The 135,766-nt window shown below is 41.2% G+C and overlaps 1 protein-coding gene and 1 gene segment (V, D, J or C); both read right to left on the minus strand.

The window, feature by feature from the left end:
• Positions 1–27,192: 27,192 nt before the first annotated feature.
• Positions 27,193–93,662, minus strand: EPHB6 (EPH receptor B6). 7 transcript variants are annotated; one of them, XM_064724255.1, is made up of 17 exons: positions 93,648–93,662; positions 74,617–74,835; positions 64,167–64,231; positions 61,083–61,779; positions 48,542–48,697; positions 47,186–47,524; positions 38,588–38,712; positions 37,397–37,559; positions 36,514–36,628; positions 33,708–33,763; positions 33,473–33,592; positions 32,824–33,071; positions 31,705–31,920; positions 30,524–30,673; positions 30,185–30,378; positions 28,788–28,961; positions 27,193–27,747 (listed from the first exon to the last, which is right to left on the minus strand). In XM_064724255.1, the coding sequence occupies exons 2-17, from the start codon at positions 74,708–74,710 to the stop codon at positions 27,639–27,641; spliced, it is 3,021 nt and encodes a 1,006-aa protein (XP_064580325.1). In that variant the 5' UTR covers positions 74,711–74,835; positions 93,648–93,662; the 3' UTR covers positions 27,193–27,638. The 7 variants fall into 7 exon arrangements, with proteins under 7 accessions (XP_064580325.1, XP_064580352.1, XP_064580333.1 ...); XM_064724282.1 differs by lacking the exon at positions 93,648–93,662 and adding an exon at positions 93,350–93,448 and having other exon boundaries at positions 28,788–28,943; positions 31,705–31,917; XM_064724263.1 differs by lacking the exon at positions 93,648–93,662 and adding an exon at positions 93,350–93,448 and having other exon boundaries at positions 31,705–31,917.
• A 29,729-nt stretch (positions 93,663–123,391) lies between these two features.
• Positions 123,392–131,623, minus strand: LOC135442797 (T cell receptor beta chain MC.7.G5-like). The segment is given in 5 exon segments: positions 123,392–123,648; positions 125,221–125,327; positions 126,450–126,467; positions 126,850–127,185; positions 131,576–131,623. Coding segments are annotated over 5 exon segments (525 nt in total).
• Between the last annotated feature and the right edge of the window lie 4,143 nt (positions 131,624–135,766).

Consider the following 135,766-nt stretch of genomic DNA (forward strand, 5'->3'; position numbering starts at 1 on the left):
CAGTTAGATGAGGTTATGTGCTTTCATTGCCACTGAGAGCAGAAGTCTTTTCCCTGTGTCCCAACCCACCTCACTCACTCATCACCTTCCTCGTGCCAGCACTAATGCTAATGTTGCTGTGCTGCAAGCTGATGAAGAGATGTGAGCTTGTTTCAGAAAAGAAACCTGAGAAAAATATCTGTTTTCAGCTGGATGGGCTCTTGATGTGTTATTGTGAGCTGAACATGAATTATTCTCAGCACAAGGAGGTACAGATAGCTGCACACCTGGGGCACAGACAAGGGTGAGGCTGAGCCCTCCTGGTCTGCCCACCCGACCCCAGTGGTGTGCTGCTGCATCCCAAGACACAGCATACCCACTGCTGATCCATCTGGCTCTGCTGCCAGGCTTTTGGCATCCTTCTTTTCTGGCAGTGGCATCCTGTGAGGTGGGGAATAGCCAAACAGTTTGAAATTAGGCTGGCAAAGGGACTAGCACTGCAGTCTGCTCGGCAAATGGGCACTAGACTTGTTCCTTTGAGCCTTAGCTATCTGAGAAGTATCTCACCCTTAATTGCAGGGAGCTACACATAACAATTATCATTGTGACTAATTTTCAGGATTCATAGCACAGGGGCCACAGTATCTGTGTTTCCGAAACAACACATAGGGGAGAGAGGTGAGCTACTGGATTCTCAGAATACAGCCAGAGAAAAAAAACTTCCAACTATTGTCAGGATAAAAAAATTTCACAATCCTAACATAGTACCTGCTGTGGACCCTGTTCTTGCAAGATATCTGGGGAAACTGAGTACTGCAGTGTGGGTGATTATTTCCTGTGGGCGGCCAAACAAGTGAATCACAGGACTGGCTTGATCAGCTATTTATTCTATTAAGTCTTAGGGTGTGCATACTGTAATTGTATCTGGCTTAATCATGATGAAGGCTTGCACCCAAGGAGCTCATGGACATGGAGGCAGTAAAACTTGGCTTGAGAACTGAAGTCCAGAGGGCCAGTAATTAGTAACTAGAAGGTTAGCAACTGGAAACCTTTCCTCTAAGCCCTCCTACTCTATTACCAATTAATGTCACTGAATTAATGAACTGTTGAAAGCAAATAATGAAATTAATGGAATGTGTCTGAAAAGAGGAAAGGGGTGGGATGTTAGAATACTTCCATTGTTGGCAACTTCATTTTTTAAAGTTTGGCCTATTTAAGAGTAGGAAGAAAATAACAATGGGAATATTGTAATGCTTAGGGCTGGAAGCAGTCACAAGCTGAATGAGAGAAGTGAACAGTTACAGAGCCAACATCCTTCAGAAAATTTTCTCCTCTCCCAGTCTGTAAAGAAGTTCATTCAACCTTGGTCATCATATCTCAATAAATGAGGTGAATGTAAGAATGAATACAAAAACTTATTTAAAGCATAAAGAAAATGTGATACGTGACAGTGTTTAAATTGTTTGGTTAGGAAGATTAGAAGCTGGGTGTGTACACAGAGGGAAGATTTTCTAAAACAATAAATGAGAAAGAAGAGGATGATCCTGTTCTTCACATAGTTGAAGAAATCAGAGAAGTTGTCAACAAAAACAAAATTTGCTTTACATAAGAAATGCAATTTGCTTCTAGACAAGTAAGTTTTCTACAATGAAAAAATTAAAATGCAGGAAATCTAGACCTTGGGCTTTTACTTTGTTTTGTTCAGGGTGTTTTTCTTTTTATTTTCTTCTTTTTTTTTTTTTTTTTTTTTTTTTTTTTGTAAGGTAGATTATGTTCATATCAATGTCCAGCAGCATGAATCTCCTGTATGCAGTGGGAGATGCAAGAGACCTGTTGAACAGCATTCCCCAGGTGAAGCTCTGCCAGGAAAGGGACAGTTAAATGTCCTGCAGATTCTCCCATCCTCAGTGCTGTTATGTGCTGCTGCTCAGGGCACCACTCCCCAGCAATCACACTTCACTGCCTTATTTATATACTTTAGTGTATGTGTAAGTTGTACCCACGAGTGCATCTGATCCTGGTGTTGGCATTGAAGACGCCTCTGTCATCTTTCTGCACTGTGCATGTCACTGGGCGTTCTCTGACAGGCACTGAGTGAGCTGCCTTTGTGCCACAGCATGGCCAAGGACATGTTACCCCAGTTTCACAAAATAAGAAAGGAAAGCATCATATAACCTTGAAATGTAATTGTAGTGAATGGCCTTGGATAACTTGTACTAACTATTCTTAATTTCAACCTTATAACCTATAGGGTAGGGCTTCCCTTTTGGTTATCTCATATCCCCCAGCAGGTCTATGTTAATTGAAAACTTTGACTATACCTTAAGGAGTAATATATTATAATTCTTGTGTGCATTAAAATAGGACTAGGTTGATTTGCCCCAGGATTTTATTAATTTAAATTATCATATATATTTTGATTATTCCTGTTCAAATTATTAAGTACCATTAGATTATGTATATATCATCAGAATGTGCATAATATTTTTTTCAACAATACCTGCATTCCTGGTGTAGGAAAGGCCAAGTGCTATCAGTTCATGTTTCACCAAAGTTGTTTATTCAGATATCTAAAAAGCACCCCACTGTCCAGCAGGAACTGGAATTTCATGTAGAACTGTCTGGGACATTCTTCTAGATGATTACATAGATAACAGGCCGAGGAATGCAGCACTGCTAATAGGGTATTAGGAAAGTAGTCATTACCATAAATTACTGTATTTTTAAGAGTGACTTTTTCTAACAGGTTTATCTAAAGGGTTATTATGTAACACAAACAGCCCACAGCCGTTGCATTTTTATGAGGTAAATCCTACTCTCAGTGACACTGTCCAAACTCATTGACCTCAGTTAGCCCGTTCAAGTGGCTCCAAGAACAGGTGACCTTTTGGCCAGCATTCACCTCTTCTTCTGTCGTCTCATGAGGCTACACAAACAGTTTAAAGGTTTCTTTCATGTTAGAAACACAGTTTGATTTTTTTTTTTAAATTAGAATAGAATAATTCTTGTTGGAAGGTCCCTTTGTCAAACACCAAGTCCAAACTTAACCAGGAGTTAAAGCAGGTTATTGAGGGCATTGGCCAAATGCTTCTCAAACTCACAGGCTTGTGTCATTCACCCCCCTCTCTAGGAAGCCTGTCCAGAGGTATGCTGTGAGAGATAGCATGAAAGATTTACTACAATCCAGAAAAGCTTCACTGACTGTCTTTCCTTCACCCACTAGGCCGCTGATGTTACAGCAGAAAGACATCAGATTGGTTAGACAGGACTTTCCCTTTAACTGTGCCGGATTATTTCGTCATTTCATTGCTCTCTAAATGCCTTTCAATAGCATCCAATATGATCTTCTCCATAATTTTCCAGGTGCTGCTGTTAGAGTAACAGTTCTGTAATTTCCTGGATTTTCATTCTTGTAAACTGGAATAATGTAGGCTAGCTTCCAGCTTCCAATCAGGAAAGAATTCCCCAGATTTCCAAGGCCTGTGACAGATTATTTCAACAGCTGAACAGACCTGTAAACTGAACTGCTAAGTTTAGTACCATCTCTTTTTTGGAAGAGAACTCTGATCTTGGAAGAAAAGATCATGAATATTATTTGTCATTTTGCAAGATTTAAATTTTCATGGCCATAGTAGAGGGAGATTTGGAATTGTTCCTTAAAATTGGTTTAATCAAAGAGATCTAAAATTAGGTACAATAATTTTAGTGATTTTAAATTTAGACTGACTGTAAGCTTTTCTAACCCAATGTACCATCATTACTGATATCTGTGCTACATGGTTCTGAAGAAGGTAAAAGAGCACTCACAGTTAACACCTTGAAAAAGAATTTATTCGCTGTTAGCTTTTATTTTGAAACAAAGGCTGTGTTTTGAAGGTTTACTTGATTGTCCCTAAAGTATTGCCCCAGATTTATTATTTTCAATAATACACTGATTATAAGCTGTTGGCAATTCTGATTCTGTTAAAAAGCAAGCAGATATGATCTGCCTTGTTACTTGTTCCTTAGGAGAGGAAAGGATGAAGTAACAAGTTGTTCATGAAGCAAATTTGGCTAAAATAGTCACTATAGGATGCTCTGTTTGACATTTATTCCTGAAAGTCTTCTGTTGATGTAATGCTACCTTTTCCTACAAAAATGTGTGCACCTCCAAAACACAATATTTATTTATATCTGTGAAAAATATCCATCCTTTCCTGGGATAGAATAGCTGCTACAAAAGAGTTTACTAAGACAGTAATTCTAATCAATGTGCTTCTTGAATTACATGTGTATATGGGGAAGCAAGGCAAGGAAAGCAGCAAGAGGAGAAAGGGTGTAGACAGGTTTGCTTAATTTCATGTCAGCTGAGTCCCCACAGCATATTCAGAGTGATGAACAGAAAGGCTAACAGGAGACATTAATACATGAAGAGATTATGTGTTTTGATCAGAAACAGATGTGCTGAAATGAGACTTGAAAGGGTTGCTAGCATCTACAGTTGGAACTGTTCCTGATTAGAAACTGTCTGGACTTTGCAGGATCACTTTCCAGAGAACACCTACTACTGCAAACAATGGCAGTGTGAGAGAGACACTTCTAGTCTTTTTTGTTATGAAAATGACAAATGTCATTGCAACTGCAGAAACTATAAAGAGGTTTCTTTATTCATGTAGACCAACATAACAATTTTTGATGGAGGTCTTTATTTCACTTATAGAAAACTTCAGGTATGTATTTATATTTTATATATTTTACCTATGTATTACTGTTGTTAATAATGTGGACTCTGTAAGTTTTGTAAAGTTCTGTTCTCTGAAAGGAAGTATAAATATAAAATTTTCTGTAGTACAGACTTCTGTCTTCCTACTTTTGTTTTTGTTTTGTTGTGATTACCCATATGCAAGCTTTAACTTCCAGGAGAGTTGCAACTAGCTTGACATCTGTGAGCAACCTATTCTCTGAATTCTTTGAAGTATTCACAGAAATTCCCTTTGAGTGGCAGCTGGGATGCATCCAAGGATTCTTTGCCAAACCCCCCCCACCCAGTGTTTTGGGAATTAGGTTATCAAGCAGTCGTGGCGTCACCAGTGATCTCAGTGGAGCACAGAACATTCCCCAGCAGCAGAAATATCTGATAGTGTGGCACTGCTGGTATGTTTAAGTATCCAGTAAGTTCTCTGAGGTAAGAGCCGCATGATGCAGTGAAATTGCTCTTGAACCCTGTGACTGGCTGGTGACCATGAGGAGCACAGCAGGTGTGCCTGCAGCGCACCAGAAATCCAGTTCTGTTCTGTGTGGCTCAACACAAACTGGAGGCTGTGGCTGTTTGTGTCATTCTGTTTGTGACACAAGATTACTGTCAGAAAGATTACTGTCAGAACACATTATTTCCACAGTTTTTCACGTATGTTCTTTTCTGTATGAGTTTCCCAGTCTGAAGATACTGTGATGCTGTGTAGAAGGGATATGTGTTCTATCTTGTCAAAATTATATTACAAACATACCACCAAAGCAGTGCCCATTCTAATCATCACTTTCCTGTCTTCTTTCTCCCTTTCTTTTTCTAAATAAGTTTTGCCACAGGCCTATGGAAATATTTTTGTATTGGCTACCTGAAAGGGCATCAATAAATTTGAGACACATCAGTTCCATTGCTTGCCATTTGCCTTGGGTGTCATTAAATAACTGAAATTACACATGCTCAACAAATGCCACTGGGTTTGTGTGTGTTTAAACTTTTCCAGAAATTGTTTCAAAATCTCTATAAAGGAGGAAGAAAAAAAACTTAAAATACAGTTTAATCTATAGAGACCTACCTAAAGTGGAAGGAATAAATCCAGTAATAATTGGCCACATATGCACACAGATTACAGGGCTACAAATTGAGAGCAAACACTAACTGCTGTTTTTAGAATTAAATGTTTTATTCCAGAGGGACAAGAACCCTTTCTACACTGGTTTCAGACAGTGCAGAGTGGTGAACAGGCGACATGGGAAAAGAGACAATTCTAGGCCCATGCTTGCTTGTAGGAGGATGTAAAGTAAGAAGGCAGCACATAGTATCTGTGGATAAATCTTTCAGGACCAGGGCATTGCTCCTGTTACTGTTTAGTCAGTCTGTTAGGAAGATGGGGGAATGGAAAATGAGACCAGATTCCTTTGCTCCTGGGCTCTCTTTCAGGTTTCACTGTGAGCTTAGTGTAAAACTGGATAACAGAAAGATTAATGAAAAGAGAGAAGGAGCAGATCACTGCTGTTCACTCTGTCATCAGTGCTGCAACAATAAACAGAATAAAGATTAAAACAAAGGAGTTTTGCAAGACACTGGGGGTTTTTTTCTTTGCAATCTGGATCCATACTTAGAGATGTAAGTCTTGTGTGGGTTGTTTTTCTGTTGTTAATATTACAGCTAAATAAACCAAGATTATCAAAGAGGAAAGTTACCTATAACAATGGACAGGGTGTGAGGGGGAGCACAGAACTGAAAACCATTTTGGGGTAGTAGAGAACAAAGAAATTGACACGACAGTCAGTGTGAAACTCTTGGCATGCATATTGAAAATATGCAAGAGAAAGAATGTAAAATGTTAATTAATACATAAATTGTTAAAGTATCCTGAAAAGTTAAAAAATTTGTTGACGGGAACTCTAACAATGAATCAAGGATTGGATGTCTGTCACTGAAAAGCTTACAAAGTACAGTCCATGCAAGTATTAAAATAAATAACAATGAGAAGTGGCATGTTATAAGTGTTAAGTATCTCCACAAGGAGAAAATGCCAGCCTGGCAACAGCTCTGTAAAGTACCTGAGAATGATGTAACAAGAAACAGTGGCTTGGAGCTTAATCCAATGTTAATTTTAAACAAAAGGAATGATATTATCTGTAACTGCAGCATTGATTAACTGAGGAACAAAATTCGGCAACAAATGGTAAATTTTTAATCCTCAACACTTTCTTGAATACAAGCTCCTTCCAGACACCTTTACCCAGAGCTCTGGTATGTGGAGATTTATAAGCATCTAAGATGTATGGAAGGTCAACCTGTGTGATTTTAGTGTTGCTTCTGGCCTTAAATTCTAATAATCCCCTTTATTTCAAAGAGGTAGTGAACACAAACTCTGTAAACATGAGAAAAGGGGAGGAGAGGAAAGATAAGAAAAAAGTGAGGAACAGCTACGCGTAACCAAGTTCAGAACTTATTATGTACAAGCATCACCTTCTGCCAAAATGGTGATAAAGCACAATTTTGTCTTTGACCTTGTACTTGTCCTTCTACGCTGGCTAAAGCCAGAGGTGGAGAACACCCTGTATTCTGAGGAGGCTGTCAATGCTGTGCTAGTCAGCTGGAGAACTATTTAGTCAGTGGGAAAAATGCCTGTGCCTCATTAAACTGTTCCTTGTATGTTGCACTTGAAATTATTTTGCTCTTTGTGCTACCATTGCATCCTGTCCTCCCCTCTTTTATAAAATAGAGAAGAATTCGTGGAATCATAGAAAGTTAAAGGGTTGGAAGGGACCTTAAATGTCATCTAGTCCCAGCCTCCCCTGCCATTGGCAGGGCCATCTCCACCAGCCCAGGTTACTCAAAGGCCCATCCAGCCTGGCTTTGAACACAGCCAGGGTTGAGACATCGACAGCTTCTCTGGGCAGCCTGTTCCAGTGCCTCATCACCCTCACAGTAAAAGGTTTCTTCCTAACACCCACCCTCTGCCATGACCAGAGGCTGTCCATCACACGAGGGGTTTTGCTTATACTTTGAATCTTTGAAATACTTGTGTGCACCTTCCTGGGTTAATCATTGCATGTGAAGTCACCTCTTATAAGATTGCATCAAATAGTGATAACCTACATATTTAAAAGATAATAAATCTAGTGAAGAATTTCCAGTCTCTGTTTAGACAGTGTATTGTGCTAGCAGTGGTTGCACAGTGCACAACCAGCTGAAATACACATCATCACAGGCTTCTGTCCTGTTTCTGGATATTGGCAAATATTATAATACAGTCTTGAGTTTTAGTGACTGGGGTCAAGGCAATTAGTGGCTGCTGTCTCATAACTCTTACATGCTTCTTTACCTCACACATTAAAGGTACTTGCCTTGAAAATTACAATTCAGGATTCTAGGCACAGCTCTCTGTGAGAGAGACCATCCTGTATTTTATGGGAGAGTGCACTGACTAGAGCAAGGTCCACATATGAAATAACTATTAGGATAAGGTGAAAACTAATTTCAGATTTAAATTTCTAATTTATGGTGTATAATATTTGATGATCTTCCCTTTTCTAGCGATGCTATTTTGATTGTGGCTGGGGTTGGGGTTCCATAACTGTAGAGCACAAACCAAAAGAAGGCTCCAATGCCAGAGCCCCTTGGTGTCTTTTGTGCAAGAGCCCATAGACCCTGCATTGAGCTGGTCACTTTTCTGAGAGAAATTCTGTGCAAATACATGAGGAACAGCACTGGTGTAAGTGAAAAATGGTCTAAAGACAGACCAATATTCTTTTGTGCTGCTGTAGAATTTCTCAATCAGCTTAATTTTCTCAGTATTTTAAAATCCTTCAGACTGTTTTCACACTTGCAAAGGTAAAATCTCATCTTTTCCTTCCCGTGTTTCAAGATATATGTGCTGTCTTTCTGAGTGGTAATCTGATTCAGTGGCTTTTTTAAGCAAAGGACTAAATACTACATCCTTGAGTGCCATAGATCAAAAATTAGGAAGACAATAGAACGAGAAAGTGTGAAGAGGGAATCTTTCCCAGTGAGAAAGATTTTATGTAGGAATTTTTGTGGTAGGTTAGGTGTCTGGGATTAACTCAGCTTTTTGAGCAGCTGTAGTGATGCCTGTGCTGCCTTGGTTGCATTTAAAGCTTGCTCAGGTACATAAGCTGGAAGACACAGTTGTGACATCAGTTTAAAATCCCCAAGTAGGATAACTTTTTCAGCTACTCAGAGAGAAGAACAGCTGTATTTGCTCTCAGCTTAATAGTTGAGCTGTTTGGAAGTGCAGCACACACAGAGCAGAGATGTGGAACTTGGGACTATGCAGCCTGTATTCAGAGCCATGACGCATTTTGAAAATCTTTTTGTTTGTATCCCCACTGAGAGGTGGAATGCAGTGGGTGTCAATTTTCTGGGATTGGTTTAAATACCTCTGTGGTGTGTAAGAAAGAGGGCTCGTGCATCAACTCCCTTAAAAAAATTGCTAAACCCATTTATTCCTGGCCTTTGGCATCTTGGACAGGTCCACACTCTCACTAAGGAAATACAAAAGCCTGCAATCACCCAGATCACAGCTGATTGGAAATAAGTATATATTCAGTGTCTATAATAAGGAAAGCAGAACTCTGGCACAAATTAGTGTAACTAATCTCTGAGGGATTGGCCTAGATGAGGTTATTTTTTTTGTGTAGAATCAAACTTAACTCTGTATCAGAAACACAACTCTAATTAGATAAATGTAAACTCTCTTAAGGAGGTCTCAGACCTCTGATTTGAGCAGAGTAGTTTTAATTTCAGAATTGCTGGAAATTTTCTAACTGTTGTTATTCAGAATAAATTGCCACACAATTATTAAAGAAAGTGTCCAATAAAAAAACAAAGTTTTATATTTGCTAACATGGAACAGTCTTGGGTTAAAAAAAAACCAGTTTATGTTTTGCTGTTATGGCTTCTGAACCAGAACTGCTTCAAGGGAAAATGTCATTTCAGCAGGTATGTAGGACACAGATATCAGAACTTTTCTATGTCCAAGTAGAGATTAAATAAATTTCTGTTTGACTAAGCATTTTCAGCTATGATTATCTTCACATTTGGCTGATCTGGTTTTCAGAAAAGCTAAACTCCTATAAATTCTGATGGAGTACTTAGCCATAGAGCAATAGAGATCACCCATATAGAAAACTTTTTGCTATTTACAAGGGGTGCATGTCTGCTAAACCTACTCACCCTATTGTGAGCCAGTGGAGAAAAATTATGCAGAAGCTGATGCTTATCATGATCCGATTGAATCACCTCTATCATTCCTTTCTGCTGCTGCCTGGAAAGTTCTATTGTGACTTTGGAATCTTGAGAACAAGCCCAAATCATCTGCTCATTTATGTAGGTGATTTTTCTTTTTTAGTTACAAAAGAATGTAATATGTTTTATTCAAAGATAGTAGGATTTTTGTGGGGAGAGAGGAATCTCACTGAGAACTCTTTTTAAGGGGTCTTCAGCGTCTCAGAATGCAAATAATTCTGAACAGCAAGATATTCTTTTCTTCTAAATGATCTTTTGGGCAAATCTTGTTCTATAACTGCCTGCCCTCCTTCTGGGCAAATGTCTTCACTCTGAGCAGCACGCAGGAGTTTGTGTTGAGGTGCTCAGGAGCCAGAAATGTGGCACAGCTGAAGAAAACGTAATTAAATCAGCCAGACAAAAAATGTTACCTTTTTTTAAAAAAATAAATTATTTATATTACAAGAGCTGTGTTAGCTGATATAGCATTTTCAAATAAACCAAGAGAGACTCATTGTCTGAGCCAGGGTGCAGTCAAGCCTGGGAATGAGAACCAGGTGTATAGTTTTATGGACAAACTCCCTGACATTTAGAGGTAGCAGCTGCATTCCAATGTTGTAAATCTGGCCTCATAAAGCCTGTGCACTTTTTATACATGGGGTCTGATATACCCCCAGGTGTCAATGGTTTAGCCAAAGAACAGAGTTTATGGTGGGGGTAGCTTGCTGTTTGTAGTCACTTGAACTAAAACCTAGTTCAAATGGCTTGTATTTAACTGGAGTTGGCAAATACATGCCTTCTCCAAAGAGAGATAAGCTGAGCAAGTCTTTATATGTCAAGTTCAGGCAGAGATGAATTTCTTCAAGCCCTCCCTGTTCTCCACTTAAGTCTCTGCTGCAGCCTTGTGTTCATTTATTCTCACTGCAGCAGAGTGGCTGCATCCTCACCACGGCCTGCCTGTGGTCCTAGAGTGACCCGCAAGAATGAGAGTTCCAAGTTTATTTAAACATTTGAAGTAGTCATTTAAAGTAAGCCTTTTTGTGCTGCATCAGGCAAGGCATCTCTCAGCTCAGCAAATTTTTTTCTAGTGTTAGAAAAATAAAATAAATTATTGTTCCTGTCTCAGACCAAATTCATTACATTTAATTTCAAAACCATAAATCACCACTATATGCCATTTCAATGCTGGGCTTGTTTTCTCAAGGACAGTATCACTCAGTCTTTGGGAGAGAAGAGGGAAAGGAAGGTTCTGGGAAGTGAAGAAAGAGAAGAGAAGAGAAGAGAAGAGAAGAGAAGAGAAGAGAAGAGAAGAGAAGAGAAGAGAAGAGAAGAGAAGAGAAGAGAAGAGAAGAGAAGAGAAGAGAAGAGAAGAGAAGAGAAGAGAAGAGAAGAGAAGAGAAGAGAAGAGAAGAGAAGAGAAGAGAAGAGAAGAGAAGAGAAGAGAAGAGAAGAGAAGAGCCTCTACAAAGTAAAGCACTGCAAAAATAAACTGGTCAATATATGGTTCCTGCTGTTCTCCTTGAAAAATCCGTGTTGCTCAGCTCTGTGTCCTGGACAAAATTACATGTTTATATTTTGCAGGCCACTAACACACCATGTCAGAACTGTTGCTACCTGAACTATCAGCCAAGCCAATCCTAGCTGGATATCACAAGGCAGCTACCAAAGGGAGCAGATGCTCTGTTTACTCAAATGAAAGCAAGTGAAGTTTTCTTCTTGGTTAAATACTACTTGGTTAAATACTGTGACACTGTTACAGTATTTAAACAAACATAAATGGAATGACAGCCTCAAAATCTGGAAAGGCTAAATGACAGTCAAACTGAAACCATAATTAGTGACCCACCATCAGGCTTTAAGGATTGCTTTAAGGATTAATAATTAAACAATAAAAAGATTTCATAATTGTATGAACTTCCAAGAAAAGTGAATCTCACTGCTTGAGTCATCTTAATATGAGTAATCAGTGAGTAACACAATCAAACACATCTGAGAAGAATAAGTCTAGTGAGGCATGAGCAGAGATTAATTCCTCTATTGAAAGGCAAGAAGGACAAAAAGGCAGGGAGCTTCTCCTTTTTCTCTTCCTTTGTTGAGGGACTTCATTACAGACTAGCAATAACATTTCAGACCATGGAACTACCAGTCAAGTGGTATTTTGATACTCTTCAATATAATTTTAATCAAAATATATTTAATGTTTCCTTAATAAAATCATCAGGCTTAAACCATTCTCAAAATTCGACTTTAGCTACCCAGCGGGGAAAAAAATTCTGTAACAAAAGAATGTAGTTTCTTGATTCCTGAATACTTTACAAGTAGTACACTGACACACACACTCTTCCACAGCCTTGTTACAGAGTTCATGAGATCTGTACAACTATCCAGTCTTATGTGGATACACATATCCAATCAGGTGATGAGCACCTATATTAAAAATCATTCCAAATAACACAGAATATACTTTACAGAAGTCTGATTAAAGTTTTAATTAAGGGGTATTGCATTTACTGCATCTTCACAAAATTTTAGTAGTAGAATTTTAAAATTCACTTTAGGCATTTTAACACAGTGAACATCCTGCTGAGAATAAAGACAGAGAATGTGTTAAGCACAGATGCAAACAATTTTAAGGCAAAGGTACAATTATACAGTGACTGATCTTATCCTTAAAGATAAAGCAATAGAATTGGTTAGAGTGGCTCAAAGAAAACACAGGGAACTTAAGAAAATAATTAGGCAAACCCAGAAGATTCAGGTAGAATTATAAGAGATCCTTCAGCACAAATGCAGTTCTGTAAACCTGTAAAACATTCCCCTCAAGCACAGAAGACCAAAAGCTTGTAATGTAAAAGATTTAGACTTCAGCAGTGGCAAAAAATGGGATTTTTTGACTACCCAGGGTAAATTACAATGAAATGACATTCCAGACTTTCACATATATTTTCTTCTGAGAAAAAATAAGCTTGACTTTTGTTCATATTTTAAATTTCCAGCAACTTCATGTTTAAAATCTTAATTATTCTGTAATCAGCTCCCAGGGTGTTTTTTTTTTAACTTATAAATAATTCAGACTTAATCTGATTTAATTCTTGACTCTCTCTAGGAGTAACAAGTGACAGGAAAACCTGATCAATTTTCCTGAAGAACCTGCTAAACTGAGGGACATTGCTGCCATCTACATTTTGGCCCATTCCTAGCACTGAGGACATCACAGTCTGCATGGATAGAGAGAAGCTGTAAAGACTCCAGAACAGCCCCCTTTTCTATGAAGTGCTCAGAAAACATGCAGAAATACAGGAAGGGAGCTCAAAAGACTTGGCAGAAGGGTTTCACTCATCTTTTTGTGGGAAACTAATGGAGGATCAGGACCTACTTTCCACAATGGGTTTAGGGTAAATGATGAACCCTATATCATCTTTCAATGTTTCTCTGGGACTAACATCCAAATACATGTGCACGATACCTCTGTTACCTTGAGCAGAAAGGCAGCAAAACAGAGGTCCTGGGCTGTGATTGCAGATGTTTATATTACCCACTGAACCATGAGGAAATATGAAAACCATTTACCTTATCTATTTTTTTAATAAATCAGGAATTGCAGTCCTGGTAAAGATGAGTAGTTTACAGCACTAACCTAGTATTGTGCAGAGCCAGTGAATGCTGAAAAAGTGCTGACTCCATATTCAAGTATACTCCTGTCTCTTCATCCTTTTCAGCTCTTTTTTCTTTGGCTTCTGTATCACATTTTGGAGATGCAGGTCAGAGAGACACAGCTCTTTTCCTAATTTTGCTCTCCAGCCTTGTATATCTGTGGTGTGACACCTTGTTGGCAAGATCTGCTGTTACCCCAGTCTTGCCCTTTCAGCATGTTTGTCAGTAACTGCAGGCTTGACTTCTCAATTTCTTAAGCACAGCCCACCTCATTAAAAGCAGACAGAAGGGTTTTCATTCCCTCCTTATGAAAAGCATGATGCTGCATGTTGTTAGTGCATTTTCTTAGCATATCTCCTTATTTTAGTTAAGTTAATAGAGAGATGAAGAAGTTTCTTTTTTTATTTTGCTTTTTTTTAATTTGGCAGATTAAGCTGGCTGGGACTTTACAGGCTGAACCCCTGTGGCTCTCAGTATCAGAGATAATTACAATGGGCATGCAGCCAACCTTTATGTTACTTAAAAATTATTTACTTCTCTTTACAATGACATCTTTATTTTCAAACTTTCCAGAGGGGTCATTATGTATTATATTGAGCTGAAGCTCCCATGCTGGGATGGAGCAAGATGAAAGGTTTAAATCTTTAATTAGGATTCTTTTTTATCCGAATTTCCCGGTTAGAGCAGAAGGATGAGAATCAAAGAGACAGCTTTGTGTTCTGGCTGTCTATTTCCATCTGTCAGAAAAAAAGGATTTGGTTACTGAATTTTGTACTATGGCAAGAATCAATGATCCAGTCTACTTGAAACTGGTTGATGAACTTGAAATGGGAACAGAAATCCAGAAATAATGCCAGGAATATGTGCACTATCTGCATGGTTCTCAGATGTCGTGTGCTGGAAAATGCTGAGGCCCAGCCGTGTAAGATTGGAAGGTAATTTGACACCTTGTACAAAGTCTAGTCAAGTACAATAAATGTGCAATAACCCTGGAATGCTGAATTACCACTTGTGTCAGAATTATGTTTCCTTTGTGACATCTTCATCAGCTCCCTAGTCATGTAAAAGCTGAATTATAGATCTTCTGGTTATGCAAAATGTCTGATCTATAAAAGGTGGATCATTTATATGTGTGTCTTGAAAGTTCTCAACATGTCCACTACCTTGAGAACAAAAACCTCTAACCAAGTCTGGTTTGCTGATGCAACAAAACTCATTTCCTGTAACCAATGTATTTATTTTAAGACTATGAATGGGCAATTTTTATTGTTCCAGGCTTTGAGAATCTCCCATGCTCCAGGCCTTGGAGGATAAAGATCTATTCAGAAACTTCTTGCTTGTAAAATCTGTCGTACTGGTGAGATGGGTGACGCCACTTCTTGTGCTAGTCTAGGCTGCAATACTTTTTTAGAAGAAAACTACTGGGGCCTGCATGTTTGGGCAATGGGTACCAGACTGTAGCTGTAGCAGTAAATAAACTTGCCAGCGTGAAGGGGAAATGGCTGAAGGGTGGGGACTCAGCACTGGGATGGTTAATTTGCTAAAATGTCCTTGCACGTATTCTTGGCATTATTTCTGGATTTCTGTTCCCATTTCAAGTTCATCAACCAGTTTCAAGTAGACTTGAAGGATCATTGATTCTTGCCACAGTACAAAATCCAGTAACCAAATCCTTTCTATTTGATGGAAATACACAACCAGAGGCAGCCCTTCATGTGACTGTAGGACAGTGTGGGTGCTGCTCAGCTGTGACAGACACAGCCCCAGAACCTGTCAAAGAAACAGTGACATCTGAGCTGTAAGCAGGTATAAATATATGAAAGGACAGTATCAGGACATCCAAATGATCAAACATGGTCCAGTAATGGTCCAGAACCATGTAAGAGATTCACTCAGGATCCCAAAGAACTAGTGAAAATTACCTGCTCAATGATGTTTTATTCTACTTACCCATGACTCAGTTTCCTGATACCTCTGAATACTTTGCTTTCATTCCAAGAGGTGAACTGTGTACCTACACAGCCTAAAACACCCATGTCCCTAAACTCTGTATTTAGCATGACCTAAAAAGCCTGTAAATCAATTTTGTCCTGGAAATGTATCACATTCTCAGCCTTTTTTTTCTCCGTTTCTTTTTCCTATTCGATTTGTCTGGATTGATAATTGAGAAAGATCACGTTGTGATCACCTCTGGAGACATATTTCAGCGCTGACAGAAGCAGTGTGGATCCAGATGATGCTTTTCCTATCTGAAGCTCATTCTCACAGATGTTGCTACACAGACCTTCCAGAGAAAGCAATGGAAACAGTCGTGGAGAGGAGTCTCCTCCCTGAACAAACACAATTCATGAGAGGAGAATACATCTGAAGTTCTTGTAAGATCATGTAGCCCTCAGGAGCAGTAGTATTTATTTGTTGTTTTGCCTAAATTTCAGGGTGAACACTACATTCATACTGTGAATTTTTGGAGGAGTATGTCACTTTTTAAAATGCTTTCATAGCAACTCTGCATTGTGTGAGAATTGCATCCACCTATTTCAGAAAAAGTCTAAAAAAAGGTAGGGAATTCATGTGTGAAAGCTAGTTATGGCCAATTTCCTATCTATGAACAAAGATCTTCATTTCTCTGTGCCACAGCTTCTCCGTCTCTAAGAGATCATTAATTATTTCAGAACCATAAACAAAAGCTACTTCACTGAAATCTGGTGAAGCAGCATTTCCAAGTGCTTGAGATATTCACACTTAAGTGTTTAGAGAGTATAAAATTATGACTGGGAAGAGAACTGGAATAAACAAATTGTTAAACACTTAAATGAGAAATGCTGACAGTGAATTTGTTCACTCTGAGTGGCAATTCATTTCACAGATCTAATATCTGCCTTTGGGTCCAAACAAATTGAATCCTGCACAGATGAGAAACTAGATTAGATCTTATGTCCTTCCCACAGGACAAAACCTAGGCTGTCTTCTAGAAGTCACTCCTAATATGAAAATGAGATGAGCCTTGAACTGACAATTTCCTGAGACTTGAAGGAAATCTTATGCTTCATCTCCCTAGTTCCATGGATATTAATCACTCATTGCCATGGAAATCTTTGAAAATCCTGTAGTTTCCTATTATCTCTCAGTTTTCCACTATTAAAATACCTGTGGCTGTGCTGTGGATTTCTAGTTGTCGAAGTGTTTCTGGCACATTTGATATGGTGTGAGAGACAATAAGGAAATTGTGTGCTGCAGGAGAGATTGCTCTTCACAGGGCTGTGGTGAAAGAAACCATCAGTTTGGTGAAAGTGATAATGGAAAAGGGAGATGATGGCAAGAATCCTCAGGCCACTAAATAAATTTTCAGCCACAACTCTTACAATCTCATCTACTTTAGTATTCACCTGTGGGTTAAACTGCTTTTAAACTGTGTTTTCTTTATTTCTGACATGGGAGTCTCTGCAACTGTCCAACTTTTCTTCCTCTATCAACCTGTTGAATCAGTAGCATGTCTGTGTCTCTTCCACAAATCGTAACTTCAGAATTGCCAAGAAAGACAAATCTTGTCAGTGAACTTTTCTGTGGAAGTTTGGTCTTATAAAAGGAAGTAGTTTTTTGTCCCTGTACTCTAATGAACAATATCTTGTGGAGAAATGCCTGTCTGAGCCTGCAGGCAGCCTGATACAGTGAAAAGAAGCAGCAAACTTTAATCCTGTAAGATAATGGTACTGACAAGAGCTGGCAATGACTTCACTGTCACCCATTACAAGACTAATACAACTAATATGAAACTTCATACCATGCTTTCGCTCTCATACCGTGCCCAAAACCATCAGCTCTTCATATGCAACTATGAAAATATTCTGCAACCTCAACTGTGAATAGAAATATGCAATATGAAGTTCTGATGTCTGTGGAAAGTGATTCTAAACCAAAGTCATCATAAAAAAATATCTAAGGAACCCAAAAGGGCAGATTGTGCAAATGCATTCTCATTGTTAATAATGTATTCAAATGGAACTGTTGTTCTGGGGGCCCAGATGTATTGTAAGGTAACATTTGACATCAGACATGGCTTCATGGTTTGCCCCTTCAATTAATACAGATGGCTTTGAGAAAGTGATATTATTAATTTAAAATTTAGATGTCTGAACATATGTATATATGAAATATTCATATAATCTCTTATCTACCCTTCTGAAATTGAAAAGCATTGCTTCAGAGTGCACAGACTTGTGATTTTCTTTCCAAAGCTGTCTTTCCAATTTGTTCCTCATGTGGATGCATTTCCTTCTTCCATTCTCTCCTACAGTCTTGGTGTCATGTCACATCACAGCACGCCACATCATCTCTTCTCACCTAATCATATGCTTCAAAAAAGCATGCAACAGTCACAGACAGCAGATATTCAAAAAGGCCTCAAAAATACCACAAAATAGGGGTTGAAATTTGATAAGCAAAAGTGTGTGCTGAGTATCAGGAAATATTTGTGATAGTGTGGAAATGGGGATATTAAGCATTAGGCACTTAGCAGACAAATTCCTGCTCAGTTTAAATTAGAGTAGATAAAGAATTATTATTAATATGCTAACACTCAGTAAGTCTCTCTCTTGACACAAAACATCTGTCTATGATAAAAAAAAAAATCTCTCTTTGAAATGCTGGAACATCTCTGCTGCCAGGATTCGGCAAGGCAGAGATGGAAGATCAGCATAGTGCCTTGTTGCAGGAGAGAATAATCTTTTCATTATACTGTTAATCTGAATCACACCTGAAGAGCAGAAAATCTCTGCAGGACAGGTGGAAAAGAATGCAAATCCAAACCAATTTTTTGTATTTCCATATTTCATTTTTGTTTTTATTTTTCCAAATTCTATATCTTGCTTGTTGTATTGCTTCTTCCTAGAATGCTGAGTTTTCCCCTTAAGATACTACTGGGCTGAATTGTCATTTGATACAAACTGGAATAATGCAATAAATGCCAGTATTTTATTTATGATAGTCAACCAGCTGGCCACTGTATATTTAGTAACTGTCAATGCCACCAACTGTGAGGGTAAGGAAATACGATAAAAAATTTACCATTCCTTTTATACTGACACTTCAATTAATTTTTAAGCCAAATATCTGTGTGGTGTATACATGTATATACCTGTGGTGTGTACAGAAATACGTGTACTTTGTTCTTATACATGACTGTACTATGTGTGTATTGCATTTTTGCTTCCATTTCTTCCCTGGAAACTTCAAAATCTTCTCCTACTGAAACTAACATCGTAGATCTTTCCATCCCATTGATTTTTCAATATTCTGCTTTAAAACTGTTACTGGTCCATTTTCTAAATTCCAGTTGAGAAAGCATGAAAAGTTCCAAGAGGGTCACTTATCTCTCCATGTAGATACTTAATAAAAGCAACTTTTCAGAGAGTTAGACATTTTTCAAATCAAATCTTCTACAGATGGTGGTCTAATCTTACTCTTGATTACTTCACTGTAAATATAGTGGCATTTCATTGAAGTAAAGGCATCTCAAGTGAACTACTTTTGTGAGGAAAAAAATTCTGTGTAAATAGAGCCATTATGAGGCTGATGAACTCCTTTACATCCCACTCACACTATAAAATAAGATTGAAGTGGGACGTAAGCCTTGCACTGTGCATGATGAACTTCTTTTGCATGATGAATGCCAAGTAGGAGCATCCACTCAGGTTCTGCACTGCCTTGCTAATAGAGACCATGAGTAAGAGCTCATTAACAGGAGATTATAAACAGGAGTTGTGATTAATATAAACAATTCGTTTCCCCTTTTGTTTGCCCTTTCTAATGTTTGTAAATAATTATTTTGTTATGCTTCCACTTGTATTTCATGATATGAATAGTTCCTTCTCTCCATCCCACAAAATCAAGGAGATATTTTTCTTTTAATTCCTGCACTAAAATGAAGTTCTGAAAACAAACCCCCCTGTTATAAATCATGCCTCTGGCTGTATGGCTTTGTAGAAGTGAGTCTGGGGATACTGGTGGTCCACAGGTTGAACACGAGCCAGTCAATGTATCCTTGACACCAAGAAAGATAATCCTGGGCTGCATTAAACAGAATGCTTCCACCAGACCAAGAGAGGTGATCATTCCCCTCTGCTCAGCTCTGGTGAGGCACCACCTGGAGTCCTGCATCCAGATCTGGGCTTCCAAGTTAAGAGAGACAAGTAGCTGCCACACAGAGCCCAACAAAAGGCCACTAAGACAGTTTAGGGAGTGGAGTTTCTTACCTGTGAGGGGAGGCAGGGAGACCTGGGACTGTCCAACATGTACAGAAGTCTGAAGGGAGTGTTTGAAAAAGGCAGATTTGGACAGGCTCGTTCAGTGGTGTCCAGTGATAGAAAAAAGAAAAGCAATCAGCATGAAGGACAGCATGTTCCATCAGGAAATGTATTTTACTGGGAGGGTGATAAAGCACAAGAGCAGGTTGCCTGGAGATGTTGTAAAATCTAAATTTGCTGCATTTTCAGTCATTCTGAGGCTCTAAGCCCAAAGATGTTTCTTACTTTAAAATTCTTCAAGGGTTTGCTTGTTTGTGTCTTACATATTTTTCCAGTCCATAAGTTCTTATTCCCTTCATCTTCTCCTCTGAAGAACATAAATCTTTCATTTGCTCTGTCTTTACTCTCTGCTATGACTTAATTCTTGTCAAAATAATTTTCTCTCTCTTTCAGCCAACCCCCTCTAGATTCCTTTACTCTTTTTGCCTTCAGCAAATAATTCTGGAATGTTGTTGAGGGAATTTCAATGAAGTGGTGGTGTGTAAATGGAGACATTTGTTGACACAGAGCTCTCCCTCTGGATCATTTGAATGGTATTTTTCAACCTCATGGTGAAAAATATTCAGTCTTAGGCACTGGTACACTACAAACTTGAAGAAAATGAAATTAGTTCTCTAGTTTACATTAATGGACTAGGGATAAATCTATACTTCTTTTTTACCTATGCCACCATCAAAGCAGATGATTAAACAAGACAGAGAAGATCCAGGAATGGATCCTTGACCTGACTTGGTATGCCAAAAAATGAAAAAGCAGGGGAGATTGATGACTAGGACATCATGGATATGGTTGCTTAAGAACTTAAGAGTAGTTCAGCATTGTGGGATCTTGACTACGATGGATCAATTTGAAGAGAGGACTGGAAGGGATGCAGGTTATTTTTTATATCTATCATCAGCTTAAAAGACTTGGTAATTCACCTGCTCCATTCCTCTGTGAATGTCATCACAGATCCCAAGTGATGTATGGACAACCATTGGGCTGCTATGATGAAACACACACATCACAGCCTTGTGCAACCCAACAGCACAGTCAGTTTCATAACAAATGACAGGAGAATTTTACAGAATGGCCATCCAGATCCACTAAAAGATTTCAACACCTGAATGCCTGAGCCTGTGATCCATAGTTGCTCCAGCAAATCTATTTCGGTTTCAGAGTGGATGGAGTTTAGGAATTTCTTGACTGAGTTATTTTAGATCCTAAGATACTGTTGTAATGCTTACCCATAAGATCACATATATGTTACTTAGAGATTATCTCATCTAGCTTTGCCCTGGCTGTACGTTGTAGGAGACCTATCTGATAGGTATTCTCTCAAAGCAGAAATGGAAAAAAGTGACAGGATACAAACCAGCAGTCATGAACCAACATCTGGCAGGTGAGGCGGTAAAGCCTATCTTTGATAGGGCCATTAGGGATTCAAAAGGTCTGGATCATTTTAATTTTTAGACATTTTGTGTTTGTAAATTCCTGATTGTAATTAAAAAATGCTGTAACAATACGGCCCAGGATTTGGAACTCCTCTGCCCTTGGAGTTTCACCAAACTGGAGTCACAGGCTCATTCCTTACTGTATTTAAGAAGGACTTACAAGCCAGGAACAGTTAGATGCTGGATTTTCTGATGAGGTGATAAACAAGCAAGAGAAAACTGAGTCTACGGAGGAAGTGGCAGACACTGATATATTTCCTTAATTCAGGCAGTTCTTGCAAATACTTACTTTGAGATTTGGATTGCAAAGTTCCCATACAATTAATCTTAGGTAGTCCAGGCTTGACTTATGGATCACTTTATGGTCTGTTAGATTGAAATACTGATTAAAAACTGCTTAGCATTTTAAAAGATCCATTTTTTTGAAAACTCTTCTCTAAGGGTAGTGCTTGACAGCTGAGAAAAAAAAGGGTGCACTTTCTATCTACATAGAATGGGTTTCCTAAAAATAAACATAGGATCAGAGTGCCCTGATTGAGTCAAAGAACTCAGTTGCGAAAGGCTTACTGTGATCTGTGAGTGAACAAGCAGCGAGCAGTCAGTGTGAGAGGCTGGTTTCCTGTCCATGTAGAGTATTAGTGAGACTGGTTCTACCTCTTCTTGATATTCTCTTCTTAGAAAGGGAGGCAGAAGATGAGATGAAGAAGAGAACCATAACAAGGATGGGAGGACCAAACAAGATGTGTGACAGGGAAAGAGACATGTAAATATTTCCTTTTTTAAGAATATAAAGAAGTGAGTATGTGACCCAAGGAGGGTGGAAAAGGCAGAAGTATCAGATTACAAAGAGCTCTTTATCCAAATTGGCTAGTAAACAAAAAGTGCCAGGGAAATGGCAATTAAAAATTATCACAGCCACAGGATAAAACAGTCCAAGGTATCTTTTAGAATCATTATTCCTGAATTAACCAAGATTAGATGCCTTTCTAGCAAAAATTCTTCAGTCAAATGTAAGTTAAACTTAACAGGGGGTCAAGAGATGAAGTGTACTGTACTGAAGGGTAAAGATCAATGTTCCTTCTTCTACCTTAATAGCAGAGACAGTAAGGCACATTATAATTACTGTCTCTTCTAACAGAACAACATGAATAGATCTATTTTTAAATAGCTTATTTGAGCTAGTGCCTTGTCATTCATATCTGTCCAACTAGATGACTTCTCTGAATAACTCTGATTTTTTTATTTTTAATGTCCTGTTCAATTGAAGAGTTAGTAGGGTTCAAAGAAGGTAAGAGTCTGATCTCAGCAACAGAATTGCTTATAAATGATCAATCTGCTCCAGCTGTTCAAATGCATAGGCAGTAGTAGGTTTGGCTAAAAGTGTCCAAAATGCGATGAGATGTAACTCAAATTCCAGTTGTAGCCAGCAGCCTGTGTAGTTTCTAGTGTCACTATAAACTGGAAAAAAATCCAACCTTACTTAGCATGGCCTGAATTTAAAGGAATAAGTTTTCAGAAGCAAACAGCTTTAGCACTGTCAGCTAAGCACACTTGGTCTTGTATAAGACACATAAGTAACAGGACAAACTCTTATGATTTGGGGCACAGATGTTAACCCATTGCATTCATATTTGTGACTTGCTCTTGCAGCACTTGAGTAAAAGACCACGTTACCCTGTTTGTTTGAGGAAAAGAGGTCATGGAAGAAACCAGAAGGAAATCTCAGAATGTTTTCATGAATCCGCATGTTTCAGCTGAGAGTATTTCAGGAAGAGAGTTTTCTCATCACCCAAGAAAGGGAAATGAAATGACTGAGTTCCAGGCTTTTTGAGGGCAGTTCTGTGCTACAGCACACTGGGACACTTAAGCTCTGCATTTAAGCACACCAGGGGGAGTGATTCCTCTTTGATGAGGTCCTAGTTACAGCTCCACAAGATCTGGAAGACACAGTGGCTTTTCATCAGCTCAGTGCAGCTCTTTCAACAACACTGAAATGGAACAGCTTTACACAAAGAACACGATGACCTTGAATGCCACAACAAAATGTAAATTCTGAGAGAGGTGCCATTTTTTCCATATAAAGAGTGAAGGATTAGACTAGCTTTTAGGTAGAGCAATGAGGTTTGCTCTTCCATGCTGTCTTTTAATGATATCCAAAGATTCGAATTTATGTGTGATCTGCAATCTTCCAGATGCCTGGTACTCATGAATAGTTGCTAATGCACATCACATGTGATCAGCTGATTGCATTGCCCCTCTAGCATTACCTGGTTTCAGGAAGATAATTTATCGCTTTTGTCCTGAACCTAAATCTACTGCCTAGCTGCATCTCTAGGTGTAGAAGGCATGAACTGCACACAGAAGACATGAATTCTTCATTAAGAAGAATCGTGTAGCCAGCTGATGAGAAAATGTGCCAAAAGCAGGATGGATTCAAGCTGGTTACCTTCACTTGGAATTGCCCTCAGGTCGACGTGTTGGCTGGAATCATGACCAAGGAAGATCCAGGGGCAGGGACAGTTCTACCCTTGTTTGTTTAGTAAAGCCAAGTTCCTTGGTGGTGTTCATTGTTTCCCACCACACCCACAGGTTTCATTCTGCTTCATAACATGTGAATTGTCTGGGACTAGCTACAGCAGCTTCTCTCTTTCTACACAGCCCTAGGTGCTGAATATGTTTGTGCTAAACAGACAGACTCTTTCAGCATTTCTCTCCACGGAGCAACTTGTGCTCTCTCAATTAGCCCTAGTACAGTGTTGTTGAAGCATGGACTAAGATTACACCCTTCAATTAAAAAAAAACCAAACAAGCAAACAAGAAACCAGGGACTTCAGCCATTTCACCTGCACATGCATTGAAGCTACTTGGGCACAAAGCACAGAAATCACTGCCTAAGTTACACTATCACTGCCTAAGTTACACTGTCATTGAGCCTTTCCTTAAAATCATTTCAGGCATGGAAGAAAAAATCTTAGCTTACGTGTTTGTCTTTGAACACTCTGGTGAGCAGGGCCTGCTTCTGGCAGAAACATGCCATGGCTTAGTGAGGCAGGAGTGCACAGGCATGTAGCTCCTGGCTGAGAATTTCACTTGGCTGCCAAAGCAGCATAGGTGGGAACTTGCTTGCCCGACGTGCTCTCTGGCAGCACAGAACATTAACTGACACCCTGGTGCAGATCCAATTATCTGTCTGGGAGGCTGTCCAGCAACAGACACCAAAAAGACAGGTTCAAGGAACCTCATCAAGAATAATTACAAAACAGCTTGCCTTAAGGTGAAGTTTCTTCCTGTTTCCAGACAGTGAAAAGTTGGTGTTCAAGCACAAAAGACATTCATCTTTGAAATATATTCTTTCTAGCTATGGGCATGACTCTTCTGAGCTTTCTTACAAATGCCTAACACTCTTAAGAAGGTCTGTCCACTGAACCCTATGCATTTAGTTTATTCATTATTCTTGTACACTGCCTGTTGTAGAAATCTTATGGAGTGAAGGTGGGCAGTAACTTCTCCCACTGCTTCCTTGGCAAAACTCTGCGAGACATTTTCAGCACTGTTTCTCACTCTTCTGGTGAAGGGCAGATACTAGGTGCCTAGATGAGCCCACTGCTTTCCCTCCTCATTTCCATGCCTACCTGTTAGGATTGCAGGACATCCCAAATGACTGTGGAAACAGAATATAGAATTTCTGGTTTCAGATGATTAAGAAAAGTAAGATCAGGGTACTTCTAATGCTTTTGCCCCGACTGCCCTTCCTCCATGTTTGCACAGTTAAAGAGTGACATGATGGCAAATGACACAAGTTGCATTGCAACTTGAGAACCTTTGCATCCCAAACTGTGTAAGAGAATAACTGCCTGAAAACTGGGAACACACTGGGAATAAAGAGAATGGAGACACTTCTTACAGAAAATAGTTATCCATTTGCACTCAAATGTGATGCCAAGCCTGCTCCTTGTGCAGTTCCAAGTCTCATTGTTAACACAACAGAATTTAGGCAAGGCTCCCATTTAATTTCCTATCACATGAAGAGAGCAAGAAAATGTCTTTCTGCATATAAGTTTCTACTAGGCTGAAACGAGGCCATAGAATTCTATCTAGATTGCTAATCTCTCCAGTAATCCTGACCACTCAAGGCATGGAAAAGAAAGGCTGCCTAGTTTCCCCAAATGGCACACAAACTTCTAGAATACACTCATATATGAAGATGCATACATGCACTGTTGTCCTCTGATGAATATATATGGAAGGTGCTAGAGACCACAGATTCCCCTCAACATCTTGTGCTCAATATGCTTTCTGAAGAGGACAACACTTGTTCTGTCTCAGATGCCGTGGGTGGAGCTGACAGTCAGTCAGCATACATGTGACTGGATGTGTGAGTATTACAAGTTTCCAGAAACCCCTTAAAAAGCACAGACTGAGATTTTCTGGGTTGGACTCTAGACGGATGTGATTTGGGTTTTTTTTTTTTTAAATCTTCACACTGTCTTTGTACTGTCATGAATGTTTTATTCATGTTTCTTTTTATTGTTTTTGTATTGACTTTTTTATATCTTGAAAATGCGCTGCTGTTCTCTCTCTTCAGCTAAAAAATTTAAAATAACGTTACTCTAATGCTGCAGCAAAGAGTCTGAACTGCACTGGCTATTCCAGTGCAACTATTCTGGAGCACCTCCCATCATATTATTGGACTTTTCAATCACTTTTAAATGTGACTTCTTGGTCTTCAGTTGTTAGGTTGACTGGGGGAATCTTTAAATCCATACAGGAGTAGTATGAGAAGAAGTTGTGATATACTTGACAGCTAGAGAAATACATGAGGTTCATGTCTAGTTCTCAGATGAGCACAGATCACAACAGTTAGGGTTGTTTCCTCTCTAGACACACAGAGGGTATCATAACTGGGGTCTTGTTTACCTGGGCCATTTCCATTTCCCTTCCTATGTGTTGATGAGGTAGACAAGTGAGTAGTTTACGAGTTTTCCTCTCAAGTTCAACTTCATGGGGATAGATAGACAGATACAGCCCCAAAGCTCTGCTCCTTCTTGAAGCCGAGTTTCCCATAAACAGGTAATAGTCTGCCTGAAGGGATACATAAACTATGCCATTCTGGTCACTCTGATGTGCCTTGGGATCAACATTGTTGAATCCAAGAACACTGTTAGCCCTTTTTTAAGGACTGAAGTGACTTATGGGACTGGTACTATTCCCTGATCACTCTTGACAAAATCTTGGAAAGTGTTTCACCTCACTCATTCCAACTGTCTTTTTGAAGCTGACTACTGCATGTCTGAATTTTCTTAAAAAGAAAAATCAAACTGTGTCTAATGGCTAGGGTGAGAAAAAGAGGAAGTATTTTTCAGCAGCAAAGAGTTTCAGATTTTTGTCATTCTGCTTTTCATTGTATGGGGTTCAGAAGAAAGTAAAACCCAAGATCTGGGTACTCAGGATTTCCATGTATCACAGGTTATGCCTTTCCTCACAAGAATGGGCTTGTGAGAACCAGAACCTGTTTGTTTCCCCCTTCACTTGCAGGTCTTGCAGGATGGATTCTAGGTACCATTGTTTATTCTCTTGCAGTCCCATAAATAGAGATGGGACTGTTCCTCACGTCAGCACAAAAGATTAGCAATTCCCATCATGGAGCAGACCCAAGAACTGCAGACGAAATAGCATTGAATTTAGATTCTTTACTCTGAACCTGAGTACCAGGTGACATCTGTTTTTGCTTACCACATGCTGTGCACTAGCTGGAACTTCAGTTCCGAACTGAGCTGGCACACCATGTGATAGCCTGATGCTCATCTCCATCTGAGGAATAATCTTTCACACCACAATGGCATTCTTCTGGAAAAAAAAGCTAATTTTTTGTTGCCTTTATTATGCCTTTGCAGCTTTGCTGGGCTCTCAGCCATCAATAAAGCCTGCGGATGACTTTGTAATGTTGTCAGATACCTTTTGTTGGCAGACAATAGGCAACAGGTGCTTGTGATCTGTCCAAGCCATTTTTCCATCTCCACCCCGTGTTATTACAACCTTCCCTCCCCAAACCCATTCCCAATGTATGACATCAGCCACATGTAATTGTCACCAGTCATTCAGTTCTTCTTTCAAATCACAGCAAGGCTTCGTTTTTGTTCATGGAACAGGACACGTGGTGTGCACTCTCTGGGTGCATTAAGTCTTCAAGTAGCATACTGACATCTTTTCCTTACATTGAAAATCGCTCTGAATTCCCCCAGGACCTTTCCAGAGTTTGAGACTAGTGGAATGAGGATGATGTAAACATCACACTTCAACTGGTTCAAGTTGATTCAAATGAACTCGCATGAGCTGGATGCTGTTTAGAATCTTCTTCTGGTGACCAACGAGGGTGATTCCAATACGCTGGATATCTCTGCAAAGGAACAGAGGACACAGAAGTTGTTAAAATGAACTGCTTGTTCTGAACAGTCTCAGTCCATTTTGCTGTAGATGCAAATAAATGTGGATGGGTATGTGCGTGTGTCTATCTGTGTCTGAGAAACAGCTGACGAGGCTTCTGCTTTTGCTTGACAAATGTGTGTGGGTGGAGGGGGTGTTGGCAGAACTTGGTAGGTACAAAAGGAAGCAGTGAAACTGGGCCACAAAAAAGGATCAGAGGGCTGATCTCGTACAGAAAAAAAGAGAGCTGGACTTGTTCAGTCAGAAGAGAAGGCTCCAGAAAGAACTTTCTCAATCAATATATGAAGGGGTCTTACAAGAAAGATGGAGAATGACTTCTTACTAGGTGCTGTAGTGACAGGACAAGGGGCAGAGGTTTGAAACCTTTGAAAGAAAGAGAGCAGGTTTAGACTGGAAATAAGGAAGGGTGGTGGGACACAGAAACAGGTTGCCAGGAGAAGTTGTGGATGTCTCATCCCTGTAAACATTCAAGGTAAGGTTCGACAGTGCTGTGAGTAACATCATCTAGTTAAATGTGTCCCTGCTTATGGCAGGGGTGTTGGACTAGAGGATCTTTAAAAGTCCCTTCCAACCCAAACCATTCTGTGATTCCAAGAATGTTTGTTTTCCTGGATCCTGTTTTTTACATAACACTTCAACGCAGTATATGGTGTGGCTGGTTCTACACATCTGCTTAAAAGTGGTTGTTATTATCAGTGCTAGCTGTCATGAACACTCTGATATAAACAGGCTCTCTGCAACACTGACAATACATTTTCTGATGCACATTGGATCAGAATTGCTACTTACAGATACAGGTTACAAGTGTATCACAGCATGGGTGTCGTCCAGAGACCCTAGTAATATGCAAGCAACAGTAGCTACTTTGCTTTGGCTTCCCTCTCCTTTTCCATGTGTATGTATTTTCCATATAGCAAATTTCTCAGACTGCTTTCACTTTCTGCATGGAAAACTTAGAGTCTGGTATCTGCTGTTCTCTGCTCTGTTACTTACTCGAGAGTCATGCGTGATATGACATCAAATGTAGCCAGACCGGCCTGGTCAAAATTCTCCTTGTAGCGACCCATCTTGATAGCATCCAACCACTCGTGGGCATTGCTAAGGGAAGGGAAATCTGGAGGACAGTTGCTCAGGAGAGGCTGAGATGGTCTGCAAAAGAGGCAGGTTCTAAAACCCAAGTTATCAGCATCAGCTGAGCACACTAGTAAAATAAGAATGATGAGAGGGAAAGAATGCAGCCTCCGAAGAGGACAGAATGAAGAACAATAACATTTGTTCTTCATGCCCTGGTTCCTGAAGTCCCACCTTGATGTGCTGTTTTTAGACTTCCAGTGTCCCTTTTTCTGCCTGAAAACAATCAACGAACCCAAGAAATTGATTCTCCCTTCCCATTGCCTGTATTTTCTCAGACACATTCTCTTCTTGTTGCCCAAGATCCTTCCACATTTTCTTGGTCTAGACCTATTAGCTGGGCAATGAACTGCAGTGAGGAGGTTTCTGAAAGAGACCTTATATACCTTTTTACCTTTGTGACTAGGTCTCTCTCTCCTAAATGTTCTCTTTTGGTCAGATAGTGACCTATGACACAACGAGTGCGTTATTTCAGCTCCAACACCCATCAGATAAAAGACTTGCACTAAAAGGCTGAAGAGATTACTGTTTACATATGGTATTTGCTCTTTTCCTCATCATCTGAACATGTCCCAGAGCTTTAACACTCTTTAGGTGCTGCTTTTAGTAAACTGGGCATCACTAGATACTTTTCCCCTTCCCCAGCTGTGGAGTGCATTCCACTGATACAAGATTTATAACCACAGGGAAAACCCTTCCAGGCCAGCAGGATGTACTTTTGTCATCAGCCCAACAGCCAACTAACCTTGGCACCGTTTATCCCTCCAGAGACTTCTTCTTTGCTGACCTCCTGCCTCTTGTTCCATCAGACTGCAAAATGCAGTTGGGAAAATATGGGATGTAAGCTGCAGTTCTAATTATTCCCACGTAGAGACTTCCTTCCCTCCATAGGCTAAAGTCTTCTTTTTCTTCATCATCTCTTGTGCTCACATAATATGGTGTGATCACAGAATATCTCGTGCTGCTGCACCCAGATGTGTCCCTCCCTTCATTCCCTATGATCCCTCAGTCACTCAATCTCAGTGCAACTATTGAGATTTTTCTCCTGTCATATTCAGCACTCAGAGCTCCCCATAAACTGAATCAGGATATACAGTTCTTCCAACCTGCTTCCTCTCTTTTTTTCCACTTCCTGTTTGTTCCCAATCTCAAATGACTGGGTTAGGAAAAAACGATATAGCCTGATTTCTAGCTTTCCTGTCCTCATGATGCCTACTGAGAGACAAGTCCTGTTATTTTGCATTAAATCCCCATCTCACCTGCTGGTCCCAGTGCCAATGGCTTTGAGGGCCGATGGCTTGCGAATCATTTTATCCAGGGCACTGACTATTTGCTCAAATTTGGGTCTCTGGACCCTCTCCTTCTGCCAGCAGTCAAGCATCAGCAGGTGCAAAACAGTTGGACAGTCTGGAGGTGGTGGCAAGCGATAGTCCTGGTCAATGGCATTAATTACCTGCAGGAAAAGAACAAAGCTTTATCACAACTGGGAAAATAAAAAACAAAAGAGCTTCAATCATTCAGTGTGTGTGGCTTTCTTCTGCTTGAACTGATACAGGACAAAGAGGCAGAAGTAAATCCTCACCACTTCCAAAACTTACATCCTGATTGGACATGTCCCAGTAAGGCCTCTCACCGTAGGACATCACCTCCCACATGACAATGCCATAGCTCCAGACATCACTGGAGGAGGTGAACTTGCGGTACTGGATGGCTTCAGGGGCAGTCCAGCGGATGGGGATTTTGCAGCCCTGGCAAGCAGACAGAAAGCAACCAGAATGTATCGAGATAAGGACTGTTTGTGAAAACAACATCACTGAAACAATCAGATGTTAGCAGCACAACACAGCCTGGAGCACGGAGTGACAGTTCCATTGATTTGGTCTTGGAAACATTGCTGGTTTTAATTCATACTATGTTCAGGGTTTCCACCTTGTTTTGCTGACAAGTGTAAATGAAAAGAGAGAATTGTGTCTCCATGATGCTACAAATCCCATGATTTTATACTTTCACAGCTTTACTTTGCAGCATTTGAAAGTGGCATATAGCAGAATCCTCCTGAGTCACAATCATTTGGAAATCTAAAACCATTTAAATAATGTCAAACTGCAGCACTTAGGGACAGACAGACTGAGTAGCTAGCATTAACTAATTTCCCTTTCCATCTTGACCTCTCTAACTGCAGGTATGACCTGTAAGATTAAATACCATTCAGGTGCTGGTTCTTCAAAATGCACAGATCTAAAAATTGTTCCACTTTTCAATGACTGAATTCTTCATCTTTTTCAATCCACCTGCTATACTCCCACACTTTTTGTAGTATGTGTGACAGGTGTCACAGCTTCATAGGCAATAAGCTCATTTGATGGTTGGTTGTAAGCCCATAAATACACCTAGGTCATTTATCTTTTCTGTAGGAAAAAGCCCAACTCTTTCTTCAAAGAGTGGCAGTATGGGAATGCAATCTCTCCTTCAGTCCTTTATCCTTCCTATAAAAAGCTAATGAAATGGGGAAGATAATAGCTACATCAGGCTGTGAGGTTTGACCTATTCACCATCAGGCCACAAAGAACAGCACCGAGACTTCACATGGCAGAGTGGCTCAGGTACTCAGTTATTTTTCATTTTTACCGCTTTAGAACAAATAGCCCACAAGACAGAAGGCTCTACTCCATGCTTCTCTATGGTCTTAAGACGGAATTAAGAGGGTACACCAAACCAAGGAGGAACACAGGAAAAATTCTGTCAGCACTATACAACTCCCACCACAGCAGTGACTCACCAGACCCCCCGTGTAGGTGGGATTGGAAGCATCATCCTCCAGGAAGCGGGACAACCCAAAGTCTGACACCTTGCACACCAGGTTACTGTTGACCAGGATGTTTCGTGCTGCCAGGTCACGATGCACGTAGTTCATGTCTGACAGGTAGCGCATGCCGGCTGCAATCCCCCGCAGCATTCCCACCAGCTGCAGCACACTGAACTGCCCTTCCTTCTGCTGCAAGGCACGAGGCAAACACAGGCTCTCATGGCCACAGAACATCAAGCCAACAGGGGAGAGTAACAAAGAGCAAGGTAACAATGTGGATGTATGAAATTAGAGAACACACAATCTTAATTTCAGCCCAAATCTGCAGGTTCAAGGACAACACATAACAAAGGAGGGTGGGCTTAAAGCAACGAACCTCAAATAAAATCAGACATTGGTGAATGAACTTTTCCTGAAGACAAACCTCCTCTTTGGGCCACATCCCCCTTTAGCCTTTAGCATCCTACACCTAACCTCACTAAGATGGCTAAATGAATGTGTGCAGACAAATCTGCTTGTACTAAGATCTTTACAATGGCCTCTACGTAGCTCTACTCAATGTGCTATTCAAATTGTACCTGCCAAAGCATTTCTGCCTGAATGAGCACATGAATCAATAAAAAGGAGAACTGAAGCAGCTATACTACATAGATTGTCCATATTTGTGCTTCATTACTAGAAAACGTGAAATCCAAAAATAACTGCAAGTTTCATTACTTCATCACAATGCTAAAACTAGAAAATATTCTGTGAAATAAACTCTGAAAAATGTTATTACAAAGGAAAAATTTGGAACATGTACATAAGCAACTGAAAGGGTGTGTACAAAGATTTGGCACTGTTTACATTAATTACTGAAAAAGTCTGAAATACTGAAATTTTATATGGTTGTTGAGCCCTTGGAGTATTTTCACCATGTTGTCCTGAAACCACTTACTGTGGCTATTTGCTATAATTTCTATTGCACCTGAAGAGGGCAACTGAGGACTTAGGGAGACAGGAGTGAAGAAGAAGGACAGGCAAAATTATCAGGTCTGAGACTGGCACACAGCAGGATGAAGAGGTTAGTGGTTGTGGGAGACTCTGTGGTACCCTGAGGAAGGAATCCAGCGATCCATTCTCCATGAACTCTGTGACAATCATGACTGGTCGGCTCTTGGTGACCACCCCCTCCAGGTGGATGACATTGGGATGCTCAAACTGCCCCATGATGCTGGCCTCGCTCAGGAACTCCCGCCGCTGCTCCTCTGTGTAACCTGACTTCAAGGTCTTAATAGCTACCATGTATTCACGCTTCCCTGGGTGTTTCAGGCGCCCAAAGCACACCTCTCCAAACTCTCCTGTCAGGGAGGGAAGAAACACACCTCAAGTAAGGAAACACAGCAATGGATTTTAGTCAGATGTACTAAAGCATTCTACTGTGGATGACTTTGGGCAATGCATACAAATGAGGTTATGGGGCTCTTTAGATTAAGTCAAAATTTTTGATGAAGGTTGGAGACTACTACATCTTTGGTGTTCAAATGAGGAGTTTTGAGTCTTCAAAGGGTGTTTTAAATTTGGCTTTGAGCCAGCATCTAAGAGTTAGTAGGTTAAAATGAATTTTGGTAAAAATGAAGGTTTAGATATCCTGAGATGCTTGATGTATCATGGATCCATGGGTCCACTTCAGGCCAGTACTGTGCCAGGACTCAAGGTGAACAAGAAGGCACTTCAAACACTCTGCAGATTCTCACACTACCTGATCCAATGACCTCCTCAATCTTTATGAGGGACACATCAATCTCCTTGGCAAATTCTCGAATGGCTTCATTGGGATCTTCATAGGTTGAAGGATCAATGTAGTACTTCACTCCAAGTCCTGCAGTGGGGGAAAGAGCCCAAAACATCACCAGGATCAAACCCTGAGACACACAGGTATTAATGAGTCCTAAAAAGAGACAGGCCCTTGCCATCTGTTGCTCAAACACACTTACCTCGTGCACCGATATACTGCTGCAGGCGGTCTGTGTATGGGGTCTCTCGCCTTTTACTGCAGGACACAAAGGAAAGGAAAGTCAAAACACACACAAGAGTCTCTCATCAGATGCTGGGGTAGGCTTCTCAGTGCAAGGCTCAGAGAATCCTTCAAATTAGGGGTAGAAGATGGATGTTGAGATCCTGCCCATCTCCTGGTAACCAGTTTGTAACGCATGCTTGTTTTCTATGTGGTGGCTTTTACACCACTGTTGCACCCCCACATTAGAAATGACAAATGATAGGGCTTTCAACACTATCCTGAAAAACAATATTACAGTTTAACTTTACTGCCTTGGAAGTTTTATTGCTCTTCAGGCTAAATTTGCATTTAAATTTAATTTAATTACAACAAATTATTCTTCTCAATGATAATGTATGCCTTCTTTTGTGATGCCTTTTAAGTTCTTCAAAAACATTCTAAGAGCCATTTACTCTATGTATAGATCTCCCCCAATTATTTTTCCTCCTGTCTTTGTTTAACAGCATTTACTTTGGCCATTCTATTCATAAGTATGGTACCCAAACAAACCACACAGACCCAAACAGATGGAAATCTGTTCCTTGATGTGACTTTTGCATATGCAGGTCAAAACAGGTATGGTCTTTATTATTGTAAGGTTTATTGCATATATGCATCTAATTTCCAGTAAGCACAGATCCTTCTCAGCACAGGCATTTATCAGATTTCATTCTCCTTCTGAATGTGTATGATTCAATCATTTATTTCCCACAAAATCTAATTATTTTAGAAGTTTCATTCTATTCTTTGTTTGCACTAAATCTATTTGCCATTTTCAAGCTACTTCCTTTGTTCCAAGCAGTGTTCATTAAAAAAAAAAAAGTATGTTTCATGCTAGTTTCCAACCATCCTATTAATTAGACCAGACTGTAAATCAAACCCTACAGTATCCTGCAGTATCCCTGCTGTCTGCATGGATTTGTGTCAACTCATGTTTTGCTGTTTCAGCATGAGACCTTTTAGCTGCTGATTCAATTAGCATTTGAAGGCAAAGTATCATGAAACATTATGTTACTTTTCTTTATGAACATAAGTAATTCTGACATTCTAACAGCTAACTGTATTATTCTTACTTGTCAGACTTATCTCTTTAAATTCTGCTTTGAAATCCACAGACAGTTTTAACGTCAAAATTTTTTCTCTTGTGCAAAGAAATCAGCTTTGCTGGGAGCCTATACCTAAGAGCTCTAATTCTGTTGTTGAACCTGAAAGTCAGGTCTACAATAATGTTTTCTGTAGATTATCTAACAAATTAATTGTTTTCCATATAAAAAGACAACAAAACAATTAGCTAAAATAGACGTTTCACAGTGCATATTGCCTGAAAAATGTGTACCAACAATTTACAAAAACAAGTTAAAGTCATAGCATTTGACTCTACATATGTTCAACCTTTTAAGGAACTACTCATTTCATCTGGTGTTCCTCATTTTCTGCATCTTCAAACTTTTCTTAGCAAGGACAAATTTAAAATAGAAATTTGGTATCTCCCCTTTTTCTGAAAAGCTGTCTATTAACTGTACATAATTCTTTAAGTATAAATGAATGTATTTTTTATGATGTTTCCTCATATGTATATTTACAAGTGCCATTAATGTCTTTCCCCAACACAGTTTTGGTAATATTAACTTATTCTGGGTTTGGTTTATTTTTTTTAGAAAAATATATGCTTTATTGAGTTGTGCACATAATATCACATTTCCAGCTGTAACAAGAAATTGTATTTTTAACAGTTCAAAGTAACAAAAGGAGGCAACATTTAAAATATAACAATATGTGATAATTCTTTTCTTTCCAGAAAGAAAAATATTAAAAGAGAATATACAAAAGAGGAGAAAACAAATGTAGAAAAGAGAATAGAACAAAAAAGAAATCATTAAAACTAGACTTCACTTTCTAAAGTTAAGTAGTTTTTTACATTTTTTTTAGGTCAGCAGAAAAAGCTAAAAAGTCCCTCTTGTGCAGAGGCACAGTAGAGCAAAGACACAGAAATCCATTACTGACAATCTAGGGGATTAAGTTCAAACCTCAGTAAATTCAAGGAGCGGGTAATGACTGTTTCTTTTCTTCAAATAACAAAACCCCCATTGTTTACTTTTGTACCTCTATAAAAATAGCAACCCTCACCTTTTTCTCTTTAAAATTTCTGTCCTTTTTCTTTTTTATTTTTTTGTAACAGATTATCTCGACAATCTTTTATATGCCCTTTATTCTTTTCAAAATGGAAAGTGGTATTTGCTTTCTTTAACCTGTATTTTATGAGCTAGTGCTCCATGGAACCATTGGGGTTGAATAGATTTTATTCTTCAGCAAATGAGCCCTTGTGTTTTGGTCCTTGGTGAAAGGGTATTTATCACCCTCTAAATAACTGAATATGCATACTTATTCCACCAGTCCTTCTCCACTACATTGTTTCATTCTCCACTTGCTTGCCTAAATTGCAATTTACAGTCCCTCCTTCACAGCGATGCATTTAAGTACCTTCTGAGTAACAGCTTTGAAATGCTTTCCTTGTGTTCATATTGCTAACTAGCCAAATATCAGCTAAGTACATGAGCGGTTTACCAAAGGAGAGGCTCCTCAGATAGGAGTAATGGGGCAGGATCTTTCCTGAATTAGAGAATGGCATCTCAAGGGCATCTGGATAAATGCAGATCAGGCTGTTTCCCTTGGGACAGGGTTATGTTGCAGGGATAAGGAAGTTCCACTGTCTGAAGTGCACATGAGCAGGTCAAGGAATTCACCTCTTGAAGATGATGGCAAGGATGGCAATGGCAGCAATTACCAAGAAGGCCAGACCCCCGAGCGCTGAGCCCACGATCAGCGGCAGTCGGTCCTGCACCATCTCCGAGCGCTCCCCTGCCAAGGAAGACACGCACACATGGATGCAGAGGATAGGAACTGTCCAGCTTCCTTTCTGCTCACCGAGACCTCTCCCATAATTCCAGCCCTACCAGCCCTTTGCTCCCCAGTCACTGCGGTTCTCTAGCACCTTCTTTCCTACATCTGAAAAGCCAGTGTTCTCTCAAAATCCACTTCCTCTCTCTTCCCTGGTCCACTGACAGCTGACAAGCCACTTAAGAACAGGTTAGCTCTACACCTGGGCTGTATCCCACAGTCCCCTATTAATGTAGCTTGCCAATACCTTTGATCCCTACCAAAAGGATGGTGATCCTGCTGGAAGGCAAGCTCCTGCACATAAACCTGTGTCCAATCTACCTTTGTGTCCTCTGTCCCACCGGTCTTTTAGACATTCTCAGAGTTTTCAGCTGTGAGATGTCCCCGTGACAGCTGAGGGCCAAACTACAGCAGTGTATAGTGCTATGTACTGCCACATCTCCCTAAAGAGATTTTTACTGGCACACTGCTCCTGCTGGTGAGAAGCACAGAGGCAACAAAGAGCAGGGCTGAGGAGTATGGCAGTAGCATAAACAATACCCTCTGACAACATGAAGCTTCTCTAAGTGAACAAATCTACATATCCAAATTATTATACACAGAAATACAAGTTGAGTAGGAGTGTCTGGTAGCAGTCCTCCAGGGGATAAGCCAACACACTCCAGGGACACAGGCAAGTGGAAGGTGATCATGTGCAGACCTGAAATGGCACAAAAAGGCAGCACTTACCTCCTGTTAAAGTCTGGAAATACATCTTCCCACTGTAAGGGCCGTAGCCGATTGCTGTCCTAGCACGCACTTGGAAGGCATAGATCTTCCCTGGGCTCAGACTTGATATTGTGGCCATGTTGGTCTCACTAGTTAAGGTCAAGGAATTATCCTCATCTTCTGCCTGTGAATGTCAATGACCAAAAAGGAATGTGAAACTTCTGCCTACACTGCTCACTCTCCTCATCAAGGCATGACAGTTTCCATGTCAACCCAATATTCTTTGAACCTTTACAGAGCCTCCCAACAACAGCTGCTATTCCAGACCTTACTTCCTCTCACACTATTCATTCCTCACTGCTGTTTTTCATTCCCCCAGGCCTGGGCTTCCCACAAAGCTCTGCTAAAGACTCTCAATCTAAACAAAAATGAAAGACAAAACTTTGTCCTATGGTTCACTTTCTATAAACTCCAAACTCGTGTACTCCCCCAGGAGAATTCAGAGCAAGAACACATGTAAAGCTGTATCCAGGAAGCTGCTATACATGTTATCACAAATAGCAGTTCTTTTTGCCACTAAAAAAATAGTAGCCCTGCAAAATCCCGCAGAAGTATTTCTGTGAAAGACCAGTAATATGGAATGGGAGTTTGTCTGAACAGCCCCACATATCTCTTCCCCTCAAGTCAGATGGAATAGGAGTCACAAGACATGCGAATGGAGGATAAATTTGTATTTGCCACCCTGTAATTCCAGCACACAAAGAGGTATTTGCCACTTAGCAAATGAAAGAGGGCATTTCTTCTCGTAAAATTTCTTAGAGATGTCTGTCCAGGCATAAATGAGGACACAAGACTTCTCCTCATAAATGAATGACAGACTTGCAGTGAATCCAATTCCAGTAAATATATTTAGAAACTTCAGCTCCTTCCACTGTTACCAGTGTCAGCTGATACTAAACTTATTGTTAGCTGCAGCTTTTAAGCTTAAACAAGCATCTTCTTTTTTCTTAAAATCTGTCTTCTCCCTAGATGTTTCCAAGTTGGGAAATGCAGATGGACTGATGCCAGAAGACATGTATATCACAAACTTCTGGTATTGCTAAAGTTTGTTCCTTCCTCATAACTGAAACTTTTTTTTTTTCCCACCTTGTTCATTCTGATGCAGGGGTGCATCACCCAGACACAAAGTGCTCAGTATCCCTCTTTGCTCACCTTGTCAAAGTAGCGTAGCTGGTAATCCAGGATGACCCCATTGGGCTGGTCTGGCTGAGGCCACGACAGTGTGATGCTGTTGGTAGTACGACTCACCTGATGCATCATAGGCACAGCAGAGGGGACTGGAATAAAAGACAAAAAGGAGAGATTGCAAAGGGATAAGCTTAAAAATGAACTGTATTTGGACAGTCCTTAGGATAAATTATTAAGTTAGGCCAGTTCTTCCCTTAATTTTCCTTAATTTGCATTATGTAATACTTTGTAAAATAACCAGAGGAAATCCAGGCACAATATTACTCCGCTGGGGGATACAGCCATTGACAACTCAGACTGAAAGAAAGTGAAGAAATCCACATCCAACTGATTATGCAGCACAGGAGTTAAGAAATATCTTTATATTAGCTGGAATATAATTCTGATCTTCAAAGGTGCAATTTTTATGTGCAAGATCAGAAGATGCTCCATGCCACTGCCTTAAGATCACGCCTGGACAAAGAATATGACAGTGGTCAAAACAAATGCAGAGCACATTACTTCTCTTCTGCTCCTCCCCTAGACTGTAATTATTTTCCTGGGGGGAAAAAAATCAAGTATAGGCTACCAGAGTAATGGAGGCCTTGTACATGAAACATGTACATATACATGTTTCATATACATAAATGGAAAATCTAAAGAATGGAAATCCACTTCTATCAAAACCATCCATGAACCCATCTGCACACACATGCACACTTTCTAGGTTCATACAAAAGCTAAGAGTGTATGAAACTTGGGAAGAGATTTCCAAGCAAAAATTTCAGTACAATTTCAGAGGATCCAGCTGTTTGTCCACAAAGCTCTTCTCAAGTTTTCCTTTCTCTCTGCAAAGAAAATGTCATGCTGCCAAGAAACCTACAGGTAAGCAGCCAGGGTATCCTCATTTTCCTAATGGATGCAACATTTTCAGCAACATTTAAATTTTCCAGAAAAAGCATGCCAATGAAAAGTTGCCACCAAACCCCACTGGTTTTAGAAAATAGACATAAACTTCCTTGATGTGAAGAATGAAGCAGAGACATTTGGCAAATGATCAAAACCTGCAGAATAGCATTTTCTTCCCTCATTAATCGTGAAAAAGATAAAAGGATTGTTTTTAATAACAAGATAAAATTATTCTGAAAAGCATATTTCAGATGGGCTTCAAACAGCTCAGGCAAGTAGGAACTAATTTTAAAATGTAAATGAAACAAAATAAGAGTCTAAGCAATAAAATACTTTCACTCCTTGTTACTCCTTTTACTTTTTACCATTGCTCATCCTTCAAACAAGATTACACAACAGCCTCACCTGCCAATGAGAATATTGTGACAAGAATGGAAGAGAGCGACAATTAACCAAGACCATATGTAGCATTTAAAATGCAAATGAATAATACTGTATTAAAATGTCAGGAGGTAACTGGTCAGCTAACATTTGACCAAGACAGATTCTGCTACATTTAATGTTCCAAAAGTTTAACTCTCTTCCACTGAGACACAAAGCAAACACACAGGAGAGGTGCAAACCTAAATGCAGAGCTACATTGCCAGGGGACAGTCTACTTCTTTCTAAGATTTTACAGAATGATCAGAGTTAAATCTCCCCACAATTCCTCTCCTCCCCAGCTCTAAAAGTTATTCTTCTCTTGCCTCTCATTTCTCCCCTATCCCAAATTTTTCCCCTACCTGGAAGAATTAATCAACAAAGAAATAACAAAAACATCACTCAAGTGTATCTCTTGGCCACGTGTCACAGCATTCTAGAAAGCTCCTATTATCCAGATATGTCCATCACTTAGGGTAATCAGATGGTGGCAGGGGGGAGGCAACCAGGATACTGCAGTCTATCGTATTAAAAACAGTAATTTTAGTGATTTGCACCTAATAAGAAGACACTACTTAGAGCAAAAGCCATTAAAAACACTCAGAAATAAAACCAGCTATGAATCACTGCAAGGCAGATTGTCTTTAATCTGTCTCTCTGAGACATAGTTTAGATTTTGATACATGTGTGCCTCTCTTTTAAGGACCTAAAAAATGATGAAACACTGACCAGGGAGCTCTTCCATCACTTGAATGAAAAGAGATAGCAAGATTTCTCTTTTGAAAGTTTCATACTAATATGGTTTGAATATCAATACTAAGGTGATGTGCAAGGCAAACATAATTGTTGGTGGAGTAAGTACATATTTCCTGTCAGAGGTTATTCTCTGAGTGTTAATGCATTAGGAAATATAAAGATTTTATGTCTATAGACATTCAAAATTCCACAGAAGTGCTAGGTGAGTATTTTCCCTTGTTTCCATGACAACTTTTAAAAATGTTTATAACAGAACTTTGGTTTCAAAACTTTCTTTTGTATACACAAATGTGTCCAGGTCTATATTGATTTGTCAGTTTTATTCTTTTCTTTTTACATGAGGTTACAGACATAGATATGTTAGGTCCCTGTCTAATGGCAGCTGAAATCACAGTGCCTGATACAATCCAATCTGGACAGTTGGACTAGATGACCACTATAGGTTAATTTCCAACTATTCTATTCTATTCTATTCTATTCTATTCTATTCTATTCTATTCTGAGCAAAAATATGCTATGAGATCAGATCTTTAATTAAGATTGAAAAAGCAGTTCTCATTGTATGCAATTTAAATAATAGCAAATGCATGGAAAATTCTTGCCCACATAAACCCAGCTAAGGTGCAAAGAAATCCAAACACCAGTTAAGTACAACTCCCAGTTTCTATATTTTGTGGGCTGTTAGTTGCAGGACTAATATTTTCCTGGCAGCAGACACGTGCCTGCAAGACTAAAAATCTATCTCAATCAACAGACAGGTAAGTCAGGAATGTGAAGGAAATGCAGACTCATCTAACAATACATAACAATCCCCACTTCGGCAGAGAACAGCCAAGTGCCATTCTCAGCAGACCATGAGCATTTCTGGCATGTGGCATTCAGTCCATATTACATTCCATGAAGATACTTAGAACCAATGTGACCCTTGTGGTTCTGCCTGGAGGAGTCCCATGGGATAATGCCCTGGAGGGAAGAGTGGCTCAAAAAAGCTAGTTCATGTGCAAGGATTACCTCTTCCAGGTGCAAAAGTACTCCATCCCAACAAGCACAAATTCAGGCAAAAAATGCCAACAGGCCTGCATGTTTGAACAAGGAGCTCCTACTAAACTCAGACACAGAAAGGAAGTACACGGAGGGTGGAAGCACTGACAGCTAGCCTGAGAGGAACATAGAGGCACTGTCCAAACACGCAGACACATGGCTAGGAAAGCCAGAGCCCACCTGGAATCACATCTGGCTCTCTATGTCAAAAGCAAGAAGGGTTTCTCTTTAAGTGCAGAGCTGGTTGAAGAAAGAGGGAAAATGTGGGCCAGCTGCTGGGCGGTGCAGGGTCCTGGTGATCAGTCTTTACCAGCAAGTCTTGCCTTTAGGAACACCAGGTTGTGCAGACCTTGGGGAAGTCTGCAGCTGGGAAGATCTTCCTCATGCCAGATCAGGTGACTGAATATTCAGGCAAACTACTGCATTCCATGGACCCTGATGGGATGCATCCTTTGGGCTGATGTTATTTCGAGAGCACTCTTGATAATCTTAGAAACATCTTTGTGACTGTGAGAAGTGCCTGAGGCCTAGTGGAAAACAGATGTCACTCCTCTCCTCAGTAAGGGAAGGACAGAGGATACAGGGACATGCAGGCAGCTAAGCCCCACCTTCATCCAAAGGGGTTGTTGAGTCTCCAACCTTGGCAATATTCAAAGGTGTGGTCAGGGGCAATTAGCTTGAGGTGACCCTGATGAGCAGACAGGTTGGAGAGTATGTTCTCCAGAGGTATCTTCCACACTTAGCCATTTTCTGATTCTGAGGAGTCCCTCATTTAGCAGTACTGACTGGATACCCGTGGAGTACAAGAGGAGATCAGACACCTGGCTCATGGGTCATCACTCCACCAGCATTCAAACTAAATCCTGCCAAGACCTGTGTGTTACATCTGTGTTATTTATGTGTTCTCTTCCCCTTCCATCTTGCCCCACAATCTTCTGAAGTCATACGATTTGATCAACCTCAGCTGGCCTCTAATGTTCACTAACATGTCTCTACAGTCTCTTATGGATATTTCACTTTTGTTACCTCTTCAGGTATCCTATTCTTCTCATATTCCAAGCAGATGACATGAAGACCCTAGCTTTGTTTATAGCTTTGTCCAGTTTCCCAAACATCATCTTCTAGGAAGATCAGTCTGAATGCAGCATGGAAATTCCCTTCTTGATGTGTTTATTATCTTATCCTTATTTTGAAAATGCCCTACATTTTTCCACACATTTCAATTTAGTTATGGCCCTTTCTCTAAATACCCAAAATCCTTTAAAAGTATCTTGGATTGTCTTCTGTCATAACCTTGTACTTTTGCTCCCTATGGATGAAGAGTGCTTTAAAAGGGCAAATTAGTCAGTTATTGTAACTTCCCTTCCCTCTTTTATTATTAGTTTTTGTATATGCATTCCATTCATGCTTAATAAAAAGGAAAATAGCCTTTATGACACAAGGTGCCATGTTTTACTTTGTATTTTATACTTACACTTGCTCAAAAGATTTCTGACTTCATTTGAACAGTAAGTGAAACCTGAATTTTGAAAACAAGCCCTTTCGTTCTCTGCTCATGCTGCAGAGACTGAGCATAGTAAAGAGAGAAACTGGAATAGTTCCTTTTTGTGGAGTGACCATAGAAACCACTATTAATTCCCAGTCATAGCTGGGCAAATCTATTAAAGATGGGTAAATTGAAAAATGTCATTAATGTCACTAAGGGAAAAATTAAAACTTACAAAAGTATTTTTGCTTTTCCTATCTGAACAGAAAACAAAAAAGTTGAATTCTTTGGGAACTTTGGAGAGTGTTGCCAATTAGATCATAAATAAGCAAACAGCTAAGGACTTTGAAAAACAATGCATTTCATTCAGAGGACAATGAACACTCTACCTGCTGGCTTTATCTTGGCAAAACACAACAGCATGTAGTTTTTGACAGCTCTCTTCTTATTTCTCTCTCATTTTGAACTAGAAAATGCCTTGCCTTTGTCCCTGATTTTGCCAACTAAGTCTACTGTACTCTTTTGGCTCTCTTTGGAAAAGCAAACATCTTCAAGCAATTCATCATTTCTCTTCACAATCTCATAATCATACTTGGCATTTAATTCCTTTCCCCTTCCCACACCATTTCATGTGAAAATCTTCTGTCACGTCCTCTTAAACTTCCTGGCACTACCCAAAAGTGTCCTTGTCCCCATTCATCCTCTTACACAAGCCTTCAGACTGTCTAGCACTCATTTCTGAAGCACTACAGATTTTTGGTATAGCCAGGTCCCACTGCTCTGATTTCCACTGATGCAGAAGGCTGCTACATATATTTTCACAGGTACAAGGCAACCTGGTCAAATAACCTTTCTATTCACATATCTCTACTAGCTCTCAGAATGTGTGGACTCAGCTAAAAACCCCAATACACTTGCTTTAAAAGTCTGCATTGATTTGTTCCAACATTTAAATCTCTGCTGCCTTTCTTTTGTCCTCTTCTTTCTAGGAATGTAAGAACTGCCTGAACGAATAAGTTCAGTAGCATTTCTCTGGCAACAGACATTACTACATGCTTCAGTGAAATTTGCAGGGAAAAAGTGGTAGTTACAGGTAGTTACAGCTGTGCATAGAGTAAGTTTTTTCACAGTCCTTTAAATGAAAACCTGACTTCTGTCCTTAGACATGAGAAGAGATATTTGTTTACCCTGATAAGTACACTTGAAAATGTTAAAATACTGAGTAAAAGATTAGTCTGTTTTATTTTTTGTGAAAATATGGTAAGAGTTTAAGTTCTTTGCATTTTTGTGTGTCAGGTTCACACCTGTGATAACGTATAACTTCATTAGAATTACATAATTGCCTTTCATCATGTGGTTCCTGCTATCTGGAAAAGGCTTCCAACATCTCTCTATACTTCCTGACATTTATTTAGGTATTCAACCTCAGCACTTCAAACCTGAGCTGAAAGCAATTCCCTTCTCTTGTCTCATCTCTGCACAGTTCTTCCGGTGATTAGCATATCATATTTGCATTTCACACTATTACTATCCAAACAGGTTTCATTACTGCTATCCAAACAGCTCTCATGTTTCAGGTTAAGTCTTACAGTAAAGCAGATTTTTCACTGACAGCCCTTCTAAATCTGATTTCAGGCACATGGTCACTGAAGAGTAGGAACATCATAATCAGTCTGCACAGAAAAAACGTCATTCTGTAACCAAGGGATCCTATCATGCTCTGAAGAAAGGCCAGAAGACCATGAGGGGTATGCAAACTCTTAGAGGAACAGTGTTTTGGAGACAAAGTTGAAGAGTGAATAGGCATCATGGGAAGAAGAAAAAGTAGGACTGCTTCCACACAGAACATTGCCTAAGATACCTCTAAAAAAGGGGCAGGAGTATTTTTTGGACCATCAGTTTTCAAGAAGAGAGAGAACTCAGACTGATGTATGAGTAAGCAAAATTTTCAGAAACTGCCAGGACTGGAGGGTCTTTTTTTGGTTCATCTTTGATTCAGTGGAGAGAAAAAATTTTGCTATGGCCCTTTATCCTGACATTGTACCTTTTTGTTTCTTGATTTTTTTTGGTACCCTTCATGTTTTCCTGTACCCTTTTTCTCTCAGCATGTAAAATCCTCAAAGCTCTATCTCTGCTTGTATAATAAGAATATCAGAAATAATAATAATTGTTACCATAACACAACATCAACAAGCAATGATAAAGTGAAAAGCTGCTGAAGGGATCAAAAGGAGGGGGTATGGATGAGACAGGCCACGTGATGGAGGAAGCAGGGCCTTGTTAGTATGAGCTGTCAGTACAAATCGAGGGCAGCTCATCTCAAGCTCACTCCTAACGATCTCAAGGAAAAGCAAGGAAAGAAAAAACTGTGACCCAACACAAAAAGAAGCCACTCAGTACACACTCGTGTTTAAGGAAGCTGTTCTCCCCTGAAACAGCTTTACTGCACAGAGAGGCATCTTAGAGAGGAGTACCCAACATACTCAAGACACCCAGACGCTGTAAGACACTGTGAGACACTTGGAAGAGGAGTGGTCAGAAAATTCAAACAGAAATAGAAGAAGAGGGTAGACTGAGTGATTCCGGGAAGGAGGAGGAAGCAGCTGCTCAATTAAGTTATCTCTGATATAGATAAAGAAGGTTGAGATGAGAAACATGAAGAAAGAGAATTCTGTAGGACGTTAATAGAACACCCACCTTTCTCCAGGAGAAGCCAAAGGAACTGCCTGGAATTACCATACAAATTACCCAGCCACATTTTACTGTAAACAAAAACTGATCACCCACTTGCAGCCAGCCTCTTAAGGGGACCAGAGATCCTAGAGGTGCTTTGCTACTTGATGTCTGTCAGGTAACATTTCAAAGGGAACAAACAGATCAACCCCCTGGCATCTATAAATATCTATTCCAGCAGGAAATTAGTTGGGGGGTATGTATACATTCCATTTCTTTCCATATAATAGAAACAAAAATGCAAAGACGTGATTTAACCAAGACCATGATGCTACATCTGGTTTCACAGCACTTCTCTGGAGCTTTGCCAAAACCTTGTTTTGCAGGGGTTTCCACACTACACTCTGGAACCTCATATGGGATTTGCTTCAGTTTAACATTTACACAACTCTAAATGTTTGCAGACATTTTCTGTCACTCAGTTCAAAATGTTCCCCCTCCTTCTCCTCTTCATCACATTACTCCTTATTATATCCTCTTAAACAAGCTGTGTATAATTCCTCTCCATATTAGCTTATACATGCTTGTGAAGAACAACATATGCCCAGTCTCTTAATGCTGACATTTAGCAGAACTCTATGCCTGGATGTATGTGTCTCTCTCCAGCTCCAGTCCTTGTAAATTATATTTACAGGAAACAGAACTCCTCTGACTGCCCACACAACCCATTAGTATGTTAGTTTAGTCATCCCCACCAGTTAGTTTCTAGTTACAAGGATCACGACATTTTTGAATATAACTGCACAACACATTTTAATATTTTTACCATGTAAAGAGAAAAAAAATTGTTTCTTATTAAGAGGAAAATAAGATGATGAAATGGAGAAGAGTAGGGGATAGAGAAAATGAATAGCTTCTCTGGAAAAATGACGTTCACAAAATCCTCATCAAGCCCTGGTAGCATCCCTTCTCTTGCACAATGAAACAATGTGCTTCGTCTGACCCACAGTGCTACATCTCCCATTGGAATCTTCTCCAGGGCAGCTTCTTCCCCAAAAATCACACCAGCTGCTAAACTGGAGTTTTTCTGCCAAGAAGCAAGAGTGGAAAGCTCATTTAGGTAAGACAAGAATGAGAAGGGCAAAAGTGAAACTATGCAAATAGCAGGGCAGGATAAAAAAAGGCACACAACACAAGTAAAAAGACAAAAGTCCAGGATTCAACAGATAAAAGCAAATCAAATGAGAGAGAGAGAGAGAAGTAGAAGCTCCGGGACTCGGATGCAGGGGTCTCCTCACCTGACTGGCTGGTGCTGACATTGATGGTGGCAAAGTGGGGTGCTTCTGAGCTGAGCTCAGTGACGAGGTTGACGGCCTGGATCTCGAAGGTGTAGTGTACACGGGCCAGGAGGTTGGAGACCTGCACGCGGCTCTCGGTCAGCCCCACCTGGCGCGGCTCGAAGTGCACGCTGTCCCCGCAGCGCACGCACGGCCCCGCCGAGCCCGCCGGGCACACCTTGCAGATCACGTTGAAGAAAACGTCCTTGCGGCCGCCCAGGTCCTTGGGGAGGCGCCAGGTCAGCAGCACGTTGGAGCCCACGATTTCATAGCTGAGGTCACGAGGAGCAGAGGGGATGCCTGGAAGGCAGAACGAAGGATCAAAATCCCAGGAAAGAATGGGAGAGAGGTGAGGGAAGGGGAGGCAGGAGGCAAAGCAAAGAGAAAAGAATAGAAGAACAAGCTGCTTCTTCTTCTCATTCTTACTCTTCATCAGTTCTTTCTTAGAGCAAGGCTAAGAAAAACATACTCTTTGCTACATCAAGCACACATATTAACAAAGGAACAACTGTATTAGCACATTTTAGACAAACAAAATTACAAAGAAGAGTCTTTGTTTCAAGGGTGTGACATTTTAATTTCCCGAAAAGAACAGTCATTGTTTAGGGAAGTGCCAATCCCCTGAAATTTTAAACTTCACACAAGCTTAGTATAGATTTATCTCTACTGAGACCTGTAATTCTCTCCTTTGGCACCTAATTATCTCTGAACTTTCTCACACTTTAGTTAACCTGTTGCATTTGCTCCAGGAACTGGACACCAGTTTTGCCTGCAATTACTCCTGGTGCCAGCCAGATTCCTCAATGTCATCAGAGGTAAACTCTGACAGCTGAAAAAGTGCCCATTCTGTGCATCCAACACTTACTTCCCTTGATGGCACAGAGACAGTGAAGAGAAGGAGGAAAATGCAGAGGGTGAGAAGAAGGTATGGGGATGAGAACGGGACAAGACACTGCAGCTAAGAAATGAAAAGTTCAGAAAGGTAGAAGTAGGCAGCAGAATTGCAGTGCTAAACCTGGGCACAGACACAAAGCAAGATGGGAAGGGGAGGGACAGAGAGGCTGAGCTCAGTAACAGGGAGGGGTAAGGGAAACATTATTTACAGAACATTTTCCTCTGAAGGCTGTAATGAAACCCAAGAATCATCATTCTCACACCATCACTTTGTAGTCAGGTGCAGGAGCAAAGGGAAGTTTTGGGTTATCTCAAAGGTCTTGAGAAGAGCGGAATTGCAACCCCTTCCCCCAAATCATTTGGGCACATTTCTCTCTCATTAACTTCCCTTCTTGCTTTCAAACACTTCATCCAAACACTTACCAGTGCAGGGAGCATCAGAATTGTCCGAAGCAGATCGGTAGTACCGGTTCTGACACACACATTCCCGGGAACCCGGCAGTGGAGCGTGGCTGTGGGCAGGGCACAGATGGCAGGGGTCATCTCCCACAGATACTTTAAAGAAACCAGGGGCACAAGCTAAGAGGAGGAAAATAAGAGAGGCAAAAGCAGGAAAATCATTAATTCAGATTTCAGAAACAGTGGAATCTAATTTACATTTAACTTCTGCTGCTGGGAGAAGTTCTTGCATAGAGCTGCTGCTGGTTTTGGTTCTTTATGGAACATATTTTGTCCATGTTGCCATTTCAAAACAGTTTATTTTATTCTGTATGTAATTGCTTAAATTGATTCACTAGCAGATGAAAGAGAACCAGTCCTGAGACAGCTTTGGCCACCTCAAATAATTGTCTTCTCACTATTCACTCAAAGCGCTTTTAAATTGGAGAAGTCAAGGAGCCCAGCCAAGTGATTTGTCTTGAAATATCAAACAGTTACCCACACCTTCTTCCCCACACCCAACACAGCCACAAAATTGGATTTTTTATGCTGCCTACAACAGTTTCATTGCTTAAAGTAATATACACTACCATTGCTGATTTTGCATTAAAACTAAGAGCAGACACTAAGACTGGCAGTCCTATTTTTTTTCCTGTAGGTCTGAAAACTTCCCAGTAATGGATAAAAGTATGTTAATTAGTCAAATTTAATCTGCAAATGCATAGGCACATGTATATGCAACAAGTTGAAACAAGGATGGAAATCCATCCTACAAGGAAAGAAAATGAAAAATGAAAAAATAATTTCTTAACAATATGGGAGTATGGCACATTTTAGGTTTGGCAAAGAGGCCTAATAGGAGGTGCTTAGACCTTATATAGAAGTGCTAGGATACAGCTTTTACTGCTTTTATGTATGTTTTCTAAAGCTGATTTTCTATATAAATAGATACAGCTCTTTTAGATTTTATGGACTAACAAGCTCAGGTGAAAATCCATTTGCAGCTGACATTTGGTTTGTTAACTTCACAATAAAGAGCATTTACAAGGAATGGGAAACTTTCAGATAGACCCCAGATAAAAGCAGAACTATTCTAACAAGCAGAATATTCCAATGGATTGAGGATAGCAAAAATTACCTAAAAAAGGCAAAGCAAGTAAGAGAAGAATATTGTACAGAGCTGTTATATGAAATCAGAATCATATGTGTTCAGTCCCCCTTGAGGCTACAGGCACAGTCCAGAAATAACAGCCAAAAACATCTGTGGAGTCCCATCAGGTTTATGCCTCTTGTATTACTTCATCCTCTCTGTCAAAACTCTTCTAGGATGCACAGAGCAACCTCCACATGTACACAGATAAGAGTGATCAGTCCTGGAACAGGCCAGACCACAAAGAGGACTTCAATAACTCTGAATGACAGCTATTAGATAGGGGAACACTGTTTCTTTCCAGCACTCAAAAAAATGACAACATTCAGTGTGTGATACATTGCCATTTGGAAAGGAAAGGGGAAGAAGAGACTGTAATTTTTCATGTGAAAGATGATGGTTAAGAAAAGTGCAACTGCCTTTGTCTTCAGGCCTTTATCCAGCAGAAAATCAAAATATTCCCATACGGAGCAATACGTTCGTATGTTTGTATGGACAAGAAAAAGTATGTAAGATTTTATCCACGTCATAAACTATATACCTTTCACTCAATTTTAGGCTCTCTTAACAGCCACAGATGTAGAATATAATATTCACACTTGTTGGCAAATGCATTTGTACTGAAACTACGAGCAGTACAAATGGGAAGCTCTCATCCAACACACTGCAAAGTCATTTAAACAAAATTTCAGGGATCTTTCTTTATTTCAAGTTTGAGAATGCAGAAATTAATGTGAACAGCTTTAGTTTCTTAAAAAGTAATTTTATCTCATCTGTTTTTTTCTTGCATCAAATTCCTTCTTCCTTCAGCTTTTGCTGAAGCTTAGAACTAATGATACATTCATTCCACTTGTCAAGGCAGACCCTCTAGAATGGTTATTTTCTTTCATTCAGTATTACAGCCTGATATCAAGTAGGACACCTGGCTGCTAGTCACAATAATGAAAATGAACAGGTAATGGTAATGTCTGCCATGTATGTGATGCTAAAGGGAAATCTGTAGAGGGTACAGACTTCACCACGGAAGTACAAAACCATATTTACCCTACAAGGACAGTGCAAAAAGATTTCAGGTAAATTCACCTTTAGCCCAATTGCAAATCTGTGAATGAGGAATTTGTCTGGTGTTTAATAAATAAAATTAATTTAAAAATAAACATGTTGTGTTAAAATAGATAAATCTATTTTTACAGAGTTCTTTTAACATCTATTGGCAAATTGCTGTTGAGCTTGGGGATGGAGGGGTGAGGTCTGCAGAGATGGCTAATTCACTGTTGATGAATTAGCCAAAGGCAGTAAGCACAAGTGCAGTGCTGTAGGTTTTATGCAATGGAACAAAATGGTTTCTTTACCACCTCAGTAAAGAAAAGCAGTCTGTGCAAGTTACCTCTTTGAATTAAAAGCACCTCTGTTGCTTAAAAGGCCATGCAAGATTTCATCCATGTTATGGGCAGTCACTCCAAGCGACCATTAACATGCAAAAGCTGCTTGTAAAAACCAACCAATCAACCAACCAACCAACCAACCAACCCACCCACCCACAGAGCAAGAACACAAGCCTCTGGACAGGGACACGGTGCCAGCTAATGGCTAACAATGTTATCTGCTTATATCACTGATGCAGTACACCGCTACAGGGACAACACTCTGGAACAGGTATGTGTAACAAGCACTAGCGATCAAATACTTGCACCTGTTCTTAACTGCCTCACAAAATCTAATTCCACTGCCCATGCACTGTGCTTGGCATTATATGTCTGAACCATATGCAAAAGTAGGTTATTGCTGTCTCCCCAAGCACTGCCCAGGGTCCAATGCCTTTTGTCCTGTGACACTGAGCTGATTCCTTGCTACCTAACAGATCTCTTACTCACTAAGGCTGCATTTATTTTTGAGTGCAATCCCAAAACTGTGAGAGTCACTCAATGAAGAATTGTTTATTTAGGTTCAAGAGTAATGACAGCATGAGAACAGGTGACTTTACAGTAAATTACAGGTTTAAACAAGAATATTTCCATCAACAAAGTAGCATGCTTCTGAGAAAAACTTCAAATAAAAGCAGTAGACAAAAAACCAAAACAAAACAAAAAAATCCAGAAAAAAACCAAAAAGCCAAACCACATTTAAGAAGGAACCAGGCTTGTTTATGAAATGATTTTGATACAGTTGCCATTTACATCTCTTCCTTCCAACATCTCCAGGCCAAATATTCCCTTGTCCTTTATTTACTTTAACACAGTAAAGCAGCCACATAGGCTCATTAATAAGCACTCCACTAGAGCTGAGTGAACTGAAGAATCAAAACTTCACTGCAGCTGTTCCAGCAATAAACCAATAAACAAATTTCAGTAATATGCTCACATGTCCTCTGTGCTACACCAGAAGAGACTGATGTCTTGGCTATACCAGACGGCATGATGTTTACCCGTGAAAAACTGAATGGAGCCCAGAGCTGACAGCTGGAATTAGCCTCCCATTCAGAGGATCTTCAAGGGGGACTACAACCAGCCTACTGTACTGGAGGAGGAACACAGCAGGGCATAAGAGTTTCAGAAGTCCCTGGAAAGGATTGGGAACTACCTCCTGAAACAAGCAATAGAGGAGGCAATGAGGGGAAGTGCCCCCATGGACCTGATGCTCACAAACAAGGAAGGGCTCACTAGTGATGTGAGGGTTGAAGGCAGCCTAAGCTACAGTGACCGTGGTGGAGTTCAAGATCCAGAGTGCAGTGACCAGAGCAAAGAGCAAGCTCACAACACTGAACTCCAGGACAAGCAGATGTGACCACTTGGGTGATCTGGAGGAGTCCCGTGGGATAACACCCTGGAGTGAAGAGTGACTCAAAGAAGCTAGTTCATGTGCAAGGATTACCTCTTCCAGGTGCAAAAGTACTCCATCCCAACAAGCACAAATTCAGGCAAAAAATGCCAACAGGCCTGCATGTTTGAACAGAGCTCCTAGAACAGAAAGGAAGTATATGGAGGCAGAAGCACGGACAGGTAGCCTGAGAGGAACATAGAAGCACTGTCCAAACACGTAGACACATGGCTAGGAAAGCCAAAGTCTACCTGGAATCACATCTGGCACAGGATGTCAAAAGTGAGAAGAGCTTCTCTAAGAGAAGTGGCTCAAGGAAGACTAGAGAAAATGTGGGTAACACAGGACAAATTCTTCACATCAGTCTTAACTAGCAAGACCAGCCTTTAGGAACTCTAGGTCCTGGACACCTCAGGGAATTCTGCAGCAAGGATGATGATCTTCAGCTTCTACTCAGCTTTGGTGAGGGTACTCTTGGAGACTCACGCTAAACTGTGCTGAGTTTTAGGCTCAACACTAAACCATGCTGAGTTTTGCGCTCCCCAGTACACTAGAGACGTTAACGTACTGGAGAGAATCCAGCAGAGGGCCATAAAGATGATGAAGGAGATGGAGTATTTCCCACAGGAGGAGAGGCTGATAGAGATGAGACTGCTCAGTCTGGGGAGGAGAAGGCTTCCAGCCATCTCATGAATGAGCACAAATAGCTGAAGGGAGAAAGTGAAGAAGACAGCTCTTTTCAGTGTTTCTCAGCGACAGGCCCAGAGGTGAAGAGCACAAACTACAATACAGCAGGTTCCTTCTGAACACAACGAAGCCGTTTTTTACCATGAGGGTGACCAAGCACTGAAGCGGGCTACCTAGAGGGGTTTTAGAGTCTCCTTCCTTAGAGAAATTAAAAAATAGTCTGGACCTACTTGCTAGAGATGACCCTGCTTGTGCAGGGAGGGCCTTAAGGTGTACTCCAGAGATCTCTTCCAAGTTCAGCTATTCTTTGTTTTCCCTTAAACATAAGCCAATTAAAATGTGTGGATAGAGCCCTGTGGCCTTGGTTGCCTCACTGCCAGATCATTCATCACATACATGATTGCGGGTGGGTGGACAAGGAACAATGAATGGAAAGTTCTTGACACTAGACTACATCTCATTTCAGATGTTCAGAAGTGAAATGAGAATAGGATTGTCAGGTTCCCTCTGAGGGAAGGGCCTAAAAAAAGACTTTAAACAAGACAGAAAAGTGTGAAGAAAAGGAATAACGGAGGGATTTGCTTGCCCAGTTCCACTCACATTACAGAAATTGCACCTGAAGAACTACAGAGTGGAATACTGAGCATCTTACGACGGAAGATCTCTCCACAGTGATTATTTTTTACTGTCTAGTGAAAAAAATAATTACTACATAAACCTATAATCTCACGTTGTTATTTCCAGGAGGGATGGCAGATATAGAGAAACAATCATGCTTTGAAACTCTCATTCTGCCCCTGGGTATTTCTATTTCCAGAAGAAAAACAGCAAAATGAAATCACATAGCATACTGCAAGCAAAGCAGATTTACAGTGATTAAACATGATTCACATCTCTCTCACCTTCTTAATAAAATATAGTTGGAAAAATAATACTATGGCCTAAGTTTTCTGTTGCTTATATTTTACATCTGTAATTTTGGCCAAAATGGCCAGACTGAATAAAGTAGACACTAACTGGCCTCAAGCTACAAGAAGCTAAAGAATGGCTTCCAAAGGCAGGCACTGCAGCTGTCGCAAACTTTCTACTTCCACCTGAACCCTGCCTCTGCATCCAGTCAGAGAGCTGCTTACATTCACAGGAACCATTATCCCTTTCCAGAATTGTCTAAGATAGGCTGCCCATAGCACTCAGGACTTTAGCCCACAGATAGCAATAATAATTGTTCCCAGGACATGGAGCTTTTCCTGGCATTGCCTCAGTCCAGTCACTATAAATAGTATATCAAAAGTCAAGTCAGGAGGAAAGGGAAAAAAATTCCCTGGCAATCTAAATAGGCAAAAGCCACTTCCTCTTATTCAAGCACTTACAGTGAGCCTAGGGCTGTCTTCGTACACAGAGACAGAATCCATCTCTCATTTGTTTCTGAATGATCTTGCCTTGCATTCCCCTCTTACTGCAGATCATGGCATCAGGTCCACTTGCCGTGGTCCTACAGCCTCTGCAGATGACTGTGCTCACTGGAGACAGTTGTAACAAATGTTCAGACTGCAGCAGGCCCACTGCCACCAGGACTAGGATGATTTCCTTTAGTGAACAATACCACCTCAGGACCATTGCAGAGAAAGCCTGAACAAGAGGGCCTTCTCTTGAAACACCTCCACCTGCAGAACAACTTCACACAAAATAGGAACACCAGCTAAGCCACAGTCCTTGTCAATGAGGATAGTGCAACTTACCATCCCCCAGCACCAGGACTTTCCAAGAAAACGCAGATCTAGCTCTGATTGATACACAATATCGGATGCAGGGACAGAGCGTTGCAGGGCTAGCACCTCAGGGAGCAGAGCAAGCTGCCACTTCCCATCAAGTCAAGCCTACTATGAAAGGAGAAGGCAGAGCCTGGAGTGCGCAAGCGCTTTTCCCTCAGCTTGTCTCAGTCATTTTTCATATCCTGGCACAGTGTCAGAATGCCACAGCAGTTCAGCTGGGCACAGCTCATCTCAGACACTGACCCAGTTTTCCTCAGCTCCCCCTACAACACTTGTCCCTGTGTTGCCTGTGTTTGCCTGACTGCTCACTGGAGACAAGTTCCACCCGGGAGGCCAGAGGAGCAGCTTCTGGCGACTTCTAACAGTAACAAATAGCAAAACCAGCAGAGAAAAGTGCTGGGATCGTGGAGGGGCAGTAGGGAGAGGGGTAAAGAAAATGAAAATGAAGATGAGGAGAGGACAGACCAAGAACCAAAGAGGTAGAGAAAGAGGCATTTAAAAGCTCACTTGGACAGTAAGGCCAGAGAGGAAATATTTAGAGAACTAAGCAAAATGCAGCAAGAGGAGAAGGACCGAGAAAGGCAGCTTGGAACTTCACCAGAGCTTTAGGTACATGCAGTAGTGACTTTAGGGAATGTGATGCAGGTGACAATGACTTTTTGTATGCAGATATGACTTGGAGCTGAACTGAGACATAAGAAGACATTTAGAAGAGCATAAAATTGCTCACTTCTTGACTGAGGCAAGTGACCTGTATCTTGTATAGGAGTTCTGCTCCCAGGTGTACTGTGGGGCAGCAAGAATAAACACTAGATGTGAGAGTATTGAAAATGAACAGTGTCAAAGCTGGAACTGGAGTCAGTCTGGGAAGGATGAGTGGACACAGATGATTTTGAGACCTAGGGAAAACTGGATGTGGAGAGCTACAGAGGGCTTCAAATGAGAATGACTCTAGGTAAAGGGATGGAGATTGGCACTTGGCACGATGGTGGAAAGTAGTTAGCAACCAATAACACTGTAGAATCATGATGCAGACATTTAGACAATACATTTCTCAAAATGCTAGAAATATAGCATAATTAGCATGCAGAATACACACTAGAAAATAAAAACTGTAGTGTCTTTTAGACAAAACACTTCTTCCCCCCTCCCCTTCCCATAAATATATCTATGGCTTGCTTATGGTGGTTGTAAATTCCTACTGGGCCAGACTATTCCACAGCGACTGCTACTGTGCCTCTTGCATCTTGTTCTGAATAAGGTGGGATCAGCCTGCAATAGAAGCCAGGCACAGTGATGCAATAGGGTCCTGGGTTGATCTAGAGTTTCACACTTACTACAACTGTTTGGGTGGAGAAGAGAGACTGGAAAAATGAAAGAAACATAAGGAGAGAAAAGTGTATCTTTTGAGTCTTGAAGAAGAGTATCAAATCAACTGAGATAAAATAAATTAAGAACTCTTTCCTCCTTAACTGTTGATAGGAGATCAGTTGAGTAAGGGATTTTTTAGGTAAAAGAGGTGGAGCTGAAGCAATTACTGCCTAATTATATGTGGGAGAACTGCCAGGGAATGGGTCATGTGATGAAAAAAAAAAAGGCAAAAACACGAGAGGAAAGATTTGGGCAGGGTAGGACAGAATATGAGTAGACAGCAAGCACTTGATACAGGAAAAGACGCAAACTACTTGAAAAGCACCAAAATGTATGTGCAAGTAGCAGAAGGAGGCTCAAGGAGCTGATGAAGGGAACAGTATGGAAGAAAAAAAATTGAAAAGGGTAATCTAGATCAAGGCACCAAACACTGTTGTCAGCTGTGAGTTTACCTTGAAATTAAAGCTCTCACCCAGGAGAGGCTAAGACACTGGGTTTGAAGCAGAGCAGGCTGTGGGGCGGGAGCTTACGGCTGTCATCAGCCACCTATTGGGAGGATATGATGAAGGTGTAGGCACGAGGTGGCAGAACATGAGATAACAGACACAAGCTGTAATAACCTCTTACTACATGTTACTAAAACCTTCTTCTGCATAGGAAAAAGTAATTTCACCATGGGTGTTGTCAAATAGTGGAACAGTTGCCCAGGGACATTGTGTAATCTTCATCTTCAGTAATAACTAAAACTAGAGTAGAACAGGCCTTGAGTGACCTAACCCAATTTGGTCCTGCTTTGAGCATGGGGTTGGAGCAGATGACTTTCACAAGTCTCTGCAACGTAAATTATCCTGTGTTTTTAAAGGAAGCATCCTTTAAGTGATTAAAATTTAAGAAGACCTTATTGTGCTCTTTTTTCCCTTTGCTACCAGTATATGCATATTTTTAGCAGACTATCTAATCTTTTATTTTAACATAAATCTTAACATTCTTTTAGCCTCACACACTGAAAAAGGTTTATCCAAGATGATGAGAAAGGACATTTTTTAGTAACACAAAAATAATCATGCAATATTCTTCCCAAATGAGACCTCCAACAGCTCTGTGCACAGTTGCTTGCTCCTGTAGTTATCAGTAATACAGATGTGATTCGTTCTGCAATCAGAAGGGACTGCATATACTAAAGGACATGGGCAATTTTATGGAATCCTTACATCAACTACAGAAGACAGGCAGACCTTTTGCTTGCTAAGTACTCTTAAAAACAAACATCCAGAGAAAGAAGAGAGGAGAAGCAGCCATGTGGATGGCTAACCTTGGTAAACACCCAAATGCCCACCCTCTAACTCTTTCTCCTCAGCAAGACATAGGGAGAAAATCGGATAAGAAAACTTGTGGGCAGAGGTAAAGAAGTTATAAAGACAGGGAGCTTGTTTACCAATTACTGTCACAGGCAAGACAGACTTGGCTTGGGGAAATTTAATTTATTGCTGATTAACATAGATTTGGGTAATGAGAAAACAAAAACAAACATTAAACCAACACCTATCCTCCTCTCTCTCCCAAGTTCAGCTTAAAGCTTTCCACTCCAAACTTGTTACCTCCTCCTCTTTCTGGCTGGTATTTTCTGCCTCTGGTTAAGTATGTTTGTACAGAGGTGCCACACACATGGCTAATCAGCTCAGCTCTATCCAGAGCTCTGTCCTTCTTTATTTGGAAGTTAGCTTAGTACTATATCAGGCAGTCATTCCTCTTCTATTTTTTTCTATATTGTCATTTAAAAAATATTTTTTAAAATGTCCCCATCATAAATTCTAAATACTATTTTCAAAAGCACCTGGTAATCTAAATCCTATATAATTTTGCATGGCAAGGCACCCTGTGTGCATACATCTACAGAAAGAAAAGGAACTAAGGTCCCAAGCTTCTTTTTTCCTCTGTAAACTGCCATTCTCTTTTTTGACTGTTCAGCATGACAAGTCTAATTAGATTAAGTGAAAAGTGAATCCCACACAGATTGCACCCACATCACCCAAAGGGCTTGCTAAAGGTTGCTGTTTCACTCTTCTATTTAGCTGGAGAAATCTGCCATATAGTAACACAGAGCAGGCAGTCTTATAAAAATAAGGAAAGAAAGTACCTTAAATCATGATAGGGGGCAGGGGGAAAAGAAGGGCTTTCTATCTATCTGCTTAGAATGGCTCTTGGCAGATTTGTTGCTCTAAATAAAGAGATAACAGCTGGTCCAGGAAGGACTCCACAGGCTTGCATATGGTGAGGGGGAAGGCAATGCCCACACACTCTTCTTTCTACCAAAGTGTAAGAAGGAAACTTGCTTCTCCTTCTTATCCTTGGTTGATTCTTCAGTCTTATTAAGAACACCTCTCTGCATTATAATCTGTAGAAATCTACCCTTGAGCTATTGTTTTTGTTCTGCTTTCCTCTAGAACACTGCGGTGGCTCTGTATCAGGGTGGACATCTGTTCTTAGGGAATGAGAACACAAGAACAGAGGAGAAGGGCTGGAGAGGACACCACACAGAGGAACACCAAGCAAGGGAACACGAGCCGAGTGTGGCTTCATTCAGACAGGACAGCAACATGTTGTTAGCAGGAGAAGAGACTGGGAATGATGATCAAGCCAGAGGAGTTTACAAGAAACATGAGAAGGAAAGAATACCCTTTAACATTATGATTCATATTTGATTGTCATTGGCTGGTCTAGGCTGCTCATGGAATCTCGGGAACTAAATTATAGGAACTGACTTTTGTAGCTTGATAGACTGTCATTATTTCAGTTATTCCTTATAATATTAACCATTTTCACCTGTCTCCAGCTTCTGTGACAAGGAGGCTGCAAGGAAGTATCAGCTTCCACTGAGTACTATGGAAAACAGAAGAGATATTTTTTAAAAAAATCCTTGTTTTTATTTGGCAAGCCAAATTTCTTTCATTCTTTTTTTTTTTTTTTTACTGCTTAAGACTACTATTTGAAACTAAATTATTGACTGGCAGTTTATTTAGACTGTAAAGTAGTCATGCTACTGATGCACACAACAAATTTAGTGCCATACAGAGCTGCTCTGTCAGAGCTTACTGTCTCTGAAGCAGCACTAAATGAATGTAGTCACATTTCTCTCAGAATGAGCAGGATAAAAAGGCACACATATTTTAATTATTCTCAAAATTTAAACAAGTGAAAAGCACTTACCAATTTTAATTGCTTTTTAAGTTTCCAGTACAATGACCTGTATTTTAATAAAGCTATTTTGCATGACCCAAATCACTTCATGAAGCAGGAATTTAAGGTAATATTGACAACATTAATTAGTCATTGCATTTGCACACTGGTGTTAACCAGAGTATTTGTACATTCCGTGTCCAAGTTGAACTATTGTTTGAATAAATCCAACTTTTCAACTTTGTCTGCAGCCATAACTGTGTTCCACGTGACATTTATCTTTTAGAGTACTAAGTGTAGCGCAGCAACATTTTAAACTGCTGAGAGATTTTGAGTAGATGTGTGTTAAAACAAAGGAAGGACCAGAAGAACATCGCACACAAATTACACAACCAACATAAACAGTTTGCTCTAACAGACTGTCCTAACCTTAAGATAGAAACACAGTCATGACATTAGACTGGGTGCTCAGGCTTGGCCAGATTTTAGCCCAATATCACTTCTGACTGACACGTAATGTACTCTACTTCCTCTGACAAACATATCACAGAAATACAGAGAGTACATTGTTGGTAATGATGATACCATTGTGACTGCTTTTTCCAGTCAGAACAATCTCACAGAGCCACATTTTCCCTCTCCCATGACCAGGCTGCTGCCCTTTCCCCTTTTTTTATTTTATTACTATACACTAGCAAAAAGTCTCGAAATAACTAGGACAGAGAGTGTATTAGCTCTGGGCTCAACTCTCCTCCATGTGGCATCTTCCTTCTAACGCTGCTGTCTTTTGGTAAAGTAGTGGAATTACGGTAGATCTGGCTAAGTGACAGCTCCGGCTAGATCTGTGTAAGTACCCTCAGAGGCTGTCTCTGGTGGCAGTTGTAACTAAGGCCTGAGTGGAGCTTCCAACCATATTCTTAGCAGCAAGCAGTGATATCCTGGTTTTGGCCAGGACAAGGACAATCTCTTGCATTAGCTGGGAGTGGGCATGGCTGTGGGGGTGTAACCAGGAACAGATGTTACTCTACACCACCCTTATCATTGACAGGGGTGGAGGGAAGGCACTCACACTTCCAGCAAAAGGGCATTCCTTTCTGTGGGGAGAAAACCTTTCTGTGTTGGAAAGAACCAATGTGATCAGTATTTGTTTATTGTCACTTCCCATTTAAATCATCTGTCATACACCTTTTGTTGTTAATATTGTTGTTGTAATGTTCATTTTATTATCTCATTGCTGTTTCCAGTAAACTGCTCTTATCGTAACTGATGATCTTTGTCTTTTGTGCTTCCAACTGGAGGGGGAGCAAGTGGCAGCATGGTTTTAGCGGCAATACCAAACTAGAGAACACCATTCCTAAACCAGGAAAAATGGTCACTCCAACTCCACTCTGAGGAGCTAAATGTGTGAAAGAAGGCTGCTACAAGGCGATCTCTGTGAAAAATTATTTACTCTCCCAGCTCTGTGAAATTTTGGCTAGGGCCAAATATTGTTGACACAGAGAACCAATGAAAAAATGGCTGCCTGAGGGGAAGAGGAAAAAAGTTCTCTCACCTTGGCAGGCTCGTTCATCATCCACAGGCTGGTAGCCAGCCTTGCAGGTACATCGTCCAATGGCCACCATCCACTCCCCTTCTCCATTGCAGTGCAGCCGAACACTCGAGGACCCCGTCGTGCTCGTCTCTTCAGCGTTGGGTACACACGTCCCCGGGGACTCCACCAGTGAGGTCCTCTCCCCACCAGCAAACGTTTCAGGAAAGGAGGCAAACCCTTTCACCACAGCTGGGCACTTGTAGAAAAAGACTTGGACTGCCACCAAGGACATGCAGGCTCCCGAATCCTGGAAGGCCAGGTAGAAGCCATGCTTGGTGAGTGGCCCAAAGCTACGTACTTTAACATTCATCTTGACCACCTTCCCAGTGCTGTCCACCTGGGAAAAGCTTTCATCAGCTGCAATAGTATCCACTTTGGTCCAGGGGCCCTCACGCCACTCCGGCATGTCCTGAGAGGCAATGTCAGTGTCCGACTGGTGGTAGTACAGTGTGAAAGTCTCCTTGCAGGAGGAGGCCACGGTGCGCATGCTGGCGCAGTCCCTCACAGAGAAGCGGAGCCGGACGTGGACGCGGTGGGCCCCGCGCCGCTCTATGAAGTGAGTGCGCAGCCAGTTATTCTGACCTGGTTCAGCCACGTTGCACACTTGAAAGGTTCGGATCAGACGCTTCTTGTCATCCAGGACACTTACCTCATCCCACTACAATGGATATAGAGGAGAAAAAAGAAACAGAAATAAAAAAATGGATTCAGTATTCAACTGCACCAAAAATACAGGACAGGCCTTTGTCTTCCCCCTCTCCTTGCCATGTCTATGACGAGATTTGAACTTGTTTATGCTATGTGCAGCAGAGCCTTCTAGACAGAGTGTGACCCTGTAAAGAAGAGCAGTCAAACCTCTGAAGTAAGAATTGTTGTGACAGAAAACATAAATCATGCAAACTTGGCCACACAACATTGAGAATCTTAAAATGCGAGAGTCACACTTCTTCCTTCCTATCTTCCCATCTCTTGTCTCCAGAGACAAAACAAATGATACAAACAAATGAAACAGAGCAAGAGACACTGTTCTCTGGAGAACACATTAAAGCATAAGTCCGTTCTACCTAGCTTTACCATAGTGAGAGCTGTGTTCTGACATTTCTTATCACCATGGCCACTACAGGGGCAGGTCCAGATTGGGTTTGTGCCTGCAGGAAGGCATAAGGAGGGGTGGAAACAGGTTCCTGTACAAAGCTGTATGACAAAACCCTCCTTACCCTCTCAAAAAGCTTTACATAATAGGTACAAGGCCCTGGTTATGACAGAGGACGCGCATAGGTGAGATAGAAGAGATGGAACCTGCTCAAGCATTCTCATGCAAGTCTGACCAACCACCTTCTCACAATAAGATCTGTACTAAGACCATTTGCCAAGAAGAAACAACAACAAGCTATGGTCATTAGTGACTCCCTCCTGTGTGAAACAGAAGCACCCTTTTACTGATCAGAACATCTTTTCAGGCAAGTGCTGTCTCCCTGGGCCCAGTTTAGCAATGTCACCAGATAATGGAAGAGCTCAGTACAGCCTTCAGACTACTATCCACACCTGCTTTTTCACATGGGTAAAAATGATGTCCCAACAAAAAGTGAAAAGTTGATCAAGAGTTTTCAGGGCCCTGCATGAAATGTTAAAAAAATCTGGAGCGAGCACGGGTAGTGTTTTTCTCAATCTTTTCAGTAGCAGTAAGGCACATTTGAAAGAAACAAATGATGCTGAGACACCAATACTGGCTACAGGACTGGTGCCTCTGCCAAAATGCTTGGGTTCGTAACCACTGAAGAATCTCTGAGACATAGGGTGTGTTGGGACATGACAGGATCCAGCGTTCTGATGAAAGAAATGCATCTTTGTTCATAAACTGGAGGAACTGATTGGGAGATTTAATCTATAATTGATGAAAGAAGGGCATACCACCAGGAGAGCTGAAGATAAACCAAGGGCTGGCATGGCCTAGACTTAGGACGGCACTGCCAGCTGGGATCATGTATGCTGCTCCTGGGAGCATGGAGAGCTCAGGAGAACAACTGAAATATTGTTTGTTTACCATGGGAGCATTGGGCAATCATTCATGGCACAAAACTTAACTAGAACAAGTGCCAGATCTTGCACCTGGGATGGAGTAAGTGCAGGCACAAGTACAAACTGTGACAGGAGTGTCTGGCAGGGAGGGCCCTGGGGGTGCTGGGGGCAGCAGCAGCTCAGTGAGAGCCAGCAGGGCAGAGCCCAGAGGGCAGGAACCGTGTCCTGGGGGCATCAGACACAGAGCACAGCCGGGCACAGGGAAAGTCTCTGAATGTGTGCAGAGGGGGGAAACAAAGCTGGAGAAGGGGCTGGAAGGTGTGTCCTGGGAGGAGTGGCTGAGGGCTCTGGGTTTGTCCAGTGTGGAGAAAAGAGAGGCTGAGGGGTGACCCCCTTGCTCTGCAGCTCCCTGAGGAGGGGAGGTGGAGAGGGAAGTGCTGATCCCTTCTCCTTGATCCATGATAGGATGCATGGGAATGGTTCAAATCTGCCTCAGGGGAAGCTCAAAATTGACATCAGGAAACATTTCTTTACCTAGAGGGTGGTCAGAGACTAGAACAGGCTTCCTAGAGATGTGGTCAATATCCCAAGACTGTCAGTGTTTAAGAGACATTTGACAGTGCCCTTTGTAACATTTATACTTCAACTTTTGGTCAGCCCTTAAGTAGTCAGGCAGCTGGACTAGGTGATTGTTGTAGGTACCTTCCAACTGAAATATTCTATTCTATTCTATTCTATTCTATTCTATTCTATTCTATTCTATTCTATTCTATTCTGAGGGGTGGCTGGAGAACTCTTTAGTATTTCTGGAGCAGAGGTGAAGGAATAGGGTAAGGATGTGGCAATAGCATCCTACTTAGCACCCTTCTCTCTTAACAATCTGGCTTTGCAAAACACACTGTGTTCAAATTCTTTATATGGACAAAACCTATAAACCAAGTCTCACAGTTTCCCTTTCTTCATCAGATGCATGCATGTCTTCCCAGCAGACAGGGGGTTGAGAGGAGGGACAAGGGAAATGCTTACCCCATCAGAAGGATGTGCAGTCCAGCCAATCTCTGAGGTCTCTTGAGTCGTATCCAGAAGTATTTCTGTTTGTATTTAAAAAAATTAAATAAAAAAAAGTATTCTGTGCTATTCCAAGTCAGACTAAAATCTTATCTGTTCCTCTCAAGATTTTCTTGTGGAGGACTTCCATACACCAAAAATAAACATTCATGTTTTGAGACTAAATATTACAGGTTATGTCCATACTAATAAATTAAGAAAGGCCAAGACAAAGGCAGAGGCAATAGGCATATAATCGTGCTAACTCATGATTCTCAAGTGGCTTGGCAATATTCTCACCAGACTTTCCCAGGCAAAGTATAAGCACACTGACAGCATGGTGCAGAGTTATCATAATGAGCAGTTCAGATGAGGCCCCACTCTTTTTGGAAAGGAAAAGGTGGGACACAAGATGAGCTACATGAATGCATGCCAGTCTCATTAGGACTATGGTTGCCCATTGCATCTGCACATGCAAGTGTGGACACAAGGCCAAAACATGTTTGTTCCCAGCCCTGGAACCAAATTTATTTGGGAGTTTATGACCCAGCTGATCCTGTAATGGATTAATTTGTTCTGGAACTGGGAATTACATTGCAGGCCTGTATAGGAATCCCAGTATTAAATAATCTGTTGCATTATTACACTGCTCAAGAGTAGGGTACATGCAGAACTTCACAGGGCTAGTTTATTCCCAAAACTAGTCTGCATTTCCATTGTTATTGAATCTACCACTGCAGACAGATCAGATACCAGCCTTGACTGCTCTTGGGCAATTATTCACTGCTTGGGTACAAAGAAACACAAAAGAGATTTTGACAGTCCAAACTATAAACAAAGTATTCTCCAAAAGAGAATGTCAGGGTCTGAGACCACTGTGGTATGCAAGCATGTGCTCTTCACTCTGTATACTTAGGACACAGATAGGTTATTTACATGTGTTGATATATACTGTATAAATCAATTGGCTTTTCCTAAATTCTGGGGAGCTTTATTTGCTTATTTTGATTTTCATATTTCTATCTTATTACTTTAAAAAAAACCTGCAAAAAACAGATTAAAAAATCCAACCCAAAACCTAACAGCCAGCTTACAAATAAGGTTCATGATCCATTAATAAACCTTGCAAAGGTTTAGTAATATGATTGTTCCATGTTTTATGCAGGAGAGAGATCCTCAATGTTTTCTATTTCCAGTTATGAATTGCATATGTCACTATCCCTATCAATACACCTGGGGATTCACTCCACATCAATCACTGGAAAGGAAAGACTTATCCTAATGAAGACATGATCAAGTGAGCAAGTTTATACAGACCTCAGCCTTCACCAATGTCCCTGAACTATATTCCCTATATTCCTACAGGACATTTTATACTTTTTAGACCTCCCTGAGGATGCAGCTCCTTGATTCAAAAGCAGTGCAAAATACGAGGCCTGGCTTGCCAAAACTGGAAAGAACTACTGGTTACAGCTGAAGCACAATCCCACTAAAATTATGTAACAGACCTCAGGAAATGCTGATCTGCTCCATTCTGAAGGATAGCTCAGCTCCAACAGTCCCTCTGAGCAGCAGAACATCTGCAAAAGGCCTATGCCTCCCTGAGGCACAGTCTTCCCTGGGCTGCCCTAGCAGCAGAGGAACTTGGCATTCCCCCATGCCCATTACCTTCTCAATTGCACAGTCTGGCACAGGGATTGCACAGTGTCTTGTCATTACTTTGCCACTGGGATCCCAGACATATGCTGAAATAATACACAAGGCCATTTTTCAACACAGAAAGAACTTTTTTCTAATCAGATCTGAGTCTCCCATTTACTAAAGTACAATGCTTCTACCCCTTGGAAACTCTAGAAGTAAAATAGAGAAAAGTTAATCAGGGCATGGAAAGCCATACAGAAAGTGAGAAAGAAACAGAGAAGAAAGGAAATGGAGAAGACTTGCTCAGTAGCCCTTGCTCTGCCATGTCAAGCAGATTCCCCAGACAACTTCTCACCAGTGAGCAAGGCAGTATTTACCAAGCACGTGAGTATTTTACAAGCAAACAGAAATAGGCAGCCTGAAGCAGACAGAACTGTCCCTTTCACAGTGAATACTTTAAGTCAGAAACCACTAGAAAAATAAGAAAAGTACACAAGAATTTTGTGTGCATAAATCTCATTTCGCAACCTACGGCCAGAAGTCCCTCACTATTTTTGTTCTTCCTCCCTTTCCTACTGGCTCTGTGCCTGGAATCACATCCCCAGTCACACTAGCTGCATGCACACTCATAAATCTAACAAGCTGTTAAACTGCTCTCTAGCTCTGAGGACAACAGGCACAGTGTGGTTCATGTTCCCATGGCTAAAAATTCCAACCCCACAGAAGTGCACAGCTGCATCCAAACCACCTCCCAGGAAAGGTCCTCAGTCCATCCAAACCCCTGTTTGTGATAAGATTATTTGGCATGGGCCAAACAAACCCATGGCTGCGCTCATAATTTAACAGTATGAATGACTACATGTGTACAGGTATAAGCCTTCACTCTGACACTTTATTAGCACTGATGACTGAGTAGCACTTCACATCCTCACTGGGCTGGGCCACACCAGTATTCTGCTCCTCTTCAGTGCCAACAGAAATTATCTGTTCAGCTGAATTTATCACCTTAGAAGAAAAATGACTTATACCCTTTCAATATTGCTCAAAATCAAGGGTCTTGCAACATCAGGTTAGACTCAGTCTCAGTCCATCCCATGATGCTGCTAGGGGCAACACTGATTCAGGTATCTCAGGGTATCACTGGAGCAATATTCTACTCTGCATTAAAAATGAGGAACAGGCAAGGTATCTGAGCAACCTAGAGGCTTTGAAACATGTGAAATTATGATAATTCTACAATTCTTTTTCTACTCCTGATTTAATCTCAGTTTTGAATAATGATATTCCGATTGCATATTACAACTGTTATTTTACTTCAAGGATGATAAAAACAACTAATGAGAGATTCTCCTATATTTCTCTTCCCTAAACTAAAAAAAAAAAAAACCAAAAAAAAAACCATCACTTTTTATAGAAGAGTCAAAGAGTCAAACGGGTTCATTACACTCTGCAAAATCTAAACTCTCATTTGAGTATTCTCAGTTCTTGCCAGCCAGAAAGGTGAAATAAAAATCCCAAATACTTCAGCTCATACTATTCTGTATTTACACCACAAACCAATCTCTTGGGCTACATTATGCTATAATGTCAACATCCAGAAAAACTGGGCAGAGGCTGGAAGCTACTGCAGATCAGGCTTTCAGAATAGGCACATTAATAATTTTTACATTTTGGTCTGCCTGTACTTTCAAGCAAGACTATTAAGCACTTGTGTTACAGACAAAATGATCCCTTGATGCAAGAGGATGACAATTCACCCAAGGATGACTGACCCTTAGACAACCTTCATGGAGTCAGAGATGGCCTAACAGCTTTCTGGATTGAAGAATATTTGCCCCTGGTGTCTTAACAGTGCAGTGGTGCAAGAGGGAATTATACAACCAAAGCCTTGCAAACTACAGCCACCGACAGGTGAGTCGATCCTGAGAAGAGAGTAAAAGAATCCCTTTACCTGTGTGATGAGAATCTGCTACTAAAACTGTAGAATCACAGAATGAAACAAGCTAGAAGGGAGGTACAGAGGCCATCTTAACCAACACCCCCCCCCCCGGCTCAAGGCCAGGCTAAATTACAGTAGGCTGCTCCAAACCTTGTCCAATTGAATTCTGAATATATCCAAATGTACACTGATAGAAGGCAAAGGGCACTATGGTAAAAGGTAACAGTCAGAGAGTTTGCTTTGCTATGGAGTGAATGCCTCAAGCAGCAAAACTTGCTTGCTTAACAGATTTGAAAAGAACTGAAACATTTCTGAGCTTATTCTGCCTTCCATGATCATTCCTTGAGAAAGTAGGAAGTGTGTGAATGCTCTCTAAGAAGGCTGGGAAGAGAAAGCATTCCCTGGGCTTATGCAAAAATAGTGTTAGGAGCTGTCAAATCCAGTAACCTCACAGAAGCCAGGCTGCTGCAGCTCCATGGCCCCAGGCACAAGCAATAGCAGGGTTAGGTGCGTATTCCCAACAGGCACACACACAAACACATGCAGACACTGCACATCTATGAATGGCCAGCCACAAAGATCAACACAGGCAGCAGCACTCACCAGTCATGCAAACAGAAACAGCACCACCAATGGCCTCATCCTGCTTCCCCTTCTGGTTGGTCAAGATTCAGGTCTGCTAGTGGGAAATATATATGCATTTGTATACAGTGTGGATCTCTGCAATAACTGTCCTTAAAGATTTAGCCTCCTGACCTCTGGATCTGTGGTCTCTCCATCTGCTGCTACCTGAAGCTCACCTGAAGCCTCACTCCTGGTGTGAGCAGCCAGACAAGCTCACTCACTGTCTGTACACCCCTTCACACACACACAGAGGCATGCTACAGATTCCCTGCTAAATGGCTTTAAGGGTGCAGCCTACCCAGCAGCTAGCCCTGGCTGCTTGCTCTCCTGAACTGCTATTCTGTGGATCTCTCCATGAAGTGGTCTTTGACACTCTGCCTACCCAGGAGCTGCCCTGGGATCATCTTGTCTCTGGGTACACTGAGATACACAACACATACACAGTACTCTCAAAGAACCCCTGGAACTTATGGTGACCAGAATACCTGACCTGGACCTCCTCATAGTTCTTCCCTCCCTAGATAAACCCCTCTGTTTGTCTCACTCATAGAGACACACACATTTAAACTGGTGTCTCACTCCTCCTCCAGACTCCACTCTTTCCCTGCTTTCCCATCCCACTAACTCCACCACCAAGCTAGTCTGGCTTGCTGTAGAGATCACAAACTCACTAATTCAAGCTCACTCACTCCAGCTGCTTGCTGCTTACATCACAGATGCACAGATCCTGTGACCTGCGGTCCATCTTGAGTTCCTAGCACTTGATTTTCATCCATTCCATGATCTTCAGCCGCTGGTAGCGCTGACTCATGGGCCACTCTGACCCGTGGTTCAACTCCAGTTGCTGGTATATAAATGTGCATATGCACACACGCACACTCACACAGACACACACACAGACACACAGAGACACACACAGACACACACAGACGTACAAAAACAAAGCCCCTTCACCCAGGTAACTGGTGAAAAATGGAATTTAGTAAGAAGATAGGACAGACGGTGGTGATCAGATGCCTGACAGCCATACTGACCTGCAGTTGGTGTATGTGACTGGCCCCTTATCTCTCTACTTTCTCACACTTAATCCTCCCTTTCCACACCTACAGTTACTCCACTAAACAACCCACAATAAATTTTGCAGATTATCTTCCCTACATCCCATAACAAACACCATGCCCCTTGCTGGCAACAATCTGCTTCAATCTGAAAGGTGCTCCAGAGAGCACTTCCACTGATTTAACTTAATGGGTTCATTCCCACCCCATGGACTGATCACAATCCTGTGATAGCTCTGGGAGAAGCTGGGACAGGGCACTTATTTCTCTGTTAGGTTATTGAGGATCCCCTGCCTTTCACTGTTCCTATGTGCTCCTTTTAGCATAGGGAGAGGACCCTTTTATCAAGAAGTTCTTATCACTCATATAAACAAATATATTTATTTATTCATTGTGTCAATCATTTGGAGACAAAATAGGGTGAAACCTCTGGGAAGCCCTAAATACAACAGAATGTCTTCCAAAACTAAACAGCAATTGTGGTGAAGTAAATAATATATCAGTAGCTAATGGCATATGCAACTGCAGTAAGTACTCCTTTCTTAAAAAATGAGTTGATGAAACAAGTAAAAAACCAAACAAAAATAGCCTAAAAAATCCTACTTGTTCATAACTACCCAACACCAATGTTGATGTTGTTTTTTAAAAGAAAATGTCTTAAAGATTTCCTATGACTTAATACAAAAAAACAAGCTACAGAATTATAGAATATGCCTCCTAATATAAGAGAATATATACAAAGCCAATCTTTATGAGAGAAATTAGCCAAATTTTTTCTTGTATAAAGCTGTAATGTCAATCCTGCAATGAATGATCCTGTGTTACTTCTGTAATGTTACTTCTCAAATGCAATTAATTTTAGGAAAGCTATTTGGAATCAATGGGTATGTGTTTATAAAGTTCCATGAAGTATAATGTAATTTAACTGCTTGCTCTGTCAAGAGCAAAATGCTGACACTATCAGAATATCAAAGTTGTCATCTGCAAGGAGGAATTCTCACACTCCAACCAGGAGTTATGTACCATCTGTGAAAGAGAGAAATGACAGCCAAATGCTGTAGGATATAGAAGTACACAGCTTTTTGCAAGGTAACACAGTTTTTAAGCTTTATGAATGATGGTATATTTTTCTCTTCCCCAGCCCCTTTTTTTTGTTAAAGCTCTAAGGAAACTGCTGGGATTAGCATGTTGCACTACTACTGATGTCAGAAAATGCAGACATCAAGAAATTAAAATTAAAAAAGGTCCAACTTTGCATATGAAATCCAGTTAAATTACTATCTACAACTTTCCTAGAGATACAATATAATATCTACTCTTCCACAGCTTAAAAAGTTCATTCTCCAAACACTCACTATTAAGTCTAGAACTTGGGTCTAACTGCCACTGCCATCAAACCAGCTACTTTTGATGCAGCACAGCGTGACTTTTAATGCTTATCTACATTCTCCTGCTTGCTTTTCTTCATAGACATTAAGAAGTGAGCTTATTTTTTCCAAAGTTATACCAAGGCATACACTGAAATTCCCAGAGACCCTGCATTACAAGAACGCCATTCCTTTTCTTTGCAGCTCTAATTAGCTTTGAATATAAACAGTGTTAGCTGCAGCATGAATAGTCTCTCCTGTCCTAGTGGCCTCCAAGCAGCAGATCTGGAACAGGTTTAACACAGGGCATGGTGCAAACATGGGAACAGGGATGTCCCTAGCACAGGAACTACACAGGAATCTGTTATGGAAGGAAATGAATCAAATGGAGCTGCTGAGACTGACCAGAAGGATAAACCTCTGTCTGCTCCCCCTTTACAAACAGGCTGCACATCCAGCCAGGTCTCATTCACGTTCTGCATGCCTACAACAGGGTATTCCTCTACCCTGGGCCTTCCAAGCATGTGACAAAGTTTTTGGCATGCAGGAGAGCACCAGGAAAGAACTGTGAAGAAAATGTTTGCTAGGATTTTTAACTCATGTGAATCGCACCCAATCAAACAAAAAAGTTAATTTCACTTTTTTTCCCCCTGAAGTAAAATGACATTAATTTAAACCTTTTTCTGTATATACTAAACTGCATATAATAAACCAAAAGAGAGTGGTATTTTTCACTCTGAAGATTCCCTCTGGGGAAGGTATATTCTCCTCCACTTCAAAGGCAAGCCAATTTGAGCAATCAATATATTATTTTCAAAAGCCCAAGACAACAACCAGCTAGTAGAAAAAATAGGGGAAAAATGAAATGTCTGACCTCACTACCTTTTTTCTTCCGTATTCCCTTTTGCCAAAGAGATACTCTTAAAGCAAAGAGGTTTTACCAAAGCAGAAGAATTATTGTCTCTATGTCTTGAATTTCTGGAAGATACTTAGAAAGACTGTCCAGCGACTCTGCAGGCTTGAGAGCTTGTTGTAAAATAAATACAATCACTTACAGACAGAACACATCATTCCTCTGGAACATATTTAATGAGTTCTACAAAATGAACTCTGCTTGTGTTTACAGCTGTAGACATTTAGAACTCCATCAAAGCAAAACCAATATTCCACATAAAATTGATCTCAGTGCCCTAGCAAGAGCTATTTCATTAACAAGTTATCACTTGCTCTCACCTGTCTTGACTGCAGCCCATCATGCATTCTTAAATTCTATGCTTCACAAACTTTTAAAATCAGAAAGGTTAACCTAAAATGTTAACTTAAATTCTCAGGGATAAACTGTAATTACATACATGTGTAGATTTTTAAAGAAATAAAATTACTGTATTTCTTTATGTAGCTTTGAGAAAAAGGAAAAATCCATTATTTCACCCAGTATGTAGTTCAAAAGTAATGCTCTCAAAATCAAATCCTCAAAAAACTCTTGCAGAGCTATAAACACTGAGAAATGTGATCTTAATGAAAACTTCTGTGCAATTGTGTTTCCTTTTATAAAGCTAACCCCCTCCCTCCCCCATATATAAATGTTTTCTGTTTTCAAACCAGTCTTCCCTCAAGTTTCCATTCAGGCTTTTTTTTGGTGTAAAAATCATGTCTAGAAAACTTTGCACAGACATGCTCATTCCTGGTGAAATCAGTATGTCCAAATACTAGAGCTATATTAAATACATTCAGCCTAATGCCTCCTTTTTATGCATTAAAACCAATACCAACAAAATCATTTCAATTGCTTACAAGAACTTCTTCACTTCTGAGTCATGAGGGTGTTTAAACTCCCATTAGGTCCTGTAAAAGCATGCTGTCTTCTTTCTGTCTGAGAAGCATTCTGCCTAAGAAGTATTTGCTCTCTTCATAATGCATACGAAGACAGTCTGAATCTTTTGGCTACTTCCCCTCTCTACAGCTTCTCCCTCTTTCCTTAATGATTAACATTAAGGTTTAGAAAATTTCAAAGTTAGAACAACATTTAGTTTGAGACAGAATGTGATTTACATTCAGACTTTAACTCAAATGCCCGAGAAACACTAGGAAGAATTGATTGATTCATTTTCCCACTCAGTCAACTCTCTTTAGTTGGAGGTGAAATGTGTTTTAAACACCATCTAAAACTTCTAAGAAGCTCTACAAAAACTGAAGACCACACTGGATATTCCCTATATTTTTCAACTTAAATCTGAAACCTGAATTTCAAGTTTCTGCTGTATATAATGAGTCAACAAACAAGCCATGGGCCTTTTTTCTTCCTTATGGACAACTCTGCACTAAAGCAAAGTTTTCCACATAGTTATCATCAGACTTTCCTCCCCTACCATATAATTTTTATTTGACTTTTGACCACAACAAAAATACTTACCTCTGAGATGCAAATCAGCTTTAAAGTGCAAACTTAGGACCATGCAGTACAGTCACAATGAAGATGCTGACTCCCTTGACCCTGAATTGAGAGCTGAAGTTCAGCTCATGGACACCTTTACTGTTTCCTCTCCACAGGCAGAATTTTACTGTCCTATTTTAATCCAGGCAGGTCAACTATGTGATCTGTGAAGCTGTATCACACAGTGCTTTTGAAACTCTTTTTATCTTTACAAACTTTCAGGACTGAGCACTGAATTCAAAAAATGTTCGTTTGTACAGGCATCACTCAGTTACTTCACATTTGGAGAGAGAATTTCTATCTCATTTCTATACCAGTTACACAAGGAATTACACAGTAATTTTTAATACAATTTTAAAATCAGCAATTCACAGAATTTCGGAGATTTAAGAATTTGTATTATAATCTTACATAAATTATTTAGCCTCTGAACTTCTCACACACACTGTATTCCCCTCCTATTATGAGAAGGGATGCTTTAACAAGCTTTCCTCTTTTTATTAGATCTCACACTATTCTCCTTTCCTTTCCTCTAGGTCTTTCCTTACTTCCCTTTGATTCCGTCTCTCCCTCCTCTCCTCTTTCAGTGGCTCTCAGAAATGCAAGAGATGAACATTCATCACAAAGCAGTACAGTTCACTGAGCACAAGTAGCTGCAAGGATATTCTTGGAACAAACAAGGGGACTGTTTACAGTACCTCTGCCCTTCTCTAACTCTCTTCCACAGCTCCCATCTTATCTCCTGCTCTCATCGCCCCCCCTTCTATCATCTATTCTTTCTTCTACCATTTTCTTGGCACCTCTTTCCCCCTGCCTACCTTTTCCCTACCTTGCCTCCAGTGCTTTCTCCCTCCTTTCTGCTGGCTAAATGTGAACTGCCTCTTCTTGTTAATGCAGAACATCCTCTCCTATCTATTATTTGAGGCAAGTTTTTCAGAGGTGAGACAAAAACTCTTGATTTCAGCCCATTGGGTGCTGTCTTCTCGAACGGTATAAACGTCCAGAGATTGTTTCACAAAGCAAACATGGCGCAAGAACAGAAACACGAGAATCAAATACACACAAAGCATAAACAAGGAGCTTATTCCTGGATTAAAAAAAATCTATTCTTTGAGGCAGTCACTTCTGAGATAGATAGTAGTAATGCTCACTAATGATCCTTCATAAGAGGGTTTGCCTCTCCCACCAGAAACAATACTAATAACTTTTTAAATCCTAAGAGATAGTGATCAACCATCAAACAGAAAGACATGTGCTCAATGCTCATCTGATATATAGGATATAAGCATACTGGAGAGCACACTTTTTTTTTTTTTTAACCTCTACAGAAAACACTTTAAAGTTGATGTGAAACATCTGTTCTTACCTTCTAATGAGGTGACTAGATGAAAGAAGAAGACCATCCAGAGCCAACCCATTCCCGACACTCTTCTTGCACTGATGCCAGCATTAGAATCCATGAAGATTCTCTGTAAATACCACCATCTTCAACAAGCACACACCACTCTCTTGAAACAGGCTGAGATTTCTTGGAATGTTTTAATACCTTTCGAAATTAAAGCACAGAGGTCTTTGCAGAGAAATGCTGTTTAGGAAAAAACAGAAGGTAGAAACAGAAATCAGGTCACTCTAACACAAAACTAGTTTTTATACACCCATTCCATCATTTACTCCTTCCAAGATATGGGTTAAAAAGGAGTAGCACAGACCCAGTATTTTCCATATACTCATCCCTCAAGACTTCAGTCAGTCACAGGTGTTTTTTGCACTGCCAGTACACACAGATTTTGAGACTTTAATGGCATCAGGGACGGTGTGGTTCCCAAATCAACATTAATCTCTACCACAGTATAGGCTGTACTATTACTGAAGTCCTGATCCTTTCTGCATCTTTGGCAATGTTTCTTGGAAGGTGTCCATTCCATTTCCCCTGTATGCTTTTCAAATTCTGTCTCTTGCAGTTTACACTTTGCCTTTTAAGGACTCTGCAGGGCAGTAGCCATGACAGGAGAGTTTTTGCCAACACAAATCTGCACAGCTGACACACTTGTACTGCATTTCACATGCAGGCATTTGTCCCTTTAAGCATATGACTGCACAACACTACTAAGTTGGACAGTATTTTTCCCATTGATATCTTGTACATGAGGAAGCAAACGCTGTGATACTTAAGGTCAAACAGGGAGCCTGCATTACAGCCAGAAAAAGCACACAAGTCCAAGTTTATTATCTTAAGTGGGAAAAAAATCAAAATAAAACTCTACCACCACCATTAAGAACCTGACATAAAAGCTTATCTTACAGTAAGGGAGCAGCATGTAGCCTAATCCAGCACTGCATTAGATCAATACAGCATAACAATTTTGCTAAGCAAGGTAATTCTAGCTCCATCTGTCCAATTCTCAGCCCAACAGAGAAATATCACAGTAATATGTAGGTTGCATGCAAAAAGCCAGTATGTTTTTCTTCTTCAGGTGCTCTTTGAGCAGAGCATTGAAAATGCTCCAATGTCTTCAGTGAGACAGTGAAGCGTAGCTAAGGAGAAAGAAAAATGTCTCAGGCAATATACAGAAATGGCTCAATAACTTGGCTGAAAGAGGGGAGGAGGGGGGAAGAGTTGTAATTAAAAGGGGCAGCCTCAGTGCAATTATCTGAAAACCTTGCAGTAGGGGATTTGAGCAAGTTGGGCATAGCAGAGGAAAAAGCAGCCTGGGGAATATGAGAAAAGGCAGCAGAGCGCAATTAGATTTGCTTTACTGAGAGGGAGAGAAATTTGGGCAGGATGGAACAGCTCTCTCTTCTGCTGCTCCCAGTGAGAACCTAGAGCACCCAAGACAGATGAACCAAAGGCACTCTGGGCATCACTAAAATGTAGGGAAACTAAAGGGATCTCAGCAAGAGGCAAAAGTTTTGGTCCATGACTTCTGAGGAAAGAGAAAAATAAAATCATTAACTATTACTGAGAAAAAATTAAGATTAAATGTGAGGATGAATACAGGCACTGCATATTACTTATGAAGCATGTATACAACACAACACATCACAGTATAAAAACACCACTGGATGCAACTGCAAAGAGGAGAAAATTTCAGGGTGAAAAGTCAGAAAGTCCTTCTTTACAGAAACAACTACCCAAGCACACAACAGTAGTCGCCTGGAAAAGGAGTAAAGATGCTGTCTGAGCCACCAAAACTAAGACTGGGCACACCAAAATCAAGCCTGCAGGACACCTCTACATGGAGACATAAATGCTCACCATTTGTATTGGCAAGCTATAATATTATAATATCTGTAAGTTTTTTATTGAACCAGTGAAATCCTAAGAGATGGGGACTTATAAGGATTCATAATGAAGGCAAGCAAATGCAGGAACAGAGGTCAAACAAACTGAAGAACACTCTCATTTCAGTCAAGGGACCTCATTTATCTGCAGAAGGCTTGAAAACAGCTCGCAATTCAGATATTCTCATGTCACATAATGTCGGAGTCACAGGGCAGAAAACAGAACCCAAATACACTTTGGCTGCTGGATCTCCCACCAAAGCATTGAAATTACCACAAAATAGATATAACTAAAAAATCCCTCATACACAAAACCAGACACAAAACAATTTCTGGCTCCAAGGAAACCAATTGTTCTTCTGCTGCCCTGCTCACCTGCACATCTCTCTTACAACATCTCTTTGTCTTATCCTGGTTTCCTCTGTATCCCACCAAAGTTACACTGCTCTTCAAGAGGAATCATGCAGCCTTTGTCTGGATTAGGCTGGCAATTATTTTTCTCAAAATAAACTGTGGCTAAATCAAAAAGCTGGTTGTGATTTAGCAGATAAAAAAGGTAACTTTTTTTTTTAGGTTTTGGGTTTTTAATTTTTTTTTTTCTGCCTCTTCCACACCTCAATGAAAAATGCTTACTCCACAATGAAGGACAGAGAGAACATTATGGAAGCATTTAAGGGAGAGTAGGAGGGAAGCACTAGCCTCTGTGAATTAAAGAGTACCAAGCCCCAAATTGCTAACCACGGCCCTGCCCTTCCCCCAAGCACTTGATGTGTACAGAATCTGACTACACCCAAAGACGCTCATCTTTCATTCTTTAGTTCTCCTACTACTTCTACCCTACACCAAACTACGTAAACAGAAACCTCAAACCATCCCAACTTTCCAACCACCCTCTCCTCTTGTCCACACAAGCACCTTTCCATGGCCGCCTCAGCTAGTTACCTGCTCCAAAACTGCTTTCAGCAAGATTACTTCTCTTTGCTATGGAATCCACTATTCCCCACACTCCTCCAAACCCAACTGCAAAGCAATACACACTCTGTGGACAGGATCCTTTGAAGAACTTCCTTAAATACCCTTTCTCTTCCTCTCTCTCCTCCAAGTACATGAACTTGCCACTCATGTACGAGCTGTCAAACCTCTTATGATAACCTATTTTTAGGCATATATTTCCTTAGCTAGTAGAATGATTTCTATCTCCTTGGAAGTCCTGAAAATTTTAAACTGAGAAGTGACAGTTCCTGAGGATTAAAATGTCTTTCAATGATTCAACCCTATAAAACTGTGAAGATCCCAAGCAGCCAGAAAAGACCACTCATATTATTTTTACTGTAAATCCAAGCTCCAAGAGATGGGAGACGGAAGTTTCTGGGTTGTCTCCTTACATTACTCACCAAAGCTATCATGACTTTGGCACCATCACTGTGGTACCTAGATTACCAAAATTTGTGTTTGAGTTCCCAGTTAAAGAGATAAATACAATCACCACCACTATTTCCAAGAATCCTGGTTTCTTAGCTGAACAACAAGCAAGGGAGTAGAGTTCCTTGGGAAGCTTGTCAAGGTGAGTTTTGAACATCACTAAGGATGGAGATTCCTCAACTTTTTGGGGCTTCTGTAGCAGCATTGAAATGGGAAATTTAATTTTTTTTTTTACTGGGGATTTTTTTCTTCCTTATATGTAGTCACAATCTCCTTTGATCTCTTTTGCTTCCTATCTCAACAGAAGAGAGTCAGCTCTTGCCAAGCACCTCAAAGCTTCTTCTACCCAAGACTGAAAACACAAGCCATTTCAGCTGGAAAGCCTTGAATGTGAAACAGCATTCCTGGCTTGACTGGCACTGTTTAAGTCCTGTTTATTCTCACCAGACAGGGCCGGTGCTGTAATTTCTCACTTTTTCTGAACTCAAATCTTGAAGTGGGAACATTTCAGAACTATCTCCAGGCAAATGATGCTCAGCAGTGATAGTGCTCCCACATGTGCTAAAACAGCTGACAGTAGTACAGTTCTGTGCTTGTGAGAGTTCTGTCACAGAGGGCGGCTGTCTGTCCATGCTGCACCCAAGCTGCAGCAAAGCACTTCATGCAGCCAGTAGCTTTGCAGCAGCTTCTTTATGTAAATAAAGGATTCCCTCAAAGTTCAAGCATTGTCAGTGATGGCACCTGAAGAGCCATAGGGCACCAGTGCTGTCAAACAGGTCAGCATTAATCGAGAATTCCCTTCCATCAGTGCATGTGTTTTTTTTAAGAAAGGAAGAAGGTTTGCACCAAGGTTTGTGCAGTCACTTATTTGAGAGCACCCCAATGATATATGTCTGGAGTCTTGATGGAGATGGTCATGCACCTGACAAACCTAAGAGGGTCCCCTTAGAATGGACTGCTTTTTTATTCTTCTGGGGTTTGCACAGCACTCTGAGACTGATCAAAAACAGTGACAGCTAGATAAACTGTGTTAATTCTGCGCTGGCCACAGGTTCTTCTGGACCTACGCTTTGAACAAAACCCCTCCTTTTCTCAACCTCTTGACTCCAACCATAAAACTTTGGACAGACCTTCATTGAAGCACATTCTAACTTACTACACAGACTTCAGATCAGAAAGTAAAGTACAGTGACCCTATTTCCCTCTGACAGACACCACCTGCAGAACCTGACATCAAATAGCATTAACCACTCATCAGAACCATGCATCTGTCTGGCTTCCACAGGAGGAATTCAGGCACGCATTTCAGATTAAGAAAAAATCTAGGATTGTTCATGTACTGCACAAGCTTTCTGGAGAAAAGATGAGGGCCTGAATATAGCTGTTTCTTTGAGTTCTACACTTCAACACATAAGAAAATGCAGAAGCAGATGAATGTCCACCTAAGCCAAGTTTTCTCCGTGTCTCCAGTGCCAGGAAGAGGTGCTGTGTGCAGATGGCTTGCAAGCCTGACCTCTATGTGACCCGCTTTCCTCCTCTTCCTCCGGTATCCACAAATGTAAGACAAAGATTACCAGAGAATATCTCCCAATTGATTCACTTTAGTATCTCCTTAGGAATTCATCCAAGCCCTGTTTTGAACTTCTAACAGATTTGGAAAGATGTCTATCCTCGTGCAACAAAGTATTTTTACGTATTTGATATTGTTCTACTAATAGAAGCTGAAGTCGTAACAGTGCCAAATTTTTTATGTTTTCAATTCTTCTTATCTGTTCCAAGAACTTTTCCAAATCATCTTGTTTCCTCCCACTGGAACAATGCTTCTTCCTCATTCATTGTTAACTGACTCCTCTAGGCCTATTTCACAGTAGAAATCATTATATGGGTCTAATTTCCCTCTGCTACACTTGATTCCACAAATTTTCCCTGTATTTGTCATACTTATTCCTCACACAAAGGACCTAGATGGAAAATAAATGCACCTCAAGAACTCTCCAGTGTAGAGAAAATGCTGTACCTTTGCAAACACAGTCTTTCCTCCTCCTGCACATTTTGCACTGTGACTCATATCAGCTTAATATTATCTCTCAGCAAGAACCATTAAAAAGATAAATGAGCACAACATCTGGGAGAGTCAATAAACTACTATTCCAATTAATTTGTGCGGCACACTGATTCATCACATTTAGGCAGAGTACAAAAAGTGGAATTAATACCTCTCATTCATGATAAATAGGGAATCATGATAGTGTTACACATCAAGCAAAAGGCCTCCCCCCGTCCTTTGTTGCCCCCGGTTCTGTCCTACTATAATTGCTCCTTTGCCACTGGGATGCCCTTGCAGCAGGGCTCACTGGGATAAAATCCACAATGCTGTTATGAAAAGCTGTCACTCAGTGCCTGTCCAGCAGTCTGAGCATGACATAATATTGCCTACCTTCTTTCTTACACAATAATTACAATAACTGCTATTCATAGCAATCTTTCTACGCCCCAAACAGGAAGTGAAGGGGGGGGGGGGAGCAACACATAATTTATCGCTCAGGGTTTTAATATCATGAAGTTAATGTGTTTTCTTGAAAAATTCTATTACGGGGACACATAAAGCACCACAGAAAAATGACTGCCTAAATAAACAGATAATTTCAATAGCTGCTGTATATCTTTTTATCCTCTGTTACTAATTGAGATTATTTTTAATGACTCCGAACTACTTTGAAAATATCTGAGAAGAGTGTAAGATTCATGGAAAAAAACCTTGTGGATTTTTTACAGTCTGTTCAGTTGCTTCATTTAATTTTGAGAGAAACGCTCTAGATGAAATGTATAACTAAGTTTAAAGGAATACTGCCTCAAGAGCATACTTCATAGCTGGCTTGATCATTTGCTTCCTACAGATTATCTAGAGTTGTGTGTGTTCCTCTTGGGATCCCTTAAGTATACAATGAGACTCCAAAAGCTGATTCTGAATGTTCTCCAAAGAAAGGCATTTATTTCCTTGTTTACCATGGAAACACCAGGCGTTGTGAAGCTGATCTTCCATGCTCTGATTATACATTTCCTAGTGGTATCCAAATTAAGAACTTCCATAGCTCTTAAAGGGAAGAAAGAGATGCTTATTTTCATGAATTTTTATTAAACCCTTGAGGCTCTAAAAGGGTGCCCAACTTAGAAGCATAATGACTCAAATGACCTCTACAGTCAGTGGACTGAGCTGAATCATGTTCACCAGGGTAACTAAGACCTGCACTAATTAAAAAGGGAGCTATGGACAGCAGAACAGCTCCCTCCCGATGACTCCCCAGGTGCAGCCTGAAGGTATCTGGGGAGATTCTGAGCCTCTCTGCGATCTCCCAACCCACACAGGAGGCCAGGTTAGCATCTCTTTAGATAACTACAGTGCTTTCCCTTAAATCACTCTGCTCTGCCATGGCACACTTGGCTAGAGCAGCTCTACAGCTTGGCTTGTAAATCTAGTCTTTCTTCCTAAGTAAAATTAATTCACAGCTGTCCCGTGTTTCTGGAGCCTTTCTCAATGCCTCCACATCATGTTTTGCTATGCCTAACAAAGATGGACACTGATGTCTTGAAACTACAGCAATTAAAAAAATATTCTGATTAAAGATACGGATTCTTTCTTCCATCTATTATGTACTTGAATTACATACATATTAAACACAACTAAGTTCCTGAAAACAATTTCTTCCCACCTAACAAGATTTGACTTCACTGACAATTTTTATACTGATTTGTGTCGTTTTCAAAGAAACATTGGCAATTATAGTCAAGTTTCTAACATTAAGGCCAGGAAGCAAAATCCCAGCTCCAGAATATTAACAGCATTATAGAATGAAAAATGTGAGGAAATTAATTGTTATTTATGTTATCCATTACTTGCTTCTTCTCTAAATATAACAGGAAACTCTTCTAAAATGTAACAGGAATTGAAGTGATACAGAAATTACTCCCTTTGAATTTTCATACTGTAAATAAAGGAGACTGTGCAAACAGGGGGAAATGAATTAACAGCTGTCCATCACGTTTATCTTCTTTGATGGAAAGAGAAGATGACAACTGTACCCACTGGGTATGGCTTCACTGTCCTGTTATTGATTTTACTCTAATTCCTCAGGATACCTCTCTCAGTACAACTGTGCACAGATCCCTGCACTTTTATCTATGTAGAAATACACATGATGTTATCAACTTCAAGTATAATTTATCTTCGACAATTATACTTTCATCTGTACAAAAGGAAGACATAAGGCTTCAGCAAAGAAATAAATATGCAATTCACAAACTCTAGGGCACAGCTGCAAACCTTTGTTAAGCACTATGTAAAATGTTGTATTTCCAAAATTCTAAGTACAGAATTTTAAGTTTAGAATACTAGTCTCAAGTATCCCAGAAGATCACCACATTATTAACTTCCAGGTGAAAGTAATCTGTGGTACTAAAAATTCTTTGAAAATTTCCTTCTTGATACAACTTAATTTTAAACAAACACCTCAAAATTCACTGAAATTTTATAATAGAAGACGTCTGAAAACAAGAAAAAAGATGCATCCTATTTCTTCATTTAAAAGGGGAAGGGAAATAACACATTTTCATAAATGGTTATTAAACAAAGAATGTTTTGCTGTCGTGGTTTTGGCTGGGATAGAGTTAAATTTCTTCTTAGGAGCTGGCACAGAGCTGTGTTTTGGATTGAGAATACTCTTAATAACACAGATGTTTTAGTTGCTGCTAAGTAAAGCTTACTCTAAATCAAGAACTTTTAAATTTCCCATGCTCTGCCAGTGAGGAGATGGACAAGAAACTGGGAGGGAGCATGGCCAGGAACAGCTGACCCCAACAGGCTGAAGAGATATTCCACACTCTGGAATGTCATGCTCAGTACATAAACAGAGGGGACGTGGCCAGGATCTGTTGATGATGGCTCAGGGATGTGCTGGGCATCCATCAGCGGGTGGTGAGAGACTGTACCATGAGTCACTTGTAGTTTTTGGGGGTTATGCCTCTCTCCCCCTTTCCTCCTTTCCTTTCCATCATCATCATCAACATCGTCACCATTATTATTATTATTTTACTACAATTATTAGACTGTTTGAAGTGTTGTTATCTCAACCCATGTTTTTTACCTTTTCCCAGTTCTCCTTCCCATGGCACTGGGATGGGAGGGGTGGGAGGGTGGGGGCTAACGAGCAGCTGTGTGCTGCTCAGCTGCCAGCTGGGGTTAAACCACGACAGTGACGTAAAGAGAATGTCCCTAAAACCATGTTCTCATCTACTCAGCGATGCTGATCATGCTTTTTTTTTCAAGTGAAATTAAAGTTATTGTATACCAAGTTCTGTTTGCTGATGGGTGGAAAGTGGTAAAGAAGCCAAGCTTAGTGTTGGCAATGGCCAGACAAGCAATGCCACAAATCAGAAAAATAACCTTGACATTTGCTGACCAAGTCTGCAAATGCAACTGCAAATCTGCAAAGACAACCCAAACACAGAGATGCACAACAGCCTTAAAGGCATTTTCAGGACACACTGGAAAAGAAATCAAAGGCCTGAAGGGTTGAGCAGGAGCAAAAGTGAGAGCGGCTTGCAACACTAAGATATTAATAAGTCTAAGAAAAGAGATGCTTTATACTAATGCTCTTTCCCATTGTAACTTAAGAATGTAGCCTTACATGGCATGTCTAGAAATATATGAAGCGAGATCCATGCACAAACACTCAAAAGATACAATGGAGGGAAAAAAAGAACAAGCTGAAAATACTTTTCTTAAACTGTTCATTGCGGACCACTTTGCAAAATCCTTTAGTAAGGATTAATATTTTCTTCAGCGGCACTAAAGAACTTCAATTTTTGCAAAAATATGCTCACTGTCGTCATCTCTAATTTTGCTTTTGACTTCACGAGGGTTTTACAGTAAGAAATATTTAGCATAAGCAGAAAATCCATGTCATTTGTATTCACAGAATTCAAGGTTATGTTGCCTGTTGGGATATAGTGGCAGCACTGACAGCCGGTTAAAAGATAATGTTCCTCTTCTATGGGAATTCCCATCATTTTGAAATTGCCTTTCATTCCATGGGAGAAACTGTCATTTCAAAACAGATTACAGAAAGGACTAATAATATTAAAGCATCTTAATTTAAGTGCAGCTCTTTTTATTAACCTCCTGTCTGGCTTCAATGAGGCAGCTTGGGTTTTCAGAGAATGTGCTTCATAATTTAAGGGTTAATTAAAACTACTTTTTTCCATTTTAATCAGTTTCACAGCCTTGGGCTGTCATAGAGCTTGGTTCACAAATTGTTGGCTTCATGCATTTGCAGATAGAGGCTACTTTTAAAACTAGTTAATTACTAGCATTATTTATCATCACTGTTTTTATTCCTGTTAAGAGAAGCAAGAATGCTTCTTTGTAAAACAACAAGGCAGAAAAGCACTGAAGCATGATCACTTTACTGACTTTTTCACTGCTTTGACCTTGTTGTCCAAACCTACTTTCCTACCTTCACTCCATGCAAATGATTACCAGGTACCTTCCATCTAGTTATAACCCCACAGAATTACAAACACCAGTTTTTGAGTACATAAGGTTGCCCCAACAGAGGGCTGTAACATAGCATATTCCCCAAATGGGAGTGAGAATAAAAAATTATATTCAGTCAAGCTGATTCCCTTACATTCTGCTGACTGCACCAACAGGCTGTACAATATACAAGCTTTAGCTCCAGCACGTAAATTAGAGCGTTTGATGTGGAAATATATGCACAAAACTAGGAAGCTATGAGGGAGGGAGAAAATGGCCCAGAGAAGAGCTCTACTACACAGCCGTCATTCTTTTATGACCACTGTTTGCCAAGATGGGAATTCTGTCTGTTCTACCACTAGTCTGAGTCTCACATTCTCGTCAGGTATTACAACATCACAAAACAACCCTGTGCTGCACTGGTCATACTCTGAGAAGTGCACCACACCAACACTTACTCCAGTCTGTCTACAGCCATTTTTTGCAGGAGGTGTTACTTCACTGTGCAGACAGGCAATTAGGGAGCTGCCTTGGCAGCAACCTCTTGAGAACACAGAGAAAAGAACTATGAGATCTACAACCAAGGCAAGAAAATATATGGTTTCTCCAGTTTTGCTGTCTTCAGTCCCAGTCTTGAAACCCATAATATTCATTCAGACTCAGTTGTCTTTCATCTTAGTGCCTTGGTCTCACTGTAAAAATGACTGAACTGAGCAACAAGAACAGACACTACAGAAGTTCTGTTGGACTTCAGAAACATCTCACTTGGTCTTTCACACTAAGTTTCTTTCAACTTTTGTCACCATCTAGATGATTATTTAGAGAACAACACTAATGATTCATGTTGATTCAAGGCTAAAACCAGGTTTTCACTTTGATTTTGGGAATCAGGTTGCCCAAAATTGGCTCTCATCTACAAGACAACTGAGACGGAATTGAAGCAGAAACAGTAGCTTGAAGAAAAGAAATCAGATGAATGCTCCAAAGAAGAGATGATCTGAATGGCAATGACTGCTTGAAACAATTACCTGAGTTTAGTGAAGCATCAGAAAGAGCCCATGTGTAGCAAAAGTGGGTTAGAGAGCTCCACCAAAAATTTGAACTTGCCACTGGCAGAGCCTGAAGAGCAGCCAATTTTGTTCTCAGGTCCTTCCCTCCTCCTCCATCCTGCATTTCCAGTTCGATGTTTCCACCCTCAGGAAATGGGGACATTATGTGCCACTAATACTTCAGCAGAACAGAAATAGTCTTAAGAGGAAAAGGGAAGGCCAAGCAGGTTACGGTAGAAGGATATTTCAGGCTCATAGCATCTCTTTCTAATGCATGTTTGTATTATTTTTTGTGCCAGAGATGAAAGCAACAACACATAATTCTCAGAGTTCATCCTGCCTCCTCTGTGTCTCAAAGGCTTATTTATATTTCAGTGTGAATGCTGGGGCTCACTGCTCTTGTTACGTCCACATTCAACCTCAAAACCAAAGGATTACATTTAAAATGGAGTGAGTACAATACACCACTTCCTTTCCTTGGATATCAACCAGTCTTGGTCTTAACAGAGCAGATCCAAGACATGTTTTCTGTCAGGAAGGCAGTACCTCCCCAGCTGATGGCAAAACTATAATAATAGAAATGAAATAAGGGGGATGGGCACCTTTATTTAGAGTCAACATCTGGCTTACAGTCCCATATCAACTGCAGGATTTTTGTTGGTGTATTTCTTTAGGCTTTCCTAGTCATAGTTTTAAATGTTATTAGCAATAAGGCTTCCATGACTTTCTACAATCTATGTAGACCTTTGCTGGAAGAAAACACACCTTAATACTGAACCCCAACCCATCTACTTTGTGCAATTTGAGCCAGCCCTTTTCCTTTGGCCAGCACATTGCCTAGAATCCTGTCAATAGTCTTTTAGGTACTCTAGCTACTCCAGAGCAAACCCTTTTCACTCATCAGTAAGCTAGTGCTTTTTAATAGCATTTTAAAAATTCCCTGTAGTCACCTAATCACTTCTGTTGCTCTTCACTGAGCTCCCAGTTCATCAGTGCTGTGGCACCCAAGTTCACACAGTCAAACACAAATAGTCTCTGTGCATTTGCATTAGTGCCATGAAGTCAGGGACTGTACAATTTCAACACCACAGGTTCAGAGGCACAAAAGAAAAAAAAAGTAGAAAATGCCAGGCTGATATGCTGTGATCTGAGTGGAAGAGGGGAAGGCTAAGCCTTTAAAAAATAATCTAAAAACTAATTTTAAAAGAACTTTCTAAGGATTTAGGGCAAGTTCCCCTTCCCATTCTCATTTTCATATACACAACGCTTTTCAACACTGGCCTGGTACAGTGGCCTGGTACAGACTATTGGCCAAGAGAAGCAGGAAATATACAATTCAACAGACCCTATTCTGATCCTTTCAATTAGGACTGTCCAGTAGGTGTTAATTTATCAAACAGAGTAAGATCTGTTTTAGCTTAATTCTTTTAAAGAATTTAACATTTTTGTTTTTACTCTGTTTCTGAAGACTGATTTGCTTTCTTCACACTCTGTCATCACACACACAGGGTAACCCATTAGACATAATCAAAAGAATCTAGTTAGGAGACAATTTTTAAAAGCTATTCTTCTAAGGTAACAGGGATCTAGTCACTAATTTGATTTCACAGAATCACAGAATGGTTTGGGTTGGAGGGGACCTTAAAGACCATTTAATTCTGACCCCCTGCCATGGGCAGGGACACCTTCCATTAGACCAGGTCGCTCCAAGCCCCATCCAGCCAGGCCTTGAGCACCTCCAGGAAGGGGGCATCCACAGCTTCGCCAGGCAACCTGTTCCAGAGCCTCACTACTCTCTCAGTAAAGAATTCCTTCCTCTACACTAACCCTTCAAGTCTGAAGTCTTTCCCAGATATTGTATTGCTTACAGGTCCTTGCCAAAAGTCCCTCTCCAGCTCTCTTACATTTAGGTACCGGAACATTTAGGTACTCTCTCCCCTTTAGGTACTGGAAGGCCACAATAATGTCACTCCAGAGTCTTCCCCAGTCTGAACAATCTCAGCTTGTCTTCAGAAGAGGACACCCCTCTTCCTGACCTTTTCTGGCCCTCCCTTCATGGCCCTCCATCTTCTGCCCGAAGATGTCCTTAGGTCTTCCAAGAACCTGCAGTTCTCTGAGACCATCCAGAGCCACTTCTAATTCAAGAGTGGTAAAATCATCCATGAGAAACACACAGCCATCAACACCATTCTTGCAGTCTGAGTTAAGAGAACTTCTGACTGAAACAAGGAGCACAAGTCATGCATCATTCCCATTACGTTATTTCACCAAATGTCTTTCTGGTGCTCAGCCTGGGGCCCCAAGCAAAAAGGTAGCTACAGTAAGGCTCAAAATGAAGACTAATTACTCTTCAGCATCTGACTCCACATACATGTCCCAGCAGAACAAGGCACGTGCAAAGTAAGAAAATTCCCTCTGTCAAAGCCTCTACCTATCCCCTAGATTTTAACAGACTGCTGATTTACACTCAAGTCACCAGAATTTGTTCTCACATCACATGAAAACATCTTTATGTACTTCTGACGTGGTTAGATACTGGAAGAGGAGAAGACCACTAAGATCCTCTCAGCACTAGCAATGAAACAAACATTCCTCACAGCACTATTCCATTCCTGACACCATAGTGATGGCAGTGCTAACTGCTGATATGGTAGCCCCTTTATGGACAACACATGCACCAAACGGGATTAAGCAAATTCACTGAAAAGTGAAAATGTCAGTACGTATTTGCATCCCCCTTGCTGCTGGCACCAGCTGAAAGCCTACTGACATTAGGAAGGGAAGGGACCATCTGGGAGACAACTACAGGCATGCATCCCAATCCAGCTGTGCTTCCAGCAGCTTCTTCCTGGCTCAAACCCAAGAAGGAGTAATTTCAAACATCTTCCTGGTGCAGAAAGCATTCCAGATTCTGCGTACTGGAATGAAATTGATCCTAGCTGTGAGTGAAACCTAACACTTGGAAATTTAAACAGTCTTATAAACAGCTCACTTTGAATTTCCAAATTGAAATTATTCAAAACCAGCCCAGAAGGATCTGTAATGTTGTCCCTCTTGTGACATCCCACTCTCTTCTTAGAGAATAGTTAAGAAGATAAGAGAGTTCTGCCAAGGAACCATGCTTCCATTTGCAGACATCCCCAGGATCTGAGAGAGCCTGTGGTAAGCCTGATGCTAAAGGCTTCCACACAGGCGTCAGTATCCTACACACTGCCTCTGAAGTGGTCAGCTGGGCCAAACAGATTCATATCATGTGAGTGTTTTGCAGTAAGTGGGAGAGAGATCAGGTCATTTAGGGAGCTTTGAAAGCTTTACAGTAACTTGGAGAAACATCAGTATGCTAAAACAGAAATATCTTACAAAGAGCCAGTAGTTCTCAGTCTTTAGCTTCTAGGGTTTAATTACATGATTTAGACACATTGGATATTTTCCAGAGACATGGCACAGAGCAAAAAACTGTACCTGGAAACTGCAGAATCAGCAGAGGAATCATTTACTTGGCAAGCTTAAGGAGACAGGGGGGGAAAAAAAAAGCCTGTCTGAAAATGAAGTCATGTATGTTTCAATGTGCAGGTCTGGGCTGGCAAGAATTTCCATCCTAAGGTGAATCAAGAGCTTAAGGATTCAGCTTTTACATGTAAGACTGCAGTTTTCAGGCTGGAGAGGCTGTGTTCTTACGGTACCCAGCATCTTCTCTGCTGCCAGGACAGCCCTTCTCCTGCTCTTTGCCCGCAGCTGTGTGCACACACGGGCATGCGCACACGCGCGTGCACACGGACGTGGGGGTGTGCATGTGAAACGTCTGAACAAAAATCTTCTTGACAAGCAGGCCTGAGCAGCAGAATGCACAGGGGCCTCTGGAGGCATGGAAAATTGAAACCAGTGACTAGAAGAGCTTTTGTCAGAAGTGGTCTCAAGAACAATCTTCAAGTAGGACCTCTGTGACAGAAGCATCAGCTTGCTCCGTGATGACTTTTTAAGAGGCAAGACAGCACCTTCAGTATAAAATAAGGTGACAAGATCTCCAAAAAGTACATGCATTTTAATTGTATTTTTTAAAACACAATATATATTAACAGTACCCTTCCGATAAAATTCTGTTTCTGGTGGCAGAGGAGTATTTCTTGAAAGCACAACAGAGTGACTCTGAGAAGGAAGTACTAGTGTAGCTATTTGTTAAGTTTAAAACTCCTTGTATAAATCAAGTGTGAGAAGAGTGACAACATGAAATGGCTTTTTCTTACAGAATTGCTGCTCACATGTTTGACTGCTGTGGCTGACATGAGCAATTAAGGAGCTTTTATCCTTTTGGGGGTCTGTTTACACAGCAGCACTGGAGAAAAAGTGCTAGTTTGCTGTTGTACAACATCTACAAAATTATTTAAAAAATACACCTGTGTTACATTTGTGAACACCCCTGAAGCCCATGACACTGCATGGTTGCCAAAGAGCAAACATGAGAGAAGAGTGATATCCAACCCAAGATTTATCAGGTAGAAGCTAAAGTATAAGGTCACAATGAGTTGGAAAACTGCTGAATGCATGCAGTCGGTAGCTGGAAGAAATACCTTACCTGTATTTCTGTAAGATGATACAAAACTTGCTAACAAAATCAAAATCAACAGCAAGATATAACTGTAATATAATACTAAATCAAGTTTAAAAGGAAAAAACCAACCGAGGAAAAAGCCAACAGCAAACAAGACTAAATAATGACAGTATTATAGGGGCTCATCAGTTTCCCCCTAAACCTTTAATCAACTTTTCACAGAAATAAGTCATTGAGATTTTTGAAAAAAATCATCACATGTTTATGACTAAAACCAGACAATCTGGAATATTCTTAATAAATACTTTTTAATGACAGCACCCTTTTTAGAAGACACTGCCCTCTTGTTTGCTGGCTAAATGACATTATAAAGCTCTAGCTTGACCACCAATTTGTACTTCTTCCACCTTCTGCTGTTTAAGTGTGCAGTAAACACATGCAATATGGCCACAGAAATGAAAAATAAAAATATATTGTGCAACCTTAGGTGTGCTCCAAAAGCACTCTGCACTAATCTGTAGGGACTTCAGGTTAACCCTCTACACAGCCACTGCTGATGGATAATGAAATACAAGGAAACTAAGGTTTTAGGGAAAGCAGATCTGAAGACAGGAGCATTCCTGAACCAGAGGAAAAGTATGCATAAATCTTCTGACAATCCAGGGAAGGAAAGTTGGCCAAAAACCAAAACTGTCTTAATTGGAGGCACAAGAGATAAGGGGGGGGAGAAATAGACTAATCTCTTACATGATTCTCTGCATATGGCACATGCAATATCAGAGGGGAGAAGGGGAAGCCATCTGCACCTGGGCACAAAGAGGGATCCACACAGTGAATCCCTACAGGCGTAAGGAAGACAATTCTCAATGGGCTAAGGGATCAGCTCCCTCATCAGACACATCTGCTGGCAGCCTATGGGAGCACGCTGGAGAATAAGCAGCTGTCTCCTTGGAGCCACCAGCTGCCTTCCCCCCAAAAAGGATTTACACTGTGCCATTGGTCAGCCTCCAAGAAAAATACGGGAGGCAAAGACAGTAGCAGCCTTGGGCAAAAGAAAAAAGAATTAGACATCTCCTCCCCAGCCCCCTCCAAAAAGTCCTAAGGTGCTCATGCCACAGATAACAGCTTGGAAGAGCTGAGAACTTCAGAACAATGCAAGAACACATGACTTTCTGTGGGGTTTCAGTGATTAAATTAGAAAGAGATACAATCCTACCTCATACAATATCAAGTGCTCCAAAGTGATGCTTTTTCCAAAAATCAAAACACATGGCCATGTAAACAATTCTGAGCAGCTCAGTGCAAGAATGTCAAATAGGAGAGAACTCAGAAGACAAGAAAAGATGTTTAGTGGCTAAAGGGGCACACAAGTCAAGGAATTAAAAACTGCACCTGTGTAACTTGGCTCAGAGAGCATACATGTAAAAAGGCAGAAAAGGAAAGGATGCAATTATGTGCAGTTATCTGAAGCTTGCCAATACATTAGCAAAGTAAACTGAAGTAGTGCAAGGTGTTGAATTTAGGGAATGAACTTCTAGAGAAAAACAGTATTTTTTTTCTGCAATGAGATGGGGTGAGAAGGATTATTAGATTGCAGATTATCTTTTCCTTTCCTTCTCCCAATGGAACACCAGCATTGGAATTATTTCAAACTGGGAATGAAGAAATACCTAATAGTAGCCAATAAATCTTGTATTAATGGCTTAAGGCAGGTGGATGAGCTGTGACTAAACATGAGGTGCACCCACACCCAGTTCCATGTTTTGGATTAGAACCTATAAAACAATGAAAAAGGAAGCCTCCTCCTTCATTGCAGCTGAGGCTACAGATTTGTGTCTCTAACAGACGTGTCTGGTGGCAGCTAATTCTCCTTTGACTTTGTTGTTTCCATTTGCCCCCTCACTCTCCTTCGTCATGAATCTGCATGACTTGGTATCACTGCTAGTGAAGGACGCCCCTTGGGAGGAGTTTGCTTCCCCATCTTCACTCTCCGATTTCTGGAAGTTGTAGGAAAGGCAGGTGATACTCACACTCCTTCCCAACCGAATGAGTGTGGTAATAGCAAGAGAAACTCCAGAGTAAGTGAAATCATCTTAGTGGATCCCACAAAAGGCAAAATTAAAATTACCCATCACAACAGCCCCTCCCACATTCAGAGATTTATTTAGTTTGAGTAGTAGTAACTTGCATCATCTCCTTGAAAAATAGCCTAACATGGCTTTTCTCTGCCACAAGCACTCATACAGCCATCTGTCCCCCACAAGAGCGCTGAGCAACCCTACCCATAGACAAGGCCACACAGCCTCCCCTGTGTCGTTCCACGAGGATCGCGAACCCACACCAGCATCCATCAAGCCCCACTTCAGAGACTTCAAAGGCAGCATTTCCTTACGGTTCTCCAGGGCTGGAGAGAGGGGAAACAAGGCTCGTGGGAGCAGACCAAAGGCACCACGGCCGTGTGGAAGGGCACTGGGGATGATGGCAGTCTCCGTGAGCGGAGAGGCCGTGACCCGATTCCCCACATCTGTCCTCCCCGTGCCCACGGCCGGCACCTGACAGCAGGCGTGCGCTCGGGGGAGGGTCCCGGTAACGCCGCCTTTGAACAGCACACACCGGGAAAGGAGCAAAAAGAACATCGCCTGAGGAGTTTTAACCCCTTTCGAAGTAGTCCCCGTTTGTTCTGTGCTCCCTCCCCCGGACGGCAGAGACCCGCGGGTACCCCCACCACGTCCCGCTCGCTCCGTGCGCTCCGGCCGGACTCACAATGCCCGCCCGCCACGGTACCTTGTGCAGGACTCCAGCAACACCCCCTCCACTTCCCAGCATTACTCGAGCAGTGTTCGCAGGAGCCCTTCCCGCTAGAGCCGTGCCGCCCGGCCTCCCGGCATCAGAAAAGTTGGACAAAGACCATTTTCACCGCTCGAGTTGCACCATCCCGGCGGGCCAGCGCCAGCTCCCTCTCGCTCCGCGCCCAACGCCGCTTTGTCCCCCGGCCCCGGGCACAGCCTCTGGCCTCGCTCGACGTCTTTCAACAAGTCGGATGCTTGTGAGCAGTCCCGATCTTTGCGCTCCCCTCCAGGCCCTTCACCGGCAATGTCCTCTCCCCGCCCAGGTCCCCCTCCTGCAGGAGTCTCTCTTTCTCTCGCTTCCCAGGATCTGCCTTATCCCTTTCTCCGGGCTCCTCTCGCTCTCTCGCTTTCTCTCCCCCTTCCCTCCCTCCCTTCCTCGCCGTGCCCCTCCTCCATTCTCTCTCCGCCCCCCCGACCTGCTTTCCTTCGCAGAAGCCCAGCGACGGCAAATGGGGGTGGGGGCGCTGCGAGATCCCGCACTCCGAGGCGGCTGCAGCCACTCCTGTCACTTCCGCGCCCATCGCCATCCTGTGTGCCGCACGCCCCGCCGGCTCCCCCGGCCGCCGGCAGCCTCCCCTCGGAGCCGCTCCGCTGGGCGGGTCACTGGGCGGCACCGGCTTCCCTTCGCGATCCCAGGCTGTGCTGCCGAACCCCTCCCGCTTCCCCCAGGCAGCCTCTTCCAGAGGGGGATTTTCCAAAAGAGTCTTCCCTCACCGCCTGCTCTCCGCGGATCCCGAGCGCGGCCGCAGCTGTGCCCCAACCTCTGGCCGAGCCCCTGGCCCAGCCCCTACCCCTGCCACGTCCAGGTCAGGAAGGACAGTGTGGCTGCACAAGTCTGATCCTTGGTCAGTCTCTCTTGACATTGTTGAAATCCCTGTTACTGTGTGCCATCTCCTGTTGGTCTGTATAACCCAGGCTCAAGTTCGTGCATCTGTGCTTACTCTCCAATGCTTCCTCTCTGCTGAGCCTTGAAAAGGCTCCTCTGGAGTGCTGTGTCCAGTTCCGGGCTCCTCAGTCCAAGAGAGACACAGAGTTCCAGGAGCGGGTCCAGTGGAGGGCTACAAAGATTTATTAACAGGCTGGAGAGAGCTGGGCCTGTTTAGCCTTTAGATGAGATGTCTGAGACGGGGCTCATCAACGTCTCTAAGTGTCTGCAGGGAGGGTGTTGAGGGTGGATCCAGGCTCTTCTGTGTGGTGCCATGCACTAGGACACGGGGCAGTGGGCAGAAACTGATGAACAGGAAGTTCCACCTGAGTATGAGGAAGAATTTCTTCACTGTGCAGGTGACTGAGTGCTGGGATGGATATCCCAGACAGGTTATGGAGACTCCCTCACTGGAGATATTCCAGAACCATCTGGACACAATCCTGTGCCACGTGCTCTGGGATGATCCTGTTTGAGCAGGAAGGTTGGAGCAGATGATCCCTCCTGTGATCCCTTCCAACCTGACCCACACTGTGATTCTGTGAAATGTCAGAGGCAAGGTGCTTCCTTGATTCTAGGTACTGACAAACTTCAGTCATGTGGGTGAATCAAAGAGGGTTTCTTAGTTTTTCCAAAAGAGAACCTCACCTTCCAATGTGGAAAGAAAGGACTGAAAGTATCTTTCTTGAAGAATCTTTCTGGATGTCTCCTGCTTCTTGCTAGTATGAGAACAAGAGTCTACCTATTCATTCTGGAAATGTCACTGGGCTGCAAACAGAGAAATGCCAGCGGATGAGGGACACAACATTACCCTCTGCTTGTTCCTACCATCCAGTAAGTTACACAGCCGAGTGGCAGAAAATGAGGGAGGGTGCAGTGAGCTAAACACAGCATGGATTAGGACTGGACAGAAAAGATATCAAAACCCGTGCCTTACAATTCATAAATGCTTCTGTGATAACACAGAGCAGAATTTTGGGCTTCTGTTCCCAAAGTAACTCCCTTTGGTTTGAAGTATGAGCTTCACAACACACACAATAGAAAGTGACCGCGATTCCCTTTGACGTAAGACACTGGTACACATACAAAAGGAAAAAGCACATTCAATAAAGTTCTGCTTAAAAGAAGTACCATCAGCAGACAGTGACACATCTCAGTGTTCAAAAAGCTAGGGCTGGTTTCCACAGAGCACAGCCTTTTCTAGCAGTTCTGTATATATGCAGAGTAACACAAATACCTACTTCTTCCCAGACAGCATAGTTTCTTTCTTAATCCTCTCTGTGGGGGTTTCTAGACACCAATTACAACAGACCTCTTTCCTTCCAACTTCCCTCCCTCTCCCTCCCCCCATCTGATTCTAAAAGAAATTTACTTCAGGAGAAATTGCAGGTATTCAGCTCGTCCTGGAATCTGGTCCTTACTAGCTGGGTAGCAAATTTTGCACATATGTTTTCCTTTCTTCCTTGTTTTACTACTATGAGGAGCATCTGGCCCCTAGAAAGGAGCAGTGGGACTGTACCATTGCACCGGGGTCGGGAAAGAGGTTAACTAGCTGCTTTGTTCAATAGCTGCAGAAACACTTCCTCCCCTTTATGGTAACGGAATATTCCCCCCAAAACCTCCTCCTCCTCCTTCTTGTGGAATGAAAGCCAAGCATGAGCGAACTGCTACACTGAATGGGGAAGTCTGAGAAAAGTTCCTGTGCACGCGTGCACATGCAACATCCAAACCCTCTTCAAAACAAAACAAAAAAATGAGATTTTTTTTTACCACCAAGAAGGCTTCTGAGTCTCAGTTCTCCCTTGAAACAAGCAGTGTTCTTCTGCTTACAGACCAGGCTTATTCTCTGCTTTGTTCCCTCTTTGTCATTCACTTCTGCTTAGGGCTTTGCTTATGAGCTTTAATGGAAATAAATTCCAGAGAGGAGAAAAACCACAATCTACATTAGCTGACTATTCACCCACCTGTATTTTTAATTATTATTTTCATTATGTGTATCAGTTGTTATGAAAATTATCTTCCTTGACTATTATATCAAGCAATCTTTATAGTGTAACAGTGTATTAATTTTGTTAACATAATATTATTTCATATTGTACACTGTATTGTCACCAAGCTGTGAAATTTTACCGAAGTTAGTATTGTTCCTACTTAAGTAAAAGAAACTAAAGGGTAACCTAGTCCTGGTGAAAGGATAGCTGGCAGTCAGTCTTTTACAAAGGATTTATTTTTACATCAGCATTTAAATGTTTTTTGTCCAGTGTTGCAGCATTTTGCAATGCTGGAGAATGTGTATGTTTAAAAAAAATTTCCAGTTTCTGAAATCTTCTCTTTGCTAGGCAAACTAATGCGCCCTACCAGAAAACCTCAGCCCTCTCAATATATAAACAACCACAGCCGACATGACAGAAACAGAGAAGAAAAAGCTCTCAATCCCAACCACCACGCACGGATCAGATTCTCAGGAGAATCTTAATTGTGACAAAACCAGCATATCTCATGCAACAGTGTGGCTGGCATGATAGAGAGCTGTGATCTCCAAAGAGGGCTGCATGCACCCCAAAGGGGTATGCAAGGCAACACATTGGTGTGCAGGAGGAAAGCAACAGAACTTCAGTAGTACAAAATTTATAAATAAGTAAATATATGTATAATGGGGGTGTATGCTAAAGCCTTTTACCAAGAGGGATATGTGATCAAGAAAGTTTGCAGACACTGATAAAGGCAATCATGTACTCCAAATTACACAGACAGACATTCATTTTATAGACATGATTCCACACAATAGTGAGTTTCAAATGTCCAGACACACAAACAGATCTCATAGTATTTAAAGTTGCAGTTATTAAAACAATGGTCAGAGCAGCAAAGCATAATTCATTTATCAAATACTCTCCTCACTGTGTGAAACGTGTTAGGTCTTGAAGAGAAAAGAATTGGAATGTGCAGGGCAGACCACACAAACCAAAGAGAAGAAAACCACCCATGAGAGAATAGCTGAGGAGGATAAAAGGGAGGGGTGAGGCTAAGACAAGGGGAATAGAGTTTCAAAGAAAAAGGAGAGAAGAAGGAGAGTAAGAGTAAGAGAGGTGGGAGACAGAGGTAGGGAAAGCAAGATACACACAGTGCAACTATAAAAGACACACAAGGAAAGAAAGGGATGTGAAGAAGAAAGGGAGGACCCGGGAACAGCAAATAGAATAGCAGGCAGAGTAAAGAATAAATAAAAAGGGTACTATTTATACATGAGAGAACATGTTTGACAAGCAGTTTTGAAGCAGAACTATTCAGTGGATAAAATCTTCAAAAGATTTTTTTCAAGAGCAAATTTATCACTGCAACTGTCTGAAATAGCACATTTTCCTTCACAGATTTCTGGAAAATAATCATACAGCTCAGTAAACTAAAACCTTGTAATATCCTTCTGGATACCCTATATCCAAAGCCTTGTTGTTTTGTTTGTTGCTGTGTTTGCTGAAGTACAAAGGTATTTTCTCCCTAAGAAAGCCTGGCACAGAAAGAGAAGAAGCCTACAGAAAATTCATAAGAGATAACTGAAGATAATTTGGGGAAGCATAGAAGTGCAAAGGGCTGAGGGGCAGCTCAAGGTGGAATGTGAAAGACCAGACCCTGCACTTTTACAGTTTCCACACTGGCTCTTGGCAACCATCAGTATACAGTCTTGCTTTTTAATTATTTTTTTTAATCTTTATCACAAATAATGAGATTTTTTTTTACCACCAAGAAGGCTTTTGAGTCTCAGTTCTCCCTTGAAACAAGCAGTGTTCTTCTGCTTACAGACCAGGCTTATTCTCTGCTTTGTTCCTTCTTTGTCATTCACTTCTGCTTAGGGCTTTGCTTATGAGCTTTAATGGAAATAAATTCCAGAGAGGAGAAAAACCACAATCTACATTAGCTGACTATTCACCCACCTGTATTTTTAATTATTATTTTCATTATGTGTATCAGTTGTTATGAAAATTATCTTCCTTGACTATTATATCAAGCAATCTTTATAGTGTAACAGTGTATTAATTTTGTTAACATAATATTATTTCATATTGTACACTGTATTGTCACCAAGCTGTGAAATTTTACCGAAGTTAGTATTGTTCCTACTTAAGTAAAAGAAACTAAAGGGTAACCTAGTCCTGGAAATATGGACTTTGACAACCAAGATAACAGCAGCATCTTAGACCACATCTTGCCAGCATCTTCTGGCATCAGAGCAAGAAATTATGGCAAGACTGAATCCAGGGATGTCTGGATCAACAGATAAGCAGAAAGAATTCTGCAAAAATGCAGGTGCTTTGCAGAGATTTACTGTTATTAATAATCAGTACTGTGGGTGTAAGTGATTAGTCAATCATGTATTACCTGAATATTTTAAGGGTATAAGAATTGTGTGTAAAACCACATTCGGGTTGCCCCAGTTTGGCTGGGACACCTCATGCACGTGAATTAACATTTGCCCATTGTAATTCTATGCTTTGCATCCTAACCTCTCTCCTCAGTTGGCACGGGCCAGTTGCAAATTTTCATGACAGTCTCAAAGGGGAAGAAACAGCTAGACTTGTGCCAGTTCACCAGAGCTACAGTCTGAATGTCTGTTTATCTATCCATTTTCCAGCATCCTACCTATGCAACCTGAGTGTTCTAACACACTCATCACACAGACTGAGTGCCAGCGGTCATTATGCTAACAGCCAGAGGAAAAAACAGCCATTTTTGCTGTGGACTAGGATTTGGGGAACCTTAAAAAGAGAAGTGTCTGCCTGGGAATCCATGACTGGTTTTACACTAAGCCTTGTTCCTTGCTGGGACCGGACACTATTTAGTCAATTCTGTGCAGACCTGCAATCCAGCTGTGTAAGTTCAATACTGCTACTAGGTTTCACCTGAATACCCAGACCTTGCAAATTAATTTTTTGCTTACTGGAACATGAGACACTACAGGGTTTCTGAAGCTGCCAAAGGGAGAAAAAGTAAAATACATGAGCTCTTCAGCCATGGCTGAGGAACAGAAATGTGCAGTTAGAGAGATGGTTATTTATTTTGTATATGTTGTTATTGAAGTCCTATGAATTATTAGAAAATATGAATGTATAGGTATATCTTTTACAAAGGGATTGAAGTTGTGAATTTGTATGCTTTACAATCTCCTCTATATTCTATAATGTACCTGAGATCAGCCCTGTCTATCTGCTGATCCGTGTTGATCCAAGCCTCACTCACTTCCTTTGGATGTGTGCTGCAACCACAGTTTTTGACCAAGCAAGAAATTTCTAATTTCTCCTGTGAAAACTAGAAACTACAAACTCCTTTTGGAACAGCGCAGACAAAGAATCACTGTATTTTTTTCAGTAATGTCTGTTTGACTTGGAAGGAAGAGAGGCTCAAGTAAACTGCAATTATCCTATTGTTCTGTTGCTTCCATGAGAGTGTTTGGAAATATTCCATGCTTTAAGGAGATCTGTGCTGGATTTCAGTGACTGTTGCTCATCTGAAGAATGACTCCAGAAAGCTGCAGAAAATTCCAAAAAGCTCTGCTTTCAGTTGCATGCTTATGCTCTAGTGGAAAAAAATGTACCAACAGTTACGTAGATGGAAAGGGAAGTTGCACTTCCTAAGTGCTCTGGGATTTAAGCAAAATCGCCCTGGTAAAAAGATCACATAACATACAACTTATTCTTGGAAGCCCAGTAGAAAAATAAGGACATTAAGTTACTGACATTGAAAGGCAGAGAGGTGAAGGCTTCATACCCTCAGGAAACTGAAGGGAATGGAGCTGAGCTTCTGTGAAAGAATGTAAGGTACCCACAGGAGTTTTCCTTTTGGCTGCCAAAGAGGGTGACTAGTGCCACCCTATGTCCAGACCCATCAGTAAAGGTCTGTGAGCCTGCCCAAACTTGCATCGAGGGGTTACATAAATGACTGCCTTTCTCATTTAGCTCTTGGCTGAAAAATGAGTAGGAAAGGAGAACTACAAATTTAGTTGAGAATAAAATTATTTATTTTCTTTCAGAGAGAAAAAGAACGTGGGAAGTGTTAAAACAATTTTGTTTAGCATGAAGCTCCACTTAATGTAATTATTTCAGGAGTTTTTCAGAGAAGGGAGTGAATGGCTGGATAAATCTCCTGGCAGAAAAAGTGTTTCATGAACAGAACTGGTCTGTATCCTGGCAGCTCCTGGGTCTCAGTCTGAGCCAGTTTCTTCCCCAAGCAATGCTTAATTATTTGTAAGACATGGAAACATCTCAACAGAAAAATTACTTTCTCATTCAATCTCCCATGCACAGACTGGCATATTCAGGAACCCCGAGGTGGCAACATATTTCTAGAAAACAGCTTAAAAGCACTGTAGTGCAAAGTGGGAATTTACTTCTAAGGCCGTAGTCCCACAGATATTTCAACTCCACAAGAATATGAACCTCTACAGAGACAGATAAGCTTACACTCTTTTTTTTCTCTGCCCTTTCCTCATCACCTTCCTAGTACTATCAGCAAAGATTTGTGCAGTGATCTGGATCAAGGACCTGATCTGTCTGAAAACTAATTCATGAAAAATTAAATGCACAGTTTTGGTGTACATGGAGGAGACTTTATGGAATTGAATAAAATGCTACAGCTAGAAGATGGGTGGGAAGGCAAAGGGTGGGCAGGTTGGGGAGGGACAGTCAAGAGAGCTGATGTTTGTTTTAAGTGGCCATATGCCAATCCCCAGAGTATGAGGCCTTTGAAACTGAGTATCCCATAACAGGGATGTGTTTTCAGTACCCCTTGCTGTTGCAGTCTGTGTATGAAACTGTTCTCTTCCCACCAAAAATAAAGCTGCAAAAAAGAAAGAAAGAAAATCGCAAAAAAACTATGCAAGAAAATAAAGCTAAACCTGAAAATGCCTCTAGAAATTGCTGAAATGCCCTTGTTGAGTAAATCTGGAAAACACTGAGGGTGTGCAGGTATGAAGTCACACAGGTTTAGCCACAGGGTAACATGCAAAGAGTAAACCCCCTATGCATTAGGCAGCACAGCTGCAGAAGGTGAGTAAGCACCTTGAAGGTAACAAAAGCAATGAACTGCTTATCTTCATCATGTTGGGAGTAATATATTACAATCACATCAGCTCTCTTGCTTTTCACTCTGAATCATAGAATTATAGAATCAAAGAATTATAGAATCACAGGATATCTTGAGTTGGAAGGGACCCATAAGGATCACTGAGTCCAACCCTTTGTTCCTCACAGGACTGCCTAAATCTAAACCATATGACTTAAATGCTCCTTGAACTCCAACAAGCTTGGGGTTGAAACCGCTTCCCTGGGGAGTATGTTCCAGTGACCAGCAGTGCTCTCAGTGAAGGAATTCTTCCTAATGTCCAATGTAAACTTCCCCTAATACAGCTTCGTATAATTTCAGTGGAATGAAAAGACAATAAAAATGTCTTTATAAATACATCAGCAACAAATGGAGGGCTTAGGAGAATATCCATCCTTTACTGGATGCTGCAAGGGGATGAGGAAAAGGTACATAATAGACCTTCCTTGCCTCAGTCCTTATTAGCAAGACCAGTCGTTCTTCAGGTACCGAGCTCTCTGAGATGGAAGACAGGGAGCAGAATGCACCCCCATTATCCAATGGAAATGCTCAGTGACTTGCTGCAGACACACACAGGGCTTTGGATCCAGATGGGAGGGAAGATCCAGGGAGCTACAGAGCTGTCAGGCTGAGCTCAGTGCCTGGGAAGGTCATGGAACAGCTCATCCTGAGTGCCATCACACAGCATGTGCAGGGCAACCAGGGATTCAAGCCCAGCCAGCATGGATTTAGGAAAGGCAGGTCCTGCTTGATCAACCTGATCTCCTCCCATGACAGGGCGCTTAGTGGATGAGGGAAAGGCTGTGGATGTTTTCTTCTACCTGGACTTCAATAAGGCCTTTGACGCCATTTCCCACAACATTTTTTTTGGCATAAACTGGCTGCTTATCACTTGGACAGGTGTACTTTTCACTGGGTTAAAAACTGGCTGGATGGCTGGGCCCAGGAAGTGGTGGTGAAAGGAGTTGTGTCCAATTGGCCGTTGGTCACCAGTGGGGTTCCCCAGACTCAGTACTGGGGCCAGTCCTGTTTAATATCTTTACTGATGATCTGAACAAAGGGATCAAAGGCATCCTCAGTCAGTTTGCAGGAGATAGGCTGGGTGGGAGTGTTGACCTGCAGGAGGGCAGGGAGGCTCTGCAGAGGGATCTGGACAGGCTGGATCCATGGGCTGAGGCCAATTGTGTGAGGTTCAATAAGGTTGAGTGCAGAGTCCTGCACTTGGATCACAACATGCAGAGTTACAGGCTTGGAGCAGAGTGAAAGGAATGTGGCCCAGTGTAAAAGGACCTGAGGGTGTGGCTGAACAGGAACTGGCAGTATGCCCAGGTGGCCAAGAAGGCCAATGGCACCTGTATGATCAATACTGTGGCCAGCAGGGCCAGGGCAGTGATCATCCCCTATCTCCTTGTCACTGGTGAGGCCACACCTTGAATCCTGTATTCAGTGCTGGGCCTCTCACTACAAGAAAAACCTTGAAGTGCTGGAGCGTGTCCAGAGAAGGACAACAGAGCTGCTGAAGGGTCTGCAGCACAAGTCCTGTGAGGAGCTGCTGAGGCAGCTGGGGGTGTTTGGCCCGGAGAAAAGGAGGCTCAGGAGGACCTTAACACACTCCACATGTGCCTGAAAGGAGGTGTAACCAGGTGGGGGTGAGCCTATTTTTCTATGTAGCAAGCAACAGGACAAGAGGAAACAATCTCAAGTTGTGCCAGGGCAGGTTTAGATTGGAAAATAAGGAAGATTTGTTCACCAAAAGGTTCATCAAACATTAGAACAGGCTGTCCAGGAAAGTGGATGAGTCACCATCCCTGGAGGCATTTAAAAGATGTGCAAATGTGGCAGTTAGGGACATGTCTTAGACACAGACTTGGCAATGTTTGGTTTACTGTCTTAAAGGTCTTTTTCAACCTTAATGATTCTACGTTTCCTTGTGTCCTATCTTTGGTCACCAGAGAGAGACGATCAGCACCTCCCACTCAATTTACCCCATGAGGAAGCTGTAGGTCACTCCTCAGCCTTCTTTAGGCTGAACAAACCAAGTGACCTCTGTCTCTAGAAACCTTTTATCATCTTGGTTGCCTTTCTCTGGACACACTAATAATCTGATGTTCCTGTTACATTGTGGTGCCCAAAACTGCACACAGAACTCGAGGTGAGGTCACATCAAAGCAGAGCAGAGCAGGACAATCCCCTCCCTTGGCTGGCTGTGCCTGATGCACCCCTGGACCCAGTGAGCCCTTTGGGTGCCAGGGCACTGCTGACTCATGCTCCACTTGCATCATCCCAAACCCCCATATCCTTTTCCACAGGGCTCTCCAGCCTCTCATCCCCCAGTCTGGATGTATTAGAGCCCAGGCTGTGAAGAGAGCAGACGAAGATTTTTGAAAAAGGTACGAAAAAGAATTGAAGAAAACCGTGGAAGTGTAATTTTGAACTAGACTCAGGAGAATAGAGAACAAGTAATAAATTCTTCCTCGCGCTGAAGTCCGAACGCAGAGTGAAGACACTGTGTGGAGGGCTTGGCACTTGTCAGGCCGGTCCAGGCGAGCCCGGCGCTCCGGCGGCTGAGGGCGTACGGACACCCGGGGAGGCCATTTCGGGGCGCCCTTGCCCGGGCCGCAGGCTGGGCCGGTTCCGCGGCTGAACAGTGCCGCCCGGCGGCCACAGCTGGCACTGCATCCCCCGCACCGCCTCGTCCCTCGCGCTTCCCAGAGCCCGGCGTGTAAAAGCATCGAGTATTCAAATATTAGAAATCCCGTGAAATAAATTAAAAAAAAACCCCAAAACTGGGACAGTACTAACCCTTTCCTTTTTTTGGGTCACCACTAGCACTGCACAGTTCAGGGTACTGAACTTGGTAGGGAAAGTAATTTGAAACTACCTACCTAATCTCTAGCGTTTCAGGGATACTCATGAATTCTAAGTGACTGTGTCTGATCACTAATCATTAACTACTATCCTGATGGGCTTTCTCTGCTGCAGAAAGTACCTTGAAGCAACGGGTGCTCGCTGTTTAAAGTCATCATTATCCTACTGGCACAGTCTGGTTTAAGTAAATATTTTTTTCGAAATCTATGATTTCCACTGTCATGCTTGCTGAAGCTGTACTCCTTCAGCCAAGACAGTCAGGGTGCTGAGTGCACCAATAAGCTTTAATTGTTCTAGACAAGCTCACCTGCACACTCCAACAATGCAGTTTCTGTCCCTTGTCCCAAAAGCTGTATTTAAACTCAAATGTCAGCGCACATCCCTTGTCTAAGCTATGTTAAGAGGTGGTGTTGGTAAAATGAGTGAAATGCACCACTGGTCTGCAGGTCCTGCCTTGCATTTGTCATTGGAAAAAAGCTCCAGAGATCTTTTATGGACCATATTTACAAATTGCCTGTTCTCATGTTGGCAGTCTTCTGCTCATTTAAAGGCTTTCCCTCCTACTTAGTGACCCTGGATTGATGAATAAATGCTTGAGAGCATTTTAAAGGCAGAGTGTCATTCAGAAAAGGCCAGCTTAAGGTTTTTGCCACTGACACAAGTGGCTATGTTACATTGCCAAAATACAGACATTTTTCTCAGATCCCATTAGCATTACTGAGACAATAAATCAGTCCATGTACAGGCAAGAGCAGGGAAATGTCATGCTAAAGAAAACTGTAGGTTTTATGGAAAGTGTCATTGAACTACTTCTGCAAGGTCTATCAATTATAGTCAGGCTTGTGAGGACCCATATGTAGTTACATCTCATCTGTACTGCAGCTCGCTGGCTAAATAAAAAAAAAGTTAACAGTTTTGACAAAGTACAGCCAAGTGAACAATAAAAAGTTGCAGGGGAAAAGGAAATTTTAAAAAAATGGGGATCTTGCTTGCTGTGCTTTCCAGCAAGATTGGACAGGTCATCCAAATAAATAAATGAATAAATAAATAAATAAATTGTGGGCACGCAAAATGTGTGGTACAGTTGTTGTTTCGTTACAGCTGATTATGTGTTTGCTCAGAGAGGACATAGCAAATAGCTTGTCTGGGCACAAAATGCAGGTGAGGAAGAGGACACCTCTCCTAAAGCAGGTAATGAAGGCTGCTTGCAGTGAGGTGCTTTCTGGTTTCACATTCAACAAGATGAACAAGGATGTGGTTGAAAGTTTTCTGTCTGTAACTGCAAGTTTGCATCCTTGGCTAAGAATTCTCCGGCTCAGAGAAAAAAGTAGCTTCAAGAAAATGCTGTGACTTCAGATAAATACAAGACTGTATTTGAGGATCAGTTCTTAAACTGTGGCCTGTAAAGAAAGTAAAGCTGTTTTGTCCACAGTAATGTGACTTTGCTTTTTTCTCCATAAATAAAACTAGCCTAATGTTTTGCTTCTACCTCAGTGTCCTAGGGACAGACCTTACTCCCAAATTACCTGTCTTTTGCTTTATACAAGTCCATTTTTCTTTTTCATTCACATTTATCCTAAAACACAGCCTGTGTCAGTCTGCCTTACAATGAGTCTCTGATAGTCTAATCAGGCAGTCTGGTATTTCTACCTACTGACTTTCTATCATTCCCTTCATAATGAAGTGCTTTTTAATGAACTGCTGAAATTCTTCATTTTCCTGGACTGAACTTCTGCCTGAGCAAGACTAAATCAATAAATGTTTTGAGCCAATCATTTAAGAGGAGACGAAGTTGCCACATGCAAAGAGGTTCATGCAGTTGGTTCAGGGTTCAGCATCCTACACTCAAAGAAAATAAATTAATGTGAAGAATTGTAAAGAACAGAAATTAATGTGAATAAATGTAAAGAACAGAAATTAATGTAAAAAATTCATGTTTAAGGTGCATTTATCTCTTCTTTCAAGGACGGAATATAACTCATAAAAGGAATACTCCAGGAAAATGGGACCAATTTCATAACCATTTTTTCAGTAATTCTTTGGTAAAATGATTCTGTGGAAGTGGAATGTTGAGCAAAGCACCATAGGAAAAAGTATTAACTTCAGATTTTTCAGGAAATTGAAAAAAATAATTAAAGAGGGAGAACTGGGAATAAAGGGATAGTCCACAGCATAACCAAATAACAAATCCAGATTAATGAATTGATGTAGACTGGGAAAAGGGAAGTTTTGTTGGGTGTGGTAGATAGGGACAGGCGATCAGAAGATCACGCGATGTGACGGAAAGCGGCAGGATTCCTTTTCCCCTAGTCCCCTGAGATAAGAGATCACCCTTGGAATGTAACTAGGAATGTAGCCTCCCTAACGATAGTAATGTTGGTAACTTTCCACTCCTTACTTAACATAGATAGTACTGCAGACCCCCTCTGACGTAGAGAAGTTCCTTAGACTATAAAACCCCATGAGATGAGACAATGAAGGCCTTTGACCGTCTGCCACATTGGTATCTGCGTGCTCTTTGGCCCAAGCGACCCTGGTGAGTTTGGGTCACCGTGCTGCTCCTCGAAACCAGGTCGCTTTGCCTTATATCAGAAGGCAACAAACTCGTGCCAGAAACCTGGGAAGGAGCTCAGGTAACAGGATTTGCCTGGACGAGAGACAGTGGCTGCAGCGGTGGGACCGTCTACAGCTACCTTTCTACCCCTGAACAAATCCAACCCTAACCTAACTGACTCCTGCTGGCTTTGTTACGATGTTAAACCCCCCTTTTACGAAGGAGTCGCTTTAAACACTCCCTTCAGTTACTCCACAGCCGATGCCCCTCACCAGCGCAGATGGGATACCCCCCGCAAAGGAATCACCCTGAGTCAAGTACAGGCCAGGGCAGATGCTTTGGCAACGCAACCCTAGCTAGGTGGAAAGGCAACATCTGCACCAAAGTTGTCAAGCCCGACAGGAAAAACAATAAGTGGGTAGTCCCATCCGCATCTGGGATGTGGGTTTGCCAGTGATCTGGAGTGAGTCCCTGTGTGTTCCTTGCCAAATTCAATGACTCTAACAACTTTTGTGTTCAAGTTCTGATTGTTCCTAGGGTCCTGTACCACTCAGACGAAGAAGTGTACCACCTTTTTGAGGAACGCAGCCGGCTCCACAAAAGAGAAATAATAACAGGTATAACTATCGCAATGCTGCTCGGCCTAGGAGCAGCCGGAATGGCCATGGGTGTCTCAGCCCTAGCGACCCAGCACCAAGGACTGTCCCAGCTGCAAATGACCATCGATGAGGACCTGCAAAGGATCGAGAAATCCATTTCCTTTCTAGAGAAGTCAGTCTCCTCACTCTCAGAAGTGGTCTTGCAGAACAGGCGAGGACTGGACCTCCTGTTCATGCAGCAAGGAGGCCTGTGTGCCGCCTTGAGAGAGGAATGCTGCTTCTACGCAGACCACATGGGATTCGTTAGAGACTCCATGGCAGAACTCCGAAACAGACTGGCTCAGAGACAGAAAGACAGGGAAGCCCAACAGGGTTGGTTTGAGTCCTGGTTCAATCAATCACCATGGCTAACCACCCTAATTTTTACCCTAATAGGTCCACTGGCAATGCTACTTTTAGCTGTTACCTTCGGACCATGCCTGCTAAACAAGCTGGTCTCATTCATTCAGACCCGCCTAGGAACGGGCCAACATCCTGTTCATAGGCCGGCAACAAATGCTGTGAATTCAACCAGGGAACACTGCCAGTCACAAGATTTTCTAAACTTGCCTGGAAAAAACTTACTCAGGTTTACCAAACCCCTTTCCCTTGTCGAATTACAACTTTATACGTCATTTCAGTGCCTATGTATATGACTACCTCATTCATTTGTGAAAAAGGCGGGGGGAGATGTGGTAGATAGGGACAGGCGATCGGAAGACCACGCAGTGTGACGGAAAGCGGCAGGATTCCTTTTCCCCCAGTCCCCTGAGATAAGAGATCACTCTAGGAATGTAACTGGGAATGTAGCCCCCCTAACGATAGTAATGCTGGTAACTTTCCACTCCTTACTAACCATAGATAGTACTGCAGACCCCCTGTGACGTAGAGAAGCCCCTTAGACGGAAAAACCCCACGAGATGAGACAATGAAGGCCTTTGACCTTCTGTCTGCCACATTGGTATCTGCATGCTCTTTGGCCCGAGCAACCCTGGTGAGTTTGGGTCTCCGTGCTGCTCCTCGAAACCAGGTCGCTTTGCCTTATATCAGAAGGCAACAGTTGGGAAAAATAAAATCCAGGCAACAGATAGAACAACTGGCTTCCAAGTGCCTGATATCTCTTGCTGACATCAGTGCAGTTGCAGGACAGGAAAATGCTGACGTGGTTGTTGTTGTTGTTTCTCTTTACATCTGCTGAATGTAGGGACATATTGTAAGTTCCTGACTGGAGCTGTCAGGACCAAGAGGTGTGTCTCCTCTTTCTGTCCTCCTTCTTTCAGGTGAGTACTCTCAGACCTCTTGGTAGCCTCCCTATTTAGTTTTTCAGCTCCAGGGATGATCAGTCCAGTGTTTTGGAAAGCCGTAGTGAGTGGCACTGTTCCTCTGAAGCTCTCGCAGAGCCGGTGCTGTGTGCCGCTGGGACAGGGCGAGCATCCTGCACGAACGTGTCTGTCACGGCTGCTCGGCAGAACAGGCAGCAGCCAGTGAGCACACGGAGTTCCATCCGCAGTGACACCACAGGTGTGTCACTGGTGCCTGGAGCCTCATGCTGAAAACACATTGTTATAAATGATCAACGAGAAAGCCACAGTCAGAGACAGCGTCGATCCTGGGATCGGCGCTGGGTGAACCAAGATCCGATCAGACCTCTATCGCATCAGACCTCCCTCTGTTCACAAATGCTGTTTTATAGAGTTTTTTGTGCCTGAGGTAGAGGTGCCCTGATGTCTTTTGTCACCCCGCATATGTATGAAGTTTCTTTCACTGTGCAGGGCTGGACAATCGCTGTTTCTTGGGTGGAGGCTGGTGCTGATCATGTCTGGAAAAGTTGGGTATTCAGATGTATGTTTTTGACGATTTAGGTTATCTTGATTGATGACACTTATCAAGTGCTGATCGTCCTTGGGTGTTCCCGTGTTGTTCCAGAGGCATCCCATCTCCACACTAGCCAGGTCTTTTTACTTGTTAACGAGTCATTCTTTCCTGCTGCCACCAGGAGTGTCGCAACTTCGGTGTGGTAATCTGTCTCTGGGCTGTCCGTGGTTTCCACCCAAGCATGAATTACTTTACATCACATATTACACACATGAAAACACAGCTCTTGCACGGAGCTCTTTATGGGCTGAGCAGAGCTGGGCTGATTTCAGCTGGCACTTCCCACCCTCTCTCAAGGGAGGTGCCCCAGCTGCTTCCTGATAAATATGGACTATTTACCTTTTGTTAATCCTGGAAGCTGAATGAAAAAGGAACTTTTCATTAGTAAAGTCTTTTATGAGGTTTTGTTTCAGTTCACAAGTACAAATACTCCCAAGTTTCAAAGAAAATTTTGAGTCAATCAAAAGGCTTTTTACTGATTTGTTTTCAATATCTCTGCTAAGTTTTGTACGTTTTTTCATTGCTATTTTACATATAAAAATAAGATTCACTGGAAAATATAAAACTGCCTTCTCCTTGGGACTGTTCTTAAAATCTGCATTTTCAGGATGCATGGAATGTGGTTCATCTACTTCAGTCTAAGGAATTCTCATCAGTGAGAAATCCATGGAAAGGTGAGCCCTCAAGTGTGTTCATGCCCTAGGGGAAGGGGAAATAGGATCAGCTCACAATCAGTTTAATTATGTGTGGGAGGGACAATTTCTTTTGACTCACCCTGCACTGAGATTTCATTAATGAATAGGAACAGGTTGTTCTTAAATCTTGTTTAGGCATTGTGCCTGTTCCCTAAGATCCTGCTCAGGAGCTGGCTGGCACAGCTCGTGCTGAGGCCTGACGAATGCTGGGGGCAGACACTGGGTCAAAGAGAGAGCGCCAGCAGGCAGGACAGGTGCCCAGAAAGGGGCAAAGGGCCATTATGCAGCCACTGTCACCTGCAGGTCCCTGGCACCTGCAGCCATCCTCTCTGTCTGCCACTTTCTGCACAATCTGCTAATTTATGGAAATGATTCAGACCAAACCTTCAGGATGGAAGATATAAAACCATCAGCTTACTCAGAGTGCATTTAGAGCAGGCACAATAGAAGCTGGATTGCTGGGACTTCCGTGGTTGCCGGTGTTTCACAGGGGATGCCCAAAGCATGATGGAAGAGAAAGGATGAATATTCTCACCATTGGATAGATGACTAATTGATTTTTTTTTCCTTGTAAAGGCATGAATTAACAATTATTGGTTCTAAGATTTGAAACCATATGATTTGAATGCTGAATAAATTAATTCCTGTGATAGACTAGTCTAGGTAAAAGAGGGTGGAGCCCCTGTTTGTCAGACTGGCTGCATTTCTTTATGAGCTTATGACATGAAATTAAACTGCAGATATTTTATCCTGTAAATTTGAATTATCCCAATGGACCGTGGCCAGACATTTAACGTGACAGCACCTGACAACATTGAGTATGTCCTAATGCTGTTCCATCTGCAGTCTTTTCTAGAGATGCTTGACGTTTTCCCACAGGTCGAGAAAAACTAAAGGGTAAATGAAACATACAAACTTGTTTTAGGGACAGAAAAATGTCGACAATTTTCGAGTAGAAAAAACAAGGCTATAAATAACATCTTCCCTGGGCTGCATTATGAGAGAAAAACTGATGTCTTTACAAACAATTTGATGGGTGAAGGTGTGGATGTTAACTCCTTTGCAATGGGAGTTAATGTCTCTACTGACCTAGGCAGCAGGTTTGTTGCAGAGCCCTGACACCTTGGCCCCTGAAGCAGACAAGGGCTGCACAAGCCTGAACTTCTGAGCTTTGGGGTAACACAGCAGGTTCAAGGGGACAGTGTGTGGTAGGCGGTTCGGGAAGGCTGTACCTTCCCAATGCCTCAGCAATGGGGAAAGGAAGAGGGAAATGTGCAGCCTGGAGTTTAGGATCAAGGGAGGCTGCGCCCTCCGAAACCCTGAGAGAAAACCCTGCAGGTGCGCGCCCCAGCGGATTCCCCCCTGAATTCAAACAAAGCTGAAGGACTCCTCTGTCTCCTTGTTGGACATAAACCTCTGGCATTTGTGGATTTTCCTGAAAATTATACCAGTTTTTGAACATAAATAAACTTTGTTTTCTGCTTTCTTTTAGAGTATCCTAATACAAGTTTAGCTATAGTAAATAATATGTATAGGAAAATATCCTTTAGCCCCATTGCTATTAGAAATTCAGCCTAGTTCTTCTTAAATCATCATATGTAACTGCAGAAATAAGAGATTAATTGATTTCTAGTCTTTTATATTCCTATTTGTCTGCATATACTTATTTATTGACATATATTTGATGCCAACTTTATATCACAGTTTGAGAGAAAATTGTTTGATCACATTTTGTATGTACATCAACATAAGTTCGTTCCTATAATCACATTGCTCCCCAAACTCTTTTTCAGCTTCACTAAACAGCTTCAAAAGCTTGTAAAGAAAATGTAATAAGGGTTTTTCTGTGGATTCAAGTATATTTGCTAAAGTCAATAGTGTAAAATGAAGAAGCTCACATATATCTTAGTTATAGAAGTTTATCAATGCTTATTGAAAATCCTTTATCTTTCTCTATGAAAAAGTCTAGATACTTAAGTTTTCAAATGGAATAGTAAAGTTTATTTGTACTTTATTGTCCTGGTTTCAGCTGGGGTTTCGTTCCTAGCTGTTGCAGTGCTGCATTTTAGACTTGGGAAGAGAATGCTGCTGCTAACACACTAATGTTTTGGTTTTTTGCTTTATCCCGAGTTAAAGACTTCTTTCTTTTTCCATGTCTCATGCTCTGCCAGTGAGGAAGTACACAAAAGAAGCTGGGAGAAAGCATAGCTGGGACAGTGGACTCAAACTGAGCTGAGGGATATTCCACACCATGGAATGTGATGCCCAGTATTTAACCTGGAGGAGTTAATGGAACCACAGCCTGTCTGGGGTTGGTCAGAGGGTGGTGAGCAATTGCGTTGCAATGGTGAGTGCATCACTCATTTGTTTCATTATTATTAATGCTCATTATTATTATATTTTACTTTATTTTCAATTATTAAACTGCTCTTATCTCAACATACAAGTTTTACTTTGCTTCTCCTCCCCATTGCACCAGGGGAGGTGTGGGGGGAAAAGGAGGGGGAAAGTGGCCATGCACTGTTTCATCTCCAGCGGAGCTTAAACGCAGGACAGTTCTTTTTTGCCAAAGTGGGGCATGAAGGGTTGAGATAAGGACAAATCCAAGCAGAGTGTGTTGTGAATTTTTTTTTTCTTGGTACTTTGATTACCAACACAACATCAAATGTCACCACAAATAAAGGTGCTTAGGGACCTAACTGTTATTTATGATTCCCATCTTATTTCCCAGAGAAGAAGTGTGTTCAAGCAAGTATAACTTAACTGCATGAGTTATTTTCTCAGGATGTAATGAGTTGTGAAATATAACAGGGTTTGTGTACACTGTTGCACAGTGAAAGTGGCCTGATAGATCATGCTCCTCAAACTGCAAAAAAAGTTATTAATGTCACTCAGATTCAGCCCCCCCTTCCCCTCCATGTTTTACTGTTCACAGAATCAGCTTTTAGTTAATTTTAGCCAGCATGTAATAATATTTTTGGAATAATCTGAACAGTGAAAAAAAGGATAGTTGTGACAGATATAGAAATAGTGGTACTCGTTCTCAATCACATCCTGTTACCAAACGTATTGTTATATCATTAATTATTGCTACCTTAAATACTGTAGGGTTATACCTCTGTGTTGTGGTATCATCAGCCAGAAGGATTTCTTCCTTCTCCCATACAGTCCTGCTAGCATCATAGAACACAAACTGTGTTTCTTGTTCCTGCAGTATGAGACTCTCACTTTATTCACTGCATGGCTATATGTTATTTTGATGTTTGCAAAGTCAAATGTTTTGGTTTTATTTTTTTATCATATGGATAAGATTGGCAAAAAAGAAATTATTTTTATTTGGTGGTTATATGTGAGATTTTATACAGATGTGCCAGAAAGAAAACTCTGCAATTAAATACTTTCATCACCATGTGATAAAATACAGTTTCAGGCTGGTTTTAAGGTTTTGCTGACTTGTCTTCTTTCCTTGGTTTTTCAGTAAACTGTTAAATAGTTAATGAGCAATATCTTCTACTCAAGAATGTGTGGCAGCCAGCATCCTTTAGGCTTTATTTGCAGCTGTGCTGTAAAGCATGCTTCTTTACTTACATAAGAATTTAGAGGTCTATAGCTTTTGCTTCCTCTGCAAAGTATTTTATTGACTGCATTGACAGCAAATATACACAAAATCAATACCTTGAATGTTAGGCATTGCTTAGGTGAAGGACAAGCAGCTGTAAAGCTGTAATTGCTGCATCTCGGTGCACAGCATGGCAAGGAAACATCCTTTCCTTGGCTTTATATTCTCTTTATTTCAGCCTCCACCTATCTCTCTTCTGGCTGAGGTAATACACCTGTTGGTCTGCTGTCTGCTATTTCCAGTTCTATCTTCCCTCTCACCAAAGTAGTTGCATTGTTAAGAGACAAGTGGACTTAGCTTTATGCCAAACTTTCTCTTTTACTATTTGACTCCTAATGCTGGCTGTTCCCCCACTGACTCTCCTTTCTAAAGCACTCACAAGCTGGTTTATTAATGAGAAGCAAAAGATCAGTATGGCTGCAACATGCTTGATACCAGCAGCTAAAATAGGAGGCAGACTAATATGAGTTGTGATCAGCTGCCCAAGGAGCCATCAGTCCTGCAGGACAAGATATTCATGGCTGCTGAGTAGTGTGATATGAAAGACTAAAGCTGGATGAACGTGAGAATGTGCTTTATCCTGGTGCTGATTGCCAAACAGAGGAAGGCTTTCAGTATAATTCCTCTCACTCTGTGTGATTGAAAGAACAGAAGGTAGAATTTGCACGATGGGGTTGTGTAGGCCAGATGAGTGGGTGGGGGAAGCCTGAGAGTTTCTTGTGTTCTTAAACGCTTACAAGATGACCAAAAGTAGTCATTTGAAGGTCTAGTAATGGAAATTTTAAAAGGTTGCTTTGTTATCTGGAGACTAACAAAAGTGCAATCTGATCACAGCAGTGAGGTTTGGCAGGCCTTGATGCAAAAAGGCACAGGCACAGAAAACCTGTTTAGAAATGATGAGTTTTAATTGAGGAAGAGGAGGAGGAAAAGCAAGAAGGTGGGAAGAGGGGAGAATGGAAGTAATCTATAAGAGTGTCGTATGCAAATTCTGGAGCAAATTAGGGATAAGCCTAAGACAAATGGCAGTGGAAGATAGAAGGCCTGCAATGGTATGTGATTCAACTGGTCTGTAGCTTTGCCTGTCTGGAGGAAAGAAAATTATCTGAGATCAGTGATGTTTAAGGAAAGAAAGATACCTGGGTAGCCATTGCTTCTTTTTATCATGACATTCACTAAATACATGAACAGAAAGGATCTGCTGTGCATAAGAAGACTTTCTCCTTTCTCTGGTTTTGTTTGTTTGTTTTGCTTGTTTTACTCCTTACGGCATTGCTTCTTTTTCAGGTGGATTCTCTGGTTCTCCACCAGGAGGAGCACAGAGACAATCTTGCATTTACTGCTTCCAACAACCGGTTCAGGGAGTTGAGACAGCGTGTTTCAGTGCAGGCAGCAAAACAAGTGGAAGTTTAGACTGAGTATAAAAACACCTTATCAGAAAAACAGAGATCCCCAAAACACTGAGGTGCATTACAGTGCCAGAAGCCTTCAGTATGACCAAGCACGAGCAGATCCTGCAACAACAACAAAATAATTTCCTTTACTCTGACTGTGAGTAGCTGAACAGACTAAGTTTCTGTCAGTAGTCCAGTTTCTTTCCCTTCCACCCTCACCAATGGATGTTCCTGAGATAAACAGTCTATTCCTTAATTCCATTGTATTTGCAGTAAGAATTTACAACTGGTTCAAATGAAAAAAAACAAAGAAGCCATCCTAAAAAAAGTGGATTGAAATTCTAGGCCTGAGAAGGAGGGCCATAGCACCAAACCTACATTGCCAGTGGCTTAACTGAATGACAGCAATCTTGTGCTGTGCTGAAACTTCCAAGACCCTCACTGAGCAACACACAGGGTTCTGAAACAGAGACACTATCAAGAAGTTAGGGTTCTCCTGAAAGAAAACCTGTAATTCAGCCCTGAATAATAGTAGCATTCAAATTTCTGACAATGAAGAGAGCTAAGAGCCCCCTGATTTATGAGATAAATATTTTTATATCTCTGGATGTTATGAAATTCATGCTGAAACCCACACTGAAATCCTTCTCTATGCAACTCATCCTCACCAAAAGTGCTGTGTGAAATTGAACTGACCATAGAAGAGATTATGGAACATGCAAATTATTCTAAATACCATTATCATGTCTTTGTCAAATAAAAATAATGTCACAACACAAATCTGAAACAGCTGGCTTACAGACAGGAGTGAGTATTCTCTCCTGAAATGTTCCTTATACTCATGACTGGAAAGTGACAAATGTAACTAATTTTTTAAATAAATTTGACAAATTGCGAAAAAAAAAGAGCATGTTTTCTACATGTCATCTTGTCTTTTTTCCTGACAGTATAATAGTCAGGGCATTTGAACAAATATTTTTTCCCACCCTAAAAAAAAAGGAAGCACAGTATTTAAAAGAAATTTATTAATTATTTAATTATTTTAATTAACAATGTAATTTTTTCCTGAAAGATGTATTAATATTTACTAGATCATTCTACTAACATTGCTAGTAATAACTTTTCCCACATCTTGTAATTTCAGTGCCACACAAAAATTAAAAAAACATGGCTAAAAGGTTAATCATGACATTTGTTGAGAGTGAAGCCCATGTTAGATGTGTTTATTCCCATTAAGAAGAAAGTAAGCCTGTCACATCGGCACTGAGCTGATGATTAGGTGAACAGGTTTATCAGCCATGTTATGGTCAGAGTGCCCCAGTAAGATATTTTGATGCCTTTATTTTTACAACTTTTACAACCCAACAAACTCACTGCCAGGATTAAGTGATGAGGTCTCTCCCTCCAACTGCCCACACTTAACCACTTAGACTTAACCACTGGTGTGCAGCAGGATGTTGTGAGTCATATTTTCCTCTTGAAATTCTTTCACTTTGTATTAAGTGAATACATAATTAAATAATACTTAAATATTTATTGAATAAATACTTAGATATTTATTGATCAAACATAGATTCTGAAATCTAAGCTATAAATTTGTGATTTTTATACAATAGCAAAAAATTAGCAATTAATCCCTTTGTGATACCTCACAGCACAGTGCACTAGAGAGCTGGTTTGTCAGGATTCAGATCTTGTCTCAAAACAGCAACATGGGATTTGAATCTAGATATTGTTCTGAAAGGTTTTACCTGTAACATTGCTGTAGACCTCCTCTGGCTGCTGTACCATGTAAAACCCAGAGGAAAACTGTGTTCTGAGTGAAAAGAGGTTTCTCTTCCCAGCCCATTTACCTGGATCTTAGGACAGTTTTTACAGCATATCCAGTTAGGAACTTCATCAGCTACTACAGACACTAGTTCCCCTCTTCATCTGCATTATGTTTTTGAAATCCCATTTTCATCCCATTTCCCATATCATCTCTGATATTTTTCTTGTCCAGATAAAGAACCTGTGTACTTCTGAGTCAACATTTTCAACACAGCATTTCAGTCTCCAGTTTAACAATAGACATATATATCTCTGGTATATTAGTTCCAGTCCCTTTCCCATGAATATCTGCAAATGCAAAAATAAAGATCTGTGAAAAATAATCCTCTAAGGATCACTGTAAACACCCCCTCACTCCACCAGATGGTGTCCTTTCACTTAAATAAGAAAGAATATTTTCAGTAGCACAGATCTTGTCTTGCTTGATATGAGCACTGGCCTCTGGGGCTGTAATATATACACTTCAAAGCTATAAATGGCAAATTATGAGTAGTGTGATGGCTCCCATTGTGCTTCCAAAATACCATGGTGGGGCAGCAATCAATCTCCTTAATACAGGTTAAAAGTTTGTGTCAGAATCAGCAGTATCATTTTGGATCCTGCAAGATATATATATATATATAATATAATTAGTACAGGTACTGCTGGCCAAGAAATTGTTAGATATTTACTTCAACAATAGTCTAGTTTTCCTTCAGTTTTGCTTTGTGCTAAGGCTGCAACAGGGTCCCATATAAAGCTCTTCTCAAAATAATATCATGCATGCTTGTTCTAACAGGTGGAGAAAGAAGAAAAAAAAATTAAGGTCTAAGCATAGATAGTGTATTTTTCCTGAAAGAAAAGATCCATCAGTTACCAGTACAAAATGAAACCACATTATTTGGTTGTACTAAACATTTTCTGGTTTGTTCTGGAAACAAAATATCAAAAGGTAAAAAAACCACGCAAGGATAAATAAAACCACAGCTGTGGTTGGTAGAGTATGAAAAGCTTCCAGATGAGTCAGTTTGAAATTTTCTGTGTGTTTTCAACACATGCACTTCAAATAAAGTGTTTGCTTGAAATCTTGCAGGAAGGAGCTTGTTTTTCAGCGTGGATGTAGCTGTTACAGAGATATCCACTATTGGTTTAGGGGAAGCAGGTGAAACAGATCTATATAAGTCATATGGGGTAAGGTCACTGACTCCTGAGGCAGAAGTGAGGATGTGGACGGCTCTGTGTGTGGCAATGTACTTCTTTGGAACAAGTAAGGAATCAGTAGAGCCATAATATCTGTTCTGATGCTGGGAGAATGGGGCTTACTTGTTTTACTGTATTTTCATTTTGTTCTGTTTTACAGGAGCCGAAATCACCCAAACGCCAAGTCTTGTGGTGAGAGAAGATGAGAATGCTACCCTGAAATGCAGTCAAAATGATAATCACGATTCTATGTACTGGTATCTGCAGCAGCCAGGGAAGGCCATGCAACTGATTTATTATTCCTATGGTACAACTCTAAAGCAAGAGGGTGACATTAAGGCTGGATTCCAAGCTAACCGGCCAAACCTTGCAGAATTCTATTTGGATATTTTGTCTGTGAAGTTGAACCACTCAGCCCTCTATTTCTGTGCCAGTAGTTTGGACACAACACTTCAAAGTCACTTGCTTTCTTTACATAAACCTCTCCCCTTTCAGCACCGAAGGGAGCCGCTCTCAGCACAGGAAAAGGGATGTAGGGCAATCATCTACTCACAAACCAGATGTTACTGAGAAGGTGGAACAAGAGTAGGTAGAAATAAGACATAGGCAAAACAGGTATTTGAAGTGCAGGCTAATTGCTGAACTCCTCTTTCCTGATTGGCCATTTATCCTCCACCTTATTAGATCAATAAAGATGGTTAACCAAATACAGATGTAAAATAAAGGAAATGTAAATTGTAGTTGAAAAAACCACAAGTTATTGTCCATTAAGACATTTTCATACCTGACACAGAACAGTTGCCTGACATACACAAGTCTGAAATACTTTAGAGATAGTGACTTCTGTGTGCACTCTCATTCCTTCCTGAACCACAATGTTTTTCACTGTGCTTGGAAAAGTTACCCTAATCACAAGAAAACTGTAGAATTACTATTTCCAACGGTGATGAAAAGGAGTCTGAACAAAAGATGATGAAGGAGTAGAATCTATGCAGAACTAATATACAACAGACTGGATTAAAATTACAAAAGAGGAGTCATTACTATGGCTTGCAAGTGCATAGACTTGCAATGTGCAAAATCCTGAAAAGCTGTATGTATATGGAGGGTATAAAGTGGGAAGGCAGGTAGTCAAAGTATTCCAACTTGGAACGAATTCACAATCAAGAAAAAATAACATGTAGATTTTCATGTATTCAGAAATTGTTCTGGCTATGGAGCTTACTTCTGGCTGCATAGTGAATCCCATACTACTGTGTGTCCCCCATCTGTCTCTTTATATCTCTGTCTCACAACTGAATAAGCAGCAATATTCAGTATTAATCTGGTTGATTCCTTCTCTCTGTGGCTGAGTTCTGAGAGTGTTTTTTATCCAAGGCAACTTTGTGATGTTTCTCAAGGCCTTATAGATATTTCTGAGCGTGAGCAAGGTCCTGATAGGAACACTGCTTCACAGAGCATCCATATTTTGAAGACAAAAAAATAGAGAGGGATGAAAAAACAGGATGTGAATGTAAATTTATATACTGCATAACCTCTCCCTGACAGGATATTTCTGGTTTGCCATGAAGACTCTTTCGTGCCACACAAAAAGACTTACCAGTGTTCTTCCATCACCACCATTCTCCCAGACAGTGTAATTGATGCAGTGGGATTAGTCATAGCCTGAGATACTCTTTGGTGTAAGCCTTTCATGGTGATAATGTAACAAATTTTCTTAAATTGTTCTAAAACAAAAAAAAAAAAAAAGCACTAAGCAAGGTTCTTGTGATGTGTAAAAGGCACCTGCAAAATTTAGTTTGAAATAAAGAATAGTTCTGAAATAAAGAATAATAGCAATAATTGTAATAATAATGTGTTTCCAGTTTTGGAAAGGTTTAAATAAAGGATGTAGAATGGGAAGATTCCATAATTAGACACAGCATGCACACTGTGATAATATTTTTATCCCAGTCTGAACTATGTTAGATTATATTTAAATGTTGTAGGGCAAAGGACTATTACCATGCATGCAGGATAACCATACTGATCTTCAAAGGAAATTTTCAACTTGTGATTATTGTGCAGAGTTTCTTCATTGGGATGGGAATTATTGGACTACAGGCACATCCCTGGAGAAAAGGCAAAAGAACTTTTATGTGAATCCTTTAAATATCAGCTGACTGGCTAGGAGAACCACCTTGCAGAACAGTAATTAAACATAATTAGGCAGCAAGCCCTTTCAGCAATGAGAGCTAGTTGCATTTTTGGTTGCATTAGCAAGGGTGCAGTTAACATGTTGCAACACCCTTGAGACTACATCTGGAATACCAGCTCTCTAGTCTACACACATTCCTGCCATGTCCCAGCCCCACTGCAGCAGAGATATCAAAAACTGTAGAGTGCAGCAGAGGGTCAGTCACTAAGACGATCAAGAGAAGGGTCAGTCACTAAGACGATCAAGAGACTGGGGCAGAAAATAAGAGAGGTTGAAGGAATTGATTTTGTTCATCATGGAGAGAAGAAGACTAAAAGATTAGTAATTGCATGACTCCAAATGCCTAACCAGAGTTGTAGTCTCACAGGGCCACAGTGGAATCAAGTGGGAACAAGCTGCAGCAAGATAAACTCTGATTAGGCATATTAAAAAGTACTTTCTGTTGATGATGCTTCCACACTGGAAAATGTTTCTTGGACAATTTGTCAAATCTCAGTCCTTGAAGATATTCAGAAATCGCCTGGACAAAGCTCTGAGCAACATTGAGTTAGCCCTGTTTTGAACAGGAATTTGTATTGAGACACTTCCAGAAGTCCCCTCCCATCAATTTTTCTACAAGCGTATGATCTTTGTTATATTGATTTGCTGAGTTGGGATGAGTAGAAAAAGCATTAGAGATTTTTTATTTTGTAAAAGCAGGTCAGCAACTCCTCCAAAACCACAAATCTTTTTTTTGTTTTTGTATGTTGCACAACAGAAAGAGCAGCTGCATATGCAGGACCCATCTGTCAACTTGAGCAACAAGAAGATTGTGTGATAACTGGAGGCAAAAAACCCAACAGCTTTCATGAGACCGTTTATGTGTCACTTTTTCTGCCCAGCTGTAAAATGGTGAACAGAAAGCCACATCCTGTGTATTGTCCTGAGAAGCTGGGGTGCTGTTGTGCTAAGAGAGGCTGATATGTTATCAAAATGGTTTTCTGAGTAAATGTCAAACCGCATCCTGTTTTGGTAAAATTTAACTGCTGTTCCCTTAAAGAGATATTTTCCAGCACATTTTGGCACATCACCTGCTCTCATTCTGAGGTAAAATTTTCTTTTGAGGCCTTGAGAGACAGTTTCCTCTGCTGTTGCCTCTCTGTTAGACAGAAACTCCCTTTAGGACCACTGCTCTAAGCCTCCTACTTCTTCTGCCTGGCTAGTACATTCTGAGGTCTTCAGCTTCGAAAGATTGACAAGTGCTCCTCTACCTTAGACTGCATAACTCATACATACAGTCCTGCGTGAGCTTCCACTGAACTACCAATGGTTTTACTTGTGGTATGACAAAATAATGAGGTGCAAAGTGGATGAAAGAGCTCCAGAAAGTCTCTCCACATTTAGTAACCCCTTGGATATTTAATCTATGAAGTACAGAAAAGGTCACAACAAACACAATTTTACAGAAACAGATTCTGGTTGCCTATGCTTCTCGTCCACTACAGGTTCAATTCTCTTCCCTGTCTCTCAAGTGGATACTTTTGACCCTGACTCTGAGTTATGTTAATTTATTTTCATCGTTGGTTTGATTTTCCTAGTTTTTATTTTCTTACACTTCCTATTTTCCTTTTTTACTCCTTTCTTTAAACAGTCTACACAAGCTTATCATGCTACATCTATTGCCCAGTGCACCTGGCATTCTCTCCCTCTTTTTGCCTAAAATTCTCCCCTTCATTCTCACAAGCTGTTCTCTTGAAAATTGTAAGAGATACAGTGTAATTGTAGAGAAGTGGACTTAGATAAATATCACCCTGAAGACATCACTTTCTCCAAAGTCGTCTCCTGTGTGGCTAGAAGGAGTAATAACACATGGGTGCAGAGCAGAATTCTGCTTCTCTCCTTGGACCTAAGCATCAACCCCATCACAAATATCCTCTGTAGAAAACACTCTTGAAAAAGAGCTTGATGGACAAAAGTTTTCCTTTAAAAATACTTCAATTCAAAAGAAAGAAAAGAAAAAGGTGATGCTATATGAGCCCAGATATGTATGTGTCTCTCTTTTAAAGTGCTCTCTCTGCACAATCACCTGTATAATAGCAGAAGTGTGTGGGAATGAGAATTTCATGGCTTGTAGCAAGCTTGGAAAAGAACAGGATTGGATTGCTGACCTTGGTCTCCATTTCGAGCGACTGACAGATATGACTTCAGTGTAGGAACATTCTTCTTATTCCAGAGTCTAAAGGGAAGTCTCTGTCATTTGGCAAATTCTTTTCTTACATAGAACCTCTTAGTTATGTCCCTGCTTCACAACACAGCTTGTGTGCTCCAAAAATTCCTATGCCCAAGTTTGTCCTGTGTTCACTTTGAGCAAGTTCTGCCATGACCACTCTGAAAGTCTGTGTGTGTGAGGACAAGATTGATCTGGGGATTCTTCTGACAGCCCTGATAAACGCAGTCATTTTTACCAAATGTCCTAATAAATTATATTCATCCTAATGTGTTTCTGGCTGAGCTGGAATTATTTTTTGATACTCCATTCTGCTGTGCTCCAATCTAATCTAACTTCATAGGGCATGAATAATGGGGTATCTTGGGAAAAGAACCCATCATCAGAATCAAAAGATGTCTCTGCTTATCATTGTTGTATCCCCAGAAATGTGCCCCTTTGTACAACCTTCTTGCGATTCCCACTTGCTGAGAACTGTTCCTTTCCTTTCCTCTCCAAAGAGGAATTTGACACCTTTCCCTAGACCAGGTAGTTCACATCTTGTGAATGTAAGACCCATTGAAGCATTTTTGTGAAAAGTTTTTTTCAGGAAACAGTTCTGTTTTGTTTGAAGCAGCCATGAGACTACTTATTTCTGTTCTCCATATAAACAGAACACCAAATAAATCTCTTGGTTCAGTAGGATATTTTCTCCTCTTCTGAAGTGTTTTCAGGAGATTAAAGGAGTGTCAAACACAGAGCAGGAAAAACAACTGCATTTTACAGCATTATACCCATCTGCCCTCTGGCACTAAGATGCAGCTTTTTTCTTTAATGACATGAAAAGAGTTATGACAGATTCCTCTCAAGTCTGTCATCAGATCCTTTTGAAAGAAACACATTAAGTGTCAGGTGAATTTTCATCTCTTCACCAAATTTTTCTTCACTGCCACAGTGAGTCTGGTGTCTTCACCAAGATAATCTCACAAAAGAACCAAGAGAGAGAAAAGGCAGCTCCCATGCCTCTCCCAAGAGAATGTCACTTCTCATCTGGCTGGAGTGCTGTTTTCTTCTCTACCACCTTTGAATTATGCAGCTCTTCTGGCTCCAAAGCAGCCCCTGGTGAGGGCAAGCCTCCAAAGCCCACAGCCCTGCTCCACTTGTTGGTACACAGTGTGAGTAGTGGATGAGTCTCTGCTGTTCCCCTAACAGATAAGTTATTTCTACCGGGATTGTCAGTGAATGATCTTTAATGAGAGTTGCTTATGGCACTATTCAACATTGAAAGATGTGTGGTAGGACACTATTACTACAGAAGACCAAATTTAAAAACAGTTACTCAGGCTTTTCAAGGGAAAAGAAGCAAAACCTTTATTCCTAAATCAAGGAGATGAGTTCCCAGCCTCTGAGCATTAAGAAGGTGCTACTTTTAAAGATATGTTACAAGAAAATATGATACATTATGATATGGAAGTACAGGGAAAGCTCAGCAGTGATTACAAAATAGTGAAGAACAGAATGGCAACAGACAACTACAAAAAATGATATTCAGAAGTTCGTAGAAGCTTAGATATTTTGCTATGGAAAGGTAGCAAACTTGTCATGTTCCTGCTGATGTGATGACAAGGGCTCTTCATTTATTCTCTAGATAACTTGACACCAGTCTAATAGAAAACAAAATGGGATAAAATTAGAAGAACTGTAAAACAGCAGAGAAGACAACAACATACACCAACCAACGGAAACAAATAGAGAAATTGGCTGCATGACCTTGCCCAAAGAGTCACCATCCATGGCTGAGTGTTCAAGTGGCAGTCAGTCACAAACAGTTTCCCTCAGGGGTCTGTACTGGTGCCAAAAGCATTTTTGCAACTTTCATCAGTGTCTCATTGACACAGGGAGCAAGGGCACCCTCAGCAAGTTCATGGCTGACATGAAGCTGTGTGGCCCTTGGTGTGTTTGAGGGAAGTGATGCCAACCACAGGGACCTGGGCAGACTCAGAGAGCGGGCCCATGTGAGCCCCCACCAATCCCTCCTGCAGTTCTGTGTCCAGCTCTGGAGGCCCCAGCACAGGAAACTCATGGCCGTGACAGAGCAGGTCCCAAGGAGGCCCACAAAAGCCAGTCACAGGGGCTCAGGGTATGGAGACAGGCTGAGAGAACAACCCCTCTTGAGACTGGAGAAGAAAAGCCTCTGGAGAGGCCTGCCTGGGGCCTTCCCAGATACAGCAGTGGGGCACTTTTATGAAAAACAGAGATGCTTTGCCAAGGCCTGCAGTGACAGGATGAAGAGCCCTGGATTTAAACTGATAAAGGGTAGCTTCAGATTAAAGGAAGACATTTGTTCTGCTCAGGATGCTGAGACAGTGGAACAGGTTTCTCAGAGGAGCTGTGCATGTCCCACCCCTGGAAGTGTTTGAGGCCTGGTTGCATGCGGCTTTGAGCAACCTGGTCCAATGAAGGATATCCCTGCCCATTTCAGAGTGAGGATGGAAGTAGATAATCTCTAAATGTTCTTTCTAGCAAAACCCATTCTGTGATTCTAGGATTATGATCCAGAAATGGACAAATCTACCCCCTCCAGTATATCTTTGCAAAAGGACCAAAACAAGTATAACTGAGATGATTGGCCTTCTTGCCCTCAACTCTACCAGGTCACGTTTCAAATACATCACCCTCTTCTGCTTTTAAAGGGTCAAGTGCAGAGACTTCTGCTGCTCTCACTGCATGCATGTTTCTGCTGTGGGAAAAACTTACTAATAATAAATATTTCCTGGTAGTTTGTTTAATTTAACCAATTCGTTCAGACTGATCCCACTGTTCTTTATAAATCTTTGTAAATATTTGACCACATTTTATGCCCTACATCACCTCAAAAAACTGCCTGTTATTTTCAGTGGAGCTGTAAGCCCCTTTACAATGGTTACACAACTGCATGATATATCTGATCTTTCCCTCATTTACTTTCTGGGCAACTTGTCCTTAATTCTCATCTTTTTCATGAATTTAAAGAGGATTGTGAGAAGGAATTCCTCTGCTAGATAGCATTGATTTTATTTGAGTTCTGGAAACACAGAAAGAGAAATCCCATCATTTGTGAATTTTCAGGCTGAACTGCACAAAGCCTGGCAGAGCACCTGCAGAAGAGCCACACCTCCGAGAACAGGTTTAGTCTGCACCCACTGATCCTTGACTAGTGAGTAAAAGCCCAGCCTTCCTGGGAAACTCTGACTTACCTTGGCTGTCCACACCAGACCACTCACCAAAACTGCATAGACCAATGCTTTGCCACAGAGGATGAGGTAAGTGAGCTTCAGGGAATTTCCATACCGCAAGTACGACTCTGCAAGTCAAACACCATTTGAATTTGTGCATTCCATTTTCATCATCATCATTACAAGATGCTGGCTCTGATGCAGCTTTCATCAAAAGAGAACCCTTGAAATCTTTAGCTAAGCAACATAAAGGAACTAGAGGCAAATGAGTGGCTCTGTGGGCACCAGAGAACCAGGGAAGGGACAGACCACAGTGACTCAAAGAGCCAGAAGTGAATGCAAGTCTAGGAAAGACAGAGATTGGCTTTATGCTGGGAAGGTACTGAGTTCCACACCTACTGATGAACTGGGCTGCTCATCTGACATCCCAGTTAGGAATGCAAGGGAGGCTGAATCAAAAGATACCAATGTTTTATTTTGTCTCATTATTGTCAGTGGCATTATGAGTGCTGCTGATGTATCAGGAAGATTTAAAAAGCCCAGAATAACATGCCTTCTAGACGTTTTATTCTTGAAGATTTTTCACTCTTAAGGGGTTGCCATAGAATTGAGATACAAGATCTGTCTTGGTTCATCCTTAAGATTCCCGATGCATTCAGAAAATTCTTGAAAAACAAGAGTGTGCAAATATGTGCATAAAGTGGAAAGAATGTAATTTGTAGTATGGATATCGTCCATACATGACAGCAGTGTTGAGCAGAATGTGACTCATCATGGGAATTTTTCCTCGTTTGATACTGAGAAATAGTCAGAATATTATATCCTGAATCTTGATGTCAGAATCACTTGGGCAAGTATGGATCATTTCTTTCCTGGCTGAGCAAAATACTCCTAACCGAAGTCAGTTTCTAGGAGTGGAGAAGAATATGAAGAGTAAATGTGAGTCTACAGGAAGGCACCGTGACTCCATCAATTTTCGAAATGGAATCATAGGGGAGACCTAAACCCCAAAGCTGAGATACATCCAATATCCATAAACAGCCTTCCGAAGAACTCTTGTTCCTTTTCCTTTGTTTTTGTTTCTTTTTAATATCACATGCAAATCACTTACAGGAGAAGTAGAAGCTATTCATACAGCAGATATCTCCCACACGTTGTACATAATGTCAGTAAAACTGGCATTAAAATACACACTGATAACAGCCTGAGAGAAGAGGCAAAATTCCCTTTACGTGAGAAGCCACACGTACCTTCTGTGAGTGCACAACCTGAAAGACACAAAGGAGCTGAAAGTCATGTTTCTCTTCAGAGCAAACAGAATACAGATTTTAGAAGTCTCAGTTTATCAAACACTGCTTCATTCTTCCTACTGAAAGTAGGTGTTTTATGATACTGTGCAATTTACTCTACTACAGAGATTTCTCAGTGGAAAGCCTGACGAAATTCTAGATGTAGAATGGTAACCCAGGGACAAAGGCCCAGGAATGGGAAGAGACATATGCTAATACCTAGATCTTTACGTCTGTAATTGTGCCAGAAGAACGCCTTGTATGGAAGCTATCTATAGATGTGGCTCATATCATAACACTTGCTCTTTTGATTTGTGATTTCTCTCTGATACAGTATGGCAAGAGATGTTTTTTTACTCACCAGCATCACCATGGATAAATTTGTTTATTGAGGCTGTTGTTCCATTCTGAAAAAAAATGGCAACACACTCAAAGCGATTCAGAGGGTTGAACCACTCCCAGGCTGGCATCCTCAGTCGGCTGGTCAGCGAGTAGGTGCTCCCATTCTGTGTGGAGGACTCGTCTGTCCCCACCCCTTCGGTCCTTTTCACACCATTCACCCTCCAGACCAGAGTCAGGTGGTCAGGGTAGAAACCAGAGGCCAGGCACACCAGCGTGGCCTTGCTCTTCTGCTGGATCTCCTGCTTTGATGGGGAAAAGATGGCCACCGCTGGAGGTATGATTTCATCATTCTCGCCTGAAACACAAAGCAACATGGTCCAGAGCCTCCATCCCTCTGTTCAGTCAGAACCCCCTGGAAATGGTCCTGAGTTTGTGCTGTGTTACTCCTGAAATACCTGGCCTTTTAACTGCTGTCTATTGGACAATTCATGTCTACTGGATATGACACACCAGGACAGTGGAAGGATTTCTTTTTGCTCATCACACAGAATTTTCACGGGTCTGGCCACAGAAATGCACAAGCACATGAAATTCTTGTATGGTCTCTTGCCAGAAGCATACAAATCTGCAAAGAAACTGAGCAAACAGATGGGCAGAAAAGTCCCCAGTTTTGCTGTAAGGACTCTATTTGTGACATTGTATTTAAAGTTAAGGGAGTCTCTTATAAGACACAAACATCTTCAGCAATCTGGGTTGCATTCCTGGAGAGGGAGTTAAGACATGGTGGTCATTGCAGTGTTCAGAATTGTACTGGCATGGGATACGCTACTTGGCCCCCCATCTATGAGATGAGCTGGAAGGAAGGAAGGAAGGAATCAAGGAAGGAGTTGATCCTTCTCACTGTCTGAAGTGAAAAACAACTGAGGCATATTGGGGTAAAGGGTAACTAGAGGTCTAATTGTCTAATTGTCTAATCTTATAAAACATATGTAATGTTAGTTAAAACAAAGACTGGTTCATAAGAGACAAAGAACAGAGCTCTATTCATGCTAACCTTCTAAAGATATACATTAAATAATTTTGTTGCAATCTTAAAGCCAATTCTACAGAGGCCTATTGTTATTTGTCACGTATGCTCTACTGCTTGGGAAACTTTTCTGCTTGCTTGGGAACTTTTTCTGCTGTATTTGCAATGCTAACAGAACTTCAGGCTAAGGCCTGTACACCTTTTAACTATTTCCTAAAAACCCTCTAACTTTAGGGATTCCAACAAGGCAGGTAACGTGAATCTGCAAGTGATGGGTTTTTTCTTGGGTCTTAACCAATGCATTTTTAAGAGCATTAAACAGGATTTTATGTAATTTAATTTTTTGGTTATTGTAGGTATGGGAAGCTCTGATCCTAGGCTACACACCTTCCCAGAATGATGCAAGATTCCATAGACTTGCAAATTAAATGTGTTTCCCTGTCCTAAAGTGTTTAATACCTACTTGTATGATAAATAAGGAGAGAGTTCAGTCAGAAGGACATTCAAGGCCGACATGAGAAGTTACTCAGAAGCCAAGCAGTGAGCCTAAAAGACAGGGTTGTTTCCATATACTAAATCAAAATGCCTTTTTGACCCATCTAGCATGAGAAACACATGAGGTCTGTGAGTGCTGCAGGAAAAAGGAATGTAGGGGAAACTATGGAGCCAAAGAGAAAATTATTACTCTGGGGTGTTTTTTTTGTATGAAGGCATGGTGAATTGTGGACGTTCTTCCTGAGCACTCTCCCCTTTGCAGAGGGAGAGAGGTAGCAGAATGAGCAGAAATTAATATCTTGCAGAGATCTTGTCCCCTAAGTCCTCGTGTTTGCATTCAAATGCTGCCTTAATTGTGACCACCAGAGCTTGCTCTGCAAAGATCCCCAGGCTGCTTCTGTATGAGCTTGTACAGACTTTAGATGACCTGATATTAAATAGAGGTAACTCCCTAGAGGGTTTAGCACTGCTCTGCTTTCCACTTCATGGGTATGAAGAGAGCTTGATCGCTCCTACTTCTCCCTGCCAACACTTAGCGTTATGATTTTTTTTTCCTATGCTAGAAGTATCTCTGACAAATTCTTCAGGTCATAACCCTAAAGGCTAATGAGTGAAGAGATGGAAACCGATAGGACGGCATAAGAAAAAGGAGAAATTTAGTAGGCTAAAGAATGAAAGGAACAACTAAAAAATGGATGGTAGGTGAAAAAGTGACAGAATGAAAGAAAGATAAAAGTACTGAAACTACTGGAAAGACAAAGAAAATCAGAAAGTTAGCATGCTTGAAATGGAATAAAGGCATTAGAAAGAGCAAGAACTAGAAAAAAAAGTCTGATCAGCAGCCCCTTGTGTTCTGGTCTTCCTTTTTGCTCATAGGAGACACTGACCAAACACTTGATAACTTCCATGCATAAAACTCATTCCCTGTCACACAGATTTCACCCATCCCAGACAAAAAGTATCACAGTTCTTCCATCCCCATCACCGCAAGGTCAATTTCATAATTTCTTCTTATCTTTCACTCCTACTCTCATTTTAAAATCATCTCTGTAAATGCTACATACCATGAACACAGGGGCAATTTTCAAGTGTTCTTCACACTGAGCACTTGGGTAAACAACAGTTCCTTACCTATGACTCTGAGCACAGTGCCGACTCCAAAGTGAAGCTGCTGGTTTGCACAGCTGTACAAAGTCAGGCTGTAACCCCCAGTGTCATTATGCTCTTCCTGCCAGATACATAGCTCCTTAAAATGGTACTGTTTAAAGGAGCAGGCACCAGTGAGGATTTCTACAGTTTGCTATCAGATGGGGAAGTAGCAGATGCAAAAATTACTTTGCCCTGTGATTCCAACATGCCCCAATATAGGTGATGTTAAATCCTTTCTGGAATGGGAGAAAACAGAGAAAGAAAATGGGAGAAAAAGAAAAAGAATAGAGGAAAAAAAGTATGCTGAGAGAAAATAATACAGTCCTTGCTGAGTTGTAGAAGTTGTGAGAAGGATTGTTTGCAGAACCCAGCATCCCAAAGCAACTATAGACAGCCTGCAAACCATCTGTGGAGAGGCAAGTAAAGTGCCAGCAAGATTACTCCTTCTCTCCATGGTTCAGCCCACAAGAGAATCCAGATTCCACCTCCAAAATGCTGCTTTGGATCATTACACAGATAAACTGAAAAAACCTGAGGACCTGCAGGAACATTTTTCATTCCCAACCTCTATAATATTTCCTTGAAAGATGGGTGAAAATTAAATTATTTATTCCCTTCTCCCTGCATGAAGTTCCCAGAAATGAAAGACAAAGGCTGCAGACGCAAGGACCTCAGCATTGGTGCCTGTAAATCCTATGTTTCCATAATGGCACATCTCATTTTAATAAGCAACCAATAAAGCATTAATCTTGTTCTCATGGCTGCATGAAAAATTATCATTAGTAAGCTTTTAATTAAGAATGTTCTTGTCCCCTAAAGCAGTATCACATAGATCACAGAGATCGGACTTACCTATGACCGTAAGTTTTGTCCCACTGCCAAAGAACAGTCTATTATTATTCACACCATTTTTCAGCTGCAGAAAAACCTCTCCTCTACTCCCAGACCTCTGAGCCAAGCCTGTGGACTAACCCTCCCCTCATGTGGTACCAGCAAAAGAAGAAATACGGAGTACATTTATCTCAGATCTCCTAGAACACAGGTCTGTAAGGAAAACCACCAAATCTGTGTCTAAACAACTGAGATCAAGATCAGAAATACCCTGTCCAGAGCCCTTCTGCTTCAGGCTCAATCAGTTGTTGGAGGTTCCACCATTTCTTTGGATGATATTTCTCTATTTATCGAGGTGTCATATTAAAATATTAGAAAATATTTCCCATATGTCAACATTCCCTAAGATCTCTTCCTCTTTGAAATGAACTATATATTATTTCTGTGGTTTTCAGTGGCTGTTTAACATTTGTTCTGAAATAGTAAGATCATTGTCCTCTGTGATCTTTGTATTCCCATCCTGGCAAGCCTGTATAGTGGAAAGAAACTGGCTGCGCTATGGAGAGCTACTTTCTATAACAATAAGGAATACTTAAGCTACTTTCTATAACAATAAGGACTTTAAAAGCTGCAGATAGATTTTAGTATTGCTTATTATACAGTATGGTATATACTAGTGCCTTCTTTTTTATAAATTAAAAATGCTAGCACACTTGTTTTCCATGGTTATCTAAGACAACACATTATTTAATTCACCCTGGGAAGATCCAAGGTAATTGAGGTTTGTATCGTCTTGACTTGTGTTTCCTAGACCCCTTCAAAGTGTAACTGTAAGTCAGTTCTTTCCAGAGAGATAGACAGTTTTTCACTCACTTGTCCTTAATCATCTCTAGCCCCAGCAGAACCAGCATTATAGACAGTAGCCATACTTTTGCTTGAAAATTTTTGTACGTGTTGATTCATTAGGACAATGTTTTTTTGTGTCATGCACACATTATTTCTCTCATTCCTTATCCTCATTCTTTCTAGGGACACTTTTTTCTTTACTGAAAACATATTCATTCAATTCTCCAAAATGAAAAGGAGTGTACCTACCTAGAGGACCCAACTTATTCTATTCTCTGAAGTAGACAGGGTTACTAGCACACCAGTTTAATAATGTTAGGGAAGTTAAAGATGATGTTCTCTAAAGAGAAGACATGGCTTTTGATGTGATTTAAAAGAGGAAACAAAAAGTTCTTACCTATTACTGTAAGTTTTGTGCCGCTGCCAAAACGCATATCAGCACTGCTCACAGTGACAAAGTGATGTATCATAAGCCAAGAGAAGGGATGCACTGCACCTGCCTTTCTACAAGCACAAGCTTTGGAAACTGTTACTGTTCTTGGAATCCCAAACATCACCCATTATTTATTTGAGCTGGTTCACCTTTGGCAGGGAACTAAAACAAATCCCTTTGTTTCCCCTTCCATGGCTGGCCAGCTGTCTTGGACAGTCTTTCAGGATCCCCTTCAGTTTTCTGATAGGTTAAAATAATCCACACAAGGAGAGCCCAGAAGAATCTGTTGACTGGTCCCACACAAACCCTTCATAGCCATTAGGAAGAACTGCAGTGAGACAGTGGGGATAGGGATTACAGGCAACCTTTGCTCTCATAGGCATGAGACAGTCAGCAGATATTGGAAGATTATTTCAGGGAAAAAAGCCCAACACATTTCATGTAGTGCCTCTGGGAGATACCTGCTATATGTCAGAATTCTTTCCGTAATACTTGTATCACTTTAAGAATGAACCATTTTGTCATCCCTTGCAAATATTGGTTAATCTGGAAAAAAATAATAATTCCAGCTTTGCATGGTTGATAGGCTTCAGGTGCATCTGCAGTCACAGTTTGGATTGGTGAAAATGAATTTCGATATCTCAGAATTTCCTAGCTGGCTTGCCGCGGAGGGCAGGCTCAGTTCTCAGATGATGAAAGTAAGTCCCAGCACAGAAGGTCTGGTTAGAGAAACCAAGGCAGAACATGCCTGCTCTGCTGCAGGATTCTGTGCAGCTGCCTTCACACGCTCTGCCACAAGGCTCATGCACCCTTGGGTTTTTGTAAAGGCTTCCTGGGGAATGTATCATCGTGGTCCCCCCCCCACTGTGCCACAATGATATAACCTGGTACAAAAACAATCCCAGCCATGACTCCACCCCCTCATTTTGTCAACCAGGAATGATTGCCATGATTACCTGTGCTAGTTTGGACTGTGGTTCAGTTAATTTCCTTGAATTAAAGGTTACTGTGAAGTAGAGTTTGGGCTTGTTCTGCAAATACTGTTGGCAAGAGAGAAATGTTTTTGTTATTGCTGAGCAGTGCTTACACGGCATTCAAGGACTTTTCTGCTTCTCATCCCCCCATGCTGCCAAGGAGGCTGGTGGTGCATGGGAACCTGGGAGGAGGGACAGCAGGGAGAGCTGATCCCAAATGATCCAAGGAATATGCCATATCCCATGGTGTCATGTTCAGTATGTGAAAGAGGCGAGTAGTGGAAGAAGAAGGAAGAGAAAGATATTTGGAGAGATGGTGTTTGTCTTCCCAAGCACCGTTATGTGTGAGGGGGCCCTGCCTTCCTGGGAATGGCTGAACACCTGCTTGTCCATGGCAAGAGGGGGATGAATTCCTTGTCATTTGCTCGTGTGCACAGTTTTTGCTTTACCTCTTAAACTGTCTTTATCTCAAGCCACGAGTGTTTCACTTGTGCTTTTCCGATTCTCTCTCCAGTCCTGCTGGTGGGGAGTGAGCAAGCAGCTGTGGGGCTTGATGCTGGCTGGGGCTAAACCATGACACAACCACAGACCACATCCTTCCTTTGCCATTGCTGTTTCTATGTGGTAGTCCAGTCACCTCTCAGTGTATCCATTATTGCTCAATTTATAATCTCAAGATTTTTTTCTTATACTCAAAAAAGTAACACATGTATTGATTGACTTTAAATGCAGCAATTTTTCACTTGGTAATGACCATGGCCATGTTCATGCTGCTTTCTTTTCTATTCTTTCTCTCTTCTGTCCCCAGGATGACAAGCAAACCTCCAGCTCACAGTTTGCAATTTTTGGTTTGCAATGAGAGTCATTTGCTTACTATGGGCTGGTGTTTCTCTCTGTAGCTTGGTGTTGCTTGAGAGCATCCTCCCAGGGCTTGTGCCTCTGCCTATGAAAAGGCCTCATCTAGGAGTAAGAGCAAGCTTTCATTTTGCAGACTGTCTGAAGGGATGGGAACTGACAGGGACAATTAACAGGCTACATTTATCTCCCTCCTTTATATGTAAGTGACATGGTCTTGTCTCACAAAGCTTCAACACATAGTTAGCAATACAACCTAAACATGTTTTTCATATTGCTCTTGAACAGCTTCACTTGAATCTTTCTTGATATGAAAAATAGACTACAAAGCACAGAAAAAAACGCTTCAGAACAAAGTCTTTCTACTAGGAAAACCACAAAATATTTTTTCGATTATTTTCAGGTATCCCAGTTCTTCTGCATCCAAACTTAAAGTATTGCTCCTCTACTTTAGACTGCATTTTCCTACATCTGTGCAGGAAACATTTATACATTAAATGTATGACTGCGTTCTTCATTTAGTCCTATGTGAACTTCCACTGAACTACCAATGGTTTTACTTGTGGTATGACAAAATAATGAGGTGCAAAGTGGATGAAAGAGCTCCAGAAAGTCTCTCCGCATTTACTAATCCCTTGGGTTTATAGTTTATGGAGCACAGAAAAGGTCACAACAAACACAATTTTACAGAAACAGATTCTGGTTGCCTATGCTTCTCGTCCACTACAGGTTCAATTCTCTTCCCTGTCTCTCAAGTGGATACTTTTGACCCTGACTCTGAGTTATGTTAATTTATTTTCATCGTTGGTTTGATTTTCCTAGTTTTTATTTTCTTACACTTCCTATTTTCCTTTTTTACTCCTTTCTTTAAACAGTCTACACAAGCTTATCATGCTACATCTATTGCCCAGTGCACCTGGCATTCTCTCCCTCTTTTTGCCTAAAATTCTCCCTTTCATTATCACTAATTGGTTCTCTTGAAAATTGTAAGAGACACAGTGTAATTGTAGAGAAGTGGACTTAGATAAATATCACCCTGAAGACATCACTTTCTCCAAAGTCGTCTCCTGTGTGGCTAGAAGGAGTAATAACACATGGGTGCAGAGCAGAATTCTGCTTCTCTCCTTGGACCTAAGCATCGACCCCATCACAAATATCCTCTGTAGAAAACACTCTTGAAAAAGAGCTTGATGGACAAAAGCTTTCCTTTAAAAATACTTTAATTCAAAAGAAAGAAAAGAAAAAGGTGATGCTATATGAGCCCAGATATGTATGTGTCTCTCTTTTAAAGTGCTCTCTCTGCACAATCACCTGTATAATAGCAGAAGTGTGTGGAAATGAGAATTTCATGGCTTGTAGCAAGCTTGGAAAAGAACAGGATTGGATTGCTGACCTTGGTCTCCATTTCAAGCGACTCACAGATATGAATTCAGTGTGGGAACATTCTTCTTATTCCAGAGTCTAAAGGGAAGTCTCTGTCATTTGGCAAATTCTTTTCTTACATAGAACCTCTTAGTTATGTCCCTGCTTCACAACACAGCTTGTGTGCTCCAAAAATTCCTATGCCCAAGTTTGTCCTGTGTTCACTTTGAGCAAGTTCTGCCATGACCACTCTGAAAGTCTGTGTGTGTGAGGACAAGATTGATCTGGGGATTCTTCTGACAGCCCTGATAAACGCAGTCATTTTTACCAAATGTCCTAATAAATTATATTCATCCTAATGTGTTTCTGGCTGAGCTGGAATTATTTTTTGATACTCCATTCTGCTGTGCTCCAATCTAATCTAACTTCATAGGGCATGAATAATGGGGTATCTTGGGAAAAGAACCCATCATCAGAATCAAAAGATGTCTCTGCTTATCATTGTTGTATCCCCAGAAATGTGCCCCTTTGTACAACCTTCTTGCGATTCCCACTTGCTGAGAACTGTTCCTTTCCTTTCCTCTCCAAAGAGGAATTTGACACCTTTCCCTAGACCAGGTAGTTCACATCTTGTGAATGTAAGACCCATTGAAGCATTTTTGTGAAAAGTTTTTTTCAGGAAACAGTTCTGTTTTGTTTGAAGCAGCCATGAGACTACTTATTTCTGTTCTCCATATAAACAGAACACCAAATAAATCTCTTGGTTCAGTAGGATATTTTCTCCTCTTCTGAAGTGTTTTCAGGAGATTAAAGGAGTGTCAAACACAGAGCAGGAAAAACAACTGCATTTTACAGCATTATACCCATCTGCCCTCTGGCACTAAGATGCAGCTTTTTTCTTTAATGACATGAAAAGAGTTATGACAGATTCCTCTCAAGTCTGTCATCAGATCCTTTTGAAAGA

This window comes from Zonotrichia leucophrys, chromosome 1 (genome assembly GCF_028769735.1).
Source record: "Zonotrichia leucophrys gambelii isolate GWCS_2022_RI chromosome 1, RI_Zleu_2.0, whole genome shotgun sequence".
In the NCBI taxonomy this organism is placed as follows: Eukaryota; Metazoa; Chordata; class Aves; order Passeriformes; family Passerellidae; genus Zonotrichia; species Zonotrichia leucophrys.

Coding starts and splice junctions, on each gene's coding strand:
- EPHB6 (XM_064724255.1), bottom strand. CDS start 74,710: ATGGATTCTAATGCTGGCATCAGTGCAAGAAGAGTGTCGGGAATGGGT. Junction 64,232..74,616: donor TCTAGTCACCTCATTAGAAG/GTAAGAACAGAT, acceptor AAATACAAACAG/AAATACTTCTGGATACGACT. Junction 33,593..33,707: donor GCAGTATATCGGTGCACGAG/GTAAGTGTGTTT, acceptor CCCCCACTGCAG/GACTTGGAGTGAAGTACTAC.